Source organism: Thermobia domestica, chromosome 10 (assembly GCF_964235325.1).
Source record: "Thermobia domestica chromosome 10, izTheDome1.hap1.1, whole genome shotgun sequence".
Taxonomy (NCBI): Eukaryota; Metazoa; Arthropoda; class Insecta; order Zygentoma; family Lepismatidae; genus Thermobia; species Thermobia domestica.
The window spans coordinates 119,204,902-119,349,080 of record NC_137463.1 but is presented as its reverse complement, the minus strand read 5'-3'; the positions used below and the strand labels follow the sequence as shown (position 1 = coordinate 119,349,080).

The 144,179-nt window shown below is 35.4% G+C and overlaps 1 protein-coding gene across 1 annotated transcript; it reads left to right on the top strand.

The window, feature by feature from the left end:
- The first annotated feature begins 83,078 nt into the window (after positions 1-83,078).
- LOC145662070 (U-scoloptoxin(16)-Er13a-like) lies at positions 83,079-135,957 on the top strand. Its single transcript, XM_081727407.1, has 4 exons — positions 83,079-83,192; positions 115,130-115,215; positions 122,606-122,735; positions 135,804-135,957. The coding sequence occupies exons 2-4, from the start codon at positions 115,134-115,136 to the stop codon at positions 135,904-135,906; spliced, it is 315 nt and encodes a 104-aa protein (XP_081583533.1). The 5' UTR covers positions 83,079-83,192; positions 115,130-115,133; the 3' UTR covers positions 135,907-135,957.
- Positions 135,958-144,179: the final 8,222 nt, after the last annotated feature.

Below are 144,179 nucleotides of genomic sequence, written 5' to 3'. Positions count from 1 at the left end.
TTTAGTATTTATTATACTATCCCTAATATTACATAGGAAAATTACATGGATACAACATAGGTGTAATCTAGGACCGACCACTGGGAAGCTTTTCCAATGTGTGGATCTGAGCGAACCTACTCGTCTGTACGATAATGATGGTTATGCATCACAACAAAGAAAATGTTCAAAGCACAACTCATTGCCTTTCGGTCCTTCCCGACAGGTGGGACGGAGCCGCTTGCAAAAAGAGACTGAAAGACTGTCTTTCTAGATCGACTGAAAAATATTTGCGGCGTTCCCGTTGTAAAAGGTCAAAATATAAGCATTCATCATTCTACGGCATGGAACAATGAACATATAAGAATGTGGTACCAACTAACCAGAGGACCGTATTATGTTTGGTTTTTGGGTAACACTGAAATGCAGGAAAGAATAGGAGATCTACGGTAAATAAAGGAACAGGTGTTCGGCAGATGAAGCTCAACATACGAAGGAGGAGATTCCAAATAATATCGGCACCGGAACATGGCCGTGTAGCGATGTTGTAGTGTGTCGGAGTGGCCACAATATTTGCAGGTGAGGGTTGTGGCACGTGCAATGCGCACAAGTCTGTCTTGTGTGGCAGGCAGTTGATGAACTATGGTCGTCCGTACTGCTTGTGTGTGCAAAGGGAAGACATTGGTTCGTAGATTTTGCCAGATTTTGGCGCCATTGTTTATTGGGGAACACATCTTGTACCCGGACTCTCACATCTACAAGTGACGCTCTCCACAATTGCCGGTATAAGGTTTTTGAATCGTATGTATTATATGCAGACCGCGGAACCGTTGTAAGTATAGCATCTGCTTAATCTGATTAACGATAGGACGCCAGACAGCATCCATTTGTTTGTGTGCATCGCTATGAAAAGTTATGCCGAGTACTGTTAAAGCATCAACTATTGGAATGTGAGAGTGTGAATCAGGTAAGGAGGGACCGGAGATGACCGGAGTTTGGTAGTAGGGGTAGCAAGCTCACCAGAATATGTCCATGCTTGAACAAGATTGGTGACATATGTAGGACATAAGTTGCCAAATCTGCAGAAAGGCGGATTACTTGGTTGAGAGTATTCGGGCCAGAAACATTCGATCCACACCCGTGTATAGTCCATGTGGGACTCAACGTCTTGATACGCATCTAGCATGTATAATACTTGACTTTTAAGACGAATCTTTACGAGTCCAAGGCCCCCTTCGCTGCGAGGAAGATAAATAGTGTTGTGGCGGAGGCGGAAAAAGTAGCCCCGTCAAAGAAACCACATAGATACAGATTCAATTTGGCGAGCGTAAACAGAAGGGAGGGGAAAGGTGCGCGCGTAGTACCAAAGTTTAGCAGCAACAACATACTAGTTGAGATATTGAATCGTATGTATTATATGCAGACCGCGGAACCGTTGTAAGTATAGCATCTGCTTAATCTGATTAACGATAGGACCTCAGACAGCATCCATTTGTTTGTGTGCATCGCTATGAAAAGTTATGCCGAGTACTGTTAAAGCATCAACTATTGGAATGTGAGAGTGTGAATCAGTTAAGGAGGGTAGAAATCCGTGAGATGACCGGAGTTTGGTCTTGTGTTTATTGTATGCCAAGACGGAAAATTTTATAAGCACACATTAAAAATTTCCAACCGGTGCTTGAGCATTGGAGCCAACGCCATACCCATGTAGTCGACACCTATGGTGTAGGGATGGCCATATCCGGATAATTTTTTATTCGGATATCGGATAGAAACTTATCCGGATTTGCAATATCCGGATGACGGACAACAAAACGGATAACGGATAACGGATAATATCCGGATAGCGGATAACGGATAATATCCGGATAACGGATAACGGATAATATCCGGATAACGGATGACGGATAATATCCGGATAACGGATGACGGATAATATCCGGATAACGGATGACGGATAATATCCGGATGGCGGATAATATCCGGATAACGGATAATATCCGGATGACGGATAATATCCGGATAACGGATGACGGATAATATCCGGATGACGGATAATATCCGGATAAAGGATAATATCCGGATAACGGATGACGGATAATATCCGGATGGCGGATAATATCCGGATAACGGATATATCCGGATGACGGATAATATCCGGATATCCATATATTCGGATGACGGATAATATCCGGATATCAATATATCCGGATAATGGATTTATCCGGATGATGGATAAAATCCAAATAACAGATAATATCCGGGTAGTAGAACTTTCGGATAGCGGATAATATACGGATGAAGGATAAAGGATAATATCCGGATAACGTATATGGTTTTAAAAAGATGATATGGGAGAGGGACATATCAGTCTATTCTGCTCATGGAGGTATTATAAGCTTCGGGCAGTGATTTTTACCTTTGAAAGGCATTGCTCCTTAAAATGTTTCCTAGTAACTTCTAATTTTCATATGTTGTTGTTGTGTGGCACGGTGGGTCAGTGGTAGAGCGCTTCCTCTGGTGCGTGAGGTCCTCATTGTTTCGATCCCCGGCCAATTAAGTTTGTGGTGGATAAGATCGTGTCCGTGGGTTTTCTCAGGGTACTCCCGTTTTGTCCCACTTTTCATTCCACGAGTTCTTCTATTATCATTCACTTGCTCTAATCATCTCCTCCCTTAGCCTAACGAGCATAATCGCGCGACGTTAAACTCAAAGATTTTATTTATTTTTTCTTATGTTGTTCTGAGATTTTGACAAAGAAGATGGGAAAGTATCCCGCATCTGGTATGTTCCACACGAGTAGACTATATATAGTTTTATTTTAAGTAAACTTTTAAAACTTTCAACTCAATCAACATTTGTGTGTGGCCGTTTAACCCCGGAAACCTTATCCAAGTGTTACGAAATTTCGAATCTTTCTTCAACTTTCCGTAACAACCCCATTTTAGGGTCTACATTTCCCAGTCATATGAATTTTAATATCAGTAAAGTCAATTCCACTCCAGAATAAAATATGTAAAAATTATTCGATTTTGATAAGACATTGTATCACGTATTTTAGGGCGTCAACATAATTCCCACCAGTTTATTGCAAAGACAAGTGGATAAAATCCAAAGTAGGTAATATCCCCTCAAATTTGGAAGCTTCCTCATTTAAATTATATGATAAAAATTTCTAATAATTCTCACCAAATTCTTCTAATTATGACAAATGACAAAGGATTCTGTTCTGATGCAGCATGCCGCATATTTTCTTTAATGCTTATCAGTCATCCCACTATTTGAGGTTAAAGTCTCTCAAAAATATAAGAGTAAACTCCCAAATTAAAATTAAAATATGTTTCACGATAATTTTCATTTAAAAAAGAATACAATTTCACTTTGAAGAAATGGAACATATAGGCGCTACTATTTCTTTTAACATCCTGAGACCTGACCATTTATTTGTCAAGAACTTTTGATGAAATTTTGTGTATTAGGTATCAATAGACCCAATAGTACATCTTTAAAAACAATTTTATCATACTGCTTTCCTATTGATCGGTAATGGGTTGAATTGTATGCAGTACTTTGGATCTCAAATTGCTATGTATTGCTTACAATACACAAGAAAAATTTTATATTTCCCTTCGTAATATAAGCATAAAATATGTAAATCATTAAACTTGAAATTTACTTCACCATGTTTTATTTTCTGAGAAATTATTCAATCAATGCATCTGGATCAGATGCGTCCATAATCCCAATTGTCTTCTTTTTGCCTTCAGCAGACAATAGAGCCACATGTAGGTAAAAACAAAAACCAGCTACCTTTTCTGCAGTAATTTCGACACTTCCCGAATACAATAACCGAGATTCGGGCATGTTCTTAAATATTCATAGTCATGACAGGTGTTCGGAAAACGTATTGTATGCAATACGCAGGGTCTCAAAGGTTGTTTAATGATTTCCATTGCATGAAGATAAAGTTAATACCGAATAACAGGATATCTTATACTTAAACATGTTCCACGAGAACTTTCGTAAAATATTTGATTTTGATGGACTATGGATTATGTTTCTGGGGCTTTAAATTCATCCTGAATGAATGTTTTTATAAAAATCAGTGAAGAATAATAGAGTACTTCTTCTTCCCGTGATCTATACCTATGTATTATTTTATAAAATAGTAGAAGTTAGTAACTTCTCTATTCAGGGCTCGAAACTTCCCGAACAGCAGGCTAAGTAGAAATGCGAGTATAGTGGAAATCTTCTATTTAACATTTCTATTTCTAATTTTACCTGCCAGTAGTTTTTTTTTAATTTTTTACGAGGTAATAACAAAGAACAGTTTGAGGTCATAACTGGAAAGAGGCAGCTTAATGATTTAATGCTTATTAACACGAATGGTCCATTATAAAAGGATTTAGTCTAACCTCATCAAAATGCGGCTCTGAAGTTCACCCAACACCCAAGCCTCTTTAAATTCAGTAGCTATGGTCAAATGTTAACACTTTGACTTAACTTCACTCATCCTTAAACTCATGCCATCAATCGGATTTACACTGATTCAACCTCACACTCACATCTTCCTTTCGGCATCACCCTCACTCAACCTCACGTTTACATGCCAATCTGTTCTAATGCTTACTGGACCTCACATTCACAGCATCACTTCGAAAATTCACATAATGCTCACTCGCCTGCTCGACAATTGATATCGCAGTCCGACATCACACTTGCTCAACTCCACCTCATAAAAATCCGACATCACGCTGACTTCATTTCAAGGATACTTATACTTAACCTAGTACTCACATTATTATTGGGTTGCGATTGAAATAAGAGAAGGATTAATGGGTAGAAAGAGAGTTAATTTCCCCAATTTCGTTTTTCTTTATTTAAGTAATATAAAAAGAAAAAATGGAATGAAATATTTCAGTTTAGCGTTCCACAATTATGCCCTTTAGGCTTCGTTAACTGTTAACATTTTTTTTGAACTGGACACTACGCATTACAGAACAAAGCTCTAATACTGAATCCCGCAGCCCAGAGAAGAGAATCAATTCATCCAGTTTTATGAAAGCATTTTAACGACAACGTTTCTTAAAAAATACCCGGTTTTCAGGAAATATCGCATATTATTTCCTTTACGCTTCTCAATGAGATTTACTGCTCATGGTTGATATCACTCAAGGGAAAGGGTACAAAGTCACTCCAACAATAAATTCATAGTAATTCACATCAATACTACTACAAATAATAATAATAATAATAATAATAATAATAATAATAATAATAATAATAATAATAATAATAATAATAATAATAATATTCATAGAAGAAATCCAATAAATACGAAAGTAATTCACAATTTCCTTCATAATGAATGCAATTGTCAAGTACTTTCGTATTCATTGGACTTCCTTTATGAATATATAATTACTCATTATAGTGCATAAAATGCCCTACAAAATTTACAAATTTGCGTAAAAATTGAAATTTGTATGGCAATTTGCTACGTAATATGTAAATTCTTTAAAAAAACGCTTATATAAAACCTTGAACAGCGTTTTCTCGAGACGAGTCGAAACAGTTTTATATCTCGACTCGTCTCGTGCGCATCCCTACCGACTACCGACAACTGAGCCAAGACAACAGCTCATCCGAATTAAGCCGGCTCGAGCCGATGGCTCATCCCAATCGAGTCGGCTTGAGCCGGTGGCTCACCAGAGCGGAACCGAACCAAGTTGATGGCTTACCCTAACCGAGCCCACTGGAGCCATTGGCTTAGTTGAACTAAGTCGAGCTGAGCCGATGGACTCATTTCAACCGAGCCCAACGAACCGAAGGCTCACCTGAGCAGAGTCAAACAGAGTCAATGGCTCATCTCAACCGAGCCGGCTTCAGCTACCTGCTTACTTGAGTCAAGTCGATGGCTCATCGCAACGAACCAGCTCAAGCCGTCCGTTAAGTTGAGCCGAGCTGATGTCTTATACCAACGAGCCGGCTCGAGCTGTTCACTCAGTTGAACCGAGTTGAGCCGGTTAACATCACTTCCCGGAGTGGCCTTCTGCTTGGTCTTAAAACTTAGACCGTGCAGGTCTGAGCCTTGATGGTGAGAAGTACAGTATATACTTATATTGATGCTTACCATATTTGAAGCTGTCTCGTTATAAATATCTATTGTCGTCTCGTTATCGAGACGAGACGAGATACGAGCAGTGTCCCATCTCGTGAGCAGCACTAAAAATATTCCACATTACTGCTTACAAATCTCATGGCTTTGCTTCCTAGTCTAATGAGGTAATGATTTCTAAACGAGCTAAAACGAGCTGAACGAGCGGGCCATTTATCAAACTCGACTCGACTCGAAACTCGATCTCAAAACAACGACTCGGCTCGGAACTCGACTCGAGAAAATTACCTTTGGCTCGACTCGTGCCCATCACTATTTTAAGCGTTTAAAATGCAAACACGCACAATATATATATAATATTCTGAAACTTATTATCCTATATTTTTTTGTAATAAACAAATTGTATTTAAAACCAATTGTAAAAACCCGAACAAGGCAATCTCACAATTATTTTATAGTCAGCAATAATTAATTTCCAGATACTCAATAATTGTCTTCTTATTCTTCACGCAAATATTCTCCTTTATCCGTAAGTTAGATATCATTCATTATCGGGACATAATTCGTTATTTGACATCCGAATATTATCCGTTATCCGAATATTATATATCATCTGGACATTATCCTTTATTCGGATATTATTCTTTATCCATTATCCGAATATTATCTGTCATCCGAATATTATCCGTAATTCGGATATTATCCGTTATCCGGATATTATCCGTTATCCGGATATTATCCGTCATTCGGATATTATCCGTTATCCGGATATTATCCGTCAACCGGATATTATCCGTTATCCTTCATCCGGATATTATCCGTCATCCGGATATTATCCGTTATCCTTCATCCGGATATTATCCGTCATCCGGATATTATCCGTTATCCTTCATCCGGATATTATCCGTTATCCGGATATTATCCGTCATCCGTCATACGGTTATTATCCGTTATCCGGATATCCATTATCCGGATATTATCCGTTATCCGGATTATCCGTTTCCTCAAAAACGGATACCGGATAATTTCTTATCCGGATATCCGTTATCCGGATATTTTGGCCATCCCTACGATGGTGTACGGAATTACTGATTTTTAATATTATATTTCTCTTTAGTTTTGGAAGAAGAATATCACTAATACGTTTTGAAATGAAATATTTAGTTTAACGTCCTACGCTTATGCCGAGACTAAGGTAGACGATGATGAGAAATGAATGAAATGGTGGAGTAAAGAGAGTAGAATTAAACGGGAAAACCCCGAGAAAACTCACGCACACGACGTTTGTCCACCAAAAAAAACTCATGACGCAAGCTGGGATCGAACCAGGTACCCCTTACAACAAGGTGAACGTTCTATCACTTTTTAAAAGTTAACTGAACCATCAAACGTGCCTCATTAACGTGCTTATCTTTCTAATTTCTACTTATTTTTACTCGCTTTTTACTCATTTAATTCGCTTTACCAGTAAACTAGAACAACAAGGACACGAACACAAAAACATTGTGGACAATTAGAATTCCAAAGGCTCTCCCACCGGGAATCCAACTCGAGACCGCATACACCAAAGGCGCACGTGTTAGCCACTAGACCAGCGACCACTGAGGCACTGCGACCATAACATGTTTCAGTTTACTTTTCGAGTATCCGCTTCCTATGGACACAACTACTTTTCGTATGATTTCCCAGACCCAATCATGAGCCGTCGTAAATGGATCAAATGATGGCCAAAGTAAGTCAGACACCCAAGTTTTTATACCTTGTAACAATTCATAGAATTATGCTTTCGGTCGTCTCGTGAACAACCGATTCAGAAAAACGACATACTGTAGCTATATGCGAAGAGGCAGATCAACTCACACGGATTGCATAAACTACTGGGAACACATTCACTCCAGCGGCATTTTTACTGGAGCCAAGACATTCAAGGGAAAGATATAAAAAATGATTTTTCCCCTTCCTTTTTACATTCTTAAAAAAATCAAGTAGTACAGGTACTTCTGCAAGACTCTTGCGCAAGAGTCTTGGTCTTGGTCTTGGTCTTGCAGGTATGGTCTTGGTCGTGGTCTTGGTCTTGCATCGGGATTCCTGGTCTTGGTCTTGGTCAAGACTCTTGCAAAAACTGCAAGACCAAGGCTCTTGCGCTCTTCACTACCTAATTCCAAAAATATCAACTCTAAACTTTTAGTTTTCATTCTTAATTTTCGCGTACCCTTTTGCCTTACACATAGTTATTCAATAATAACATATGCATACTTTTAATTGTATAACGTTCATTGCACTTCAGGTTGGCAGCCAATAGTTCACCATAGTTCGCCATCATATATTGATATTTTTGACTCTGAGAAACATTTCAGAATGAAATTAGTGTCTTTATACGTACTGTACATCTTTTCTGTATGTTTATCTTATTTGTTATGCTGTTTCTAAAATATATTATCTAATCTTGTTTCACCTTATATAATGGAATTAGGTCTGTATATGAAACATTAGTAAATAAGTACAAATCTATCAGGCATTCAGTTTCAGCATAAAGCCTCATGTATTTGCAGTACTAAGTGCCTGAACTTCAGTGCACCCGTTACAGAATATTTTATATTGAAGGCAATCTTCAATAGGGTTCCCAACATGAATGATCCAGTCCCGATTGAGTGATTACACAATTAGCGAAGGCTCTTAACTGTTATATTTGCATTGTACAAGTATAATATACTAAATATATATAATAATACACAGTTTTCTTATTATGACATCATTTATGATTAGTTTCTCACTCAGAATCCCAATTCAGGATGATATCCAGCTGTATGAAATTACAGTTCAATTTGTTTATGTGTTGCTATGAGAGTTGGATGTCTTGATTATTGGAAATCAATCCCGATTATCAGTAATCACTGCTCTGAACCGCTGAATGTAGGAATTCTAACTTCTATTATCACTTTTCACAATTCATTACCGGAATCACAAAATCTCTGTTTCTCTGTTGATGATTACCAGTAATAGTGAAGTCATACCGAAGCGTTTGCTGAAAAAAAAGGGCATAGAACACAAAAGTACAATTTTATGAATTTAGCCTACTTTCATGATATATCTTAAGAAAGGAATGAACCACGTGTTAAATGGAAAGAGAAGTAAAATGCATCTTGTATTTCCATTAATAGATAAAGGGCCTATCAGGTTGCAATGATGTGAACAGATTTTGGAGAAAATGGCTGAAATTTAGAACAAATGTAAAAGACACTATGTAGATTCTATATTCGAAAAGTAAATTGCCCTAAAATGGATGGAGCATAGTTAAAAAGCACGGAACATTAACACTAATGTCAATAAAAAATCTGTGAAAAACAAATTCCTCCACTTATCTGAAAAACCAAAACAGGAAGATGACTGAAATTAAGATCCAATGTAGAAGAAACTACGTAAATTCTATATTTCAAAAGAAAATTGTAATAAAATGGATGGAACATAGTCAAAAAGCACGAAACATTAACATTAATGTCAATGGAAAATCAATGATAAACAAAGAATTCCTCCACTTATCTGAAAACCTAAAACAGGGAGATGGCTGAAATTCAGCTCAAATGTAGAAGAGACTACGTAGATTGTATATTCCAAAAGTAATTTGTCCTAAAATGGATGGGACGTAATCAAGAAAAGCCCGAAACATTAACAATAATGTCAATGGAAGAAAATCAATGAAAAATAAATAATTCCTCCAGTTATCTGAAAAACCAAAAGAGGGAAGTGGCTGAAAATTAGCTTAAATATAAAACAGATTACATAGATTTTACATTCAAATAAGAAACTGTCCTAAAATGGATCGAACATAGTCAAAAAATTACGAAACATGAACGTCAATGTCAATGTAAAATCAGTGAAGAAAATGAAGTTGTTCACATATCTCAAAAATTATAACAAGGTGATGGCTAATTGGAAGCTTATTGCAAAGACATAATGAAGAGCGTAAAAACGATATGGAGCATATAAGATAACTATGGATAGAACATTGTCAAAAGTTAAGTTATTTGAGTGAAATCAATAATAATAATAAAGTATATGCATTTTCTTCGAATTACTCAGGGCGCCCACGCGAAGATTACGTGCTTGAAATATCTCATATCTTGGTTTGGAATCTCTAGACTTGATTTAGCACGCAACGTGACTTTTGACTTGATCATATGACACTGTCTGACGCTTATGGCAAACCGCATAGACCCTTCGACAATAAGTTGCGAGGGTGATTCAAATGAAAACTTATTTCTATGTAAAGAAATATAGAAGAATTAAAGATACTTGAAAGTTTGATGTCGTTCCCACGACGTGCAGAGCATGAATACTTCCAATCGGGAAAAAGGTTTTTGGTTGTGAATGTGCCCACTCTTGCACTGTGGTTTTCACATTTGCAACCTTTTTTTAGATGCTTGTCTCCCATTGCCCCTTTGAGCGGTACCAGAACATGACAGTCACTGAGGACGAGACTTTAATAGGACGGGTATGTGAGACACTCAAATGTATACCCTAGGTTATGGACACGATTAAACAAGCAGTATGTGCTCGGAGCTGTCATCAAGCAATGAAGTACATGAAGGTAGAAGTCTTAGTTGTTCACTAATGATTGCAGGGCTAAGGTGATATGAAAGCAGAGCTGCATACGAATGCTCCCTTATCCATACAAGAATACAAAATTACCTCATTTTCATTCCCAAAGAGAGTGAACAAGACTTTCTCTGCTGATGGTTGGGTACAGAATTTACTTGTATGTGGTAACTAGCTATCGCGTATTCCATGGTCGGCCTTTTTGTTACAAATATGTGCTAGTGGATCCAGAATTCTCCTCCTGTAACAATTCTCTCCAAAAATTTATCACTTTTGGCCTACAAATGACACTAAGTTCGTCACTAACATCAAAACGGTCTTTCAGTTCCGGAATCAAGTAACGGGGCACCGATACAAGTAAGTTCTTGAACCAAAGAACATCATAGGCAATGATATGTTGTTCACATGGGCTACTTTCCTTCTGCAACTACTCCTCTATGGCGATGTTTTACGTCATTACCATTCGGTGTACCTTGCTCGGTTATGGGGTGTCCTCTACAGAAATTATGCCACTTTTAAACTTTCTACACCCTTCGTAGACTTTCAGAAGAAATGAACACATATCACCATACTACATTTTTATCATCTGTTGAACTTCAATATTCTTTTAACACATCCACTATTCTAAAACACATCACCAATCGTTGCTCTAATGCGCTGTATGTCACCAGTAAGGCGTCCATCTTTGCACTGACACTGCTACCTTAGTCAATGTTTTTTCCATTATATTGCAACCTGCAAGTCACTCTTATAACAACAATGATAACGTCTGCACATTTATTGATCAATTATACACCTTTCCGGAACTTAATCACACTTCTAATGTTTTCATTTCAATCATCTTTGTAGCGTATTCTATTAACAGAAAATCTATTTCCTAAACGTAAAGTTTATTCATTTTTTAGCTTATAACATGAAGAAACAACATACTGTATAACAATACGAAGGTCATCCGGAAAATAAAGATCGTTTAGTTATACAAAATGAAAAACAATATTTATTGGAAAAAATAATTCTCTTGCATACCTGAAGCTTCGTTCACTTCTCTACATAATCACTACCTTCATTGAAACATTTGTCGTATCTGTTCACGAACTTCAGAATTCCTATTCTCTTCTGCTGTCAGTTTATTAAGCCAGATGGTCACCTTATCTGAGCAAAACAACAAACTCGTTTCAGGGTTAACTATCTGCCATAACAGCTGTGATTACAACGCTGTGCAAGAAGTCGCTCTTGTGTAGTTGGGTGGTCAAAATGAACTGCATTGTTTAAAATCTTGCTGGCTCTGAGGTAAAAAAATGTTTCTTGATTTTTGAACACTCAAAAGGCTAAACCGACAACTGAAAAAAGTGGGTCTATGGCATGGGCGCTCGAAGGTGGGGGCAGGGTGGGGTCCGGGAAACCTCTGACTTACGAAAATGTATACGTAATATAGCAAACCACGTATATTAAATACCAGACGTAATATAACAACCATGGAAATGGGACCCCCTATAGAAAATTTCCTTCGGGCGCCCCTTGTGTATGCCGATAGCGTAATAAACGAAATAAATGTGAGAAAGATGGTGTGAAATGTACTACAATGAGCGAACAAGTATGCATGGTGAAACTCGACCTAGACCCCCATCACTCATCACAGAAGACTTCAAGATTGCAATGAGCAACAGAATCTTGTAAGACAGGCTCATCAATCTCGACAAATTGTAAATTGCGTTTCAAGACATTTCTCGTTCTTTGTTTGGAGAAATTGTGTCGCAACATTTCGACTACACAGGGACGGCGTTAAGGGTGGGCGAGGGTGGGCGACCGCCCACCCGATGGATGGCCTCGCCCACCCATCCGCCCACCCCAACAGAAGTAGAATAATGAAGGTGACCAGTGCCGAATTTAGGTTTGATGGGGCCCTAAGCTATTGAAGATAATGGGGCTCTTTATATTTCTAGCTTTCTTTTTCATCGACAAAATTTCGCCTTTTTTATTTGAATATATGCTATATGATAATTTATGGACCTAATATATATCTAAGTACGTTTTCGCATATATTTCGTTATCTTAACTTACTGTTTTGAATACATTACAGAAAAAACTGTAAAATTTGTAAAATTAGCGGTAATTTAATTTGGTTCCAATAAAGCCACTTACCGATCTTCTCTGTTTTCTTTTTGCACCAACTATGATCAACGCTCCACGCCATGCTTCTACAATATGTGGAGGCCGCATCATTTCTCATTTCAAGTTGTTTCTATTCAGTTGGGTAAAGTTTGAAACGTTTCCAGGGATCCGATGTAAGTAAATACAATCTGAATATCATCCAGGGTTGGTAATTACTGCCTAAAGCCCAACTAATCGTGTGAGCTTTTTCCAGGTCAGGTTACTAGAGTAACTCAAAATGGAATGCAACTCTCGAAGATTACACAAGGTGTAATACGATACAAATTCGCTGGAAGCAGAGGCGAATCTAGAAGGTTAAAACTGGAGGAGGGGCAACTAAAACCCAGATTATGATAAATATATATCGTGAGTTTACTGTAAACTTTCAAAAGTATGTAAGTAATGGCTTCAATTATTTCTGTCACTCAAAAAACTGGGGCCTTACACCTCTCCGGCCCCTGGTTAGATACGTCTCTGGCTGCAAAACCTGTTGCAATAAAATTATTATAAGTCCTATAAATGTAGGTAGCATCTTTTTACTGCAACGTGAAAAGATGTTGTTACCTTGCCTTGTTATGTAGTAAGTAGTGCCGATAACCTAATGCATTCAGTCTGCTGCATACTAACTTACACAACGTAAATTCGGGCAGTTCTGAACGTAACAATACATAAAATACTGTTAATATATACAAACGAACGACTCATATGCCTATAACGAATGGATGAAATTACTATGATTCGTGCTCCTATTCTTTCCTTTAGTCAGGGGCGGATCCATTCTGAATGTTTGGGGAGGCAGTCGCTTGAAGTCAATAGGTTTTATTTTACGTTTATAATACAAAGGTGAAAATTCTTAGGATAGGTTTTATTTTAAAATAAAAAAATATTCAATTCTGGGGGGCGATCGCTCACTTGATCCGCCCCTGCCCTTAGTGATCCATTATTGCACTCTATAAATCACTATATGAGCTCCTCCGTGGCTAAGCGGTTAGCGTACGCACCTTTGGAGTGGGAGATCCGGGTTCGATTCCCGGAGAGAGCTCATGTGGTTCGGACTCCACGTTAATCAGTAGGTTCCGTCTCATATAGCCTCGCTGCTGAAAGGGACATTAAATTCAAAATCAACTCAACTCTATAGATCACTTTGAAAATCAGTGCCAAGTTATGAAAATACTTCTGCACACTACTTTTCATACTTACGTACAGCGAAATATCTATAAATTCGCGATATAAAGATTATTGCCGCTTAGGGCTGTAATTCCAATATATTTTACTATTATTTTGCCAGCTTGTCGTTTCATGTCTTCTTCTTATGCATCCACTGTTACCAGACTCAATTTCTTGTCGAATTCCAAATAGTACGTGAAAGAGTAATACTAGAGTTCTATCCGCATACAAGATACTGTATCACTCATGCTGTGAAGTCTTATTAAAATAGTTAAGTGTAATGGCTGTAAAACAGGGTTCCGATTAAAATGGGGCTCTGAAACAAGATCCCCATTACAAGCGGAGCTGGGAAACGAAGGTTCCATTATAAGCGGACTGGGCAACAGAAATCCCATTGCAGGCGGTTTGGAAAACTGGGCCCTATTACTTGCTTCATGAGAGCTTAATACATAATAGTACAGAACACCGTTGTTGTATGTGCGTTTTATCTTGCTTGCTTTTTCATATTATTTGGAAATGACATTACAGCTATTTTTCTTTAAATTTTGTTGGGGCCCCCAAGCTTATACGCAAATCTGGCACTGAAGGTGACATCCTGTACTTCAAAAGCAATAGGTATTACTTTCGATTGAAATGTAATAGGTTCTAGGACTGTTTAACTCTGCAATGAACAATGATTTTAAGACAGATACTTGTAGTAATATAATGATGACAAAAGTCGTGATAATTGAATTAAAGTTTAACACACACATACACAATCGTGCTATTGAAACGCCAGTGTATGTGCTGCACTGAAAGAAAAAGAAAGTACATTTTAAAAAGCCGACTAAATAATGGACAGGTGGCCAGTATTGTCTATTGTCTCATTTCAGAAAGAGAGGGAGGGGAATAGTGTTTTGTGTCGGCGCTATAGCTTCTTATAAAAGGGTTGCAACTTGCAATTGTTTACAGCAATGTACCAATTACAACTACCGCATGTCTTATCCGTGTGGCATTAAACAGATTTGAAAAAAAAAACTTCTTACAGCATTGTTGAGTTGATCTCTGTTGCGTTCAGAAGTCTCGGTGTTGGAGTTTGTTCAGCTAATATGTCGAAAAAACTTATCAGCGATCTCTTCTCAGGCTCAGTGTCTTCCTTGTGTTCAAAGAAACGCGATTTTCAATCCCTTGACGTTAGTGGTATTCCTTCTTCAATAGATTAAAAGACAAAAATACAAATACGTGTGACAGCCAGGATTCTCAATTTGAAGTGTTCGATTACGAAGAAAGTGAAAATGAACTAGATGCTGGAGAGAGCGAAGACGACAATATTGCTTCTAAATATATTGATTTATATTTTTTGCTTTCTTGTAATATATCCTTCAAAGATAAAAATGTTTGCAGTAGCCTATTATTACGGTATCCGAGCTCGATCCGTGTACCTTCCCGATTGAGATTTTGGTCCCTGTGAAGGGCTTAGCCATTCTATTACGATCCTGGGTTCGATTCTTGTCTGTCCCTGTTCGGCAAAGCCATTCTATTACGGTCCAACATTAAGCTGCTCGGTACACACCGTCCTTAACCGGCCACCGCGGAGAACTCTCTATTCTTTGCCCCCAAATAATATAGCTTTGCACTATTTTGTTTGGAGGTTCAGAAAGTTCGTCCCCGCGACAATCGTTCAAGGAAGGCACGATACACCTTACCGTAATGGTCCAGATTCGGACGGAACCACCTGGGAGGAGTCCTAAGGCGTGTTACGAAAAATAGATGAGAGCATCACCTACTTTCTGGTCTGAACATAAGTAATTCAACAACCACGTTCTCGTCTCGTCATGCAATCTGTGAAAGAAAGAACTGACAAAATTACATATTATAGTGCCATTTATTGGAAATGAATAAACGTACCTAAGATAAACAAGTTTTTCTTTACATTATTGCCCCAATTGCGTAATGAATTCGTAAGTATACTTTTAATTACTCACTTCAATAGTTTCAGTCCGCCATGGCTCGTTGATAGTTGTGATCACATTTTAAGTAGAAACACTGTATATCCGTCGAATCCACTCGCAAAAACCGTCCTTTCTTCCGATTCGAAGAATTTAATAGACAGTCATTCCATGCAAACGCAATGACAGCATTATGTTGTGATTTCTATTGAAGAATTGACTTATTTCGACACATTTTGTACTAGTCGCTGATTATGAGTCCATCGCCTTCGAGTGCCCCTTGCCAAGTCCTTTGTTTCACTCTTAATCTCGATCACGCCCCCTTGTCATTATAAAGTATTATTTGGGGCTGATTTACTTTAACAACGACTTACGTAGAAACCACTAGAATGTTCATATTATCAATACTATTTTCACTGATCGTTTAAACACGTTCGAGGATAATAATGGATTTTCCAAACCACAAGACAACTTATATTCTTTTTAAATATTATCTGGGGTCGAGACCGAAACAAGATTAGTAAAAAATAGCTAAGTCATGTTCCACACACACACTAACATTAAAATCAACCATAGCATAACAAACTCTCATTTCTTTCCTTTTCCTTTTCTTCTACCCCGTCTTTTAGCACCACTAGGCGGCAGCAAGATCAATGACAAGCATATACCACACAAAACGTACAAATTCAGATGAACGTCACATAATGCACTAACGCAGAATTTGCGTTTATACGAAAAATATTTTAAGCAAAATTTTGATACAGTTACATTGGCGGTCGAAAGGAATGTACGTGCACCATTGAATAATAGTAAACGTTCAAGAACCCTGACTGTTGTTTCACTTTAACAATCATCACTGTTCGAAAGTCAAGATGAACACTAGTTCACTATGAGTTTTATGAGAACTTTCGCCGAGTTACACTTCATCAGATGAAAAAGTTTCATTTAACGTAGAAAAACGACAAACGCGTGGGGCATTTATACGCATACATAAAAGTTTATGGGGCTTTTATATATATATATAGTCTTTTTTTATATAAATATATTCGGCACTGTCACTAAGTTAAACATTTATATGTGCATGACTCACAATTGATATACAAATAATTCTCATGATATACCTTTAAGTTACAATATTGCTATATGCGCTCTTATTATTAAAAATAGCACAAACATTATACGAAATCATGGCATTATTTGGAGGTAAAACATTCACATTACGTACTTTACGACATTATGCAAAAATTACAGAACATAAACAAATAATCATTACGAATTACTCAACTTTTCAACAAATAGATAAAACAAATATTGTTTGAATCATATATTTCAATATTTCACAAGAGGAAATAAACAAACTTACTCTACACATATTATACTTAACACTAGAAGGACCGGATGGGTCAAAATGACCCATCACCATATTTTAATATTCTACTGTAAACGTATTTGAAATACTAAGTGAATAATATTTTATGAATTTGTTAATGCTATTGGCCTGCAGCAATACTAAAATTCAGAGCATTGTGGGTTCACAAACTAAGGCAAATTTTATAGTTATACCTAAAATGCCCGCAATGGGTCATTTTGACCCATGTTAAATTCCATACATTTTTACGGTATATTTCTATTTAAATATTTGGTACGAACTAAACACATAGCAACATAGTTTGTACTATTGTGTTTTACAACTGTGTTACATATAACTAGACGTACCTCATTTTTACTGAAGTTATTGATGTGTCTGACAGATGGCGCGCAAGGATAAAATACATGTAACTACCAAGTGGAATACATAATGCTACCTCTAGATATTATTCGTTAATGCTGTAATCATGCATATAAAAAATCTTCTTTCACTACGTCTGTTATTTTTTATTCCATATTTATTCATTTCCAATCCTTGTCAGTAATAACTAAATAAGCTCCAATGGAGAAATGGTCGCTTGCTTTCTAGAAAAGCATCTTGATCTTCTCAAAACTTACTCAATATTTACAAGTTACTTGTGTTATTGGTGACGGGTGATGTGATGAAACAGACTGCTTTGTAGACCAAGATACAATTTTTATGTGATCATTCTGGAAGCATGTCACAGGACAGATCGAAAATTGTACGTAACAACGAAGAAATACTAGCATAATTGCAAAGTATTCCGTACCACAAACACATAATCTACCAAGATCTGTAACTGCAGCTGATGGAACAAAATGGGAGGTTATAGATTCATCAGCTCCATCTCAGGGTAGAAGACAGACGCATAACATCGTACGTATTACTCCAGGGCCAAAACGTTATGCAAAGCAAAATATAACCGAGGATTCGTTGTTTAGTGCACTTCGACTGATTATCAATGGTGAATTCTTATCAATTATCAAAAGATGTACCGATAAAGAGGCGGAGAAATAAAAACCTAATTGGACAGTAGATAAAGATGAACTTCTAATTTTCATAGCATTGCTCTATGTTAGAGGTGCGTTACGTCTGCGGAATATGCCACTGAAAAGTGTTGGTCCAGCAAATGGGCAGTAGCTCCTTTTAGAGATGCAATGCCTAGGAACAGATTTATTGAAATCATGAAGTACATTCGATTCGATATACGTGCAGAGAGAAGAATCAAGCTACAAACTGACAAATTTGCCCTTGCATCTTCAATATGAGACATTTGTGAAAAATTCGTTGAATTGTTTCAACCCTGGGGAAAATGTTACATGTGACGAACAACTATATCCCAGAAAGTATAGATGCAGATTTTTGCAGTACGTTGCGACAAAACCGGATAAATTTGGAATAAAGTACTGGCTGTTAGCTGACGTCCATACCAAATACTATCTTCACGGGTTTCCTTACCTAGGAAAAGACGAAAATAAGCCTGCAGATCAGCCTCTTCCCGAATATGTAGTTTTACATCTAATGGAATCATATAAGAAAACCGGCTTGAAACTTACATGCGACAACTTTTTTACTTCTGTTTCGCTAGCTGAGAAGTTGAAGAAAGATGATATCAGCATTGTTGGCACAGTACGGAAACAACGTAGAGAATTACCAGTCTGTGTTAAGAAAGTGGAACCAAATCGAGAGCTATATGATACAAAAATATATAAAAACCAATATGGCCACACGATGACAGACTACCTCTGTAGAAAGAATAAGAACGTGCTAATTTTGAGGACTCTGCATCCTGATGTAGAAGTACCAACAACAAGGAAAAAGAAGCCTGAAACAGTTGTCTTTTACAATCACACGAAAGTGGGTGTAGATGTTCTGGACCAAATGGCGCGTAAGTACTCTGTTCGAGCTGGTAGTAGACGATGACCAGTTCATATTCTTTATAACATATTGGACTTGACAAGAATAAATTCTTGGATAGTTCACAAAGCAGTCACTGGAAGACGGATAAGCAGAAGGAAGTTCCTCTTGGATCTAGCTGACGAAATCATAAAAGAAAGGAAAGGGAATCTACAACCCAAACAATATCTTCCACAGCAAACTAAGGGTTCTACAAAACGAAAGCACTGCCAGGTCGCACCAAAAAGTGCCAACAAGTCATCTGCATGCTGCCCATCATGCAAAAGATTTGCCTGCAGAAAGTGCTCATCGAAAGTGTTGGTATGTAATGAGTGCAAGAAAGACGTGTAAGACAGTTTTCTCCTTGCACCATTTTCATGAGTAGGTGAAGCTCTATAGCTCATTGTATTCTCAAATTATTTCAATAAGAAAGGAAAAATGTTAACTAAAGTGTTCATCTGTAAAATAACAGACTGCCTAGAAACAATTTTGTGTTCAAAAAAGAATAATAAAAGGAAAATTATTAGAAACATCATTTTGTAATAAATCATTTATTTTTTTCAACGTTTTAATTCTCATACAAATTAGGAAAATAAATTCTGTATTGTTTAAGCATATATCATTTCCATATATCCTGTAACTATCTATCTATCTATCTATCTATCTATCTATCTATCTATCTATCTATCTATCTATCTATCTATCTATCTATCTATCTATCTATCTATCTATGTATCTATCTATCTATCTATCTATCTATATATATATATATATATATATATATATATATATATATATATATATATATATATATATATATATATACAAGTATATCTGTATATATAAGTATATAAGTATTTCTGTTTACCCCTTAATGTACGTAAAAAGTACTTCTGAACTAACATTTACCATAATTCGCGCTCTCTAGTGCATAAAGACAAGAACCCAACAGAAAAATCCATAATACCAGTATAAAAATTAATATGGGTCAAAATGACCCATTGCGGGCATTATAGGTAGGTAGAAAGTGCGGTCCTTCTAGTGTTAAAATTGCATGAATGACGAAGGATACGTGTACTTCTTACGCTATTCTGACAAAAGTTACGAAAAACAAAATAGTTATTCACAAATACAAGGATTACGCATCATTTAAACATAAAAACTACATGAAATAAATTTATTACCACTCTTTTGTACTGTTACAATAAGAGTGAGGCCGGATAGAAGTAAGTCTGCCACACTTTTACGCTAATAAGCGCCTATCCACTTAAATTTACAAGTCTCCCTTCCCCATTATATTTTCATAATTTCATCCCACCCCTTTGGAATGGCAACATGACCTTCTAGTGAGGTAGGAGTACGAAACAACATAGAAAAATGAACCCAAAGGTTAAAAATAAATAAGGGGGGGAGTTGCCATTCATAATTCAATACTCGTGTTACAGTATTCCACTGACACACAAAAACTTACTCTCGCTCTAATAAAATTAGAGCTTATCATCGTTTACATTTGTAATAGTACATGAATGCTAAACAACTCACCTCGTACAATTGGTGGTTTAAGATCTTACAGTTAGTCTTAATAACTTGTCGCAAAATATCAATAAAGCAACACAATAATTTATGTGAATGAGTATTTAACTCATATTTCCTTTACATATGGATAGTAATAAACAACATTTCATACATATTAGTATTTAGAAAACAATCATGTCCGTGACCATTTTTTTTACATGTCACGTCTGTTTAGCTTAGGATTCAGCAAATGATTTAAAGCTAATATGAGAGTACGATACCGACAATCTAGCTTATCATTTAAATATTGCAAATACGTGTCACATTTTAATAGCTCTTTCAATAACAACTGAACATTGAACTTATTACTTTCGCTCTCATTGAAAACAGATAAACTAACTTTCGTTACATTTAAAGAATTCACATTTACTAAAGTTTCCGGTTCACAAGAATCAGTTTTTTCACTATTTTCTTTTACAGAATCAAATTCTTTTTCGTGAATATGTTTCTTAGCTAATTCTAACCAGATGTTCCTAGTTATCTGAGTGGGTCTCCACACTCTCATACTATCAATAGAATGTACACCACAAGATTCTCCGGTTAAAGGATCTACAAGCTCGAATACTTTGTCTGAAATTTTACTTTTACAAAACAGTAGACCTTTATAAAGCATAAAAAATTTACGAATCTTTTTGTCTACTGCTGAACTCAAATGTGATTGCAACAAGAATACCAAATCATTTTCTTTTATTTTATATTTTCTTTCTTGGGATGCATTATATTTCTCATTTCTTTTTCTAACTTTTTCACTTCTACGGTACTCAGCCATTATCAGTTTATTTTCCCAATTCACAGGTTCACTTTCATCATAGCTTTCGTTTGTTACAATGCCAAAATGCTTCAACACAGAATAGTTTCCTTTTACATTTAAATGAAGGCTAGCAGGGCTGACACCTAAACTACTACACACAGAATAATTTAACAAAATGACAATTTGAGGTATGTATCTCTCCCAAGAAGTATGTTCTTCGTTACACAATAATTTGAACAACCTATTCGTCTCCCTATGTATTCTCTCTACAATTGAGCTCTTTGGATGGTAAGGAGTTACATAGTGAATTTTAATACCATACTCTTCCATTTTAGATTTAAATTTTGCTGATACAAAACATCCACCATTGTCCACCAATATGGATTTTGGAATTCCCATGGTTACAAAATAGTAATATTCTAAACATCTTAAAACACATTTGGTCGTTGCGTTTCTGATTGGGAACATTATGTAATATCTGCTAAATACATCTAAAATTGACAATGCAAATTTATTTCCAGTATGAGAAGGTGGATAAGGTCCTAACAAATCAATCGAGACCATGTCTCTTACATTCTTTACAGCTACAGTTTGTAGTGGCCTAGCTGGTGGCGAAGTTTCAACTTTCGTACGTTTACATACAACACAATCACGCAAATAATTGCTGATATCTCTACGCATAGATTTCCAATAGCAACAATCACTTATAAAACCTAAAACCTTTTCAAAACCAAAAAGTAGGGGACATATGTATGTTCTGCCCCACCCCACCCCACCCCTAACTAACAAAAATTATGAAACCGCCACTGACTATTGTACTTTAACACAGAGGATACCCCAAAGTGAGATTGAATATGCTTTTATGACATTTAAAATCATAAAAACTTACATCTAAAATATTATAACTAAAACTACACTACATATAATTACATCTACTTCTTTTCTATCTTACAATGACCCCAAGCTAATGTATTTACCCCATCTCGTAATATATATCTCTTATCATCTGAAGAATCTAATGCTAGCTTATGAACGGTTATACTATATATATCGTGCTTATAACTTCTAATGAGGTTTATGTCTTTATACGTTTTAACATTTTTAAATAAACTTTCTTTATAATCATCAAACTGCAACTCCTTGACAACTACACATTTAGTTACTCCTTTAGCTTTTTTCTCTTCTTTATTTTCTACTCTATAAGCATACATCTTTGATCTCAATCCAATAAACTAAGTCATTATCTTACCTTTATTCTCATCTTTCATCTTACCTATTACTTTTTTGTTTATTAGTGGTAGTCCATATATGTTATTTTCCTTGTATTCACTCGTGTCAAACTGGTCAACTATTTCTGCTATATCTTTGTAAAAGTCTTCAGTCTCAATCTCATATATAAAGCTATCGGTATCCATATAACATAAATCTATATTGTTTCCATATTTCGGCTTCATAGTGTTGTAATGAAAATCGTACATTAACAGTTTTGATAGTTCTAATACACTCATACCAACATATATTGGTTTATTAAATGTCAATCGCTCTTTTTTCATATGTATAGCACACAAATTCTCTGTAAATATTGTTCTGTAATCAAAATTAGGATTTGCAATTAATTTTTCTACTCTTTCAGGATCACATTTTAATTGTATGGGTTGCCCCTTTCTAATATTTTCCATTGTTTTTCCAAATACGCTATTATTCATTAACTTGTAAAAATCTTCCTAAAATTTATTCTTAGCTCTTGTTCTCATATTTGTATTTAGATCAATATATTCCTTTAACCAGTTTGATTGCTTGAACTCCAATACTCTGTGAATTTTCTTTAATATCATCCCAAGTGACATATATAGTTTTAAGTTTCTGTAGTGAATAACATATCTTTCTTTATTGTAAAGCGTTGTTAATAATTTTGAATGCTTCGATCCTGGTGGACACATATTTTCTGGAGCTAATGGTAGATCTGAATGTTTATCATGTAAGTGTTCTGGATATTCTAAATCAACTTCTAATATGTAGCCAGTTTCTGAATCATCTTGAATATTCATTATTTTTATGTAAGGTTGAACCCATTTAAAGTCTTTGTAAGGCATGTACTGACTCATAGCCCATCCATATAAGTTGTTTGCGTCTAGATATGCTAGGTATGTTGAACACTCATCTTTATTATAATTTGCCATGTATTTGTTGTTAGCTTTTACATATCGTTTACTGCATTGTGAGATTCCTCCTCGTATAAACTTTTCTAACATTAGTATTTTATCATAATCAGTCAACATTTCTAAGTTAATTTTAGTCATCTTTAACATTGCATCCCACGATAGACCTGGTGCTGTATAATACCAAGCAGGATCTAATCCATATGCCTTTAAACACACATCTCTAAAGTTTTCAAATATATCTGTTAATTGAAGAACATCTGTTTTGTTATAATGTTCAGTTAAGTCCCATATTAACTTCAGATTGAATTCTTTACAAACTCGTACATGAAGCTCATGACGCTCAGGACTCATTTCTTCTCCTGTTAAGTCGTTTGTAAATTTATCTGGAGATAATGGAACAGGCTCATATAATTTTTCAAATGAATCAACAAACCCAAATGGATAATCACCTTTTGTAGTAACTAGATCAAGTTTATCAATCGGAAAAAACTTTACTGTTTCTCGAAATTGTTCTGGCTTTAAATTCTTTGTTAACTCTGCTAAACTTTTTGGCATAAATCTAAATGAATCAACCAATCTTAAATTTATTCCATCTTTTTCTGATCCTACTTTTTTTTTACATATTTTTCATATGTTATGTACCTTTCCTCATTATTAGCGATCAGTTTAATTTTCTGCGTATCATAAGCTAACTCCTTAATAAACCAATGCGTATCATAACCAGTTAAGTTGTGAAGAAATACAGGAAAAAAGTTGGGATTTTTATAGTTTAAATTGCAATAACTGTGACCTGCACCTCTAAACTTTCCAGTTAAATGATCATGATCTCTTACTTTTGCTTTATTTTTATTTATCTTATACAAACACTTTTTTAAGTAATGCTTCCATTCTTTTATTTTTTCACTCATATCATCTTTATCCTTGTAGAACTGTATTTTCTTCTTTAATATATTTATTTTTTTCTCAACAGCTGGTGGTAATTCATTCAAGTTTTTCTCGCATATATGACAAGTATCCGAACTGTTATAAGCTTCTATGTCCTCCTCACTAAGCGGGCTCATATCAACTACCCTCTTATATATTTCCATAATTTCTAGTGCTTTTTTTTGTAACATTTCAATAAATACTTTCCCAGCATCTGGACCTATATAACTAACAGGAGCTTTATAGTCCCCATTTGAATATTTGACATAGTAACAAAAACTCATTGGTTCATGCTTTTGATATTTTACTGTTTTACTACAATTATGCTCTATTTTTAACTTACATAAGATACATTCGAAGTCAGCCATTATCGTAAATGGAACTCTTAATGATCGATTATAGTTTTGAAACTCTACTTGATTGTCGTATGGTTTTGGAAGTTCTATTCTAACAGCCTCACGTTCTTTACAATATAGCTCATGGCTCTGTAACTGCTTCTCATTTCGAAAGTGTCTTGTTAAACATCTATCACAAAAGTATAACTTCTCAGTATGTTTTGTCACTTGACTTCTTATTAATCGTGATAAGTCTTTTATCCAACAAAAATGACTGTTTTTTCCATCTTTTACATATAATAAATTGATATGAGTTTCCTGCTTATTTTTTGTGATTTGAAGTGGATATACATTATAGCTCATGTCATAGCTGTAAACATTGATGGAGATATTACTTCTTTTTTCAAATTTAACTATATCTTTTATTTGTACAGGAAACTCAATACCATCACAATATTTCTTTTGTAATTCATTAACAAGTTGTTTATAATGAGAGGGTCTTTGAGGATTTTTTGAAACGGTTCTATCAATAGGTTTTAAATAACTTGCAATAGAATATAAGAAACATTTATTATCTTTATTTTGAATATTCATTACCGCTTTCTTATCTTTAATCTGCTTTGGAAGTTCAATATAGGAAGAAGCTCTTAATGGTATATACTTATTTAATCTGATTTCTAGGTGTTTAATTTGATGTAACGTCCATCCTGATCCTCGGCCTTGAAATTCTTCCATTTCTCTACGAAGTTTTTGTTTTGCATGATGTATATATTCAGTTAAGTCAGTTGATTCTAATATTCTTTCGTTTGATGTTTTGAAGTTGCGCTCTTGTATTTCTTTATATTTAATATAGTCACAAATGAAAACAAGGTTAACTTTAACAGGGTGAAATTTTAATTCCTCTTTGATTTTGTTAATAGCAACTCTTCCACTTGTATCTAAAAATTTTATTGGGTCTTTATATCGTCCTGTGTTTTCAACTTTAATGGTTTGTAAACGCTTCTTGAGTGCTGTTTCTTTTAATTCTACTTTGATGGGTATACGTGCTGGTTTCGGTTCTTCAATTATTTCTTGTTTGAATGGGAATATATCTCTAATCTGTCTTTTGCTTTGTTCATCATCATATTGTTTAAGAAGGTTTATTAGTTCATGTTTTCTTAATCGGGAATATCTTCTGATTCCCCTCTCTTTACATTGTCGCCTTAACTCTATTACAGTAAATTTACTATAATTACTCATCTTATTTATTATATAGAAAATCCTACTACTCAATTTTTATCTTCGCCGGATTATTCCTAATCATTTTTGTACTATTTTTTAGTTCCATATATCCTAACACAACTGCTAATACTTGTACACTCCTGCCATTGTCTACATATATTAGTGTGTTGTGTTAGTATAGGGCTTTTATGGGATCACCCCATCAAAGTCATTATTAATATGATAAAAAGGGAATCATTTTCATAAAATCACTCATCATCATAATTATCATTCACCTTCTTATCCTATTTACCTTTTATGAAATAACATTTATAATATTATATTACTTTTATTTATTTAATTATTATGCAATTATTAAACCCTAACCATTTAATAACCCTAATTATTTAACAAACAATTTATTACCTTTTATGAAATAACCAAAAAATAACATTTATAATATTATATTACTTTTATTTATTTAATTATTATGCAATTATTAAACCCTAACAATTTAATAAATACTTTATTGCCTTTTATGAAAATATTCATAAAAGATAAACACATTAAATTTCCACTACAACATTTTCCATATCTTATCAAACTATTATGTGAATTATTAAACCATAAAATATAACATTTATAATATTATATTACTTTTTTATTTAATTATTATATGAATTATTAAACCATAAAATATAACATTTATAATATTACATTACTCTTATCTATCCAACTATTATGTGAATCATCAAACCCTAACCATTTAACAAACACTTTATTACCTTTCTTTCTCAATATTTTTTCAACCAAATACTCATCCTTATATTTAGTTTTCAATAATTCTGGTTCATAAAATCTTCCTCTAACTTCTTCATTGTTTAAATCTTTAATTTTATATATTGGTGGATTAGATGGTATAACCTCATTAATAACAAATACTTCTGTTGACCAATTTGGTGTATAACCTTTTTCAAACAAACCTTTAATTTTACTTATACGAACATAATCACCAATCTTATACTTTAACTTAACAGACTTATATTCTTTCTTATACACTTTTTTCAATATCGCATGCTGATTTTTCTTATTCACTTTTACAGGTTTCACACCAATTGTTCTATGTACTTTGTTATTATATTCATCAACCAAACCTTGCAATATTTTTAACCACGTATAATTACCTTGAACAGTAAATTTCTTCCACATATTTTGTTTAAGTGTTCTGTTAAATCTTTCAACAACAGAAGCTTTTTTACCACTATATGTTGAGTAATGATTGATATTGTTTTTTCCATCAAATCTTCAAATTCTTTATTGTAAAACTCTTTCCCTTGATCTGTTTGTAAATTATTAGGTTTTCTTACTTTTAACACTGATTCAAATGCTTCTGTAACATTCTTACCACTCTTATTTTTAACAGGAACAGCAAATGCATATTTTGAAAACACATCTATAATCGTTAGCAAATACTTATACCCTTTATTTAATTTTGAAACACCTTTTAACACACCACTATCCATTTACACAAGATCTGCTTGCCATAAATCATCTATACCTTTAACAATAACACTTAACCTAGGATAATTCTTTCTAGATGGTTTATGAATTTCTTCTATAATGTCTTCTCTAATACCTTCACCTTCATATAGTCAATCGACCTTTTTAATGAATTGGGATTTATTAGTACCACATACAACACATATACCTCTCTTAACATATCTTCCATTCTTTGTCTGTTCTACTCTAATGTTATCTATTTTTGTATCTGTTGATTTCTTACACTTAACACAATACATCATACTATTTATTATATGGAAAATTATTAACCTCAATCTATAATTCAAACATATATCAACTAACAACATCATTCTAAAGATCGACCTAATTCAAACTATAATTCAAGCATATGTTTGTTTGATGCTGTTGTCGATATTTGATGATTAATACTATAATTAACGGGTGTCGGTATTTGATGATTAATACTATAGTTAACGGGTATCGGTATTTGATGATTAATTCTATAATTAATGCTGTTGTTGATTAATACTATAATTAATGCTGTTGTTGGTATTTGTTGATTAATACTATAATTAATGCTGTTGTTGTTATTTGTTGATTAATACTATAATTGATCAAGAACTTCAATCTATAATTCAATCTATAATTAATCTATATAATAACTTCTACAATTCAAACACTGTTCATCTATATAATTTAATCAATATAACATTCTATAACTTAGTCTATAATTCAAACAATAATTCAATCTATATAACAATTCATAATTCATCTGTATAATTCAATCTATATAATAACTTCTATAATTCAAACACTGTTCATCTATATAATTTAATCAATATAACATTCTATAACCTAGTCTATAATTCAAACAATAATTCAATCTATATAACAATTTATAATTCATCTGTATAATTCAATATAGAATGTTGTTATATAGATTGAATTAAAATGTTCTTATATAGATTGAATTAGAATGTTGTTATATAGATTGAATATAGCAAATGGTTTTATGAAAGTTCTCTTTCTATGTACATTACAACAAACAATAATTGCCCTTCTTTCATAGCTGAATTTTTATTTGGTTTAATCGTTATTATATCATTCTTCTTAAAACCAAAAGGTATATTTTCAATCAAAGTATCGCCTAAATATATGTCTAAAAAGTATTTATCCAAACTTAATTCCATGTGCATTATTTTCCCATTATAGAGAAATGTGTAACCATTAGAAAGATTGAATATTTTAAAGATTGGCTCCTTAACATTCTTAGTTCTCAATCGACATAAAAAGGGTATAGTTTCTTTCTGCATAATCAATTTAGTAGTATCCATCCTAACCTTTTGAAAATCTTCTTTCTTTATATATGTGTCTTGTAATGTTTTTAATACATCTTCAAATTTGTTTCTATCACCTTCCAATTGACTATTAACATTACTATTTATTAAATCTAGCTGTTGTAAAGTTACTACATCTTGTTGGTCAATTGCATCACCTACATTAACAAGTCTTTTGTTTTTGAAATCAACCCATGTTATATTATTTGATGTAAAAACTTCACTTACATGATTGAGGTTTGTAGTCCTCCTTTTAGTATTACCAAAAATATCCATATTTATTATATAATAATTTGAATTATTTAACAGCAAGTAAAACAGTTATAGGAGCTCCACCAAAATCAATCAAATCACCATTCTCATCTTTAATTAAAACTTTGAAATTATTAAATTTGTTGTGATGTATTGGAAAAAATATCTTTTGTCTAGGTTCATATATGATTGGTTCTCTAAACGTTGCAATTAAGTCTGTTTCGTTGTGTGTTGTGTCATTGTGTTTTAAAATCATACCTTCTGCTAAATCACAGTGAATATTTATAGTATCAAACGGATGAAACTTTGGAGGCTTATCTCCAACATGTTCTATATTATTAGCTAACTTTTTCTCACTAAAACCTAATACAGTATTAATGGTATCTAAGGTTATATCACAAACCTCACTAAATATTTTAACTCTATTTCTCTTCCTGTCTTCCGTAATTTCAAAAGTATCTTTAAATTCATCACTGTAGAATGGAAGGTTTGATTTAATATATTCTTCTAATTCTTTTAAACTATATTGACCAGGTTGAACTATGGCTTGTCTTGTAACTTCAGGTTCTTCACTGCAAATCGTTAATTTATTGTTCTTTTCTGTAATATTTGGAGTTAAGTATGTTGTGTAAAATCCTGCAACAGCTACTTCTAAATCGTTTTCAAATGGGTAATGCAAAGACATGTTTAATATAGATGAATAACCATTTAAATTAAATACTTTCATTTATTATATAATAAATAATTAAAATGGATAATTGGGATATTAAAGTAAGGTTAATAGAAGAAACGGCGAAGATAAACAGGAATGGTGAGTTGTTACCTGATGATATAAGATGTTTAATAGTTGGGCCTAGTGGATGTGGTAAGACAACGCTAATGATTGATAATTTTTTGTTGGCACCTAAATGGTTAAAATATGCAAATTTTTATATCTATTCTAAAAGTTTAAATCAACCTAAATACCAACACTTAATACAACTTTTTCGAGATATAGAACGTAATATTAAAGATACAGTAGCAATAATAAAAGGAAACAATGAAGAGATTATTCCATTAGATGAATGTGAGGACTATTCTGTGGTAGTATTTGATGATTTCATATTAGAAGAACAAAATCACGTTAGAGAATATTTTACTCGAGGTCGTCATAAGGGTTTGAACTGTTTCTATCTTGGACAAACCTATTCTAAAGTACTAAAACAATTAATTAGAGATAACCTAAACTTTCTTTGTATATTTAGACAGGACAATGTAAATTTAAAACATATATATGATGAATTTGTTGCATCTGATATGTCGTTTGAAAAATTACAATTATTATGTAGCAAGTGTTGGAGTGAAGAACATGGTTTCTTAACAATAGATATGACTAGGAAGGTGAATAATGGTAAATATAGAAACAAAATTAAAGAATTTCTAAAAGTGTAAACAAAACGTATATGAATGTAGGTGAATGTATATGTTATATTATGTTATGATATGTTATGTTATGTTATGTTTTTATTTTTTCTTTATATAATAAATGGATGTTAATAAAGCTAAGAAGTATATTAAGTTAAAAGAAGAACTTATTAAAAGATTTAAGGAAATTAAACAAAGTAATCGAAATAAGTATGAGAAATTTAAAGAACAAGATCAGCCTGTTATTGATGCAATTAAAGATTTAGGGCAAGATATATCAAAAGTAGCAGAAGAAAATAAAAATCTAATTGAAGAGTTAGTTCCAGTTGTATATAAAAGTGCGAGAGTGGATTCAAGCTTATTAGAAACACCACCTATGTATGATAGTCCTATAAATGAAAGTGATACGCCTATAACAGAAGAAATAAAACACATGCAAAAACAAATTAAATATAAAGTAGAAGGAATAGAATCTTTAGCAACAACTCATTTTGGTAAGATTGCCTCAAGATATTATGCAACTAGAGATGATAAAAGTTTTGGAATACAACCATATGATGAAGATGGGAAAATTATACATATGATAGGAAATGCAGAAGTTAAAATTCATGGTGATGATTTAGTTATTAGTAATCGACATTATACAGGAACAGAAGGTTTATGGGAATTATTAACAAAACATAATCCAACAAATTATAATGATGATGATCTCGAAAAATATAAACAAATAGTAATTGATTCTAGTGTTGCATTTCATAATAATGATCCAAGTACAAGAAAACAAAAATCTAGTAAAGGTAAAAAATATAAAGAGATTATCAAACCTATTTGGGATGAATATATAAAACCAACAACACCTTCAAAAAAGACACCAAAATCTGGAGAAGGAACAAAGGTATATAACGAATTATCAAAAGAATACATATGGATGGATGATGTGAGAAAACTGATTGATCGCTTGATTGTTATTGATGGGGAAGAAAAATCTGGAAATGATAACGATGATGATAATGAGAAAGTAGGTATTATGGATATGATTAATTCTAAACTCATACAATTTATTCCTAATGATCCAAAAGGTATAGGTTATTTGATAAAGATATTGAATACGCTACCACCAAAATTTTGGAATAGTGAAAAGTATGGAAAAGAATTAGTAAATGATTTGATTAATAAACTTCCATTTGAGTTGCATATTCCAGGATTTCAATATTGTGGTCCGGGTACAAAACTTCAAGAAAGGTTAGAAAGAGGTGATAAAGGTATTAACCCATTAGATGAGGCTTGTAAAGAACATGATATACACTATAGGGATAATAAAGATACAGAATCAAGACATATTGCAGATAAGGAATTTGAAAATAAAGCTTGGGAAAGAGTTTTTGCTAAAGATGCTAATTTAATAACTGAAAAACTACCTGCTCTTGGAACTACTTTAGTGATGAATACAAAAGTAAGATTTGGTTTAGGTTTATAAGTATTTTTAGATTTAGGTTTATATGTACTTTTTATGGAAATTTTTCATAGAAAGCTTTTAATTATATAATAAATATGCAGTTAAAAGGTTTTACATTTACGATTCCTAATCAGGAACTTAAACAATTAAATATAGATCACATTTTAACTAACAAACAACTCAAACAAAAAGAAGCAAAACTAAGTAAAGGACAATGTATGTCTCTATCTCTTTCTATACCACAACTTAAGAAAATAAACAAAGAAATGAAGGCAAATGATAATAAAGTTTATTATGGTGGTTTTATATTTACTATTCCAACGATTTTAGCTTTAATAGGTGCTCTAGATTCTCTTGCTGGAGGTGCGGCTGCTATTGCTAAGACTGTAGATGATGCAAAAAAGAATAAAATGGAATTAGAGGAACAAAAGCGACATAACTTAGCAATGGAAGAAAAACTAGGTGGTAAGCTTTCAAAAAACGTAAACTCCAAAACAGTAAAGAAAAAGAAGAAATTAAACCTTTAAGTAATTTAGACCTAATACAACTTGTTAAAAAACTTAAGATAACAAACTTTAGAGGTGTATTTATGAGTGATGAATTGCCTAAACAACCAAGGAAGAATGAGTGTGGTATTGTTAATTTTGATACATCTAAAAATATAGGAACGCATTGGATTTGTTATTGGAAAAAAGGAAATAGAAAGTATGTGTTTGATTCATTTGGAGGTAATCCACCAAAAGCACTCGTAAAATATCTTGGTCATAATATAGAGTACAATAGCAGTCGTATACAACATTTTAACGAGGTAATTTGTGGACATTTATGCATTACAGTGTTAAAAATGTTTACAGATGGGTATAGTTTTTCAGAAATTATTAGTCAGGTGAATAGGAATAAGGATATTTGGAGAAGTAATATTTAAGTTTTATGGGCTTAATTCATAAAACGATTACAAATATTTTTTATAATAAATATGGATAAGATAGAATCATATGAATTACAATCCTTTAAACCTAATCAAAAAACAATCGAGAATTTAAATAAGCCAAACAGGTCTATTGAATTTGATATTGACGTGGGTGATGGCTTCATACATCCTTATTATGCTGATATTTATGTAACTTTGGAAATTAGAGGTAGAGATGCTGATGGAGAATATACTGCTGGTCAAAATATTAGACTTATTAATAATTTCTTCCCACATTTGTTTTCTCAAATTCAAATTAGTAAGCATGGGCAGATATTAGATATTATAGATTATCCTGGTTTAACTTCAACAGCTGTAAACACATGTACGATTTCAAAACCAGAGGCAAATCACTATTATGAATGTGGATGGGAAGGAATTACGTGGGCAAGAACAGATGAAGAAATAGTGTTTTTGCTCAGACTTTTGCCAGGATTTTGTTCAGATTTTAAAGATATTATGTGGAAAGGAGGTTTGAAATATACATTTAAAAGAAGTGGTTCTGATGATAATGCATTTGCTATTTGGGAAACAAAAAAGCAGGATGGAACATATGAGAATGATCAACCACATCCAGGTAAAGTTAAGATTACAAATATGGAGTTAAGAATGCCTATTGTTAATTATGAACCTAACTATGACACCTTGTTAAGATCTAATATGTTAAAAGAAGGTAAGATTCCTATTTCAGTCAACACATATCAATGTTTACAGAAATCAGTTAGTGGCAATATATTTAGAATTCGATTTAACCACACAATTTAACTCAAGTGAATTTGATATGCCTAATTTCGTGATTGCCTTTTTCCAAACTGATAGAAATGATAATCAAGAAAAAGATTCAAGCTATTTTGATCATTGTAAAGTTCAGAATATCCATTTTCGTAATTCTAGAAATGAATCTTTCCCATTAGAATCTTTAAACTTAGATTTTGCAAAACATAAGTATTTGAAAGTTTATGAAATGTATACGGTATATAAGCGAGCTACAATTGGAAATACTGAGATGTTTTATTATCCTAAAGAATTTTTAGAAAATAGACCAATGTTCGTAATTAACACAAGCAAGCATAAATCAGTAACTGTAAGTGATAGAACTAATTTGAAACTGACTGTTAATTTTGAAAGCGATGTACCAGATAAAACAATTTGCTATGTTGTTATGATTGGTAAGAAAAATTTAGAGTATGATGTTGAGAAAGAAAAAATAATTGAGAAGATATAAATCAATCATATGTTTATTAGATTTGTTTAGTTTGTAAGTGTTTTTTTTATGACAATATCATAAAAACTTATTTAATAAAATGACTATTCCAGATAACATTCCACGTGAGAATTTAATTGCGTTAATTGAAGATACTATATTAAATCTTGAGAAGTTATTAATGAAAAACAAAAGGAAGTTCAAGAGAATAAAATGTGTTTATACTACTCTTATTACGTTATCAATTCTATTATCAGCTTATACAGGGTTCATCAATGTATTTATTCCTGTTACAGTGTATTCAATTATTACAACAGCATTTGCTTCGGCTTCTGCTGCTATAACTGGTTTATCTACACGGTTTAATATAGCTTCAAAAAAAGAATATTATAAAAATATGGTGAATCAAATTGGGCTGTTTAAAGATGAGCTTAATGTAATTAAGCTCATGAATGGTGAATTAACAAATGAAAATGTAAGAGATATTGTTAACAGAATCAATGATATACTTAACGAAACTCGAGACTATTAGATACTGATTTTTTAAAAAAATTCAATATAATAAATACGATGGGGAGTCATATTGAACTTTTAAATAAACTTGGAAGTCTTGAACAAAAACAGGTTGTTGGATTAAGAGAATTAGAATTAAATACAGAATATAAGATTGTGAAAATGGAAAAGTTTAAAACTAAGTTTGGAAAGAGCATTTTAGTTGAATGTGAAGAGTTTAAGGTATTTCTTCCACCTAGATTTACAAAACATTTAACAGATAAAATGATTGATGAAATCGTTAAAGATGGAATAAAAATCAAATACACTAGTTTAAAAGATAATTAACCAACTGTTGAGTTCTGTATGTAAATCCAAAAAATAATAAAAATGACCAAAAATATGTCGTCAGAAGTAAAAAATGGAGTGGATAGAATGGATCCTCAAAAGAAATTTATACTTACTAATAATTTCAATGTAATTGTGAAAAATGTGCAGACCGAAGTACAAGTTGTTTTTGATATTAACGGTTGTTTATTCAGCTTGAATTATGATCAGTGGACGGAGTTTAAGAAGTCATTGTTTCCTATTGAGAACGAGGTTAGCAGAAGATTCCATTATCAGTATCCGAACTTGTAATTTTAAGTATGTTCTAAGTGTATAAGTGTTTTTTATGATTTCATTATCAATATCCGAACTTGTAAATTTTAAGTGTATAAGTGTTTTTATAGTTTCAAGATTATAAAAACTAAGACCTTTAGATATATAGAACATAATGTCATTTGAATTTTAAAGATACATATATAAATAAGGGATTTATTTGAGTTTTTTGTAATTATATCCTTAGAGTTATGCAATTTATAAAACATTCAATAGATAGGCAATTTATTTCTCTATTTAATGTCGTTTGAATTTTGAAAATCGGTTAATATTTGATGAAGTTATAGCAAATTCGAAAATTTCGGGAATTTTTTTCGGGTTTATTTTTGTTTTCGGGAAAATGTTATTCTTTAAAAAAGTCTTAGAATTTTATTGTGATTATGGTAGTATTTTTTATTTTTTCGATTTGATGAAAATTAGTAGAGATATTGAAAAAAGGGAAACATATCCTGAGGGTTATGCAACCATTTATGCATTTTATAAAATTGGTTATGTCATTAGTATTCATTTGCCGTTTGAATTTTTGAAATCGGTTAATTAGGGCCTGAGCTATTGAATTTTAACGTTATTTGGGGGTGTAACTATCAGTGTTGCCAACTCATTTTTAACAATTATCATATTTATTAGTAATGGGGTGAATTCATCCCGATATGTTTTAAAGCGATATCTTGAAAAATTAAAATCCTGGAACGTTTCGAAAAAATATATTAAGTTGGATACACTGACTTTTTTCTTTTTTTTTTGAACTTTAATGTTTTAGCTATATTTACCAGTTAGGTGGCTATGATCAAGAAGTTACTCACCTACTCAATAGATGGTGTTGCATGCGGTATGTTTCAGTTATAAAAGCTAGAGATTTGCGGACAGATTTTGCATCAAGGATTTTCTTCAAGGTCATCAAGGATTTTGATGACCTTGAATCGAAAAAAGTTTGACAGAACACAAGCGGTGACAGTCAGGACAGACAGCCTGGACGGACAGTTTTGGTGTTGTTATTATTACATACTCAGAAGAAAGAGAGAAGAAAACATATATACATGACTGCCTGAGGGGAATGCAACTTGTGACTTCTACTACAGCTATGTTCATATGGAAGTCACGTACACAACTTGCATGTGGAATCATTCTCATATACAATGGAAGTAGACAACCTTGGCTTTAGTTCAACTTATTTTTTATTCTCACCAAGCAAACTGGATTGTGTGTGTCTGTGTGCATGTATTAGTGAGTTAGATGAATGAAAATATATGTATAATGTTTGGTTGTGCATTTATTCAATACTTATATACAGTCTAAAATTCATCTTCTTATTACTCGGGCATTTGTGAATCGATTTTAATCAAACAAAAAGTTTCTGTTAAATTAAAGACAGCACTATAAGTTATAAGTTTTAGATGTAAGTTTTTATGATTTTAAATGTCATAAAAGCATATTCAATCTCACTTTGGGGTATCCTCTGTGTTAAAGTACAATAGTCAATGGCGGCTTCATAATTTTTGTTAGTTAGGGGTGGGGTGGGGTGGGGCAGAACATACATATGTCCCCTACTCCAAAATGATGTAGGAGGTTCATGATAATTTTGAATTACATCGTTCACAAGTGAAGGAGGAACACAAATTTTCCATTGATTAGGAAAATGATAACTGTGATTCAACAAAATTCCATTTTCAATTTTGTAAAATTCACCAATATTTCGATTCTTAACCTTAACATAAGGATCATTGGGATTCTCTAAGTACTTCATGATATTTTCATACTCTGGGTGTTCTCTTTGTTTACTGATTAAATCTTGTACAGACAAATGTTTAAAACAAGAAGGCAACACTTCGTACTTATTAACTTCATGCTTTTCAACCTCAGGAAACAGAATGATACGTGACAATGCATCGCTAGCTTGATTATCACGGCCTTTAATATACACAATTTGTACGTCAAATCCCTGAATTTGTAAGCTCCAACGAGCAAGCCTTGAATTCCACTGTCTCATTTTGTGTAAATATACCAATGAATTATGATCTGTGTAAATTTTTACATGTCTTCCATACAACAATTGAGACCAACGCTTAAGCGCGACAACAATCGAAAGACATTCACGTTCTGTTACTGTATAATTTTTCTCTGCAGGTTTTAGCGTTCTACTATAAAATCCCAAAATATGTTTCTTACCATCTACTTCTTGAAAAAGAATATTTCCCAAAGCAACTGAACTGCAGTCTGTAATTAAACAAAAATCATGATCTAACAAAGGATGTGCAAGCATCACCTCTTGAACTAAATCATTTTTCAATTGATTGAAACTATCTTCACAAGATTGATCCCAGATCCATTTTTTATTTTTCTTAAGTAAACCAAACAAAGGTTCAGATTTTTGAGCAAAACTTTCTACAAATTTAGCACACCACTGGAATAAACCTAAAACTCTTTGTAATTCTTTCAAATTTCTAGGCCTTGGAAGGTCTTTAATAGACTGTACATAGGAGGGATTCTTCGTAATACCTTGCGGACTTATGTCAAACCCTAAAAAGCTAAATTTCGTGTTACAAAAAGTACACTTTTGTAGATTTAAAGTCATATCAGCCTCATAAACTTTCTGAAATATTTGATCCAAAAATTGTAACTGTTCTTCAAAAGTCATAGAAATTACTGAGACATCATCAATGTACAAGACTACCTTTTCATACAAACCTGCCCCAAGGACAGTTTGCAAACACAACATAAAAGCAGCTCCTCCATTTATATAACCAAACGGAACTCAAGTATACTGATACATTTTACCGTTCCAACAAAAAGCTGTGTATTGTTTACTTTCTTCGCTTAAACATACTTGTAAATAACTTCCTACAAAATCTAAACAAGATACGAATTGAATTCCTTGGAATTTGATAAGAAGATCATCGATCTTATTGACTTTTAACTGCTTCAATTTCACAAATTTGTCCAATTGGGTTAAATCTACAACAGTACGAAGTTTACTAGTGTTTTTCTTAGCTACACACAACAAAGGATGACAATGCACAGAAATACATTCTTCCACCACGCCACATTCTAACCATTCAGCTATTTACTGTTCAATATTTTCCTTATATTTAAAGGGTAATGGGTACTGCCGTTTTACAATCGGTTGGTCTGTTTCAACTTCAATAGCGTACTTGAATTTATTGCATTTACCTGGCAAATCGCTAAAGACCAATCTATGTTTCAATAACAAATCATATAGTTGCTGTTTTTGAACATTAGATAAATTTTCAATTTCAAGAACTTTTGTTCTGATTTCATTAACAGAAGGAAAGTGACTTTGGGTACCACAAGTAGCTTTGCTTAAATTACAAATATCCTGATTTACTTTTACATTATTATGAGACTTCTGGATTTCCTCATCCAATTTATGAATTTGTTCCCCATAGAAATGATACAAAAAAATTTACTTCAGCAGCTTCGTTCAAACGTGCTTGTTTTATTTGCTCTACATTTAACTCATTAATGATAGTGTACTTTTCTACATATTCAAATGCTTTACTGTTTTGTAACAAACCATCCACCCACTCCTGCGTCAGCTGTTTCTTATGCATTTTTAAATTCTTAACTATTGGACACTCTAGCACAGGTTCGACTACATCTTCGTTCTCGCTTTCAATAGCAGAATCAGTGTCAACACCATTCACATTTTTTTTGTGAAAACTCACCTTATTAACACTCTCTCTAGTAAGTATTTTTACTTTACCTTTATTTTCATTATTTAGAAGGAGGTCACTACCAAATCCGTGCTCATACTTTTTCATTGGTACCTTACAAACGTTAGGGTCGTAACCTACAGTAACAGATTTCTCGCCAAAGTCTAATTTCGCATTAGCTAGCGATAAGAAATCTCTGCCTAGCAGACAATTACAATTAAGGTCACTGACAACAATAAATCTAACATCACAAGTTACAGGTCCAATTACTACACAGAGGGTAACCTCACCCTTAACAGATTTTGTTCTTTTTCCACTATAATCTACTAGAACAATTTGAGGAGCGGGCTGTAATACAGCGTTTGACACTATATTAGATATTTTCTTCCATGCATTATAACTTAACAAACTAGCCGAAGCACCTGAATGGCACAGACCATACAGATTTTCATTCATGATTTTGACAAGAATTTCAGCGGTAGCATCTAAATTTACATTAGTTTTACAAAAATCTTTAGTTTCCTCTTCAACAGATGAGAAAACATCATCCCACTGTACCAAATTTATTAAATTTTTATTGAGCTTTACAAAAACAGTCTGACCATTTGGAAGGAGTGCATTATTTAACTCATTACTACACGTTTGAATTACTTCCCTGTTATGAGCACTCTTCAGGCAGGGTGTTTCTAGTTTGGGGGAGGAAATCTATTTTGAAACCCAAAATTACCTGCAGTGACATTCATAAAATTCGGTCTCGGTGGCCTAAATCCAGTAGGATTACCAAAATTCGAAGGATTTACAAAATTTCCATTACTGTAACCGGTCTGAGGTGAATTTCTCGTTTGAGAATTACCATTCGCTGGCCTATTAGTTACATCACTAGTAGCTTCACCTTGATTTACGTTAACATTGTTATTATCTACATTTGAACCATGATTACAAAAACACACACTTTCTTCATGCCTATCAGAACTACTATTATTATTCCACTTTTTCTTTTTGTTTCTACGAAAGAAATTTTTTCTCTTCCGATTACCTCTATTGTTTGAATTTTCGTTCGATTGTACTTGATCTTTCTCATCACAGTCATTAACATCATTCTGATTATTTTTGTGCTTACCGTTCTTATTAACAGACACCTGATTAACCTTCAGAAACCTATGATTATTACTGTTATTAAGGTTATCAGACCTGGGGATTGCTTCTAATCTTTGTATGACGGACAATACAGAAGACAAATTCATGGTGGACAAAGTTGTTAACTGACGTCGGTAGTAAGGTGATATCAAATTGAGAATCATACTGATAGCTAACGATTCTTTAATGTCGGGATTGATTTCTTGAATCTTATTACATCTATATGACACGAAATTGTACACACTTCCGTCGACTTTTGCGTCATATGGTTTGTATTGCAGTACCATTAGTTTATTAGCACGCACCTGTTCGTTCTCAAACTCTTAATTTGAACAAATCGGCAAAACGATCGTAAGAAGTGAAAAAAACACAATTGTTAATGTACCAATTTTGCGCAGAACCAGTCAACAAAAATTTGATAATGTCTAAGTACTGACTACTAGAAATAGACATAAGCGAAGCTTGATCTTCAAACTTACGTAAAAATGCAGTGGCAGTAAATTCATTTTCGTGACCGGAGAATTTCTCAAAAGATTCTAAATCTCGTAACTTGATAGTTACCTTTCATTCTCGCCTTTTCCTCCGTTTGATTGTTTTTACCCCAACAAAGCTATTATCACTATGAGAATCCGAAGAATCATTTTCACTCAACACCGAACTGACGTCATAATCAAGAAAAGGATTGGTGTTTTTAAGCATACTGGTTTCAACTTTTTCTTCTTTAATTTCTAATTCGGGTTTTACATTTCCCACAAACGTTGATGACCTAATTTGGCTTTCAATCATGCTTACGCGCAAGTTCCTGACCTCTTGATTTACTATATCGAACTTACTGTCTACATCACCCTTTACATCATCTATCATTGTTTGGGTACGATGAGCTATTTCACGGGCAGCGATACTAACATCATAAATATCGCGAACATTTTGATCTAATTTCACGATTCTACTTTCGTATTCTCCCACTTTTTCCTGCGCTCGCTCAACTTTATCATTTACTAAATTGACATCGGAACTTAAATCCTTAACTTTATTTCCAATCATTATAATACGTTCCTCGGTGTCTCTAACTTGATCTCCTAACTGATTAGCTTTAGCATTGACTAAACGTATTTTGTCTTCGTTATTTTTTACGGCAAGCTTAACCTCATCAACTTTTCTTTCTTGTACGTTTAATTTCTCCTGAAACTGTGCTGGCAGTTTTTCAAAGTTATCCGCACATGTACGACTAACCCTGTCTATTTCACTTCTCATTTGTACTAACTCAGTCGACAACGTCTGAATTTGCCCATCCATCCTATGTTCTAACGCTTCTAATTTACCTGTAAGGTCGTTAGAGAATTTTTCTATCTGAGCTTGGGTTTCAGTTTTCGACTCATTAATGACATCATTGAGCTGTCGCTTAGTATCATTTACACTACCATTAAGTGATTGCATTTGTTGCTTAGTGTCATTAACAGCATCGTTAATTTTATTAATAGCTTCAAGCAAAGTTTGCAAACTTAAATTTTCACTTTCTGCCATGACTACAAGTTACAAATTCACAAACACAATAAATATCAATAATATCTTCAAGTTAGCGCATATAGCATATCATGAGAAATGAAACCTGTCAAATATTACAACACCTAGATCTTCTCCCAGATGCTACTTCCGTTACGAATCAGTTAATAATAAGGTGAATTATTATTAATTGTTCCGTCCCTGGAGGGAAACGCCATTCTATTACGGTATCCGAGCTCGATCCGTGTACCTTCCCGATTGAGATTTTGGTCCCTGTGAAGGGCTTAGCCATTCTATTACGATCCTGGGTTCGATTCTTGTCTGTCCCTGTTCGGCAAAGCCATTCTATTACGGTCCAACATTAAGCTGCTCGGTACACACCGTCCTTAACCGGCCACCGCGGAGAACTCTCTATTCTTTGCCCCCAAATAATATAGCTTTGCACTATTTTGTTTGGAGGTTCAGAAAGTTCGTCCCCGCGACAATCGTTCAAGGAAGGCACGATACACCTTACCGTAATGGTCCAGACTCGGACGGAACCACCTGGGAGGAGTCCTAAGGCGTGTTACGAAAAATAGATGAGAGCATCACCTACTTTCATGGATTGAACATAAGTAATTCAACAACCACGTTCTCGTCTCGTCATGCAATCTGTGAAAGAAAGAACTGACAAAATTACATATTATAGTGCCATTTATTGGAAATGAATAAACGTACCTAAGATAAACAAGTTTTTCTTTACATTATTGCCCCAATTGCGTAATGAATTCGTAAGTATACTTTTAATTACTCACTTCAATAGTTTCAGTCCGCCATGGCTCGTTGATTGTTGTGATCACATTTTAAGTAGAAACACTGTATATCCGTCGAATCCACTCGCAAAAACCGTCCTTTCTTCCGATTCGAAGAATTTAATAGACAGTCATTCCATGCAAACGCAATGACAGCATTATGTTGTGATTTCTATTGAAGAATTGACTTATTTCGACACATCTTGTACTAGTCGCTGATTATGAGTCCATCGCCTTCGAGTGCCCCTTGCCAAGTCCTTTGTTTCACTCTTAATCTCGATCACGCCCCCTTGTCATTATAAAGTATTATTTGGGGCTGATTTACTTTAACAACGACTTACGTAGAAACCACTAGAATGTTCATATTATCAATACTATTTTTACTGATCGTTTAAACACGTTCGAGGATAATAATGGATTTTCCAAACCACAAGACAACTTATATTCTTTTTAAATATTATCTGGGGTCGAGACCGAAACAAGATCAGTAAAAAATAGCTAAGTCATGTTCCACACACACACTAACATTAAAATCAACCATAGCATAACAAACTCTCATTTCTTTCCTTTTCCTTTTCTTCTACCCCGTCTTTTAGCACCACTAGGCGGCAGCAAGATCAATGACAAGCATATACCACACACAGTGGCGTAGGGAAGGGGAAAGACCAGAGGGGCCGGGCCCCCCCCCAAAGAGGTCCGACAATGTACTTTGGTACTTTGATGTTTGTACTTTTTATGTATTTTTATGTTTATATATTTTTTTGTTTCTAATTTTTCTATATGTACCTATAACAGCACTTGCCCCCCCCCAAACACACATCCTGGCTACGCTACTGATCCACACAAAACGTACAAATTCAGATGAACGTCACATAATGCACTAACGCAGAATTTGCGTTTATACGAAAAATATTTTAAGCAAAATTTTGATACAGTTACACTATTTTATCCTTGGTTTACTTTACCTACTTGTTGAGTATTTTATGTTATTAACGAAGGAACCTTCTTTTATTTCTATGCATTCATGTGCATTCTTGGAGGGACAGGAGTTAAAGCTGTCTTGAACTTCATCTACTAACAGTACACACCGTTATTATTGCTTAAAAAACTGGAAGTAGAGGTAGTGTGTCTGCCACGCGGAATTCTGTAGGTCGAGCCTATAGCCTATCCTAAGTCCTGCATTTCTCCAGTCCCACCAGGCGAATGCCGGAATTGTACCTTCTATAAGGCCAAGACAGCTGTTTTCCACATCCTTGTTCCTCCCCAATTTCGGTTTGAGCCTTAGCTAAAGACTATAACAATTGAAACTTAATTATTGTAAAAAAATGTTTACATTGCCCAGTTCTCATTTTCATTGTCCGCCCACCCAGGAACTAGGTCCACCTCTTTCCGCCCACCCCATCAAGCGTTCCTGGCGCCGTCCCTGCGACTACATCAAAATTTGTGCACGATGGGCTCCAGTACAATTGAGTGGCCAACACAAAATAAAGAAAATGGGATCAGCTTTGACATTCTTGCCTTGGGTGTCCACATCACAGTACGATCAATGCAAATCGAGCCATCCAAACAGAAGACGAGAAATCTTTTCTAGAGAAATTGTGATTCGTCATGTCGATACCCGCCCTCACACTGCTATTTAATTCAAGAATTGCTGGATCAATTCGGATGGAAAATGTTTGGTCATTCACGTTATAGTTTGGACCTTGCTTCTAGCGATTTTCACCTTTTCCGTAAGCTGAAACTGTTTCCGGGCGATAAATGTTTTGGAAGTGATGAAGCGTTGGAGAATGCAAGATTAGGCTAAAGAAATTGGGGGCAGAGAAGTATAGCATGGGAATTCTGAAGCTCGTAACCAGATATGATAAACGCTTAAATGTAGGAGGTAATTAGGACTTTGTAGAGAAATGAAGGAAACTTCAGTTATGTAACAGAATTATTTTTCCCAATAAATGTTTTTTTAATTTTGTATAACAGTCTGTATTTTCTGGATGACCCCCATATTTTAATGTTCTACGCTTTTTCATTCCAACAAATACAGGCATGATTTAACTACTGCTGGTAATCAGTAACAAAGATTTCGCGGTTACCGGTATTCACAGGTGAAACTTCAAAAGTAAATTAATTTTCCAACATTCACCAATCCAGAGCAATTAATACTGATAATTGTGGTTAACGTCATTTCCGACTCTCATAGTAAATATGATAAGATATTTACATAGTTTTATTAGCATTCCAATAACATTTAACGAAATCACATCACGTTCCCGAAATCTATTTATTAGAATACCTTTGTTTATGGTATTCTAAGTTAAAATTTAATAATTTTCATATGATTTTTATTATATTATTTCCGGATGATGCTTCAGGTCTTCCTTCTTGTATCTTTAGCTGCTTCAGCGCTAGGCTCTGTTTCTATGGAAAAAGCCAAAGTGCTTCCAAGTAACTTCAATTTTAAATAATAGTTAAAAAGTGTGTTCCAGCCTTATTTCTTTTTCTTTTTCTTTTCTTTTTTTTAGCAAATTTAAAGTGTTTCTTAACGTCTATAATATCATACAGTAGGTGCAGGATTAATCTTTCGTAGACGTTAATGAATCTAATTAAAATACTTACCAAATTTCTCTGCATCAGTGCTTATAGCCACGTTAGAAACATGAAAATGCTGTCACATAATTTTCGTGTTCTTAATGTACGTATCTAAACGTCTTTACTCAGTTTAAAATTACATAGAAGGTACTAAAGCAATATATTGTATATAAAATATCTAATGTCGTTCGGACAGTCAAATAATTATTAATATACATTACAAAACCTAAAATATATTGTATTTTCGTCTTTTGAAAAATAAATTTTAAAGTTTCCTTGTGTTTAATAGTACCTCTTGCTACAACAAATCAAACCATTAGATCTTGTTAACACTAGTAGTAAGGAATTTTTGATATAGTAGAGAGAAAATACAATTTGCATACATAAAAAGTTTTAAAAGTACAGTCAGCGACGAAAGTTCTTTCCGTTTGATAAAATTTATTTTCGAAATAATGGTGGTCTGGAACGTACAGAAGATTACAATCTTTTTAATGTACTGAAAACTGTACTCAAATTGTCCTTCCAATCTGAAGTTATTTACGAAACTAATTTCATCAAATGGAAAGAACTTTTGTCGCTGACTGTACAATACTACGAACTGCAAGAGGTAATTCCTCACATCAAAATAAGAAAAAGGAAAAAGAAACACATGGACTTGTGAGGGAAAGTTTCGCAACTAGGACTACCCAAAACTAGGAGAAAACATTTCAATACGTGCTATTTCGAATACCAGAACTTTCGAGCTGGCGGTTTATAAACGTATACAGGAAGTCAAGTGTACGCTGTCCAAAAAAACATATGCAATTGCAATGTACAATAAGTGCGTAAGGGAATCCTCAAAAGGTATAAGGAGTTCTCATAAATGGTTAGACGTAAAATTAGGTCCAAAGTAGTCGAAAATAAAGCCTCGCCTACTAGTGAACACGGAATCCGTTGCCGGAAAGTCGATATCGTAACTACAGATAAAATGGCGGAAATTTTGTGCGAACTGTGCATTGTTGCATAACAATACGGAAAAATACCATTTAACTATTCCGATTGAGGATTTCCGTAGCTTATTTTAGTCGCAGCTCTGGATCTTGTCAGTTTGTGGTTTTGACATATCATCATTTCCGCAACTAGCATGAAAGGTTGTAGGAATTTCATATTTTAGCTAGCTGAGGGCTCTGCCCCCAGACCCACACATTTGCTTTGCCTATACGGCCTCCCATCTATTATTAATCAACCTTTGTATCAAGAGGGAATTTTATGCATTTCCTTTTTACTTACATTCCTGAATTCGGCCCAGCTGGGGGCTTTGCCACCCGAATCCCGTATTTACTCGGCCTATGGCCTCAAACCTCTTAAAACCACAACTCTACCAATTCCATGTTCTTTTTTCTGTTTCAACTATCAAAAGATAAGATTTTGTATCCCAAGAAAATGCCCATTTAAATAACAGGGGAATTTCTTCATCCCCCTTTACACCCCTTAGAAACTAAAAGTATTCGCTTTTGGACTTTTTCTGTGGTTTAGTTCCAGAAGGCTACAATCATGCCAAATTTCATCATTCTAATTTTACCGGAAGTGCCTAAACATTTTATGGGGTGTAGAAGATGTCCCATATAAATAACACGGGAAAGATTTTTCAGTTCCCCATAAAACCGCTCTAAAGCTGGAATTTTTTATTTTAGTGATTTACTTAGGTAAGAAGAGGGGTGCATGCGTAATTGTGATGGGAGATTTCAATGCAGTTGTCGGACAAAACAGGAAGGTAGTATCGTAGGCAAATATGGTTTAGGCGAAAGAAACGAAAGGGGAGAGGGACTAGCGAATTTCTGTAGACAGAATTCACTAGTAATTGGGAACACTTGGTTCAATCAGCACAAAAGAAGAAGATATACATGGAAATCACCAATAGACGGTGGAAGATATCAAATAGACTATGTTATGATTCAGGACAGGTACCCGGATAGCTTAAAGAATGCGAAGACCCTTCCCGGGGCTGATATTTTCTCTGATCATAATTTTGTGCTGACCGAAGTAGATATTCAACTGAAAAATGTAGACAGAAGAAAAGTAGGTAACAAAATATTGAATGCTGAAAAGTTAAAGAAACGAGGAAATAAGAAATCTTTTCGTTGAAAAATTCGAAGAAAAATATTCAAACAAGGAAAGAATAGGCGCAGATAGTAACACACGGTGGGAACACTTTAAACTTTGCTTACAGCAATCTGCAGAAGAAGCAATAAGTTACCGCGAACATAAAACGGCTAAGAAACCATGGGGGATCTTGCAGAAAATGAGGGAAGGGAAGACGTGGAAACAGGTTGATATAGAAGAGAGCAGAAGGATTTACTTACAGAAAGTTAAATAATGAATTATGGAGAGAAACACACGGGCCGAGGGAAGACTTTTACAAAAGAAAATGCGAGGACATAGAAGAATTAGAAAGAATTGGGAACTATGAGGAAATGTATAAGGAGGTGAAATCAGTGGAATTTCGGAGGAAACTAGATATTACGATGGCAGTAGAAAAAAAGAATGAGAAGGTAGTCAGCGAGAGAAATGAGGTCATAGGAAGATGGAAAGAATACGTTGAAGACTTATATGAGAGTAGGGATAGACCGTGTACCCTAAAGTAGAAAATGAAGTAGGCGAGGATGATAAAGGGATTCCTCGGGATGATTCTTCGGTATTTAGTATTCTTCGGGATGAGTTTGAAAAGGCTATATCCGTGATTAGAAATGAAAAGGCAACCGGAATAGATAACATACCAATCGAACTCATTAAAAATAAAGGAGATAAGAGAAAGAAAGAATTCTTCCGGCTATGCAATGAAATTTATGAAACAGGAGAATGGCCAAAATGCTTTCTGAGACTATCATGATACCAATGGCTAAGCAATCGAACCCAAAGAGATGTGTGGATTATAGAACTACTAGTCTCATATCTCATGCAGTTAAAATCTTGCTCCGAATACTGAACAGAAGGTTATAAGAAGAACAAATGAAGAAGTTGAGGAGATGTTCGGGTTCAGAAAAGGTAAAGGCACAAGAGACGCTATTGGATTATTAAGGGCAATCGGTGAAAGATTTACCGAAAAAGGGAAAGAGGTGTATAATGTATTTATTGATCTAGAAAAAGCTTTTGACCGCGTGAATTGGGAATTGTTGTTGGGAATTCTAAAGAAGATAGGGTTGGAATGGAAAGATCGAAGACACATAAGAAACTTATACATGAACCAACAAGTAAGTGTTAGGATAGGGGAAGAACTGACGGAAGAGAGTGCAATTGGAAGGGGAGTTCGACAAGGATGCTGACTATCGCCAACCCTGTTTAATGTCTATCTAGAAGAGAGAGTGTAAAAGAGTCTACATAATGATGACGGCGTTTCGGTAGGAGGTAGAATGATTAGATGCATAAGATTTGCATACTATATGGAGCTTGTTGCATAATCTGAAAAGTCAATCAATATAATGTTAGAAAACGTGAGGAATATGGGATGAAAATAAATTTTAGAAAGACAAAAGCCATGGTGATTGGAACGAAGAGGTCTGTGTCAAATATAAAAGTGGGAGAAGAGCAAATAGAACAAGTGAATAGCTTTCGATATCGGGTAGTATTCTTAGTAATGACAAGAAGTGCGAACGTAAAATAAAAGCAAGAATGGGAATTACGAAAGAAGCGTTTAGGAGGAAGAAAAGTCTGTTTTGTGGGTGGGACCTTCAATAAAGAGTTGAGAAAAAGACTCATAAAATGCTTCGTGTGGAGTGTTGCATTGTATGGGGCGGAAACGTGGACTTTAAGTAAAAGTGATGAAAAACGACTGGAAGCCTTCGAAATGTGGGTGTGGAGAAAAATTGAAAGAATTAGTTGGATCGAGCAGAAAACGAACGAGAGGGTGTTAGTAATGGTGGTAGAGAAAAGAATACTTTTATATATTGTTAAGAAAAGGAAGAGAAACTGGTTGTGACATTACCTAAGAAGGAATTGTATCATGAGGGACGTCCTAGAGGGTATAGTGGCGGTAAAGAGAGGGAGGGGCGAAGGAGACTACAATTAATGGATGATATAAAAACAGAAAGATCATATTAAGACGAAGAGGTTAGCGGGGGACCGTGGAGCATGGAAGCTTCTCGACTGCTGCAAGAGACCTGCCAATAAAGGCAGAATACCTATGATGATGATGATGACTTAGGTAAGGCTAACTAAAACGTATAAGCATGCCGAATTTCAAGATTTTATTCCAATTCCAAGTCGCTAAAACATGAGATTATCGGTCCAAAAATAGGTCCATTTAAATAACATGGCGAATTTCTTCATGCCCCATTTAGACCCAATAAAAATTTAAAATATTCACTTTTGGCAATTTTCCTGTGGATTAGTCCCAGATAACTACAATCATGCCCAATTTCAACTTTCCACGTCAACCAGAAGTACCTCTTTAATTTATGTCAGTTCATGAGCATTATATATAGTTAGGATTTTTTCGACAGTGTTAAATTTTTATAATATTATCATATTTTTTTATTGATACACAATTTTAATTTTATTGTATGGTGTATAACAATATATACATTCTATTATTTCTGCAAATGCCGGCAATCGAGATCATTGTTGAGATTCCATTATACATTGTTGAATCATTGTTTGGTATAGAGCTTAAATATATTTCATTGTTATTTGACGTTAAATATGAACACCGTTGAATTTTAAAATTTAAATATGTAACTATAACGTCAAAAGAAAAACTATTTTATATTTTGTTATCATATTTTGTTTGCAAATTTTGTATATTATTAATCATTATTTAATTCTTTCAAGTCTTCATTTATGTCATTTAGTTAGTCATGTCGTTATTAACCTAGCTTATATGTGGACATAGTGATACTAATGATCAAGATTGTAAGAAATCGAAATTTCTATCTTTAGGGAAATTCTAAAAAAATGGAAGAAATTCTACAATTTCAATTGAAAAAGTACAGTTAAATTCATTTGAGCAGATAGGCTATTATTTCATCAGTGACTTAAATTGTTACATACAGCATGCTTCCTGATTAGTAAATGTTGAATAGTACCGTAAGTTGAAACATTATTTTGGTTGAAAAATTCTTCAAATTTAAGGTAAAACTAAGGAAATTTTCATAATGCAACACAAATTACTTTTACTAGGCAGAAGTTGAATTTTGAAAGCATGAAAACGGCAATGAACATGATTCTTGGCTAGTTGTATTTTAGTCCCTTTTTCCACGGAATAAAATAACTATTTCTGAGCATTGCACAATATTTTACTACAATCAAGGGTAAAAGTGAGGGGAACGCGGGCTGACGCCATCACCCACCTCCAAAAGATATGTACAACGTCCTTCCCGTTCTTGAAGAAATACAATGGACAAATATAGGCAGGATGACGGCGTGATTTATGCCGCTACCTACGGTCCCCCTACTTGTTCAGACTCATTTTTCCCCTGACTTCAATTATTAATCCTTAATATTTTTTAACTAATAATAAATAAAAGTCTTTTTGAATAAAAGTGTAAATTTGTTTCCTCTTCAATTCAATGATTTCAGATTTATAGTATTGAAAAAGCTCTTCAAACCAGTATTGATTCGTAAAATAATACTTATGATTGCAGATATAAAGGAAATATCAAGGGAAGAAGTACAACATAACAGATAATATTATTTTATTTAGAACTAGCAACAAATTATCAGCTTCGCTTGGTAAAATTTAAAAAAAATAGTAACATGTTCCGTTAGTCAGTCACATTTTACTATTTCTAAAGCACTCTCTGATATCGGTTATTTCCTATCATTTCTATATTCCTCCCCTCCTCCTCCCATGTTTCATGGCTTAATTTTCATTTAAACGGGATCGGAAGTGTTACTGTTTATCTCAGCAACCCTGAAAACTATGGATTCGACACTAATATTGGTCATTTTTGATCAAACATATTAAACATATTGTAATGTTTGGTAGAGTCAAATGATAGACCGGGTGCCTTTTCTCCTTCACCAAGTTTTATTACAAAATATAATAAGTACAGGTGTCTTTAATTCAATGTCTCTTCCTCAATGACCAAGTGAAGGAATACTAAATGTTTTGCCGGGTGCCCCTTCCACTCAAGGCAGTTTCCAGAACACTTTAGCAGGTTGTTGGTTAGGCTTGGATTATAAGTTGAAGATGGATCCCTAGACCAGTGCGGCATAGGGTAAGGAAGAGGTGCTCCTAGTCCACAGCGACATAGGAAGGTAAAGGTTAGGCGATCAGTTGGTCGACTGATACTGGGTCCCTCGGTGGTCCTCCTTTTATTTGTCCTCCTCGGGTCCTTCCGTGAGGTCCGTCTGCTTTCGGTGTTCCTCGGTCTTCCGTGTTGATTTGCTGTCTGCTATGTTGTTTATAAATAATAGCACGTGTTGAGTTGACACGTGCGTCTGTTGTGATGTGGGGATCCTTGCACCCCCCACACTGAAAAAAATAATCTGGAAGATTATTTTGAGAAAATACACAGTTGTAATTAGTAAAAGTAACTGCACCAACACTGACACACTTGATACTGTTTAGACACAAGAAAACACTATAAACACTAGGATACACCTATATCACTATGAAAAACTTGTTGTGAAATATACACATAATGTAATAACACTGTACTTCTGTCCCAAATAAGCAGGATCAAAAAAAAGTTTATCATTTCCCTCAAATTGGGCAGAAGTGTCATCACTGTGATGAATAAATATATCAGTTTATTAAGGATCGGTCACATCCGGTATGAGTAGTCTATATCAGTGAAGTTTCTTTCGTAGTATTAGTAGGCGCCAGTGAATTGAGTCTTCTTAATGGTGAAGGTACGTTTAGCCAATTGGTTAAGTTTTGTTTTGTAGCGGGGCTTATGAAAGGTTAGGCACAATTTAACGAATGAAAAGAGAAGAATCGGTTTTGGAATTTAGTAACTTCTTTTTTTTTTAAAAAAAAAAGGAAAAATAGAGAATGTGAAATTCTGGTCATTCTGTATAATGTTGTCAAGAGCCTGATTTTATGAACATCCTGTATAAGGAGAAGTTACGTAATAAGCATTCATGTACGTCCGTATTGAAGAAAAGATGTTGAAGACAAGAAAGTATTGTATTTCGACCTTGCAAGGATTAATGACTTTTGAAACTAAAAAAAGAAAGAGGAATAAATGTTGATCTTGCATTTTGCGAGAACGGAAACACAAATTGTAATGAAGTTAAATAACAAAATGAGATATAGTTTATAGTTGAAATGAAGAAGTGCGAATTTATGTCAGTGTATCTCTCTTTTTTTTTTCGTTTCTTCTGATGTTAGTTTCTCTTCTGTTCCTGGTAAGTACTAGAAATTTTGTTAAATTCTTCTTTTTTAGAGTTGTGCCTCTTTCTCCTTAATTTTGTCTTCCCTCTGTTTGGTCTTCGTAAAATGGTTTTAAACGGTCCACCGCAATTTCTAGAATTCTGTCCTTGAATTTAGACGGCAATTCTACTCGGTATAAATTTGAATTAATCTTCTCCAGGATGCGTGCCGGGCCGTCGTAGTGAACTGTGAAATGTTCGGGTTCCTACTTTCCTTGTGGGATAATATACCAAAACAAGGTCCCCTGGATTATAAGTTGTCTGTCTATGGCGCTTATCGTAAAACTGCTTTTGTTTATTATATGCCTGTTCCAGGTTGTCTCGTACTTTCTTTCTGATGGCCGCTAGTTTATTTCTGTCAATTTGTATATGTTGTCTTGATTCTAGCGTACATTCTGGCGGGGTCCTGGGTTCATAACCAAACAACAAGAAACTTGCAGAATATTTGGTCCCTCCTTGTACGTACGTATTGATACCAAAAATAACGTGCGGTAACCATCTTTCCCAATCCGTGTGGTGTTCTTGCACGAAAAACTTTAGACAATTCTGTATGATTTTATTAGTTTGTTCTACTAACCCTATTGAAGAATGATTATATGCGGGTGAGTACTTATAGACGAAATCGTACCTCTGTGCAAATTTTGTAAACGAGTTGCTCCATGTACTGAGTGTCGGTCCCAATATAATGTTGTAAAAGCTCCAAACTTGAGGATAATATGTTCCAAAAATTTCTCTATGTTTTCCGCGTTTATGGCATCTACTGTTTTTGCAATGACATATCGTGTGGCTAGTTCCGTGCTACTAGTATGTATTTATTTCTTCCTTCTCTGCTTGGTAGGGGCCCTAACTCGTCATATATCCATGTTGTTGCTATCTCGCCCACCGGATGATGTAAGAGTTCGGCTTGTTTCTTCTGTGCTAGTTTCTTCAGATGTTGGCAATCAGTACACATGCGTATCTTATTAGCAAGATATTTTTTCAGATATGGCATATAAAATTTCTTGATAGCGGTCTTGTATGATTTTGAAAATCCAAAATGCGGATTAGTCGTCTGGCGGTGGAAGGTTGTGAACCACAAATTAGCTAAGGACTTCGGTATGCATAAAAGATGTAGTAATCCATAATCGGGGTGGTTTTGTTTTCAACATAAGATGCCGTTTTTAAGACAAAAAAATCTTGCTGATCTGACTGTGGAAATCTTTTCCGGCTCCCTTCCTTCTAAAACGGATATGATGTCTTTGTAATTTTCATCTTTGCGCTGCTCTCTTGCGATATTCGGTAAAGGCTCATTAATTCCTGCTTCTATAGTATTAACATGAAGGCTGTTTGATTTAAAAGCATAATAGTCCTCCCCTTTTTCTTCGTCATTTTCTACTTTTTCGCCTTGTTTCTTAATATCTTGGGCCTGTTCTAGCCTACTGATTATATCTGCTGGGTGTTTGGATCCAGGCAAATATTGTATATCAAAATAATAATCGGCTAGAAATAACTTATATCTTGTGTACTTCCCGACTTTGTCCGGCTGGTTATTCATCGTCGCGATACACTTTGCGTCTACATATAGGTTAAATTTTCTATTTAGTAGAAAATAGCGAAATTTACGCAATGTGTATATGAGAGCGTACAATTCTTTTTGCCATGTGCTTGCTTTCTCTTCACTTTTAGTTAGCCTCCGGGAACAATAAGCAACCACCTTCTCAGTGTTAGTTTTTGGGTCATAGCAGGCGAGTAGTCCGCCTGCTTGAGTTTGACTGCAATAGCTATAGACGCGGATTTCTAGCGAATCGTCAAAGTGAGCAAGTGATGGAGCATTTAGTATGTCTTCTGTTAATTGTTCAAAGAGAACATCGTGATTTTCTGTCCATTTAAATTTAGATTTGGATGTTACTAACTGTTGGAAAGGCTCGATTTTTAACGCAAAGTCTTTAATGTGGGCCCTAAGATATGAGCATAGGCCGATAAAGCTTTCGAGAATCCGCTTTGTAGTCAGTCTCTTGAAATTTCGTATCTTTTTAGCTATTTTTGGAGATATTTTAATGGATTCTCCACTAACAAGGTGTCCTAATACGTTAAGTTCCTGATAGCCAATATGTGTCTTCTTAGGTGATGCTCGAAAATCATGTTTCCTAAGCTTCTGGAATAATAACTCCAAATCCTGCAAGTGCTGTGGAAAATTATACGAACTAGTAACAAGATCGTCGGCAAAATTTGTAATTCTATCTGGTAGTCCCTCCAAAATCATTCTCGTGGCGTCACTTAAATTTTGGGAACTTGTTTTGGCCCCCATTGTGCATCTCAAAAATTCGTATGATTTTCTATTATGATTGAGCTCAAAAGTCATATATTTACTGCTCTTAGGATGCAACAAGATTTGGAAGTATGAATTGGAAAGATCGGCAGTGCTTATGAAAGTTTTCCCCTTTATAGACTTTAGAACGTCCTCTGTTGCTTGAAATGGTACCGATAAGTACTTGGTGTAAGTGTTGCATTTCTGCAGGTTGAGAACTATTCGAAGTTCCTTCGTATTAGGCTTCTTGAGCACAAGAAGTGGAGAAGAGAATTCATTATTGTCAGTTGGCCTGATTATGTTTGCTTTGATAAGGTCTTGAATCTGCTTATCTACTTGACTTCTAATATTTAATGGAATAGGTGGGGAGCGGTCGTGGAACACGGCAGACTTAGAAATTCTGATTTTATGAACGTATCCCCTAAAATATCCGATATCATCAGGTGCATATGTAAAAACGTCTCTATATTTAAATAACAAATCATAAACTGCTTGCTTTTGTTTTCTGTCCAATTCGGGGTTGACGTCAAAGAGTTCTTTATTGAAAAGTTTTTGTGTACTTTAAACGTTCTTCCGTTTCCTCTTTTGTTTTAAATTGATATGCCTTTTCAAAGAAATCTGGTTCTTCTAGGGCGTGAAAAGAAATTTCGTGCCCTTCCTCAAGAGCCGCCACTGGCGTGTTCCTCTTTATAGTTACGCTCTTGCCATTTGGATTTGAAATTAACATTACCATTTTGGTTGTTTCTATCTTTTGATCGAGGGCATTTAAATTATATTTCTCGCGTAATCCAGGAAGCAATGATAGCCTCCGGGAACAATAAGCAACCACCTTCTCATTCTCTCCTACTACTCTGTCTCTTTCCTGTTACGTATGGGGGTCGCGGTGGCTCAGTGGTAGAGCGTTCACCTCTGGTACTATCCCAGCCCCCGCCAAGTGAACTTTGTGGTGGACAAACACCGTGTGCGTGGGTTTCCTCGGGGTTCTCCCGTTTCCTCCCACTTCCTTCATTCCACCATTTCATTCATTACTCATCATCACCGTCTCCTTTAGCCTACCCGGCATAACCGTGGGACGTAAAACTCAAAGATTTCATTTTCACTTTTCCTGTTACTTGTACATATGTATGCGATCTTGGAGGCACAGTTATTTGTTTAGTCAGATATAAACAATTGTGATCCATCTGCGATATTATCTGAGTGGTTAAAGCTGACAATGTATTCTCTGTACTTTGAACTGGTAACTCCAGTTTCCTCGGTCGTTTAAAAAACGAGATTGTGTTCTTGTTTAAATCAATGGTGGAATGCGAACGTTGAAGAAAATCGATTCCTATTATTAGGCATTGTCTTGTCAATTACTCTAAAGTAATGAGTGAATGTTGTCTGACCTATTTTAAATTTTATTAATGCTATTTGGTTCAAATGAATGTTATTGCCTGAAATTCCTTTTATTATTGTCTGAAATGGAATTATATCTGTCCCAGGGGGAACGATTTGGGTGGGCCATAGGGAAACCGTACTCCCTGTGTCAATTATCGCATTCTGAAGGCCTAATTTAGTTTTAATTGTTAGATGCGACCTGTTTTTTCGTTGTCTAACTCAATATTTTCTCTTCTTTCCGCCAATCGTCCTAATTGTTCGTTTATTACAGGAATTTCATAGTTTTTGCCACTTTCTTTTAGGTCTCATCGTTCCGTGTGATGGTAACTGTCGGCCCCCTTGTCAAGGGGCTGCCTTATGCGTTTTTTTTTACGCTTGTAGCAATTAGATGCCCCATGGCCCCGCTTCCGTCATATTGCACACACCAAACTTTGATCTTCCGTTGGAGCAGTTTGTTGATTATTCCGGGCTTGTCCCTGTTTTTCCTTCCCATTATTATTGTTTCTCCTTCCGTTTCCCTGGTTCCTATTCGTCGGTTGGCTTTTATAATTCGTCTGGGCTATCACCAGCGACAATTCTGCCATTTTATTGGCCAAGGTAGAGAGGTCACTTTGTGGAGGATTTTGCTCTGGGTGGGGAACTGTCTTAGGTTCCTGGCTTGAGGTTTGAATTTCTCGATGGTTGGGTTGAGGAATTGCCATGGAAGGATTATTTTGTTGTTGATATCCAGGTATATAGGTGTTCATTGGTTGTGTAACTGGTTGCATCTGCACACGATAGGTATGATGGTATAACTGTTGTCCAGGGTATATTGACTTTGGCTCGGTTGATAGGCCATAGGATGTATTATGCAGGTTAGGTATATTATTCTGGCCGTATAACGTATGTAATTTTTGTGATAGCTCTGCGTGTTCTCTTTTCCTTAAAAGGTCATTAGCTGCTTCCAGTGTGTTTAATTTATTTTGTAGCGCTTCTACCGTTGCAAACCTTTCTAAGGCTATCTTATTAAGGAAATCCCTCTGCAAACCCACAGATAAATAGTGAATCTTTTGTTCTTCAGTCGCTTCCGGTATTAACTGCCTTATTGCTCGAAGTTTACGTAAAAAGTACGAGTCTATTGGCTCGTCCTCCTGTTCTGCTTTATACGATGGGACTTTTGGCCTACATAAAGCTACTAACTTAGATTTTAGATTGTCATAAGTCATTGTATCAAATTGATTTTGATTTTTAAGTTGTAATACGAGATCTAGTGCCGTGTCTTGTAAATATATTGGTAGAATTTCCTTCTTCTTTGCCGGTGACCATGCTTGCATTGCTGCCATATGGTCGAATAGCATAAAAAACCTGAACCGTCCTCGTGCATGTGTCCCGCATACTTCGTTAAATGTGGCATATTAAAGAATAAATTCGATGCACCCTCTGTCATATTTGTATTATTCTCTCCTAGTTTCCGGCATAAATCGCACTATGGAAAGGTAAGAAGAGAGGGAAGTATTATGTCAAATTTAATTGAATTATGATATTAACCTCGTCAGTGTTTAGATAAAAAAGTTGAGAAAAAGAGCGCCCCGTACAAAACTCCGGTGCCTACACCATGTAATGTTTGGTAGAGTCAAATGATAGACCGGGTGTCTTTTCCCCTTCACCAAGTTTTATTACAAAATATAATAAGTGCAAGTGTCTTTAATTCAATGTCTCTTCCTCAATGACCAAGTGAAGGAATACTAAATGTTTTGCCGGGTGCCCCTTCCACTCAAGGCAGTTTCCAGAACACTTTAGCAGGTTGTTGGTTAGGCTTGGTTTATAAGTTTAAGATGGATCCCTAGACCAGTGCGGCATAGGGTAAGGAAGAGGTGCTCCTAGTTCACAGCGACATAGGAAGGTAAAGGTTAGGCGATCAGTTGGTCGACTGATACTGGGTCCCTCGGTGGTCCTCCTTTTATTTGTCCTCCTCGGGTCCTTCCGTGAGGTCCGTCTGCTTTCGGTGTTCCTCGGTCTTCCGTGTTGATTTGCTGTCTGCTATGTTGTTTATAAATAATAGCACGTGTTGAGTTGACACGTGCGTCTGTTGTGATGTGGGGATCCTTGCAATATTAACAAACATATTAACTCCATAACTAGTACTTTAATTTGGCACCTTCACATGAAAAACTTATAGCGTATTGGTATGATACGAAACTACAGCAGACCCATATTTGCATCCTGTCATTCAGTTCATTTTTTCTAATATATTATTCTTTACTTAATTGATATTGTAATTCTTTTATTATTTCATTATCATTTTTATTAATATTAATGATGATTGCAAGCCCCCATGAGTTTACGGATTCTGTTTTACATTTAAGTTATTGTGACGTAAATAAATGTGCGAATACTACGTTTTTATATTGCAAGGGCTGTAACCCCCAATTATTTATGGCTTTTTATCTTACTGTAATGTGAAGCCGTTGAGAAGAAAGTATGATGATCGCAAAAATCGAATTCGAGATTTACGGATTTACAAGTTTCATGGCCTATTGAATATCCATTTGTTCGTCCCATTTTAACATGTTCAGTTGCCTGAAATGATCGTTTTACAAAATCCACACAAATTTTAACTTAAGCTTCTCTAAGAGATTTTTCGAATTTTCTTCCTACCGCAAAATAAATGTAGTTTACTAAAGGATGAAAATAAAACAGGCAATTTTCTCGAAAACGCTTATAAAGATTTTCTTTATATTTCATATACCAACATTACATTATACAGTATTAACAATTCTATATCGTACTGTAGTATAAGTTATTTTCCTAGGAAGAATCTTCGAGTGGTAGTTTATCCATGGCGAAGAATATTTTTCGGACGATTTTATCAAAACTGACTTGGATATTAAAGAAAAACTTTTAGAAATATATAACTCTGTAATAAGCTGGAAATCTGGGAGGGATAGTGCTTTTGCTCCGAAGACTTTTTAAAAAGTTACTCACATAATTTTGATAACATTTCATAAATAAACCTTGGATAACACTCTGACAATACGACGTAAGTCTTTTGCCCTAGAACAGAATCCTTCACAAACAATCCTCACTCTTGGAGTTTATTTCAGCAAAAACAACTCAGGCGATTGTGTTTGATATTTTAAAAGAGAACTAAGGCAAGAACTGAGACAAGAACTAAATATATATTCTATTAATAAATCTATAACGCTGAACAAATTACTACTAAAATATCCCCAATGAGTATTTTATTATTCGGGATTAATTTTTTCCTGTCTGTTTTCTTAAATATGATTCATGCAATTTTGTTGGCATTTGATAAACACATATTTCCTTAATCATCATCATCATAGGTATTCTGCACTTACTGGAAGGTCAATTGCAGCAGCCGAGAAGCTTCCATGCTCCACGGTTCTCTGCTAACCTCTTCGTCTTTACGTATTATCTATCTGTTTTTATACCATTCATTAATTGTAGTCTCCTTCGGCCCATCCCTCTCTTTCCCGCCACCATACCCTCTAGGACGTCCTTCATGATACAGTTTATTCTTATTCAATGTCCCAACCAGTTTCTCTTCCTCTTTTTAACAATAATTAAAAGTGTTTTTTCTCCCTCACAATTTCTAACACTCTCTCATTCGTTTTCCGCTCAATCCAACTAATTCTCTCCATTCTTCTCCACACACATTTCGAAGGCTTCCAGTCGTTTTTCATCACTTTTACCTAATGTCCACTTTTCCGCCCCATACAATACAAAATTCCACACGAAGCATTTTATGAGTCTTTTTCTCAACTCTTTATTCAAGGTCCCACAAAAACAGACCTTTCTTCCTCCTAAAGGGTTCTTTCGTCATTCCTATCCTTGCTTTTAATCCACGTTCACACTTCATATCATGACTAATAATACTACCCATGTATCGAATACTATTCATTGTTCTAATTTCTCCTCTACTGCTTCTATATTTCACACTTACCCTTCGTTTCAACCACAATGGCTTTTGTCTTTCTTACATATACATTCATCCCATATTCCTCATAGCCTTTCCTCACGTTTTCTAATATATCATTGATTTTCTCTTCAGATTCTGCAACAAGCGCCTTACGATCTGCAAACCGTATACTCCTAATCATTCTAATTCTTACCTCCTACTGGAATGCCGTCTTCATTTTGTAGGCTACTTTTCCCTTTCTCTTCTAGATAGACATTAAATAATGTTGGTGAAAGACATCATCCCTGTTGCACTCCCCTCTATCATTTTCTTTACTATCCTAACACTTTCTCATTGGTTCACATATAAGTTTCTTATAAGTCTTCGATCTTTCCATTCCAACTCAACCATCTTTAGAACTTATAATGAATACAGAATAGAATAGAGTAGTAACTTATTATTCTGTCTATGGAAGAGGTTATGAATTGTCTAAAGCTGTAATATGTCTAAATCCATAATGGATTATGATAAGTTGGTTTCCAACTACCTTTGATCTAATTATTTCCTTATTTTCATTTACAGTAAAGAGTCACATATAGTTGTCTACAGTCAAGAATTAAGGCTGCTTTGTCTCGCAAAGATATCGTAAAAATGGTATTGTCTCGGAAAGTGTATATGTAATAATGCAGTTTCGTCTCGTATTTCATCATGAACATTCTGTCTATTGGGCACTTATAGAGCTCCCACCCGCAGTGTTTTCTTAGTGTGGTCACTTAAACTAAGGCTTGTATGAAGAGATGATTATTAGTTGAGTTATTCATCATTATTTTTCAACGCAGAAACAGGTCAAAGAGGCCTTCCTCAATGAAGAAAACGTTAAACGTTCCTCTGAGTGAGGCTGACAGTCAGGTTTTAGTGTTGGTTGTTCAGCATAGGAAAAGGAAGATATGACAGACATTACTTTGTAATTATTTAAATTTGATCGAGATGCACAAGAATAGTAGATAGATTTCGAGATATTTTAAAGTAAAGTATACTTAGCAAGTGTATTATTTCCATATGTAGGCCTGTAACATTTGGCTTCATTTAAAGGACTTGTAGGCAAGGATGAAAAATGAACCGGTTCTTGTAAAAACGCTCCGGAAAGATTCCTATCTTTGGCATGGGGTCTTGGTGCATGAACGGTTTCAAAAGCAGTTCAGAACGGTTCTTTATCCATCCCTACATGTACCGTAGTGGTGTCGTTCAAAACTACCAAGCGGCAGATTAAAATCCGAATTCCGTCATGTCAATTGATTTTCATCAAATTTTATTGTTTATACTGCATAATTGTTATTCTATTTCTTTTATTGATTTATTATTGTTATTATCGATCGTTGCAAATCCCATCAGTTTACGGATTCTGTTTTGTTAGTTATTGTAAAGCAATAATAAAATATGACGTACGTTGCAAGATCTGTAACCCTCAATTATTCATTGCAAAATCAGTCCTGTCTAACTGTTAACACGATGTAGTGTGAAGCAGGAGAGAGGGAAGTATGATGATTCTTTTATTTTGTGTCACCTGCAATTCGCATTACCTCTGTGTACTGAAATAAAATAGTGAGCTTTATGTCGCTACAGCCGACCATTACGTACCCGACACGATGAGCCCATATTTCAGCTGGGGACACAGTCAGTGCATAGGCTTCCAATTCCAAAATTTTGACATTTGATTCAGTATATCGCCTTACAAGATATATAAGACCCCATGATACTGTATATGGCAATCGTTTGCCTCCATAACGATTTTGTGGTGACGGTGCTGCTCTATATATAAAACATATGATATAAACAAGAAGATTAAGCAACACAAAACGACGAAATGACAACCATCATTATATAATGATGTTAGTATTATTATTACAAAATATATATATTTAAATGTAAATGTTTAAGATCATTGCGTTTAGCTATAACTGAATGATTTGGTAAAGGAAGCGTGACTAAACTGAAACATTTGTGCATAAACTGAACCTACAATATATAAGAAAATTATTATTTGGATTTACTAACTTCGTTTCTTTAAGTAAATCTTAGAGTGGAAAGATTGATTATTTATCTTTTAATTTTAAATAATTAGAATATTTATATTTTTTTTTATTTCATACCCAGATCATCCTGGCAGATGCTATTGGAATCAAACAGGTAAGGCTTATGATGTGGGAGAAACTTGGCCACTTCCCAACTGTGGAGCAGCTACATGTGAAGAGGCAGGTGATGAACTTATGGTGATGCGTCATATGTAAGTTTATACTGTAATTATTTATCTCGAAAGTTTAATTGTACGTATTATTGTTTAAATTTGAATTTTGTTGTTTTTATGAAAGTTTAATAAACTTGTAACTGCACCTGTTCTCAGAGTAATGTTACTTTGTACATTTAATATATATTCGTATTGTGAGGTTCGTGTACTGATGGAGAAACTCCCACAATGAAGAACGTCTGACTAGTAATACTCAAGCTGTGCATTAAAATCTATGAAAATGTCGACAAGATTATACAGCATTAAGAAAACATATATACGTATTATTAAAATCACTCGTATTTCTTCATTGAATTCTTTAAATGGCTGTTTTCAAAACTAGAATTATATTCTCAATATATATCTGCATATAAACATCATCAAAAGTACTAATTGATTATAAATCACTATGTTTCTGTAAAACTGCAAATCATTGATAGAATATGGACACATTGCGACACCTCGGTCTAATTTTAATTATTTAATTTTATCTGGTTATTATTTTTAGATCTAAGAACAAGTGGAATTTTACAGTTGGTTTTAGCACTAGACATTTTGATCCGAGGCTCTACCCATTTACATGTTCATATTTTCAAACTAAATTACCAGTTAACAATCACAAAATGTCATCTACACTATATGCGATTTCTTTTTTTTAATAGTTTGTTTACGAGATTCGATGCGAAAAAGTTGAAGATTTAATTTAGATTTTAAATTTTTGAAGCATGCGATACAGATCGGTATCTTTCTCAATACTTTCAAAATGTTATGTAATGCGACGGTACAGCTATATTATAGCGGCGCATTACAAACTCCCCTTCGTCTGTAAAAAAATTTTTTCATCGGATAAAATTTTTCACAAATTCCAATATCTTTAATTTCCTTCACGTATCATTTCTATAGAATTTTCGAACTATATACGGACCAACTAAATCAGATTTTCTAACAGTAACCAGTTTTCCTTGTAACATAACCACAATTAACAAGAATCAATTAACTTAAAATGAACATTACGGACATTCTTGATATTTTCAAATAAACACAAAATAAATAACACCAACAAATAATATAATTACAATACCATAATACTGTCCAATAAATATTACAATGATCATTTGTTTCTTTTTCTTCTATGTCGTATTCTTCGAGTGTTAACCTTCTTTTTTCTTCTTTCCGTAACTTCGAATGTTAACTTTCTTTCTTTTCTTCCTCCTTAATCAATATTATCCTAACTCTCATTTTACAGCGTAGTGATTGTTTCTTTTCTCCTTTTATTCCTTTTCGTGTGTGGAATGTTGTTTTTCTATTATGTCTCTCGTACTTCTGGTATATTTTCGACTTCTTTCTTTTCATTTTCTTGTTTCCTAAATAAATTCTTTTCTTCTTAATTCTCCTTGAATCTTTAATTCGTAACTTTAGCCTTTTCCTTCTCCTTCTACTATCGTTTATCCTTTCATTTTCTTTCTGTTTCCTTGTTTCTTTCTTTCTATTTCGGCTACTTCCACTTATTTTCCTTTCATTTTTCTTCTTCTTCTTCTTCTTATTCTGCTTCGTCTTTCTATACTTCTGGAAAAGTTCATTTCTAGTTTTCTTCCTGTTTGTATTTTCATTCATAGGTGAAGACCCTTGAACTGGTTTTTCTTCAACATTTATAGAAGTTATTGTCTTTTTATCAGAAGCCACTTCAACTACAGTCTTCAATTGACGTTCTTCCCAGCTTCCGACCGTACTTTCCACTTCGATCAGTTTTCCTTCCGTACTCTCTTCCCTTGACTTACATTTCTTTATATCAGCATTGATAGCTTCCATCACTGCTTTCTTGTCTTCTCGCATTTCCTCACGAAAAGCATTCATATCCCTTTTCAGTTCTTTTATGTTTGTTGTCATCTCTTCCTGGTATACACTCATTTGCTTCATCATCATGAGCATTATATCCTTATCACTCATATTATTCAGTAACGAAATATTATTGTCTTTTAACATCATGTTAACTATTATGCCTCGGATCCACATCTGCTGCTGCTTCCAACTGTATTTCTTTATATTTGTCTTCACTGCCGGCGTATTCTTCACCTGCACCTCAACGTCCTGTGTCAACGGTCGCCATTTTTGTAACTGCACCTGTTCTCAGAGCAATGTTACTTTGTACATTTAATATATATTCGTATTGTGAGGTTCGTGTACTGATGGAGAAACTCCCACAATGAAGAACGTCTGACTAGTAATGCTGAAGCTGTGCATTAAACTCTATGAAAATGTCGACAAGATTATACAGCATTAAGAAAACATATATACGTACTATTAAAATCACTCGTATTTCTTCATCGAATTCTGTAAATGGCTGTTTTCAAAACTAGAGATATATTCTCAATGTATATCTGCATATAGACATCATCAAAAGTACTAATTGCTTATAAATCACTATGTTTCTGTAAAACTGCAAATCATTGATAGAATATGGACATATTGCGACACCTCGGTCTAATTTTAATTATTTAATTTTATCTGGTTATTATTTTTAGATCTAAGAACAAGTGGAATTTTACAGTTGGTTTTAGCACTAGACATTTTGATCCGAGGCTCTACCCATTTACATGTTCATATTTTCAAACTAAATTACTAGTTAACAATCACAAAATGTCATCTACACTATATGCGATTTACAGGCCATCTTTTTTTTAATAGTTTGTTTACGAGATTCGATGCGGAAAAGTTGAAGATTTAATTTAGATTTTAAATTTTTGATTCATGCGATACAGATCGGTATCTTTCTCAATACTTCCAAAATGTTATGTAATGCGACGATAGAGCTATATCATAGCGGCGCATTACAAACTGCTCATAATGCCGTGACAGAATGAGGGAAAGAGGAAGGATGAACATAATGCATCATCTTAAACTAGAGCAATGTGTGTTGTATTGTGCAGTCGCCCCTTGTCGGTCTGAGAGCTCAGATAATGCGCTTATAAATATCGTAATTGGGAATGTCAGAACCGACAAGTTGCACCCAGGATTTTGTATACGTTGAACTTGACAGAACGTAAGGTACGGGATTTAACCTGGATTGCATTCAAATGAAATCAAACGTATGTAAGAGGAAACAGATTGTGATGTCGATGGGGTTGAAAGGGGTGAGAAGGGAGGAACTTTTAGGACAGGTTTTCCTACTTGCAGTTAGTTGTAGATTTGGATGTTGCCTTCTTGACGATTCTTCCAGTGGGCTGACGTCCGTCCATCTCTATATCGGGCTGGCTGGTCGTCCAAGCAGTCGAAGGTTAAGAGTTAGCGAAACCCAGACAAGAAAACCAACTGTACGGAGACCACAAGTTCAATCAGAGTCGAAACTTCTCTTTAGAAAACAATTCATCCTCGTTAACAGCTATGTAACGTTAGCTGAAAAAAAGTGCTCTTTAGGATAGAGCAAGGCTAAATTTTTCGTAAGCTTCAAAATGAAGTTCGCGGTCTACATCTTAACTCGTTTCTAATTCCATATCGACTGCCCCTTCCAAAAGTCTCTCGATCGTTTTGTTTAGAGTTCCTTCCGGGTTCATATCCTCGGTCATTCACTATGTTTTCCGTCTTGATGAAAAAGTGCGTGCTAGTAGATTAACCAAAGTAAGGTGATGGTAGGAATGGGGACGGGGAAGCAATCTGTTGTTTTTATTACTTGAGAAATTACAACTGTAAGAAGGAAATAACAGATAGCAATAAGACATCCTAGTAGGAAAGGCAAATGAACTTAGAAAAAAAGTCGAAAGGTCATTTAACATTAAATGAATGATTATCCTTTTCACTGTAATGATTATAAAAATAAAATGTCCTGGTTCAAAATAAAATATTTTGTTGTGTGTCTAAATACACATATCTTCACACCCCCCCTGAAATCAAAGTCCCGAATTAAAACATTCCGGAGACAAAAAAATCACTTTTTAGATTTTCTATTTAAAAAAAAATTTAGCATCTTTGTAGTTCCATTCAGTTTTCATAATAAAGACACAGCAGCAAATATAGTCTGGAAAGAAATCATATGATGAGAAATGATGAGTACTGCATTAATTTTCACAACACTAACACAGTTGATAGCAGAACAGTCAATGCCAAATGACGTAAACACAGCATTGTCAATATTGTAAACACAGCATCACTAAACAAAAAATGTAGGTCTGAAAATCACAGGTACAATGTCCTTACACATCACATAACTGGAAAGTTCATTCAGTACAAGTAGATCATGGGAGTAGGGTAGACAGGTATATAGTAGTAACATCACAAAATTTAGGGGATACAGTCAATGACTGTCTAAAACACGTAAGATATGATAGTAAGAACAATAATTGGATAAAATAATGGAATGAAAAAAATCGACGAAAAATCAGGGGGAAAATGCAAAAGTAATTACTAAACCGTAATCCATACGTATATATCTATATATAGTAAATAAAAACTCCAAATCCAATAAAATTTTAACTCTATAATCAAAATAACCATTACGCGGAAGAAGAAAAATTAATCGAGCTATCCATAGAAAGAACAGATAAAACAACACAAAAGAATTTTGATTTCAGGTTTTAGAAAAACCGAATTGTGGAGAATTTAGTTCCACAATGACCGACGTATTGGCAGAGTTATAGCCCTCTGCACTGGCTATTAAAACCTTAAAGAAATCAACATGACAGACTATCACCAAACATATTCCTAAATCCCTAACTAAATATACACTGCTCCACAAAACTTAAGCAACTCGAAAAAAGTGGCAGAAAATAAAACGACACGATCACTGCACCAAGTATAATGAACAAACAGACGGTCCAGATGCACAATGCAACGAAAGTGAAGACGAACAATACAGTTAGGATGTACAAAGTGACCAAAAAGTTCAGCACAACAATACCTCAACAGGTGAAGTTGGAATGTGCGAGGGCATAGGCAGTCAATATGGTGTGTGACCACCACGAACAGCTATACACGCACGACATCTGGCCTCCATGCTGCAAATCAGAATGTTGATCAAGTCTTGCGGCAGATGGCGCCACTCCTCGAGGAGAGTTGTTTGCAGGTGAGGGAGAGTGCGTGCTGGTGGCACGAGCACTCACATGCTCGATGGGATTCACGTCCGACGAATATGCACGCCATGCGTTATGTGTAATGCCTTCGCTCTTCAGATACTCGGACACAAGATGTGCACAGTGTGGGTGGGCATTGTCATCCATGAACAGGAAGTCTGGGCCAAATGCTCCGCGGAAATTGCGCACATGTGTATTGAGAATTTCATCCCAGTACTGTTGTGCTGTCAAAGTGCCATGTTGCACAATATGGGGTCCGTTTTCCCATACAGCATAGTTCCACCCAACACCATAACGGAACCACCGCCATAGGACGGCCGTTCAGCAATGAAGTTTGGATGATAGCGTGTTCCTGGCTCTCTCCACACTAAAGTCCGACCAGAATCAGACGACAGGCTGAATCTCGACTCATCGGAGAACATGACGCCCACTGGTGTTCCCCCCCATGCAACATGTTCCTGACACCATGTGTAATGCGCACGTTTGTGCTCCAGTTTCAATGGCACACACAGCAAAGGCCTTCTTGCATACAGTTCTGCTCTATTGAGCCGCCGGCAAATAGTTTCACGACTCACGCGTTGTCCTGTAGCCTGAAACAACTCATTGGCCAGTTGAGAGCATGAAGCTTGACGGTTACGTTTGGCAGAAATTGTGAGAAATCGGTCCTCGACGGCCAAAGTCTTCTTCGGGCGGCCTCCTCCATGACGTCTACTGACTTCACTTCCATTTTGGAAGCGACTCCAGAGCCTCGACATAACACTTTTGTTCACGTTGAGTTCCTGCGCTACTTCCACTTGCAATCGGCCCAATTCCAACCGCCGAATTATTCACCCTCGGTCAAAGTCACTCAAATGTCGTCTACCAGCCATTGCAAGGTGTGTACCTCACACAAGAACCACCAACTCAATGCTTGGAGCCTCGGACACTACTGGGCTGTGGTGTACGCCTCATGGCATAAGTTGTTCACCACGCTTGAAACGGTGCTGCTTATGCGATAAAGTGAGTGTTCGCCTTGCCTGTGTGTCTCTGTGTATGTGCATGCAACTAACCAGTGTTGAATGGGCCACACACGTCACTTATACCACGTTCTCTCGGGTTGCTTAAGTTTTGTGGAGATGTGTATGATAAAAGAGAGAAAAATCTTTCTTCTTGTATGAAAGTAAAAGTACGTATACCAACAGGAAAATACGGAATTGGAATCAAGTCAATTCTTCAAATATACAGAAATATATATGATATAAGGCACAAATCTTCGTCATACATGAATCCCAAGTCATCTTCATGATTAAATACGTAAGTTTACTATATACACTGCAGGCAATGAAAAATTGATCATTCAGAAAGATCACTAAATCACACAAGAAGTTATAACAGTGTATATTCCTTTTAAAAGAATACATCGACTGAGTATGTTCCCAATAACTAATGACAAATCGTAGGATCAAATCAAAAATCCAGGGAAAGAAAAACTTCATTTTACTTTACATCCACATTTGGGTCATAAAATGCATCTTGAAAAATGCAAGAAAACGTAGGAATTCCTTCTTCATCACTATCATGACATAGATAACATACAAATATCAATTCACAGTTGCGTCTATCTCCCTTGTTTTCTTCTGCTAAGCACGGTGTATCAATGTGATGGTGATTTGGCGCCAAGATACTAATTTATTCAGTTTATAAGTCGTTGATAAGATAACAAAGAAAAAGAACGTGTTCATACAAAGTTAAGCAACACTTCTAAGTGACTGAAAAAAACAATGATGTCTATATGAGTACTCCTTTTTCTCCTTCTCTTCGTTGTAATTGTTATTGCCGGCAAGACTTAGAAACACAAACAAACCAAAACAAATTCCATAATGACATGGCCAGTGTCAAACAAAATTCGTCACCAACTTCACAGATGTTCCTAATCCATCAAATCTTCCTTTGAGAACCGTCTTCTTTTTTCCTCTTTTTTCTTAAAAAAAAACTTCATTGCAGAGAAACAGCTTCCGCTTCTTTTCCTTCTTCCAAGGGAAAATACACAGGTAAAAGACGCTCAAAGAGATCTCAATTCTCCTTGTCGAAAATACACAATACAATGCGGGCTACGTTTTCCACATGATCCTCTAAAAATTTTCGTGTATTTAACAATGCAATTCTCGCAGCAGGTTCCTTAGGGAAATGAAATGCACCAGCAGCGATACAAGGAAAAGCCACAGTTAAAAACTGATTTTTCAACACAAAATCAAAACAATTGTTATAACAATTCTCCGAAGTCTTCTTCGCATCTCTGGGGCCACACGTCAATAATACATGATCAGCGGGGAGATTATAGCCTGGAGCAATCTTCACTTGTCATGGTTTCAAAGAACGTATTTTCTCGCAATCTTTACGAAATTCTTCTCCTGCAGCTTCTTGGATACTTCTATCTGCTTCTCCTAATGGAATAAGTAATTCGTTCGTGGGGTTGACAACAGCGTCAGCTTTGATCATGGCGATATCTCCTCGAAAAAACTGATTTTCTTGTTGATTGCAGAATTGGCACCAAACTTCGGTTTCAGACCGGAACAATTCTTCCCTGTTTCAGCCCAAGTGGGCAATTGGTTGGCAATCACAACCTGACAAAGATTCACAGATAGAATATCTTCTTCTTTTTCTATCATGTTTACCGCGGGATTAAAAACCATTTCATAATTTTCTTCTTTTTTCTCTCTCTTCTTTTCTTCCTGCACTTTGGCACTGCAGGCATTCGTAGTAGCATTCTCAACAACGTCTTGTATATTCAAGTCAACGTCGTCTTCTTCTCACTCTTCCTCGTTTTCCTTCTCCTGTTTCTCTTAGTACTTCTTCAATCTTTGTACTGCAATCGAATCAACCTTGAATCTTCCTCGCGCAGTCCTGAACTTAATAAAATAGGAATTTGGGTGGTCAATATCCTGAATGATTCCTGGACGAAAATAACGTCCACCGAAAGCTCTGGTGGATCCTTTCTTCATGGTACTGTCCAAAATCCATACCTTGTCTCCGACTTTGAAATTGGGTTTCGAATGACGTTTGTCATAAAATTTCGTTGCCGTCTTATGTCTCTGGAACCATTTATCATGGGCTTTGTTTCCTATTTCTCCAAGTTGCCGTAAACGTTCAGCATTGTTCTGAAATTGACAGGGGTGACCAAAATTGCTTCGTGTAGCATCCTACATCTGAATCCATGCAAAAGTTCAAAAGGGCTGTATCCAGAGGATAAGTTGACAGTTAAATTGTGGGCTAACACAACAAATGGCAGCAGTTCGACCCATTTTCCTTGATCCTTATTACACAACGCAGATATCAGTCTCTGTTCAATGTTTCGGATAGCTATCTCAGCAGTCCCGTTAGCGTAATGAGCTTAAAAATTTACAAATCGAATCTTAGCTCCAATTATTGCATATAACTCCTGGAATAGGTTACTTGTAGAACATGGACCTTTGTCTGTGACTAATTCTTTAAAAATACCTTATTTCAAAATTACATTTTCATAAAGAAAAGGACTTACAGAAGACGCTGTCATATCTGCTAGTGAACCTCAAATAGTATAACGGGTAGCAGCATCGATAACGACAATCAAATATTTGTGTCTCAAAATATTATTCGGGGAGTACATCGTTCCGATATCTATGAAAAGCCGATAAAAGGGCAGCATTTTGGATACGTTTGCAACGTACCACAAGCAGAATCAGGTTTGTTTTTGCTTGTCTGACAAATTAAATATGCCTCGAATTTTTGCTAGATTTATTGTTTCATATTAGGGAAATACACAGATTTCACTAAAAGGTCGTATGTCTTAGAAAAACCTCCGTGACTTGAACCAAAGGCAGAAGTATGAGCCGCATTAAAAACTTTATAGCGCAAAGAAACAAGTACAGCAACTAAAAATTTAATACCACTAGATATTTTTTGTTTTCTACACAAAATTCCTTCTTTAACCGTGAAATTCTTTCAATTTTCGGATTTTTCTTTTCCTTGTTTTCTAGTCAATCAAAAATATCCTTATAAAACGGACCCTTCATTTTTCATCTCTAAGAGAAGGCTCGTCACTTAACATATTATTACACTCAGTAATACTGGAAGAAAATACTCGAGGATCTTCCTCATTCTGTTGCTCGTCAGAAATGTGCCTGGGGGCACGAGAAAAACGTGAAATAGCACCAGCCTCTACGTTAGACAACCCTGATACATGTGTCACAGTCAAGTTATATTGTTCAATAAAACTAAGCCACCTTTCAAATTTACCTACTTTTTTGTCTGTTTCAGAAACAATAAACCCATACAATCGGTTTTCAAGAAAAAGTGACGTCCTAGTAAAAAATAACGAAAGGATCGAAAGGCATATATAATGCTCAAAAGTTTAAGTTCATAAGCATGTCTAGATTTTTCAATTTTACATAAGCTACGACTACAATAAGCAATGGGTGCTAACTCTAGGCCATCTGCAGAACATATAGGTTGTTAGAGTACAGCAGCCAGACCGCGCATTGATGCATCAAAGAACAAGTATACAGGGTGTTTCGGATTATAATGCATTAAATATGACGATTTTATGATAAGGTCATTAATTTTCTCAAAAGCATCTTGTTGTTTCTGTGTCCACATAAACAGTACATCTTTCCTGACAAGCTAGTTCAAAGGCTCCGCGATTTCAGAAAAATTAGGTAGAAATCGTCTTATAAAGCTAGCTAATCCTAGAAATCTTTCCACATGTTTTTTTCGTCTTCGGACGTTCATAATTACTAATGGAGTTAGTTATTCTTTTGCAAATTCGCAAGCCACCGTACGAAATATCGTGTACCACGAAAATGTAAGCAAATTTGGTTTTTTATGGGGCAAGTTTAAGACCACTTTCTCTAATTCGTTGAAGCAAATCCTTGGTGAGATTGATAACGTTCTCAAAAGTGTTTCCACCTTAGAAAAAATCATTAAGGTACCCACAAACTTGTTCAGATTTTAATCCTTCCAATGTCATTTAAACTAATCTGTTTAAACCAGCGGAACTAGTGACAAGACCCTGTGGGAGGGCTGTAAAACCAAAAGAACCAATTCCTGGGATTGAAAAGGCAGTAACATGTTGATATTCCTCAGCCATCTTCACCTGGAAGAAACTGCTGAATAAGTCGGAGCAGCACAGGTAGCGACACTTAGTAAGATGCGAAATAATGTCTTCTATCGATGGTACTGGATAACTGTCCGGTGCAATATGGAGGTTCATGCCCCTGGCGTCCAAAACAAATATGAAAGATCCAAACTTCTTTTTCGAGAGAAGAATACTTGAATTGTAACTAGATACACACCTCCTTATGACCACTTGTTCGAGCAAAGTATGCACCTGTTTTTTAACTTCTTTTCTTAAGACGAAGGAAATTTGATTTGTTTGAACTGGGACGTCATCTAGCATTTTAATTTCATGTACGTAACTTTTGGCTACTCCAAAATCATCCCCTGATCAAGAAAAACAATCCTTATACTCCTCTATGACAGAATAAAACATTTGGTTCTGATCGTCAAAAACTTGAGGGTTAATGTCCACACGCTTGATGTCAAAACCAGCAGGAAAGTTATTGTTGTCTTGTTTGCTGGCTAAACCATGATTTTGAGCACTATCTTTATCAATTGGGTTATGTGCACCCGGCTTAATGTCAATAGCTGCACCTGAGTGAAGATTTTTCTCTAAACACAACTTTTTGTTGGTTGGGTTGACTATACTAATGACAGGATTAACAGAATCCACTCTAGACTCATTCACAGTAATTTCAGCTTTAGAACAGATTGTCTCATTGGATTGCAAAATTTTCTTAACTCCCACTAAATCATTAATTTTACGAACAGGTACTAAAACACTAGATTTTGGTGGTAAAGTAGCAGATTTTGCCGTTGTGAAATATGCTTCCATTAAGTTTGCTGTTTGTTCGGAAACTGTGCCTATAGCATGACTCTCAGGTAGAGCGTAATCAGTGGATTTCCCAAATCTAACTATGTGAACTACGTGAATGTCCTGGTTAATACTAACATGGTGAGGAAGTAACCAATAATTCCAAAACAAAACAGAAGATGGAAATTTGTCTACAACTCTAAACGTATGCGTAAATGAATACCTAGGTAGCCGTCAATTTTGAACTTCAATAAAGCTAACATGTTAGTTTCAAGCCCTTTACCCGAGATACCACGGATGATAGTACGTCTCTTAACAAGTCTAGTGTTAGGAGGAAGAAGCTCCCTAGTACAAATAGAAATTTGACTACCAGAATCAAGCTACGCTTGATACTCTTTATTTCCAATAGTGATTTTGATACAAGGCAGAATCCTATTCCTAACAATAGGCGTAGTTATCTTGTGGGTCTTAAAAGCAGGTCTCCCACTATTCCCTGAATTATTTTTCCTATTTAAAACATTACAATTATCACTTTCCTTGAATTGTGCCATATTGCAAACTAATGTTAGCTGGAGAGTGTATATTATTATTCGCGTGAGACGTACTATGATTCTCTTTGCTCCTGTTCTGTTGGTTCTTAGCAATAACATAAGTATTCGTTGTAGAGCTCATTCTGTTGTGCATATTATCCATGTCACTCTTACATTCAGAAGAACAAAAAGAAGAAAAAGGGTAATATTTCTGTTGATGAAGGGGGATGGAATCTACAGATTGTTGATTACCGTATTCTTTCCCAGTGGATAGGATATCATGATGTAAGACTGGGAGCTTTGCTTTTCTCTGCTGCTGTTCTTCGAGAGGAAATGAAACATAAGAATTATCGAGCAACGAAACACCAGCTATCTTAGCGATAAATTCCGGAGTACTGTACTGAAAGATTAGTTCTTTCGACTTAGCTTTAATAATCATCTTATAATTCACAATTAAATCAGCTGACTGTTCTTGTAATAAATATTCACACAACGTATCAACCGAAGAAAACAATTTATTGCATGTGAGTTTAAAGTACTGAGGCAATAATCCTTCAACTAGAAAATTAATTTGTTGCTGTATAGGCATAGCTTTATCGAAACTAAGCATGAGATCTTGCTTGTCATAAAAATAGTCATAATGGGTTCCCCTTCTTTTTGATCTCTAGATCAAATGGTGTGTTCCGTAACCTTCTTAACTACAAAACCTCCAAATAATGTATCATATGTCTCTTTAGGTCTACATACGACAAGTTCACAAATTCATTTGTCCTAGTTAATGCTATAAACCATGCCAAGGCCCCGTCCGGTAATAAATATGAAAGCAAATGACGCTTCTTCAGTGTATTGAAATCATAAATGACGCAGTAAGATTCAAAATACTCAAAAAACGAATAATACGAAAAAAACGAATTTTTTCACGGCCCATATTTGCCGTGAAAAAATGTGGAGCGCACAATCGAATCTAGAGACGTAAGTCGAGGAAAACCATACGACACCCGGGCAGGCGTTGCGAATACAGTAAATCTAATGAAAGTTGAAATTGCTCTTTAACGGATTATCCATCGCAACTGATAGCTACAACGTTAACTAAGGAAAATTGCTCTCTAAGTTAGAGCAAGGTGAACTTCTCGCAAACTCGGAATCGTGGTTCTTGCTCCTACATGTTGACTCGTTTCTCATACGATCCGGACTACCTCTTCCCAAAAGTGTCTCAATGGTTTTCCCCGATGTCCCTTCGGGTTAATATCCTGGATCGTTGACTATTTCTTCAGTCTTGATGAAAAGTGCGTGCTTATAGATTAACCAAAGGTGGGGTGATGATAGGACTGCTGTCGTTTTTATTGATTAAGAAATTACATGTGTAAGAAAGAAATGACAGACAGCAAGAAAACTTCCTAGTTGGGAAAGCAAATGAACTTAGAAAAAAATCGAAAAGTGATTCAACATTAAATGAACGATTATGCCTTTCACTGTATTGAATTTTAAAATAAAATGTCCCAAAGTTCGAAATAAAATGTTTCATTGTGTGTTCAAATACACATATCTTCACAATAGCAAGAATAGCAAAATTATGCGTATGAGTAAAACCATAAAAGAAGACTAGAAAGAACATAAAGCGAATATCAGCATTAACAAATATTGCCAATTAATTTTACTGACGGTCTCAAACTTTAAAATACTTACAAAATATCTCAACACTAATATTTTGGACTTAGTCACTTCTGTTAGAATGACGACAGTACATAATGTCTTTCTTCCAAATAATTACACACAATGTAAGGAATCCACAAATCACTTTTTATTATACCACTCGTTTATACATCTATAATTCATGTTCCTTAATATTCTCATTAAGATCTTAACTCTTATCAGAAAGATGTACGAAAACAGCACAGAAAATTGTTATTCTCACAAACACACGTACTACAAATGTAAAAATTTGCACAATGATAGGCTGGCATCTCACTTTATGTGTACTAATTGGTGTCTTTATAGATCTGTTGAATTGATGTTATAGCCAGAAAACTAGACGACAGCAGCATGTTGGATAAATATCAAATATCGAGATTAGATTATTTAATATTAAAGGTAATTTGACACAAACGAGACACGAAGAGGTTGCTGATATGTAGAGTGAGAAATGCCCTTATATGACAGTAAAACGACGAAGCAGAGAATTCAATTATGATCCCACAAGGCTGTTGGAAGAGACCTAATACCGATGGCTAAATTTCAGCAGCTAGTGCTTGAGATAAACTGTTACTATTATTTAGCTGGGAAAATGAACATTTCTAAGGGGGTGGGGAGCGTTCACGACATATTACATGACATTCTGGACATGAGCAAAGTGGCCGCATGGTGGATACCCCTGCAATGTGCACAAGAAATTTTGAACTTACACCACAAAGCAAGAAGAGTTTTGTAAGGAGATTGATGAATGCTGGCCGTATCTATTCAACCCTGAAATTAAAGAAATTAGTAAAACATGTTAATATACCTCATGCCCCATCTGCAACAAGAACGAAGTGTCACATTCATCTATCAAGGTTAATTGATCGTTTCTTCGGACCATAAACGTGTAATCTTAATTGATTATCTAGAAAAAGCGGCTAACATCACAAGGAAAAGCTGCAAAATTTACGGGATGCTATCAGAGAAAATAGATAGAGTTTAGTCTCGAAAGCTATATTGCATTTAGAAGATAATGCAGCAACACTACTGACCAGTATAAAAAGTAAATTTTGTGTGGCAATGTGTCTATGAACCTTTGTTCCGCCCACCTTATTCACCCATATGAATTCGATCTATTTCTTCCTCTTTCCAAATATGATGAAACGCTTGTAGAGTAGGTGTTTTATGAATTATAAAGACGCTGTCAATGCGGTGGAAAAATGGTATAACAGACAGGTTCATAAACTTTTAGGTTAATGGTATTAAAGAACTAATTTGTATGGGTAAGAAATGAAATGAAATCTTTAAGTTTTACGTCCCACAGTTATGCCGGTTAGGTCAAAGGAGACGGTAATGGTGAGAAATGAATGAAATGGGGGAATGAAGAAAGTAGGAGCAAACGGGAGAGCTCCGAGAAAACCCACGAGTACGGTTTGTCCACCACAAAGTCCACATAGCGCGAGCTGGGATCGAACCATGGGCCTCAAGCACGCTCTACCACTTTTCTTTAAAAAAAAATATCAACCGATCATACCTCAGTTTCCTGAGAAACCCGAGTTTCCTCGTATACAAGTCGTTTTTGACCTTTATTAAATTCGACAGGGACACGAACACATTCATATCCAGGACAGTAAAAATTCCGAAGACTCTACCACCGGGAATCGAACCCGGGATCCCGTACACCAAAGGCGCTCGTGCTAGACCCTAGACTAGCAGGGAGGGCTACTGAGCTACCGCGCCCCCTTATATGTGTGTGCAATATTAGGCAATAGGAGATGAATATATAGAGAAGAACGCGTCCGTAGAGCAACTTATGATACGTAACTCATCTCTAGTATGGCGAGGGTAAGGACGTTCCGGCTTCCACTCATGCTTATCGACAATTTCTAAGTTCCCAGCACGAAAAAGATTACTCATACGGCCATTTGATAAAGCTGAAATGACACCTAATTATATAACTAAATCAACGTTTTACTCGCTTACAACTAATAACATCTTTGCTCCATTATTGTCATTGAATCTCTTGTTTATATCGCAATATTACAACAATCTTTAATACCTATATTCTCTCAGAATCAACTAGGTATCCAAAAACGTTAGTGCCGCTGGGAGGAAAAGTGAAATTCAAACGGTAGATTCGGCAACTCTGTCTGGATGACGTCAGATGTCATTCCCGTCAATCATCGGTCAGTACAGAGTTGTGAGACGGGTCTGTCATGTCGAAAGCAGTCCTGTAAGAACTACAATCCTGAAGTGAACATGTCGGTGTCAAAGGATGTGTTACGCCCGTGTTTACTTTATGAGTTCAAATTGGGCAGCAAAGCTACAAAAGTTGCTCGAAAGATATGCTCCAAGTTTGGAGATAAAGAGCATATTTTGAGAGCAACTTTCCAAGGAGGACACGTGTGAGGACAAGCTATGAACCGAAATCCTGGAATAGCTTCTTCTATTGAATGGAGAAGGTAGTTCAATTATCATTCATAGACACTAGTGTGGTCTCATTTACCGAATATATGGAGTGCCTGCAATCAATTCGTAAAGTGTAGCCGTAAATATGAATGCATTTTCGGAAATCGGAATGCGTGAGATCAAGACGCACGGGTATCTGTAAAAACTACCAAGGCAACTGTGGAAACAACTAAGGAACTGTCAGTTTGTTAAAATCGTTTCAAGCTTTTATTTCATAATTTTAAAAATAATTTTGTAACTTTTTTCAAAATTTTATTTTCTCTTGTGACTGATGAATATCATTCATAAGCTGTTATAAATGGAAATAGATATTGTGAGACAACGGCCAAGTATTTACCGTATTTTCAAACTAACCAATTACACTGATTTTTGTAGTAGGAACAAAATATTAACTAAAGTACATTTTCTATTATATGAGCTTGATTTCTTTCGCAGGTATTCCAGACATTCAAACCGCTTCAGAAGGTCACTGCGGTCCTAATTCAAGTGGCTCCACTTATTTTAAATAGTATACAGACACAGAAGAACTATGCTAAACGAATTATTCTTATGCCAAAGTGAAGTTTTTGAGCCATTATTGACAGATAGCACTCCAACTATACGTTTTATAGGGTAATTCGGTTCGTTGTTCGTTTGAAATTAAATTTTGCTTTCAGCACCAAGGCATTCTGAGACTGAGACTCAAAGCTTAAGGTAGGATTCAAACCACACACACAGTTTCCATTGAGCCAGAAGGTGAACCCGAGTCTTCCAAGCCAAATACATATACATTAACCATATAACCGTAAGAGAGTTCTGTAGAGAGACATGTGAAAATCAGAAATAATTACAACGATAGTAGTTTATATGATATCTTGTTATACAAATATAACATGTTATATGATATAATGTTATAGTCCTGTAACTGAGAGCATACATTGGGAGACAAAAATTAATATTTGTCCCCCAGAAAAATATGACATTTCAAATTGACCCCCTCCCTCGATTTCAAAATTAATAAACTTTTGTATTACTTCTAGGAGTCCTCACGGCGTTTCACTGAAGTAGGGCTCATATTACATTTATGCTTCATCTGAGAAAAATATTTTTTGTTTTGATGATGAGCAGCAGCAGCATTTAAGTTATTTTGAGTTATTTTGGAAACGGTATATTTAGTGGTGGGCCCATTCCATACAAGTATCAAAATTGAGGAGATAATACTTTGACAGAAGTAAAAACCTTAAGAAATATATTTTATTTTAGGGGGCTCTAATCGTTTAAGATATTTTATTTTTGATTTGTTTTGTTTTTGCGATGTAGTAAACTTATTCCATGCTTCATTCATACATTTGTGATCGTATCGTAAAATAAGTGGTAAGAAAGTTTTATCCTAAAGTGGATCTGTTCAAAAAATGGGGAGCTTGAATGGAGGTGTAGTTGCCATCCACAAGTTACAATCCTGTGTAAAAACATTACTTTCGCAGCAAATGGAACTAAAGTCCACGATTTTGTCTTCCACTCTCCACCCAACACGTCAGATAATTTGACTAGGCAACTTGCATTTTTTGAGAATTTAGAAAGTGCTTCACAATTTTATTATCTATAAAACTACCCTTGCAAACATATGAAGACGTACGAAACATTTCTCTCATGAATTTGAACTGCAAATTTACGTATCATGTAGGATCGCTGCTGAAAAGACCGCTATATTCAAATTTAATCAAAATATTTGTTACAATCTTCTTAATATATTACTCCATATTAATTTGCAACAATTGCATTTTTTTTTTATAATTGTCAGCAAATTCTCCTGGTCTAGTCTAATTGTTCGCAGCTAGGAGAAAGCGCTTATGAAACGCAAAGTACTTTTTATCGAGCAGTAGACCAAACTCAGTAGTGTTATATCAGATTTTACTTCGGTGGGATGGGGGCACGATCGAATATAAATACATTCACGTTTCTCGTTGGAATAATTTTATATTATTAATTAAAATGTATATAATTGTAAAACTCAGGGGGAAGCTGTTGTCCTTCAGGATCCCCGAATTTCATCTAGTAAAATAATTCAGAACAACGTTATTCTAGAGCACCTGAACCTGTACCTAACATCTCCTTCCATTAACTTCCTATTCTCTGAATCTCTACTCTTCTGCTTCCTTCGATACTTCGTAGTTTATCTACAGTTATGTTGTTTATAATATAGGCATATGTAAATAGTTGTAGCTCATTATTATTATTATTCGCCTATGATTGTATATTCGTATTATTTCTCTTAGCTGTTACTGAATGTTTCATAAATTAAAGTTCGTTTGTGTAAAATTTATTTTCTTTCTTTTTTTTCAGATGCGGTACTCCAATTGCACATCCACCGTGCTACCTGGAGAGAAATCCTAAAGCACCGTTTCCTGATTGTTGCGACGAAGTTGTTTGTCCTGATACACCCTAATCGTTAGCAATTTGTAGAATCAGAATACTAGCAACCAGCTAGAGCTATGTATTGAAATTGTTTTGTAATTATTTTTTTAAAAAAAGAATAGCAATTTATGTAGCACGTTGATAGAAACAATAAAGAGTAACTAACACGTGCGAAAGTAAGAAATGTTTCGTACTGTGAGATTTTTGTAGTTATGAGCAAAATAACCTACATTTTCTGCTGTTCTGATAACAGAGATATACCGTTCTAAACAGTAATGTGTACATCAGATACTAGAATGCGCACAACCTTAAAGATCTACCGACAACTCAATTATTTTCATAACTTTCTTGATGATTCTATACAGTGCTGCTCGTTTCTAACAATAAATATGTCCAGAAGGTTTTACATATTTCTATTAGATATTTTATTTTCACCCTATCTCACTCCCAATGCCAGTGGGGGCTCAACTTAGACTCAAACAGCGTTATGAGTCCCACTATTCATCTCGGGAACGTGGATACTATGAATTCGATACCAATACCTATAGTTTTCAATTCTTTTTACATGTCACTCTGTTAGGACCGCCATACCTAGGGGTGCTAGGAATGTCTTTCCCAACAGCACTATTTTCAAGATTGCAAGTCATATGTATTACAAATGTTGAAATAGTTCCAGACACTCCTATATATCTTAAATGTAAAAATATTGCACCGCTGGACCGATTTTCATGACTTTTGGTACATGAATGATTCTGGTCGAGCTTAAAACTTTATTAGATTAGTTTCTTTTCTGGAAGGACTTATCCTAAGAGAGGTAGAGAGGGATAGATATTAATATGTAATCAATACTTTTCTAGGTCGGTGAGATGAATAGTGACACTTTAGATAACATTTAAGTTTAAATTCATTCCACATCAATATGAAGAGTGATATGTAAAAAGAAGTGATATGTAAAAATAGTCAAAAGTGACCGATATTAGCATTTAAGTCCATTGGAGTTGAAAGTTGTGATAATAAGGGGGATCATATAAAAGTAATAAAAAGGGATAGATATTATTCTGCAATCCACAGTTTCCGAAGCTGCTAAGATGAACTGTGATGCTCAGAATACTCTTTAAGTTCAAATTCATCCTCCATTTTCATGGAGAATGAGAAAGGTTGAAGGTGGATTGAAAGAGGTGACATTTGGAATTTTTATTAATAAAGTTTTATTTAAATGGGTGTCTAAGGAGGGAACGGGTTCAAACGTGTTCCATAAACATATTCTGCCCGTTCAGAGAATGGACATTACCCGTATAGTAGTTAATAAATCAGTGCAGAAGAATAACTGTAAGAATAACGATAATGCGTTATTTAAATCTTTATTGTTTAAAGATTTTACTTCATTCAAAAATAATGTTAGAAGCCACTTGTATAGTTTAATGTTTGCCCAATGTTAAATAATATCACAATTACTTAAATTATGTGCGCGACAGGCCCGTAGCCAGCCCAAAAAATTAGGAGGGGACGGTAGAAGTTAGGGGGGGCCGACCCAATCATATTATACTTCATCACCATATTATAACCATTCATTTGCAAGCTTACCGTGAAATTTTATGGGGGCCAGCCAAAGTTTAGGGGGAGCCCGGCACCCCCTTGTCCCCCGTGGATACGGGCCTGGTGCGTGACTCCCTTCACACAAATTTGATTACATTCAACTTATTCCTTCTGTTTTCATGAGAAACTTATTAACATGCAAGAAATTTTACCTAAAAGCAGCATTCCTGATACTTTTGACATACATTTCACGTCACTTGTAAACAACGAAATAAGTCAATCTTGCTGTATGCAGCAGGGGCGGATAAAGGGTGGACTTTTCGGGGCGATGGGTTGTAATACTGCCACTTAGAGCTACTTTTAAGAGCTCCAACCTCTGGGTGTGGTTTTATTTATATATAAAATAAGAAAGTTTCTTCTTCTAGGGGGGACAATCGCCCTGATCCCCCCTGGATCCGCCTCTGGTATGCAGAAATATATCAGACACGTAATATGTTCGAACATGATTATTACAAACATTGATTTATATTGACAATGAACAATAGTAAGAACTCATTGTTTTTGACTTCAACATTAGCAACGATTCACCAAATTACGTTTCCTTATAATTTCATGACTTTAAAACATCTTGTTTTTAATTAAGCTGAGATATCCTTCTTCATTTACGATGGTTTATGAAGTTGAATTGTTGGATCATTCATGTCATTTAGCACAAAATGAATACCAATACGCCTGCTTTATACAAAACGTGAATAAACATTTAAAATGAAAACTCTGTTTGTGAACTGCCAACGTGTTAAGTGAAGTTAAATAAACAGATACATATCACTCTTGGATTTTTTCTTTGCAATCACAATATAGAACCTGGAGACACATAAAATATGACTGTTTATTTTTTACTGAATATTTGTTTCCTTATCATTAGATGTGAAGCATTTCTTGATCATTAACATTAATTCACATCCTATTCTTTCACTAAAGTAATTTCCCATTCAGAATTGAATGTTGTTCTCTCATTAATTTGTAGATTATAAAGTTGTATAATTCCTCAATATTAGCAATGTTTAAGCCTCGAGGAGTGTTTGGAGGCAGTAATTACTTAACATCTCAGAATAGTTTCATTAATGGCAATGATTCCATGGATCATTTAAACAGAACTGACTTCGACAGTGCGACGCACATAAATAGTTTCGCCAATTGTTACTTTTCCTAGTATTAATTTCAACACCTTTTAAGGAATCAATTCTCACTACTTGTTTGTTTCGAGTGGCTTCTGAATACTAGGTAAAGATTTGCTCTTTAAGTTGATTATTGAATTTAAGTTTTTACATTTACTTATAGTACAGTAAATTAGGTGTAAGCAAGGATCAATCTAAGGAACAAAGCAAAACTCGCTGGAATATGCAGGACTACTTGCGAGATATTTCTCACAAAAACCTTAAAGGATCCCGTTGTGGGTTTTGGAGATACGAGTCATCAATACAACCGCTGTCAGAATTAGTAGGCAATCTTTAAACTATCTTAAATATAAGCTCACAGAGTAGAAGTAGAAATCGTCATACTTGTATCAACTTCAAGGAAATTACGTAACGTAGAATATTGAGTATTTTATTCATACCGGCCACATGTCTTTACAGTATATACATATACGTATGTAACATATATATTTGCAACAAAAATATTTTTTATTATTTCCTTAAATTTTAGGTATTAGTAATTACTAACTACTATTACACGTTTTGATATTGTGATTATAGGTCGTTTGTGAGCTTTCAAATGACATCAAACTCTTGCCAATATCACTGAAATCAACAGAGTTATATCAATTTATGTATTGAAATATGAGATTACGAGTATTTGATAGCTGCATTTTGTCCTCAGTTTAAAAGCTCTCGCTGATACAGTTTGCATCATTAGCGGAAATCTTTTCAGATGCCATGAGTTCTTGGATTCATTTCTCTTTTTAAAAAGCTGGACAGTTCCTATATCACCCTTATAACGCAATGCGCCTTGATCGCCACGCCATGATTTTTCCGGCCACTATTAGCACAGATAATAGCAATCGCATTAAAGGATGTCTTAATAGACCCAAAATATTGACATCTGAGGCAGTAAAGAAGATTACAAGTATTGGGACGTACGTTTAAGCAATAATATCCAGCTTCCACGAATTCAGAAAGAGAAGGCAAACTGGAAGTAAGAATAATTAAGAATCAACGTCTGGTTGATTAGCTAACACGGATTTTATTTCCTCTTTAGTATAGTTCAAAAGATCTCATGATGACATCGCTCCCCGATTGATATTCAGCGTCGGCGATGTTCTATTAATATGTGAACAGGTCCAATGCTATCAAATTTAAGTACCTTCGCAGTTTGCTTCTTATTTACTGTTTCCACTATCAAAGTGTTATTTCATAGTTTTCGAATGTCTGTAACTGGTTCAGCTGTACTGGTGATTACTTTCTTTAAAAGGAAAGGCCCTTAAAATATTACTCGAAAGGTTCGATTCAGTACTCGCACAGTCAACATTCTTTTCTTTAATTATTTATAAGACATCAAACTACAAGATTCGTGATACTTGACTTTTCCACGTTCTTTACACTGGGTTGAGCCTCGATCTCTCTCGCATAAAATTTTTGCTTCTATCTTTGCAAGTATTTTTGCTTTTTGCTAGGGTTGGTCAAATTCGCAATTAATTATGTTTTTACCCATAAGAGCGTTCTATTTCCGAATTTTTAAATGAGTTGAGTTGATTTTGAGTTTATCGTCCCGTTCAGCAGCAAGGCTATATGAGACGTGGACCTACTGATTAACGTGGAATCCGAACCACATGAGCTCCCGCCGGGAATCGAACCCGAGTCTCCCGCGCCAGAGGCGCGTACGCTAACCGCTTAGCCACTGAGGAGCTCGAATTTTTAAATGAAAACGGCATGTGGTCACCGCAACATCACATAGTGTTGTTGTGAGAAGAATTAACACTATTCTTCTAACAATCCAGTATGCATTCTCTCACCGAAAAATTAACGTGAAGCCAATGTGGTGAAGGAAAATGAAAGATGTACTAAATTACTATTCCAGTTGACAATAACACATAGACCAGGAATAAAATGTAGCGCAAAAAATAATAAAAAACAAAACTAAATATTTAACTAAAACACAAACCCTAAATATATAACTAATAAAATGATTTTGATTTTTTAAATATTATATAGTTTTTTCGTTTTAAGTATGTTTATACAAACAATAAATAAACAAAATATTGGACTCATACACAAGCTAGGACAATACAGTACACATCAACTTCTATTTGAGCAAGATATCCACTGTTCATATTCATCGTGACTCTCACGAAACCGCAAGTCAGTTCGGAAGCGGTATTCACAACAAAAACTGCAGACAAAATGAATATTGAATGAAGCTATTCTCTCAGCGCCATTTCTCATTCTCTACGATAAATAGTCCTCTGCATGAAGAGGATATATTTACATCAATAGAAATCAAAGTGTTAAAGTGGTATAAATATCTAAAAATAACAGCAATAAGTGTCGATTTGCTGACCACATAGCCTTCAGCAAAAAGTTGTCTCACCAGGCTACTCTTGCATGAGGCTACAACAGCATGAAATATGTACATTTAAATAATAAACAAATAGGGTTCCAGAAGTTCGGAGTAGTTACTTACTCAGTTTCAGTTCATTGTGAGCACTAATGAATAAAGATCTATTCATTAATCGGAAACAATACATTGTATCAGAAAATATCCCAGATAGAGAAAAGAAAATGTTTATTCCTCATTAATCCTAGGCGTTCTCAGAACTTTTACGTATGTATGTGTGTGTGTCTGTCAGAGAGAGAAAGATTTGTAATCTTGTGATTTCATTTTTTTAAAATGTGTTTAGAACCTTTTACAGTACCACGTAAGCCTCATCTCATGACAGGGACGGAAAACCACGTAGAAAGGAATCGCTCACGGGATGATTTGTATAGCACTATTCTTATATTCGACTAGGCTGAGTAACTAATAGCCCTGGAAAACTATTCAGGTTGGCCTAATTGAACCAACAATCTCCGGAAAATGGAGCTAACTCTCTACCGCGAAACTAAGAGAAAAAGGACGAAAAAGAGGTGGAAAAGCAAATGAATTTCCTCTCACATTGTAAAACTACGGAAGACTTCAAAACTGTCTGGAATTAACATTGAAACTAGGAATAGTATACAAAAATCCTCTAGTTCCATCAGAGACAGAATCTACACTTCGGACGCCAACGTTAGGTCAAGTGTTTCCCGTTATCTTTTACAAATATTATTATATAGGAGCAAATATTGAAATCGGAAGCTGTACTGGAAGAAAAAGGTCTTGGAATTCTGAATCATTACCAAATAACCTGTAATGTGCCATTACAGTAGGTGTAATGGAATTTTTTTCAGGAAGACCCCAGTAATTTTTTTTCTATATTGTACCTAGTGAAGTTTCTGGATTTTATTTTCGGTTTAACTAAATTAAGTATTTATCTTCTTCTATTCAAAATTAAAACAACGAATTGAAATATTTCATTAGAAATTATATTTTAGGAAATAATATCTTTATTTACATTTTAATAAATCGTAAATCCCACCTCTAAATATGTAAATTGAATAGTTGCAAGTTTTACCGCTCTGACGTTATACGGAAACAGTCCCACCATTGGATATAAATTTTCGGAATTTTCGACCAATGTAAAATTTGGCAAGGTAATTTAAACCCTCCTCACCCCCTCTTAAGATTCAATGTTCACCTAGAGATCCGGTTATATCCAGATTTTACTATTTTTTATTCGTTTGGTATTTCCGCGGCTGAAATGTTTTGTTCTGATTGGAGAAATCTACCCACATTATCGTTCTGGGCGCAATTACGCAATTACTCTCGACCCAGAAGCTGAACTATTGAGGAGAACAGGATATAATTGCTTGTCCGAAAGATTTGGGAAAAATCACCGGAATATAAAGGAAATATAAGGTAACATTAGTTTTATTCAAAATATACACTCAGTGGCAGTAAATAGGAGCCTGGAGGAACTAAATTACATTCGGAAATAATCCAAATCAGTGAAATATATATGAGAGTTCTGTTTGACGCCATGTCTTGCTAATAGTGTTACGAGATATCTGCAAGGCCAGTTTTCTTTCAAAATTATCATTACTCTCCAAACAGTGTGAGTGACAGTGACAGCAAAGAATTTTCCGTAGATTAGGGTTATTGCTCACACCTAGTATTAGCGTGGCTTTTCAGTAGTTTTGGATACTGTGATGTGTGATTCTAACATGCACGCTTAGATTAAAACCAAGGGCTCCTATTTCATCCCAAATTGATTTTTTCCATCGGGGATGGGGTAAATAGCGTTTTAGCTAGGGTCCTTCTCCCCTTCAGGGAAAAGGCCCCTTAATAATAGTTGTTGACGTGCTCCCGAGCCAAGGTATATAAAATAACAGGTAGCCCCAGTTCGCGATTAGCGTTCTGATTGGCTTCCTGTCCGTGACGTCATGCGGAGGTATCGGTGAAAATATTTTTTCGTTTGCCTGCTTGTTACACTTCGCGCTTTACTCGTAAAACTGTATTCAAAACATAATTATGAACTTCCTTGTCTTTCCAAATACAAGTAATGAGCTTTTTCTACTCATAGAAGAGACGATATAATTTAATAAATAAATACTGTCAATAATGATTAATTATCTATACAAATAAAAATGAATATAATGTTTGCTCGCTAACTTATCCTAGACTTTTGGGTCGATTTTTATAATTTTTAGTACATGAGTTGACCTGTCTAAGATTTCTATCACATTATTTTGACTAAAGAGTGAATCCTAAGGGGGTAGAAGAGGTTCAAAATTTGTGCCTAAAATACAGTATCTTACGAGCCTATCAAGTTAGAAAGATGAAACTCGGTATATAAACTCCTCATTAAACTCAAGGGAAAACATATCCCATTGCCTTGAAAATTTCCGTTTTAAGGCGAAGAGCCATTTTCTATTCATATTAATAAAAATCATTGTAAGAATAATTGACTGCTAACTCCTCCTCGACCAACTTAAAATACCAAGTATTATTGGTACTTTACTGCGCCCAGGACTAACTTAGGATCTTATTTTCCGTTTCGGGTGTGAGAGGAGATAGGAAGGAGACGACAAATAATCGAAAACAGACGAAATTGGTACCCAACCCATAATTTCCGGGGTCACTGAAATAAATAGTGACCCTCCACATACCGTTTAAATCCAAATTCATCCCCTTTGGGCGTGGGGAAAGTGTGACATTATAGATTTTTGTCATTACACTTTCATTGAAACGTGAAATCTAAAAAGGGGAAGGAGTCCAAATACTTTCCATAAACCAATCCTCTCCATGAGAGCATTTCAGGTAGTAAAATACATAAACCAACATAATTCAAAGTATTCAGAGATTCCGGGTATGTAATAACAAATTAGGTTAGGTTGTGTTAGGATAGGTTAGGTTACGTTAGAAATCTAATCTACCCTAACATAACATAACCGAACCTAACCTAACTTAATTGGATTAGATTAAGTTAGGTTAGGTTAGAAATCTAACCTAGCCTATTGTATTTAGTGTGTATTAATCAAACTGTCAGATATCATCACTGCAAAATATTTCCATTACTTTACTAATATTCGTTTATTACTCAATACAACACACTTTACATTATATATTACAGGTTACAAGTTACATAAAAGGACCACCTTCACAGGGGAAAATTTGCAGTTATTTGTCCTACACTTTACCTTTCGATTTCTTGGAATTTAGTTTCCGTGGCTTAACCTCCTCTGTCCGTCAGCCCTTCTATTACCAACTATTACCTAAATATAATGGTAAGAGTGAACTTAGAGCAGAACAAGTGATTTTGTCACACGATGTGGCATTGGAGAAGGAATAAAATCAATGTAATTTGTACGTAATAATACTGTTCGTTTAGACAAGATTAGGTTAGGTTGCATTCGGTTCGTAATAGGTTTCTATGAATGTTCTTCTCCAAGTGCACTTTGAGCACTTTGTCAGAATAATGATTCAGATACTCAACAAAACTAAAGAACATCATTTAAACTAAAGAATAGTGTATGAGAGTATACATTTATATTCTCGTTAGTACCAAATTCCACTTCGCTTTACATACATAAATTGCTTAAGTTTCAGGCCATCAGAAACAAATGTCAATAAAAGTAAGATAAATTCGTGCTTTTCAACTTGACTAGCGTCTAGTTTGGTATCAATAGTAATGAAGGGGCAGCGTCAGATCTTAAACATTACTTTTGGGGGAAACCTAGAAGCTCATTTTTCAAACCCTTTGATAATCTCGTGGTAAAAAGTGAGCAGAACATATTCGTACGTAATCCATATTAAGTGTTCTTTTGCTTACAGTGGGAAATCCATCTTCTTCGAAGTTCATCATTTCTAGGAAATCGATGGAACATTATTTCATTTGAATTGCTTCTTCTGTTATTATAATGAGCTACTGCGAAATTAAGATGGTTTTTGCCCATCTTGAAACAGTAGTGTAAATATTCATGCAGTACTTCACTTGTTTTATTTAAAAAATCTGCGATATCTCCACGTGATGTCACTAGCATTAAAGTATCCTGGGAAAAAAGAGAGCAGAAAAGCTGAATCAAGAGTCTCCTGCTCCCGAGCATTGAACATTTATAAATATGATTTGATTTTTGGCAGGGTCAGTTGGACTGTTTTCCCTTCCATTTTTCCCCTCGAAGTGTAATAGAGCCTGTATAAAATAGTGAAACCTGAATATACAGGGCAGTGTTCGTAACCAGCATGTTCATTTACTAGTGTTTGTTTAGTTTTTAATATTTTAGTATATGTATTGTGTGATTTAGTGATTGCATAGCAAGTAGTGTCTGTTTGAATGAGTGTTTTACTGGTGTCAGGACAGTGTATCGTTTGTGTGTGAATCTATTACAGCCATATTACTATACTCAAAGTCTTTATAATCAACTAAAATTCATAATATCGTATCGTCAACCGTAGTGTAAAGGTTATTAGTACACGGGTAAACTGTTTCGCTAGCAGCGCCATTGTGTTCACTTTTGGTATTAGCAATTGGTTACGTTACGTCATCATATGGATTAGTGATTTAGTTTGTTTAAATTTGACCTTTTATTCCAAATTTAAACAAAGTAGACATAGTTTTCAGTCCAAATAAATTGACATTTATATAAAATGGAATGAAATTGACTGAAAGCTACAACATTCTGCTCTGTTTGGAAACCGAAATATCCAGATAAATGAAGAATAGCCTTGTCGTTAACTAAAGTCAGCCTGCATGATGCTACTTTCCATTCTGAAATTACAATATTAAATTCTCTTTTCCCGTGGCTGTAGTATAAACTCCATTGTTGCTTTCATACGCTTATCAAATTTAAATAATATTATCGTGGATAATTTTACTTTCAGCGAACGTGTATATGAATTATTTTTTAACTGCGAAATAAATATAATATGGTGTATGATAACAAAATCTTAGGTTCGAGGGTGTTTTGTGTGGTGATCGACGCGTGAAGGAGTATAATGTATACAATGTAACGTTCGTATAGTCTGGGCATAGGTATAGGAAATAGAGTGTCTATAAAGTACGGCGTCGTGAGAAATGAATAAATATATGAGTAAAATGATAATGTAGATATTATATGAATATATTGTAGTAAAAAGTAAATATATGATGGGACACCCATATGCCTACTTACGTATGAGCCCAGTGTATCTTTATTTGTGTAGTGATATATACATATTGAATAAATATGCTCAGTTATAACAGTGGTGCCCAGCCCCCCTCATGTTCATGACGCACCCCCCCTCAATTGCCTATCTGTAGGTGTTCTTACATGAAAAAAAAAATCTTTTCGATTAATTTTTACACCCTCTCAAACATATTTATATAGATTTTTAACCCCCCCAAATATTTCAATGACGCAGTTTGCGTTATAGCTACCCCTTGTGGGCACCCCTGGTTATAAACCTTTTGCGTTTGGACCCTTACACTAAGGCACCACGCGACCATGTTTGTTTTGTGACAGTAATATGCGGTTTGAATTATATTGTGCTTCGTAGTTAGGTATCTCATAACAATAGTATTTGCTCATAAGAATCTCGTCCGACAGTAGGGGGTAGCATAATATAGGAATCGATTCTAAAGGTTCACTGATTGATTACGAAACAAAAAGGCTGTTAGAGAAAGCTGGAACTGTTGAAAATTACATTTCGGTTAGCTGTAACTATAATATCCATTGACTTTACGATATTTTTTTCTTTTCTTCCACGTCACTTACTTGGATTTCATAGTGTGTTCACAAAGACAACCGGTCGGATATTGCAAATCAAATTAACTGGTTCTTGAAGACTTTGTATCGTACCCAGATGTCGAACTTCCCTTGCCCCCCGTAAGTATTTTTTTTTTTTTTGTTTTCTTTCTTGGTTAAATTCGTTAGTTATCGGAATTAATCAACATATCAAGACTTGGCATTCTTGCGAATGGGGACGCCACTGGAGAGATTTGGCAAATAAATCACCAGTACAAAATTCAGTTTATTTATTTTTTTTTTAATTTTGGCAAATCATTAGTTAGGAGTATCTTATTTATCACTCTTACCTTAGTTTTCATTACTGTCCTCGAACTTATTAGCTTCTGAGGGATCGGATTTTTTTTTTTTTTTTTTGAGATTTTCAAAATTGAGGATGCAGTTACCTGGTCCCCTTCCCCTCTCCTCTTACCTTGTTGGTCTGGGCCGTATACATGGGTCGGATTTCAATCTTACAAGCGGACCCTTGTGGGATTGGGATCTGACGGCCCACAGACTTGCACCTTGGCAACAAGGCTCCCCTTGGGCTACGCATTTGAGTGAGCCAACCCCCTTTCGGCATGTAAGAATATTTTGGCTTCGAGTTGTTGTATATTAAGATTCGACCACTTGTCTGTGTAGTGAGTAGTACCTTAAATTTTCTTTCCTTTGGCGCCACTATATTCTTCTATCTATATTCTCTTCCGTTCTACCTTAAGATTTTTTTTCCAACCTCCCCCCACAGTTTTAAAATTCATGAACATAGAATATATATATATATATATATATATATATATATATATATATATATATATATATATATATATATATATATATATATATATATATATATATATATATATAGTATTAATATTTTAACTTAAATTACCAACTGAGACATCAAGAGATACGATTCGTGGAGTTATTCAGTATTTTACGGCAACTGAAGACCTTCTTCTATAACTTTTGACCCACTACGGGAGGGATGTACGGGTCGGTACACTATAACATTGCATTCTAAACTGTTTTTTTTTTGTGTGTGTGTGTGTGTGTGTGTGTGTGTGTGTCTTTTCTTTTTCATTGACCGTTGAAAATTCTCACTTAACTGATTACAATGACCCACTGTGGCCCACCACCCACCGTGACCCACTGCGACCCACCACCCACCATGACCCACTGCGACCCACCGACTCAGTATGATCTACCTACCCTCTCTGCTCACTGTATTGTAGACAGTATCTTCTAAAGATTGGTAAATTTGTCTCCGTTTTACTTTCAAGACCTTCATTTCCCTTCCTTTTCCACTTGTGTCTGTCTACTTACCTGAGGTGAGTATATCTAACCAAGAGAAAAAAAAGAACTTCAGATTGATATTTTTAATAGTAATAATAGCAATAGGACTTACACTACAACTTGGCTTTCGAGACCTGAGAGTTTTTAGAGCTAACTACTGAAAAAAATACATTTTTGAATCATTGTAATATATAAATTATTATATAAAAAATTGAATGTAACTATGTGTGCTTGATCATTACGGTCAAATTGCAAAGTCAAATGAAATTACTTTTGGTATATAAGTAGGCCTTAATCCAAATTGGGATGTTATATTGCTTTTATTATAATGCATAATATCCTAAGGAGGTAGTGAGGATCCGAATTTTTGCGAAACAAAATGAGTATCTCGCAAGCCGTTAAACTTATGGAGCTGAAATTCAGTGTATTAACTCTTTATTGAAAATAAACAGAATGTGTCCTAGTATTTTTTTAAATTCTCCTTTATGTGGGAAGGGGCACTTTCTATATATGGAAAATTGTGTGGGAAGGGGCACTTTCTATATATGGAAAATTGGTAGTAAGTTGGTTTGTAAAAATGATCAAAAACGATCGATGTTATTTAAGAAAAAAATCAGAAACAAAAAATACAGTGCTTGGCTTCATATATCCATTGCTTTCTGCTATAATAATTGCTGAAGCTTATGTTTATTATGTGGAGCGCTTAGAGCACAGGGCAATCAACCCATAAAGTTGTGAGAAAAATAGGCATAAAATTTGTACTGTAAGTTTAATTACACGGAAATTTGATGTTTGGATTGTACGCATAATTGTATGGAAAAATTTACGCTTTTTTTCCCTTTACGTTGGTCTACTTACTTTGATTTGGAACTTTCAAATTTTATTCTTTTTTCCACTGAAAAGTATTGATAGTTCAACAAGGAAATAATTATATTATTATAATTTAATTGAAATTCATAGTAATTTGGGACATGGCAAACATCAGTGTGGTAATTGAAGTTGAATAAGGAGGGAAATTCCCATTCAGCTCTGAACACTTTCCAGGAACCTCGTTCCCTTTTCTTTTCTAGACGGGGGAGGAAACTTGGTAATGGTATCAAACCTTCATGTAATTACAAAAATTAAATTTATAAACAAATAAGAAATCATCAATTTATCAGGCTTTAATTGGTAATTTATTCACAAGATTCACTATCAAAGGTGTGGTAGATAAAGTTTCTGTTCTACATGGGACTACATTGCCAACTGACATGGTCGATACTGAAAAGATGTTGTATGGTGATAAAGAGATGATACTTCTTGCTGAGTATTTCAAACCTGACCAAGAAAAATCGTTATCAGACTTAAGTCTGACAAGTAGATTGTCGATAAGAAGTTGCAGAAATCGGGTAGAAGTATTACACTAGTTAACAAAGGTTTTGTTACACAAAAGGAAATACCTGTTCTTAAAGGAACTTTTTGCGCTGAATTCGAATATGCACTCGGTTTTTCTCCATCACGTACGATTTTCCCGTAACCGAGGGATTTTCGGGAACATCCCTAAAAAATTTCCCTTTTCGTTTATTTTACACCCCAAGATCTTGTCCCCTTGCATATACTAACATAGAAATTATACCTAAGTATACTTTGATTCATATTTAACAAACCCTCCAAGTTTCGTAATAATCGCTTTATTCTTTCTAGAGAAATAAATATGTTTGTATGTATACTATGTGTACTGTTTATTGCACCTTACAGTAATGCTTTCAGATCTTTTAAGTTGAGGTAAAACGTTTTGCTTTATTACCACAAACACATATATAAAATATAATACAATATAATTTACAAGTGTGACAATTTACAATAAACAATAATACAAATGTACCAAAAGGTCATGAAAAGACAATCAAAACTATCACAATATATGAAACTTCCATTGGGTTACAAAAACGTACACTACTTCCTTCTTTTGTAAGAAATGTTGCATTCTCTAACAAGACCCCAACAATAGTCCCCCATCATTGAAGGATCCCATCGTCCCTGGTACCTTTTCTCCATTGCCATTATATCTTGGTGGAATCTTTCCTCCTGTTCGTCGCTGAGAGCACCTAGGTTAGCAGGAAAGAAGCTGTGGTGGGAGTGCAAAAAGTGGATTTTTAAAGACATCCTACAACCCAACTCTTTGTATTTCTGTATCATGTCCTGTACGATTTCTGTGTAACTCTCAGCTTTGTTATTGCCCAGAAAGTTGCTCACAACACACTTAAATGCTGTCCAGGCAGCTAGCTCAGCACTGTTTAACTTGCTGTCAAAGCTATCATCAAGCATTAATTTCCTAATTTGGGGACCAATAAACACTCCCGCTGAAATCTTAGCATCACTCAGGTTAGGGAACTTATCTCGCAAATACTTGAAACCTTCACCAGATGTGTCCATGGCTTTGACAAAGTTTTTCATAAGTCCTAACTTGATATGAAGTGGCGGTAGTAATATCTTATTAGGATCTACCAAAGGAGCGTATTTGACGTTGCATTCTCCAGGTACGTAATTCACTCTAGGTTCCCATTCCTTCACTTCATAATGTTTGTCATCAGCTCGGCTATCCCATAAACATAAAAAACATTGGTACTTCGCGTAACCGCACTGCAGTCCTAATAAAATACCAACTACCTTGAGATCACAACATATTTGCCAACAATGGTCCTTGTAATTTGTAAGATTTAGCAAAGTTGGCATGGTGTCATAGGATTCCTTAATCTTCACTGAGTGCGCAAGTGGTATAGAAGGTTTTTTATTTCCATTATGTAAAAGGACAGCTTTAAGGCTGACCTTTGACGCGTCGATAAATAACTTCCATTCTTCTGGAACGTAAGGAATTCCTAGCTCCGCCATCAACCCATTTATATCCGTACATACGCACACATTATCTTGCATTGAGAAATAGCTTGAAAATTGAACATGCCTTTTCCTGTATACTGGTATGTTCGTTTCTGCATCCAATAAGTTCCACTGCTGGAGCCTTGATCCCAGAAGTTCCGCCTCTTGTTATGTCAGGTGCAAATCACGGACTAGGACATTAAGTTCACATTGCCGGATGAAATGTGGCTCGCGAACACAGTCAGGGATGAACGTTGGATCCTTGGATGTACATGTTGATGTCGATGGTTCATCAAGGTCATGATCATCATCAGAGTCTTTTGGCCATATCTCTTCCCAGTTGGTAGGGGGCTCGGGAAGTGGAAGTTCATCCCCGTGCGGAATAGGTCTAATTGCGGATTTAACGTTGGGATAACTTATTGTGTATTTGCTTTTTTTAGAATGTCCCTTAACTACTGAGAGACAAAAATAACAATCATCCAGATGGTTGGTGGGTTCTCTCCACACCATTGGTACAGCAAATGTCATGAACCTCCGTTTCCCTTGGCCCATGCAAGTAAAGTGACGTAGCACGACGCACAAATTATGTTGGGTGCCCAAGTTTTGTCCTGATCTCCCACACGACATCCGAAATATATATAATATGCTAGTTTCACCGATGGCATAATGGATCTACACTGTCCTTTAACTACAAACTGGCCACACACATAACAAAAACTATTTGGTGAATTAACACACGAACGCCGTCCTCTTGACGCCATTGTACTGATCACAAACTAAACTTCTGGTCTTAGTTGGGTATAATGCCGTTAAGATCAAACATGAAAGCACTCTTAGCAGCAAAGACAACTTTGAAAGTGAAGTAGTGTTAAACCACACGTCAATATAAAAATGTACAAAACTCCCTCACCAGGTGTCAAGAACACAAGAAAGAAAGAAATGCGCGGGGGGAGGGGGGAAACGATACCGTAGTGGAAAATTCAGACTGCATTAGTTCATTGTTGTCAACAATGAGTCTGTATTCCATTCTTTCTTTCTTTTGCATTCTGTTACATTTGATAACAAATATTGATAACCATTTCATGAACAAAACGAAAAAACTTGGAGAATTGTATATATATGTATTAAGATATACATATACTGTACGTTTAAAAAAAATATACGTTGGAAGTACATTCTATTTTTACACACGTTTCTAATTTACAGAGAGCAATACAAGTGTGTTGTTGACTATTGTAAATATTCATTTTTATGTCTGTGTTTGTAGTAATAAAGCAAATCGTTTTTACCCCAACTCAGGAGATCTGAAAGCATTACTATCAGGTGCAATAAACAGTGCACACAGTATACATACAAATATATTTATTTCTCTAGAAAGAACAAAGCGATTTTTACGAAACTTTTAGGGTTTATTAAATATAAATCAAGGTATACTTAGGTATAATTTCTATGTTACTATATGTAAGGGGACAGGAGCTAGGGGAATAAAATATCTGAAAAAGGGAAATTTTTGAGAGTATTTCCCGAAAATCCCTCTGTTACGGGAAAACTGTACGTGATGGAGAGAAACCGAGTGCATATTCGAATTCAGCGCAAAAAGTTCCTCTAAGATCAGGTAATTTTTCTCATGTAACAAACAAAAAGTTTAAATTTGTTAACTAGTGTTATCAATTTCCACGACAGAGTGCGAACGAGGATTTCCTCTTATGAATTTACAGATGACTGATTTTAGAAATAGACTAAGTGCTTAAACATTGTTTAATTTTAAGCTCATCAATGTTAATGGCCCACCGCTAGACAAGCTCAAAGTAGACGAGCTAGTTATTTCTTGGCTGAAGGATGGACATCATTCCACTGCGGATGATTTACCGCCAAAAAAGTTACCAACAGGAAATAAATCCGATTTCAGATTTGTTTTAAGGTGAAAAATTACGAGTTACGGAAAATGTATACTTGTATTACTAATGGCTTATTTGTGTTATTCAACTTTGTACCTAATTTTTAGTAAGTCTCTTCTTTGCTTTAGGTAAACTACTTTGAATAAATATTCATAATAATTGCAATTATGCATATTTGTAACTTAAATTTAACGTGGTGTTTTAGTGATGACACAAATTACAATTATGAGCATACTTTATGGAGATTCTCTCACATAGGGTACCCGAGCACCTATATACCCTATGAACAACTGATTTTTCAAGTCTTTTGTGAGAAAAATACTGTGAACTGAGAAACATAATCTTTTCCATATTGTACAGGGGTATTTTCCTGCGAATAGAAGTTTCTTGTGGAATGCTTTCAGAAATTAACACTTGCAAGAATACTCTCTTAGTACAAATATATTTTAGGCACACGCTAATTTCTCCCCACCTCGAACTGTTTCAATTTCCTCAATGACAAACACTTTACCATTTTATATCGTAAAGGTCAGATCCACCGTTATTGTAACAGAGTGGTGCTTGATCGATTGACTAGAAATTCAAAATCCGATTAGTGACAATTTCACAGTCTTGTTTTTGTCACAGCCGTACATCTTATTATTGTATTTTTCCCTTTTTTTTCCTTAACTGAATATTATGTGATTGTTATTGTTGGTTAATCATATTTAATTATGCTATGGGATGTTAAAAGGACGGCCGATCTCCCCTTCTTAATTGAGAAGTTACCAATTGTTTATATTGTATATATGTGTTTCGTTTATTTCGTCTGTTTAATATATGTGTTTTTGTGTTCTTAAATCCCAATGAAAGAATATTCTAGTGGAAAATTCCTATTAACATTGGATATCGTAGGAGAAACTTCAAGGGTGAGAGAAAGTCAAAGGGGTAATTCAGAACAGGATATGAAAGAGATTTTTGGAGATGTTTGTTAGGAAATGGTCACTAGGCCTTACACGTGATGAGGACGTAAACACTGAATATCAATGTGTCAATTTTTTTAATATAACAAAAATGTGTACGAAAAGGGAAAATACTTGAAGTCTATGTGCGCAAGCAGCTGAAGTGCTGGATGCACAAAAGGGTGTATATGGAAAGTTAACATTGGTAACCAAAGTACAAAATAGTCATAAGATCTGACGTAAGTTGCAGAAACTTGTCACGTTTTTAGCATTTACTATAAATGTGATGTGTCTCCAAAAACTGATGTAACTTCGTAGACGCACGTCATACTACAAAACTCGGGAGTCCGTCGGTAAATCTCTTTTTCGGCATTTATAAGTCTAAATTAACCGACGGACTTCAATTCTAACTTAACCTTCTACAAATAAACTGGGATATTAAATTCGTCTCTATTATTTAAAGTGTACTTGCACCCCCGGATCTGTCTGCAGCTAAAGATTAAGAGAAACTTAATATGTTTGTTGTTTATTCACGTGGGACCGCTCGCATACTGTCAATCCTGAAGTTGAAATTTTAAAGTACGTTCCGTTCGCGTACTGGAGCTGCGACAGATCAAAAATGGTGTCAGGTGTGGGGTGGCCTGTGATGTCACTTATGGACTGGCCTTTTGTTGAGGTAGTCCAGGGTACAACTTGTGAGTTGTTTGTGAAGTATTCAGACAGTCCTGAGAAGATCGAGATGGAAGTCCTGTGGCGTAAATGCAGGAGTCCAGTGGTTCAGATCCGAGCAGAGGACCGAGCAAGTACGGAGACGAGAAGGGCAATGAATTAGTTGAACATCGGATGCTGAACTGTTACAAATTGGAGGAGAGTATGGGACGCAGGAGACGCATGCAGCACAGGGCAGTAACTCCCACCTTGTGAGTTATTTCACAGTGCATCGAAGCAATAACCTGGATAGTTGTTAGTGTTCTGATTTTCAGAACAAAGTTCTCTTCTGCGGAAGGAAATTCCTATAGGACTAACATCTCAGCGCCCTGCCACGGAGAGACCCATAGTTAATCTTACAACAGCGGACATTTATGTGAGTACACTCTTTTTCAATTTATTATTAGAAAGAAATCTCTGTGTGTGTCCCCGTAAGATTGAACTGTATTTTACCTCCCCGGGTATTAACGTACAGGTGAAACAACAGAAGCCATTTGTATCACGGATTGTGTATAAATTAGTCAGGAGAAATTTGTATCACAGATTGTGTACAAATTGGGAGTGTTTTTTAATCCATACAATTTATGCCTTTTATAGGGGAAATAACATTTTATTTCTGATTAAAGAACAATATTGAAAGGGCAATTTGTAATAGTTCAAAAAGGTAGAGTCACGATTGAGGAGCAGTAAGATTGAAATTCTTTAAATGTGTGTAATTAGAATAACGAGCCGAGCTGTTAAACATATTAGTGGTGTGGCAACAGATATGGGAAAAAGTTAGATAGTTTAAAATATTTATCACTACAGCCTATCTGTCGGCTATTATGTTTGTCAGTAGGAAGAAAGGCAAAAGTGTTGCCAACTGAGCATGTAGGAAATAACTTTTCTAAATTTGACGAGAAACAAGGAAAAGTAAAATTCAAAGGTAAAACATTAAATGGATTGCTTTATTTGAAAGGGCAAAAGGCAAGGCTCTTGTAACATTAGAAATTAATTCATGATGCTCATTTCCTACTAACATTGTTAACAATTAGATATGTGTAAATAGTGCTCGGTGCTGTTGCAGTAATGTAAGTGCTTGTTGCACGTTGTGTTCTGTAGATGAATTCCAGGTTGACTCGGGAATAGGCCCACGAGTCGAAGGGTAGAAACCCTTGGTAATTACTTCTGTGGCTCGGCGGAGAGATAGGTCCGCAAGTCGAAGGGAAGAACCCCTTAATGATCTCGTCATGAAATGTAGCCAGGTAAGAAGTAATTACGGCAGTTGTTTGGCGAGAGACAACTAAAGAGGAGGGAACAGTGAACCCTCAGTAAGTTAAGAGATAGGTATACCTAGAGCATAAGGTGGGTTGTGTTTCCGAGAGGGAGGAGGACTCACTGGGAAAACGGAATCTGTAGGGACGGAGGTATAGGGTCGTCCGGTACTATGGAGTCTGCAAGAAGACTCGAGGTAAAAATGGCGCCTGATTCCGTTGAAAATGGTAGGCCATTGCCAAGTAGAGTAAAGGAGGTGGAAAGGCTACTGCCACCTCGGGGCATGGTGATCCCATGTAGAAGGGAAAGACAGTAACCTAATTATTTTTGAATAAAAGAAAAACGGGTAAACAATTCGGAAACTAACTAACTAACTCTATGGCCTATGGAACCCGGAGGTTCAATGCCGCGTTCACAAAAGCTCTCCACTGACTTCTATCCTTAGCTAACTGCTTCCAGTTTCTACTTTGCATTCCAATCTCTGCGAGATCCATCTTAATATTGTCCTCCGATCTGCGCCTAGGTCTTCCTAATGGTCGTTTTCCGATTGGTCTTCCAGTCAAGACTTTGAAATCGTTTCTACTTTCTTCCATTCTAGCTACATGACCCGCCCACCTAAGCCTCCTAGAAGTGTAGGCTGTTTCAAAGTGTAAGTACAGTAGATGAGTACCTCAATTACTGGACGGCCTCGCCAAGAAAAAGGTTGAAAACAGATACAGACAATTTCTTTCGTCAAAGGAGAAGTTAAAACGTTTGTGCATTTTGTTATAGAAGGAAGTTCATTATACATGAATGCATAGGTATTTCATTACTTGTGAAGAAAATGCATGTATAAATATCTCCATTGGTGGTCTAGGTTGTTGTTACGCAATAAAAATAAAATTGGCAAAAACGACTTTTAAATTCAGTAGAATGGCCAATGCAGTAGTGACCATTCGAAACGTGATTGCGCTTATTTCAAATATCAATAAGTAAAGGAACGTTCAAAAGTATCGATAGGAGAAAGTAAATTCGAAAACTCGAAGTTTGTTAGGGAGACACTTCCTTTTTACATACCAATGTGTCTTTAAATTTCTCTATCCTTCTTCTTCCTTCGTAGTTTGTAACCCTACTTCTCACTGTTAGAAAAAAAATCCGAAGCGAGTTCAGGGGAAGTCACAGATATCCTCTGACACCCCCATCCTTTCGTCCGTACACAGTCGTGTTGTAGACAAACATTGAGTTATATGCCTTTTAAAAAAAGAAAGAGAAAGAAGGAAACTATCGTCAAATTTCCAGAAGGAAGTGCCCGTTAGGTCACAGGAAATTAATTACTTATGTATTTGTTTTAAAAGAAAAAAACAATAAACAAACATTTTCTTTTAAAAAAAAGGACTTTTTAGGAAATTGTGTCACTGGAGCAATCAGTGTCCTTGTCCTAATTTACAAATACACTTAAAAATATGTAATTATTCAAATCTTGGCATTAGTACTTTAGAAGACTGAGATAATGTCCCTCCAAAATGATTTTGGAGTTTTGCAAAGGTAATCTGACAGTAGCAAGTAAATAAGCTTTCTTATTAGACTAAATACTTAGGTTAGAACAGTCACATCTCAGCGAAGAATAATTAAATATAACTTAACGACTTGAAGTTTCACTATCTGCTAGGCGATAAGTTAAATTGTATTAATATCTAGCGCAAAAGACGAGCTGTTCGAGATTCCATCCAAACATGAACGCGAAATGGTAGACCGTTTATGTAGGTTGTCATACTCACAGTAACAATATTTAAAGACAAGTTCGATAATTATTAAAGCAGTATATATAATTAAATTACACGCCAGTGTATCGAATACTCTTCCTTCTTTGTAAATGAGAATCTGGAGTGCCAAGTGTCGATAAGTATAGTCTTGTAATTTAGACCGTAATCGAAACTTCAGTTCCTATACGGTTGCCATTAGTAAACATGTAAAAAGTAATTAAACAGTTGGGAGACTACAATAGTTCATTATCTTAACGTCAGCGGTTCGACTTCCAGTTGCATTCAGACCGACCAATAATAGATTCCAATTTAAGGTATAATAAATGCCAATATGTATACTTATTTGTTTGCAGTGAAGGTTAGTTTTCAAAGCTGGTTCTTACATCCTTAAATTCGTTTTTGATTGTTAAGCGTCTTCAAAATACAATGGAATTTGTATTTTTTATGCTCAATGACAACTAATTACTTAATGCACAGAGAAGGTAATATTATAAAGTAATATGATGCAAGAGTAACTCTCTGGTTGTACCAACATAATATGATGCAAGAGTAACTCTCTGGTTGTACCAACAAAGAACCCGGTTTGATTCAGTTTTTAGATACATGCCTTACAAGGTTTTACAGTAGAAATGTATTAATTTCCAAGGCAGACGCTAGCGAAAATTTCAGTTCTGGTCTTCTAGTAAAACAAAAAAGCCGTTAGAAGTAAAATCATTTAGGATTAATGCAAATGATTGATTCATTTCAATTAATGAATTTGGAAGGCTCCCAAAATAAATAAAGTAAGAGTAATAACATAAATTATAGACCTATAGGACTATGCCTTCTATTTAGGAATCGAGTGAGCAGAGTTGTGGAAAATAAGTGTTCATTTAATTTTTTGAAAAATCCCTAAATACCCCTTTCCTAAAGAAGAGACAAGCGCAACGATATTTAGAGTTGCATCATAGTTATGGTCGATTCATTTTTTTAAAAAAAAAGTACAGTAGCATTACGGTCCCTAAAATTTACATAAACTATAAACATCAATTAGTTTTGTTACATTAAAGCGAAAACTGACTTCTATTAAGGCTTGCATTGTTAAGATATGTATTGCAATTGTAGTTTGCAAGTAGTGTCGCGACAGCGTTCAGCATTACCGATGCTACTTAACCGGCATATTATCATTAGAAAAGAATAATAAATACCTCCCTATTTATTACTTTAACAGAGTATTTCACTAGTGAATTAAAACTACAGATAACAGTAAAAAGAAAATCGCCGTTCATTTGAAGTGAATATATCTAGGCTATACACTATTATGAAATTGCGTTCAAGTTGGTTGGAGACTCGTAGATATTTTGCGTAACTATATCAAGTTAAAAATTCTCTCTAAATTAGTAAAATTGAAATTGCCTTTCTTAAAATAGACTTGATTACATTATAGTGTTTAAAGGAGATTAAATAATTAAATAAATAAACATATAAACGTCTCTTAAATGAAAGGTTTCCTATAAACAACGGCACAATAAGGAAGATATAATATGCACACCAGAGCATAGGTATTAAAGTGGCCGATTAGAAGTAGATTAACGACAAGCTATTTTATATGAATTTCACATCAACCCCTTACATGATCGCTAGTTTGAGACAAATCATAATAAGATTGGATAAGTTTATTTACGATTTTTGATAGCCCGAATTCTTGGTACAAACTAAAGAAAAATTGCAACAGTAAGAGATCCTCTTATTCTCGTCAGTGAAATAAAAACATTGATGATAAGTAAAAATGCGAATAGTTATATTCGACACTTCACCGCGGTATTCGAAAAAAAATGTATATCTTAAATATAATGGGAATTCTTCTCGACAATGTCAATAGAAATATGTTTATTCACAGGCAAAATCATTTGTAGTAGTCTCTTGTAGTAGTCACTCCTTTGTCTAAAGAGACGGTGAGACTGTCGCTTGAGGTTTGAAAATTGTGTAGTAAACTAATCTTTGACGAATGATTCAATAATTGTAATACAAATTACTACAATAAAATTCGAACGTAATAAATTACTAGACATGGAGAAATAACCTGCCTGGTAGTAAAGGTGCTCTTGAATCTGGATATGCATTTTTAGTTCAGTTTCTTTAACATTGCGTATTAGCGTACCAATGAATAAAGTATGCAGTATTTGTGCATGAAGTGATTATGCACACTCTCATTTCCTATATTCACTCGAAATGTTGTTTGCGAGAGTTGCAAGTATTCCAGGATTATTGCAAATAATTCTTATTGGAAGAGCATTGCGTGTATGGAAATTTTATCAAGATTTTAGGGAGCAAAATATAAGAAATACATTCTAACGCTTGAAAACAATTAGTTCAGTTCAGTGGAAGAATCATGTAATTCTTATCTGTTTCAACTTAAAGTAATTGTTTTAATGACATAGTACATGGAGTACTTAAAAAAAGTTAGGGTCGTTTGGCATGGTCCGTATACAGTTTTAGGATTTGAACTGTGTAATTCAATGAGAAGGCAAAAAGCGAAAAGCCTACCAAGAAGCTTAAATTATATAATAATAATAATAATGATTTAATGAGACTTTTCAGTATTTTAAGTAGATGAAAACTGTCTTTCTATTTCGTATAGTCGCCATTTTAGGGTGTTCTACAAAAAGGAATTTTAAGGGGGGAATTCAACTACAGAACTAGGACAGTCTTCCAGAGATTTATTAAGATTGTAAAAAAATATTCAAAATGTTCCTATGTAAATCTTACTGCCCTCGATCAAGTGTTTGAATTGGTGCAATAGACAGTGCTTAAACTGAAACTTAAACTGAATTAAACAAATCATAACATATCTGGCAAGTAAATAATCACGTTGGTAAAATGGATAAGTGAAATTTGCCAAAATGAGGTAATCCTAGTAGTATCGACGGACTTGCAGAAAGAGAAAAAACTGTGTTTAGTCTGAATGATGTGTATAAGATATTGTTTGGTATCCTAGATAAAGGAGATGTTTAATAATACAGGGTGTCCGAGAAGTCCTTCCCTGATTACAGAAATTGATAACTCAGGCTAGAAATAAGATAGAAATATGAAACTGGCGTTGAATTGTTTACAAACTATAAAAGTTTTGGTCACATCAGTACACTTCCACATGAGCACCCTTGGTAGCACGTAGCACATCTAGGCGATATTCAATTTCCATCCACACATTAGCCAACATCACTGAAGGGATCGATGCAATGACTGTGGTTATTCGTTGCTGCAGGGTTTCAAGATCTGGTACACGTGTTCGGTAGACCTCATCCTTGACATAACCCCATAAAAAGAAGTCTAATGGGGTTATGTCAGGAGAGCGTGGAGGCCAAGCTGTTGGTCCATCACGACCAATCCATCGCCCAGGAAATGTCCTATCGAGATAGGCACGGACGTCCAAACCCCAATGAGGTGGTACCGTCTCCTTTAGCCTCACCGGCATAACCGTTGGACGTAAAACTCAAAGATTTCATTTTTTCCCAATGAGGTGGTGCACCGTCTTGCTGAAAAACGACATCGGGGCGATACTGAAGCAGCTGAGGAACAGCATACAGCTGCAACATATCCAGGTACACTGCAGATGTGATGGTATCCTCAGCGAAGAAGAATGGCCCGATAATTCGATCGTGCAATAACGCGCACCAAACATTCATCTTTGGACTGCCTCTGGTGAACTCCCTGACCTCCCTGGGGGGTTCTGAACCCCAAATGCGTACATTATGGCGATTCACTACTCCACTGACAAAGAATGTCGCTTCGTCGGAAAAGGCAATTCGTCTGAGATAACAATTATCGTCCTCAATACGTGATAGCATTTCGACCGCAAAGTCATATCGACGTGTACCGTCGTCGGGCAACAAGGCCTGAACGAATTGCACTTTGTAAGCACGAAACAATAAACGTTTGTGTAAAATGTCATGGATAGAGCTTTTTGGCACCTGTAATTCACGTGAGGCCCTGCGCACCGATTTCTTAGGACTTCTCAGAAAAGACTGCCGCACAGCCTCCACCGTGTCTGCTGTGGTTCTTGGTCGACTAGACCTCGGAAGGTCAGCAACCGACCCTGTGTTCTTGAACTTCTCATACCAGGCTTTAATGCTCTTGACATCAGGTGGAGTCCTCCCAAATGTTGTCTGGAACTGTCTCTGCACCGTGGTTGGTGATCGTGTCTCATGGTACCACAGGGCACATTGTGCCTTCTCCTGGTTGGTTGGCATGGCTTCTTGGGCTTCTTACTTACGTACTACAAACCTAAAACAAAAAAATTGAGACTTGGTAAAACAGAACAAACCTAACACAGACAAAAACTTTTATAGTTTGTAAACAATTCAACACCAGTTTCATATTTCTATCTTATTTCTAGCCTGAGTTATCAATTTCTGTAATCAGGGAAGGACTTCTCGGACACCCTGTACAATAGTAAAATAAATAGTAGGACCAAAAAAGTTTGATTGTTAAAAACTGAGTAAAGAACAATTGATTCTAGTAAACTAATCTTGTTTACCTTAAATATCATTTTCGAATGTTGCTCAGAATGAAAAATTTTTGAAACAAAAATAGTCTCGATAATGTTGCTGATTTCTTTAACTTCAATCGAAACAGAATATTATAGATTAATCGAATTTGGAAACCAACTTAAAGATATTACTCTTTCCATTAAAATGTATTTGAAAGAATGGTTTCTAAAGTACGAAGTTTGTTAAAAGCGGTTCTAAAGGTAAAAGAAAAGTAATTTAACAACAGATAACTAGCATTAAAGATGTATTGAAACAATCCATGAATAATTCTATTTCAGTATACTTAGAGTATAATTATTGTTGCCAGTTGCATCCAGATATGATTATGGATTTTTTATGTTAAAAATATTGCATTTTGAGGTAGTAGCTTGTTGTATTAATTATACTATCTTTAACTGCTTTGTTTATTCTACCTTCAAAGTAATACGTGGTTTTGAGATCAACTGAAGCAACCTTCTGCTGAGCTGGCTAAAAGTAACATGAACAATGTTTCTACAACTTATTATGAGTTTGATTGTAAATTGAATCTTTCATTTATAGTCAAAAGTTTACATCAGATTGCGAAGCTAAATTACAAAAGAATTTGACAATTCACCAAATCATAACACAATGCGATTAACTGAGTGTATTTTGTTTACTCTGAAATATAATGAACTGTCATATGTTACTTCTAAAGTTGTAAAAGGAATCGTAGTTTATACAGCGCATGAAGAGTATCATGTGATTGTAGTTAGTACCGGAATATTAAAATTAGATGTGGATCGTATAGTTACGAAATGATTACTGTGCAAAAGGTTTGCAAATATTCCATACTAATATAACTGAGAGACAAATATATTCATAATATAGTAATCCAACTTTAGGCGTAAAGCTTACTAGTTACCAAAATACAACAAATAAAAAAATTAAGAAAATTATCAACAGTGTAAGATATTATACGCGGGTGTAATTATTCCACTTTTGATGACTTACTGGTGGCTAGGAGTATTTTGATTGATTTTATTGTATTATTCTTGCATCAATGACGTCTTGTTTGAAAAATTTTCGATTATTGCCATAGATATATATGAAATCATTCATAATAAGTGAGTTTAGTTCTCGTAATGAGTTAAGGCATATCAGTGCATATGCGAAAAGTTAAGTACCGCATATAATTGAGTGAGATGCTTCAAACATTAATGTTGCACCATTTCAAACTGAAAAGGTAAATTATGTATGAAGTAAGGAGTAAACCTGAATATCAAGTATGTATTATGTATTAAGTATTATGTATTATGTATCAAGTATGAAAGGAAGAGTAAACCTGAATAAAACGATATTGTCTACGGAAATTTGTACAGATAACAAATTTCCTCAATTAAGGGGGGCAGGAAGATGTCACAGCCGTACATCTTATTATTGTACTTTTTCTTTTTTTTCCTTAACTGAATATTATGTGATTGTTATTGTTGGTTAATCATATTTAATTATGCTATGGGATGTTAAAAGGGCGGCCGATCTCCCCTTCTTAATTGAGAAGTTATCAATTGTTTATATTGTATATATGTATGTTTCGTTTATTTCGTCTGTTTAATATATGTGTTTTCGTGTTCTTAAATCCCAATGAAAGAATATTCTAGTGGAAAATTCCTATTAACATTGGATATCGTAGGAGAAACTTCAAGGGTGAGACAAAGTCAAAGGGGTAATTCAGAACAGGATATGAAAGAGATTTTTGGAGATGTTTGTTAGGAAATGGTCACTAGGCCTTACACGTGATGAGGACGTAAGCACTGAATATCAATGTGTCAATTTTTTTAATATAACAAAAATGTGTATGAAAAGGGAAAATACTTGGAGTCTATGTGCGCACGCAGCTGAAGTGATGGGTGCACAAAAGGGTGTAGTCTATATGGAAAGTTAACATTGGTAACCAAAGTACAAAATAGTCATAAGATCTGACGTAAGTTGCAGAAACTTGTCACGTTTTTAGCATTTATTGTAAATGTGATGTGTCTCCAAAAACTGATGTAACTTCGTAGACGCACGTCATACTACAAAACTCGGGAGTCCGTCGGTAAATCTCTTTTTCGGCATTTATAAGTCTAAATTAACCGACGGACTTCAACTGTAACTTTACCTTCTACAAATAAACTGGGATATTAAATTCGTCTCTATTATTTAAAGTGTACTTGCACCCCCGGATCTGTCTGCAGCTAAAGATTAAGAGAAACTTAATATGTTTGTTGTTTATTCACGTGTGACCGCTCGCATACTGTCAATCCTGAAGTTGAAATTTTAAAGTACGTTCCGCTCGCGTACTGGAGCTGCGACATTTTATTACAAGTGTAAACTCTTTAGTCAGTTCAGAAGAGGCCGTGGATCGTGTTCAGAGTTGATGATGATAGATTTTTGTGAATCAGAGTAGGTCAAAGTGGATGAGAGTTGTTCATGGTGGGTGGTGGGTCACAGTGGGTCAGAGTAGGTCACGGTGGTTGGTGGGTCAGAGTGGGTCACTGTTCGTGGTTGGTCATGGTGGGTCAGAGTGGGTCATGGTGTGTGGTGGGTCAGAGTGTGTCATGATGGGTCGTGGATCAGAGTGGGTCATGGTGAGTGGTGGGTCAGTGGGTCGTGGGTCAAGTTTTCATTGACCCACGCCAACTCTGTCATGAGTGTACATTTTCAACACATGTACTTTTAATATTCTGCAACACTATACCACTTCACTTCACTGTTATGTTTAGTGATAGCAGTGCATATTAAATCTGAGCACATTTGTATAGGGTACTATTTCAAGCAAAATAATTTTATACTCAGTTGGTAACACTGCTTCATCTATAGAAACACTGTTTGTGGTTTTCGATACGGCATTTTGTTCTCATCATACTGTGCACCTTTTGGTTTGATTGCTTTAGCGGTTTTCAAGATATTTACTTTAAATATACATAATTCCATGATATAATTTTTAGTATATTCAAATGTTGAAGCCCCGTAGGTCCTATCCTGGTCCATAGCACATTAAATTTTACTAATTTTCATTTCTCGTGATGCTCTATCAGATGTGCTATGTGGCAATCAGATTTGAGAGACCACTTTTGGCATGAGCGACAACCTTGAGAGGGCACAAAATTGTGCAAATATTTGGGGGAGCGTTTTGGTTTCGTTGGTCAGAGGGTGCTAAAGCGAGTTCTTGCCCCGGGCGATAACTAGCGTAATGGCATCGCTGTACTCATACATTTATTTTCTAAAATTATACAGATCTACAAAGCATTAAAATATCTTTCTGCATTGTCATGAGTTTAGCTGATTTTATATATCGAGTTAAATCACATCCATATATTAAAAAAAAAAATAATAATCATGCCTCTAAACAAAACAATTTAATCAAAGCTTACTTCGACAAAGCTTACTCGTAGTTGTGAAGTTCACAATTAGAAACGGTAAAAAATGTCTGGTATAGGATATAGTTCTTTCAGCAACCTTAGCTATAATATTTGATGGCGGGGGGCCTAATTAAATATTAAGTTACACAAATCAGAGATCACATTGCGACGCATGAGAAATCCAACAAGCAATTATAATTAGTAATTGCGATGTAAAAAATATCGAAATATCGAAAACGGTATCGATATTTCTGAACACTGAAACTTCGGTATTACTCATACCAAAATATCGACATATCGAAATACGGAAAAACCAAAATATCAATATACCGAAAACCAAAATATCAATATATCGAAATACGGAAAAACCAAAATATCGATATACCGAAAGTACCGAACGATACAGAAAATCTATATCTGAATTATAATTTTCATATTTTTCTTCTATTGTTAAACTGGAATTTTATAATCAATCATTCTCTACAAACAAGAAAAAACATTATCTTTCTTGCATGCATAAATAACTTTTACCATCTTGCAGTTCTTTTGCATTTCCTCTTGAAATGACGTTATATATTCTCAACGTATGTTCTGTGTTGCGCAAGGACGCAAAATACCAAAACTCAAAAGTCAAAACTAGAATTTGCTCTGCTGCGTTACTAGTTTATATATATATTGTGAAGACCGATTTCATGCCATTTTTTCCACATGAAATGCATAAAAATTCTCAAGACATACTGTAATATTTTAGACTGATTTATTCGTTATTTTCAAACTTTCCTATCTTTACTTAAACATACGTAACACTGAAAATGTCTAGTTATGATTATTTTGTCATCATTGTTGCCTACTTTAATTTTGTGGAGTATTCTTTCGCATTTGCTGTTTTTTGATCGAAAGATCCAATATATTTCAATCAGAAATATTCTTGTAGGCCTTATATCTGGAGAACTACATATAGTGTAACCACGCCCAAACTATCACTTAACTCCGTATGATGAGCTTATTCTGTAGAACATACAAAAACTCGATTTAGGGGCAGTTCAAAAATTATTTTGGCCCCTGATCCAAAAACTAATTATTGTCCTACAAAAATATTCTTGTAGGCTTTATATCTTCAGAACTATATACTGTGTAGCCAAATTCAAACTATCAGCTAACTCAGTATGCTGTGTTTATTCCGTTTAAAAAAAAAAAAAAAAAGCTCGAGCCATACAAAGATTTTGTAGCCCCTGATCCCTGATCCAATTATTAGTCAAGAACGCAATCTTTTGATCCATTTTTTGGTTTCCTAAAGTTTGTGTTCAGTATTTTATACTATTGTTCTATTTCTCGATTTTCTGGTAATTTATGATATTTCTTGATTGTTTGTTTATTTGTACTGGTATTTAGCATCTGTTTTAACATCAAGGTCAAATGAAACGTGGACCTACACTTTAGCATGGGATCCAAACCACATGAGCTTTTACCAGGAAACGTGCCTTTCTCGCCAAAGGCGCATAGGTTAACTATACAGCGACGAGGGAGCCCTTAGATATTTCTCTTCTGTTATGCATTGACTCTCATTGGTACCTATTCCTGTCGAAAATCGATATATAAATCCTAGTATCGAGCAGCCCTATCGATATACACGACAATAAAAGGATGAGAAAACTGTAGTTCTTAATCAAAATTAGAAAATAAATTCATTTTACAGATATATTACTGCTCATATTGATGCTTTTATTACGATTGAAGCAGTTACCTTTTTATTTTCAAGCAAAAAATAAAGACTAATATTTATTTTTTAATTTACAAAGAAACACAATTATATTTATTATCTTCCTTGTATTTATGAATAAATATTATTGGGCCATGACTTCAGTCTTTCACAGTGCAAACTTTTGTATTCTTTGGATGAATCTGCTGGAAATGGATCGTATTGCAATGTGCTCGGAAACAAAAAGCTTTTCTCTTTATATTCCCCTGTATAATATTTTTGAGGAATCTTCGCTTGGAATGAAAAAAAAAAAATCGATTTACCTCATTTTGAAAAATGTGTTCCACATTATATTTCATATCTAAAATTATCCGATTTTAATAAATGATAGAAGGCAACTTAGTTTAATGCTTAAGGTTGAACTAGATGATTGCCTCAAGGTCCTCAATTTGCCCTTCATTTTAACTTCTTATTTACTAAATATCTTTTCAGAGTAGCCTGCCTCTAGTTGATGGTATCAATTAACAGTTAAATGTTATCTTGTAATAGTTGGGTCAATTACTTAATATTTTTCATTTTTCTCTATTAGAAATAATCTTTCTTTTCTTTTTTCTTACCTTTCATTTCATTCTTAAGACTTGCATTTAACCGATCATAAATACTTATCCGATATCGAAAATATACATCTTCCCTTTGAAGGAAGGAAAGGAGGAGGCGAGTTCCATTACAATTAATTAAACGGCTTTTATTTTTTATTCACATTATTTCTAAAAGTATTTCTAAGCCTTGCGCAAACGACTGTCGCGCAGGTAAATTGAGGTCCATTATGGAGGCAGTCGTGCAACTCGCCTTTTCATGTCAACTACTCTGTGGACTCAACTTTGTTCTCCGGAGACGGCGAAGTAAACCTTCTTTTCTATTGAAAAGTATATGAAATGTCTTCGTGTCTAACTAAACCCCGATGTAAGCCTTTTTCAATGTGCGAAATTATTACATATTCTATGCGACTGATCCGTTCTAAGTAGTGAGGAGACACGGTGACGCAGTGGTAGAGCACGTACTTCTGGAGCATGGGGCTATTGGTTGGATTCCTGGCCAACGTAGTTTGTGGTAAACATAATCGTGTCAGTCGATTTTTTCAGAGTACCTCTGTTTTCTCCGACGCACTCATTCTATTACTTCTTCTATCATCATTAATTTCCTTAAAAAGTCGCCTCCCTTAGCCTAAAGGGCATAATAGAGGGACGTTAAACTGAAGTATTTTATTTTAATGTCCATTTCCATTCTAACAAGGCTATAATATTTTTTTTCTTTCACGAGTCTATTATCTTAGAAAAAAAAAAACTTAAATCAGCGGTGACCAGGCACGTTGAACAAGCGATACAGATTACTGTATGATACACTTTTTCCAGAGAACATGATCACGTTACTTTCGAAAAATTGATCTGCAAAATATAAACAAAACTGTTAAGGCCACTCTTTAGAAAATCATTTTTTATTTTTACCCTTCAGTAAACTACCCTTATTTTTATGAACAGGACGAGAATTGGAAAATATCTCTGGGGAATCGCGTAAGAATCTTAAGTTTAAATTTTTGTTTAGATACGTTGAGCGGTATAGCCTCTAGGCGGCTGTACGTCAGGACGAATGGATGAACAAACGAACAAGTGTCGAAAAATGACTTTCTTGCTATCTATGAGCCATGTAAATCCGTTGAAACTTCAAATTATGATTTTTTTCACAATCACAATACTATATTTTTTCCTTTTATAGCTCAAAAGTAGAAAAAAGAAAGAAAAAAGAATAATAAGAAAGAAAACCTCTGTCACAATATTCATATCATAGTTTTTAATATCTAAAAACATGTGAACTTACATTAATGCATACAGACTTTTATGATTCCGCGTTTTACTTTATTTTTAACGGATTCAGTACTGTTCGCAGTATATAGGAAAGAGAAAGCGATGTTACAATGTGCAACAACTACAAAATGCAATTAGGATGGTGTTGATGTTACAATGTACAACAACTAACTAACTAACTAACTCTATGGCCTATGGAACCCGGAGGTTCAGTACCGCGTTCACAAAAGCTCCCCACTGACTTCTATCCTTAGCTAATTGGATCCAGTTTCTACTTTGTATTCCTATCTCTGCGAGATCCATCTTAATATTATCCTCCCATCTGCGCCTAGGTCTTCCAAATGGTCGTTTTCCTATGGGTCTACCAGTCAAGACTTTGAAAGCGTTTCTACTTTCTTCCATTCTAGCTACATGACCTACCCACCTAAGCCTCCTAGACTTGACGACCCTAACAATGTTGGGTAAACCGTATAAACTATGTAGTTCCTCGTTATGAAGCTTCCGCCATTCCCCATTCTCGTTCCTCTTGGGTCCGAATATTCTTCTCAGGATCCTGTTCTCAAATACTTTCAGTCTATGTTCTTCCCTCAGAGTAAGCGACCATGTTTCGCAACCATACAGAACAACAGGCATGTACAACAACTACAAAATGCAATTAGGATGGTGTTGCAGAACTCTATACGAAATTGCAAAGTTATATGATGAACTGAGGAACACATTAAAGGATACTTTTAGTTGACTACTTAATAGAGAAGGCATAGTGGACAAAATATCATAGCAGTAGACATTACTAAATTCAGTTAGTCATTTGCTGTTACCAAGGAAGTAGAGACTAAGCTTAAGGTACTGGCTTTCATGATTCAGATACAAGAACTGAGTAGTTTACTAACCGTCTGACAAGTGAAAGAAACATCATTAGTTGTGTAAGGTGAAATCTAAAACAAACAAAGGAATGGTACTGACTGGATTGAATGTTTACTCTGTTGGCAGCCAGATCCAACTGATATGTGCTGGAACAGATTGTCTACATTTTGTTTCTGAAGAATGTGAGAAAACCGTTTATGGTTTAGTTTTGGTGTTTATGGTTTAGTTTTCTTTGAATATGAAATATATACGATACTTTAATGTAGGTTTGTGTATTTACGAAAGTAGTAGTGCTTTTTGCACTTTTTGTATAATCAAGTAATAAATTAATAAATTAATTACTACAATATTACCATATATATCACGGTATTAGCACGTGACAATGAATAATGCCCTTAAATTTCTCAACGTTTAATGATATTAAAGTATCCTTACTAGTATAAGTAGTAATCTCACTCATATATTATTTTCACTTCGTAATACTTATTCTTTTTGGCTGAATTATGTATTTTGGTCAAAATTATCACTATTACCAACCTTTTCCCTATATAACTGCAGCTCAAAAGTCTCTGGATGTTCATATTTGCTTTATAAAAATAGGAGATAGAATGTTTGACATAGCTTCTATATGTTCAGGAATGCACCTTGATCATATACTGAACACAATTTATCAAATCCAAAATTTGATTTACGGGTGTTCAGACATATTGAATTATGTGTCAAGTGCATTTAATCTTGTATTTGAACAATTTATCAGCCTTTAACGATTGAGAATGGTACGAATGCACAAAGTCCTTCCAAAAGTACTCGTATATGATTGTTTGCTTCTTACCTATTATTCTGAGTTATATAAAATATATTTATTATTATTTCAGGACCATGCTTAAGGCACTGCTTATTATGTCTTTTGCTTCTACAGCGTTAGGCGCTGTTGGTTCTGGTAAAGCCTTTGTACATCCAGGTAAGATGTAGTAGTAGTTGTCAAAGATAAATAATTTGTTGTTTGTCTGTTACTTCTAATTTCCTTTCATAAATAATGTAAATGATACTCTTTTCAGAATTGCTGCTGTGCATGTGACAATTGAAATCGTTATTATATAACCAAATACTGCAAATAAAGTCATACCTACTGAAGTGACTCGAGTAACTTTATTATTTTCTAATGTACTGTATTTGAACAAATTTCTTAACTTAGTATGGATAAGATCAAAATTAATCTAAGTGAAAAGAACTAAGCAAGTACTTTCCACTGTTCAACATTTCTTTGTGAATCCAATAAATACTTTCCACTGAATCCAATAATTACATATGCAAAAAGTGTGTAAGATACGTATCTCTGTTCTCCTAGATCCGAATATCACAGAGAGCAATGTCAGGGTAATATTGATTTATTTATTTAGTACATACTGTAGTTAAATCCTATGAGTTATGTATCTAATAGCTCTGTATGTGCTTCATCTGTGCCTCTGTATGTGCTGTATACACAGATGTATGCATCTTCATGTCCTTCTTGACATGTTGCGCGGCATCTGAGAAGTTATCGTTCGAAAGGCTTCCACCACACTTTTGCGCGATCCTTCATCGGCCTTGTACTAACTATGAGAGAAGTAACAGTTCTTCCCACAATGAGTCTGTCAGGGTTTCGTGGGAGCAATTTTGAGAAGAGCAGATATATTGGAAAATAGCTTGAAGAAATTGTAAGCAAATTGGGTTGCAGTCATGTCTTACTGTTCCTGCCAAAGCAAATTCTAAATGCAGTAATTAACTGTGTCATTGTTTATCCTTTATATGGTCATTCTTGTACCCACACATGTGACATTAACCGTTCTTTAACTATGTAACTACAACGATTTACATCAGCCATGATTCGCAGTTAAAATAATCCACTTGATCTTAAACGCAGGGATACCAGACAAAGCTGTATGTCTTCTTGAAGCAATGTACAATGATATAATTAAAATTATATTGACATTGTTCTCGGCGATAGGCAAATCAAGGGGTACGTAGACTTCTATAGTACGGGCACCCTATATAGTGCCTAAATAATGTATTTCTCTTCAATATTAAAGTTTTTTGCGAATTAACATCCTTAGCCCCTGGTATAGTGGCTATTGCATATAATTAAACTTACTGCTCTGTGTGAGTTACAACATCGTGAAAATAGTAGAGCAGAATTGGTGACGGATAATATAGCCTGTGGACCCACTATTACCAGTCAGGACGGTTGAAACACAGCGAGACATAATGAGAATATGCTCTTGGATATCATTTGAGGTATTGCAAGCCATACGTCTTCGAAACGATGCAACAAGTCATCAACTGTAGCTAACAGCGTTCCCATTTGTGCAAAGAGCGTGCAACTTTCAATAAAACGCGTTCAATCTACGAGAGATCAAGGAACACGCTAATTAAGGAAGCAGTGGAACATTGCGTTCAGCTAGGAAGTGTAGGACCGTACGTGCAGCAAGAGAGGGTGCTTCGTTTGCCGGAGTGTAACTACTGGCAGGAAATAATCTAACGGGACTACAATCGTGCCCGTCACCGGTTCAATGTGTCGTTGGCTGATTAAATGTCCGACAATGCATAGATGGCACGAACAGACACTGAATCCAATGACAACCCCATTTGACACTCAGTGATGGGCAGACGTTGCGATGGGCAGACGCAGCCGTCCCCACCTATAGCTACAGTAACGCCAGATACAGATGCAACCATCATGATACTGCAGACAGAAGGGCATTCGTTTGAAAAGAGGATACTCTTCTATCCATCTCTTCATCCTACTTTCTGGACACCATTGTAGTCAGTGTGGTAATTGAAAACGGGAAGAAAGGAGGGAAATTCCAAGGCAGCTCTGAACACTTCCCCGGAACCTCGTTCCCTTTGTGCTTTCTAGGGGGGAACTTGGTAATGACATCAAACCTTCATACTTTATGGAGACGCTCTCACAGAGGGTACCCAAGCACCTTTATAAGCTATGTACATTAGAAAAACTGATTTTTCAAATCTTTTGTGAGAAAAATACTTGTAAACTGAGAAACCATAACCTTTCCCATATTAAACATTGGTATTTTCCTGCGAGTAAACGTTTCTTTGGAAATACGTTGAGAAATTAACACTTAGTCTGCAAGAGTACTCTTGTAGTGTATTTTGGGCACACACTAATTCCCCCATCGAAGTGTTTCAATTTCCATACTGATTGTAGTCTCCCACCAATGTTCTGCCAGACAACGTAGATGTATTCGTGGGGACACTTGATACTGTGTAGGAACATCCAGTGCTTGGACCAGTGTGAACTATACCCATCTAGAAAGACTACACACACAAACCATCTGTCCTCGCCGCCCGTGGTATAGCGTGGTCGTTGGGATTTTTTAGGGATAAATTGGAAATGTAGAAATTTTAAAAAAGTAAAGCATCATATCCTACGAGTTATGCATTCCAACACAACATAGTTGAATACAGGGGTTGTGTATCTCAGACGTTTGTTTCAGGCCAAATGATAATGAAAAACGAAGGATAACAATTTCTCCAGTCTAAGATGAATCTTTATTGTTTGGAGTGTTTTGCCCAATGAACAAAATATATCACTCACGTTTAGTTGTGTGTGTAATGTATTGTTTATTACATACTGCATTCAAGAAGAAAGAAAACACTGGTTATACATGAATTAGAAACTCCAACCGGAGGTAGGCTCAAATCTTGCAAACGGTGCAAAATATTGCAAAAATACTCGAAAAATCTCTCCTTTATGGTACCCCTTGACGATTTTTATCAAGATGTATTTCACTCGTGTCTGTAAAGAGACATGTACAGACGTTATGAGGAATGACAAGGATATTCATACTCACATGTGAATGATGCGCGGTGTAGAGAGTAGAGATGCAAAAAAGCCGGCTTTTTTGGATCGATGGTTTTTTTCACATAAAAAGCCGGCTTTTTTGAAAAAAAAACGAGAATTTTGGAAATTTTGCCTTTTTCTCATTTTCATGATTTTTCTATCCAAATAGCTTTCTTATAGTATATTCTATAGTTAGATAAGATTTCCACGACCTGAATGCCATATTTAGCTCTGTAATTCACCATCAAGATGGATGGAGCACATATTTTACGAATTAAAGCTAGCATGAAGAATGTAGTGTTTGAGGGCAATTTTACAGGTTATATTTAACTTTATTTTAACTTTTGAGTTATCGACATTTTTTTCCTTCTCTAGATCATTTTAGTTTGTCATCCGTGTTTCATTTCTAAGAGCTTAGTACTCCAGCTTCTAGCACGAAAGTTAAACTTACGTTTTTCTACACTGAGAGAAATGCATACTCCAGTCGGCATGTAAATGCTGTTTTTACCAGGTTACGCGCGTCACCTCATTAAGTAATGTTGTTTCATCCGTAGTACTGTCTACACCACCGTCCAGCGAAAATTTTGTATTGTAGGACCACCATTTCAAATCTAGAATTAACGCCATACCCATTCCGACGGTGGTAACTTACGTATATAATGTTGTTACCACCTTCCTACGATTGTTCCGTCCTGCTTCTTTCTAAATCTGTGACTCCCTACCTTACGAGAGTAATAGTTTTTAACGCGAAACCAATCATGTGAATAAAATTATCCAATCACAGCGAGTCTAGTTCGACGCCGAACTCCAGACTTGGCATGGTGTTCCCACTTGCTGTACTTTTATACATGAAATTACATTACTTAAGGAGCGCACCCGCGTAAATACGATGTATCCACACGGAAATCCTAGTCCTTTTTTTCTCAGTGTATATATCCGTCAAAGCATACGTTCTTCAATATGTCCGTCAAACCGTATTTCCACATTTCTGTTATACTGTAGTTGTGCAATGATTTAGCAATAATTTTCCAGATACAACCTTGAATACCAATTTATACAAATAATCAATAGCGGATTTAGAAAAGTACTTTGGGAGGGGTTTCTCTGATTGTTTCGTTTTCTAAAAAGTCCTAATTTTATTTGGGAGGTGCTTGAAGTTTATGAGTACAGGCATAACTAATATTTCGTTTCGTTTATATGTTTAGCAATAATCTTCCGGATACAACCTTGAAGATCATTTTATACTGAGAATCAGTGGCGAATTTAAAATAAGTGTTTTGGGAGGGGTTTTCTTACTACTAATGTTTAGTTTTTCTAAACATTCGTAATTTTTATTTGACGGGAGCTTAAAGTTCATGAGTAAAGGCATAACTAATAGATATTTCGTTCGTTTTAGACATTCCACAACTTTGGAGAACAGGCTTCAGTCCGAAAGACCGATCCTCTAACCTTCGCAAAACCGTCACTGCTGGTAATTAGTAATAATAACGATTTAAAAACAATAAGAAAGGAAGTCGGCCAACTCCTACACTCCTAGTCGGACAGTACACGCACTATTACTACATTCTCAGATGGAAAGAAGGAAGGCTTTGTCAGAATAGTCGAATGCTGGGTTGAATCCCGGACTTCCCGATAGAAGCGCAAAAGCCAACCACTCAGTCACGTTTGTTGTGCAATTTATTTAGCTTAACTTAAATATATTCCGTAGTCTTTTTTTTTTTTTTTTTTGTTCCGTAATGATATGTTGAATCCCTCTTGTTAAAAATTCAGAAAACTTGAGGACTGGGTAAACCGTGATGGTGGTCAAGGGCGCCCATGTTGTGGTTTCCAAGGACGGGCAAGTATAAGCAACGTTTCAAAAATAGTTTCAAATTTTGCTGTAACTAATGTAAAAATCCTATTGGATTTTCAATATTCTGAAGTACATTTTCCTCTAGGGGGACAAGCGCCCCCTTAACCCCCCTGATTTGCGCCCTTCATGGTGGTTATAAAAAGCTTGACTGTAGAATTTTAAGAATATACAGAACCATGTGCAGCCTTTAATTGTATCATACAAATCTAAGTATTTCTCTTATGTTTTATTTTAATTTTATTTTGTTTCAAAAAGAGGGTATGGAATATTTTGAAGTAAAAATACTACATACAATTTTGCTAGTTATTTGTGTATTTTTTGAAAGAAGTTTTTACTCTTACGGTTGGCTCGTTTACACCGGCTGTTTTTTTTTTAAATAACTGGTTTAAACTAAAAAAATTAAAAGAACAAAAATGCGAATCGTGTGAACTTCATGGTGACGTTTCACATGTCAAACCATCTGCATTAGTCTTATTTCCTTTTCACCTTTTAATCAAGGTGTGCCATGTTCAATTCTCGGTCGAACCACAACCCTTCTTTCATGTGTAAATCAAGTACTCTTTCGGATGTCACTTTAAGCGAAAGTCTTCTCCTTGATAACCTCGGTATTACGTAAGGATGTTAAGCCTAAACATACAAAACGAAACCAAATTATATATTTCTGCATGCCTGTTGTTTTATAAAGAAGAGAAGGTTGCTTAAATATATTGATTAAAATTGGTAAAATTTATCGATTGCCTACTTAGCTTCCAACATTAGCTTGGATTGGACTTTCAATGATACCTACATACTAAATTTGTAATTTAATACCTCAGTTTTAGAAAAATAAACACACTGCTGAACAAGACTGCACTTATTTAATATAAAAACACATTTACACGTGACGTTTCAATCTTGGATAGAAGATCGAAACGTCACGTGTAAATGTGTTTTTATATGAAATAAGTGCAGTCTTGTTCAGCAGTGTGTTTATTTTTCTCATTTTATTCGCAAGCCGTTGACTATGATTGTGTGTCACTCAGTTTTAGCGTACTGATTATAATACGTTGACCTTTAAATTTTACATGCAAATTAAATTTTACAGGATTTTCCCGTTATTGTTTTACATTTAAAAGATTGACGGGATTTTCCCGATGGCTAGGGCGGGAGTTTCTCAATTTAAGAAATTTACTGACCGGACTTCTTTAAGCTTATGGGACCTCTTCCAGCATAACCCCGTTGTTGAATAATAACACCAAGGCGAAATAAACTTATTTCTGTGAATATGTAATATAAATTCATAAAGCAAAATATCTAAATCAAAAAACCTGGTTTAAACCCCAAAAAAGCCTGGTTTAAACTGCCCCCCCAAAACGGGATTTTGGCATTTTCAGAAACAACCATGGTTCTTGCCAACTCTGCTTACTTTTGTATATAGGAGGTTAAAATGTGTTTATTATATACATTGGTTAATCCTTTGGAATTCATAATGTAAAAATGTTGAAGTAAAATTGTTTAAAATATCTTTTCGAAATTCATGGTTTACTTTCGAGGTTTTATATTATTATCGGCATCAACCACTAATTAAATGACTTTCTGTGTTATAGAGAAGCGAAACAAAGTCTGCTTTATCGATTTAAAGCAGAATTTTGAAAAAAGCCCAAAATTTCCCAAGCAAAAAAGCAAAGCAGAAAAAACCGAGTTTTTTCCAAAAAAGCCGGGTTTTTTCCGAGCCCTTGCATCTCTAGTAGAGAGTGCAGGTTCAGCCTGTCTCGTTTAAAATAACTGCACACGTGTTTCATCGTTTTGTAAATTCCTCTCCTAAACGACATAAAGGGACAGTTCATATTAAAATTTTCCATTCTCTATTCATAAAATGCCTAATTTGAGAATTAATATTTGTGGTACATAGTTGCAAATATCAATTAGGTGTAACAAGTACCTAAAAGTGTAGGTAGCTGAAGTACATACTTAGCACATGAATATCATATTCGCCAAGTGTCGGGTACCTTAAAAGTAGCTGGGACAATTAAATGGCACATCCCTTGCACATCTTGTGCTGTTAGGGTTGTTGTGAATCACTAATCATCGTGGTGACAATCTCTCGGTGCGGAAATGTTTTAAAGCCATAAAACGGTATATGTTCAATTTTAAAACCTATAAGTTTGTATTGGGATGGCAACACTGCTTGTATGATACTACTCAGGTGTTCTTGGTCACGTGTCCCTCTCCTGTAGTTATCAGGTTACCTGCACACATTTTTTTTTTCATTTTCTGCCTTTCTCCGGCGTTTTAGGAGTATAACTGGGCACAGGCTCACCCGGTTACTGCCTGGTATATGTAATACACATAGGAGGTAAACAAGGCATTTCCGCACCGAGTGATTAACACCACGATGATTAGCAATCTACAATTAGTCAGGCAATTTTCATAAATGTCTAACTGGGACAGTTCACATACATAACCTTGTGAGTCTAACGGTAGATGCTTGATTACGCTTGCTTTGGTAAGTAAAATTATTTACTAATAATCTACCTATTAACAAGAGAAATGTACATACTAAAAAGGGTAGAGATATTTTTTTTCACAATTTACAGCAAAGAAGGAGTTCAGAAAATTATATTTTTCTTAAATTTTAAACAATACATACAGAACGTTGATATTCTATTTCTAATTTAGATTATCCTGGAAAATGTTACTCGAATGTGACAAATCAAGCTTACGACGCAGGACAGCATTGGAAAGAAGGTTGCAGCGATTTTGAATGTCTCAGTGACGACAATGGTGAACTTGCGTTCTCGTTTCGAACGTAAGTTAACAATTGTAATAGTGTAATTACGTATATACTCACTCAAGTTTAAAATTGTTCTGCTTCTGTTAGAACTCTTTCCGAATTAAGCATAGAGAGTGAAATGGTTTTTAAAAGGCGTTAAGGTGCTTGGTAGGTGATTATACTCAGAGGAACAATGAAAAATTTCCAGTAAACATGCCATCAGAATCACTTAGTTTCGGAGATACACGCCGTTAGAAGCGTGCTAAAATAAAATTTACAACTGCACATTTTGAAAGGTAGGAGTAATAAAACTTAAACAACAGTATGTCTTCAAAAACTCGAAATTTATGTCCAAATATACTTATACAAGAATGTAAAATGAAGATGTATGTGATTGTTTAAAGGAAGTGAGATATTTCGGGTGAGACTGAGTGGTGTGAGCCTGATTCCTTTAGCTCACAGGGCATGATTGTGGGACATGAAACCAAAGGTATAATTTAATTTAATTTAATTTTTACTGTAGCTATGCAACCTGGCACAATACGTTAAATATCCTTCACCACCCTGAATTTGTTTTGAGAAATCGAATTCCTACAAACAAGCATTAGTTACTTGCTCGAGCGTCGTTCCATACGCCATAAATTAGACCCACACTTCCAAATAGAATATGCATAGATCCTTCACATCCTTTGGGAAATTCCTCGCGCCTTTATTTCAAATTCCTGGAAAGAGAAAGTATCAAATCTGAGACGACATACTTCCACTTCACTTCCACTACACTCACTTAAAAAAACAGGAAAGAAAAAAAAGAGCTTTAAAGTTCATTTTATCACATTTTCAACAGCGTTTAGCTCCTAAACTTTTCTGAAATTTTCGGAGCTCGTTTAACATGGTGCGCATAAGGAGTGCACAGCCCAAACGACCTGTCCGATTAAAAAAAAAATCCTTCACTTTAGATTGAAAACATCACATTTAGAAGCGGTTTCAACTCTTCCATTTTGTTGTAACTCTGATAATAACAGAGTTACCCTACGTCAGGGGACTTTTGAGACACCCTGTATATTAAAAGATGCTGTTTGATGCAAAGTTTAGTGCGTTTTATTTTATGCAGCAGCAATTATTTATTTGATTAATGGATGAATATTTTTTAACTTATATATTACATTTTACTTTGTGCTAGTTCTCGGTTTTTATCTAGATCAATTGTATTACTAGAGTGAAATTGAAAATGGCAGACTAGGCTTGAACTTTTGCAGATCAAAAGCTTCCTATGATAGTTTTATCCACTTTGTGATACCGTTCGAATATGAAAATTCTATAGTAAATGCCCTAATTAATAATAAACAATGATTGCTGCATTAAAAATGATTTACTCCTCTCTGCAGCCATAGATTTAACTTACAACCTTTACTATGTTTGGTGAAATGTGTCAGCTTTATCTGGTTACATGTTACTTCTGCAGATATGGTACTAATTGCTTTTAAATTTTCTAGAGAATTATAAACACCATCATGTATGATGAAAGTAATACGAACTTTAGCTTTTGAGTCAATTGTGCAAGATCCTTGTATTTGACAAACCAGTAAGTGACACACGACAGTTTGCAGATAAATATTTTTTCTATATCCAAATATGTGTGTAATCAGGGTGCGAATTACGGCCAGGGACGGAGGGAAAAATCCCCCTCTGGAAAGCTTTTATTTCTGGCTGGAAGGCAGAAAAAATTCCCAGGGCGGAATGCTATTTTCCCCTCCTACCCTCATTTATATTTCTTATATCATTCAAATTCTTCAATCAATGAGCTAAACGTAAATCCAGGAAATATGCTGAACTGTAGTTAAAAGAAGGACGTCATAGTGCTCTTGATAATTCGAGAGGGCGTAAAAGGAGTACTCCGAATGAAGGAGAGAGAAAAAATGCTTTCACTGACTAACTGTCTCATTTTCATTGACGTGTGTGTTGTGTTACATTGGATTGTGTTTCATTATGCTTCATTGACAAAATTTTATACAAATACTTGTACGTATTGTAAGTGCTGTAGGAAAAGAGGAGGAAAGATTGTTTCACCAGGAAACTGTTCATCTTAATCGGACGTGAACCTGTATTGAGGATTGTGGAATTATTTATTTTCAGTACGGTAATATGTATAAGGCATATGGTAGTTTGAATATATATATATATACAGGACTTTTCATTTTATTTTACCTGCCATATTGTGTACATAATAACAGCAGAAGGAGATAGGTTCAGTAGGCTAATCACGTACTCGCGTACAGGTTGCAGAAGGGAAAGTGAGGTTAGGTGTGTGTATTTTCTGAAAAAGAATGTTAGTGAGATCTGTTGCTGCTGTAGGTTAGGATAAAAATGATATAATACTGGTGTACTTTCTCCCCAAACCTAAGCCATGTGTGTTAAGTTTAATCGTTGTTATCAGTAGGATTGACACGATTATGTCAAGTTGATTTAAACGGGGTGTTTTTTTGTTTTTTTGTTGTTTTTTTACTTTATCCCCCCTCTGGAAAACCCGCCTAATTCGCACTGTGTGTGTAATTAGCGAGAAACAGTGTACCATTTTTCCCTTTTAGATCTCTCTGTACAACCATAAGCTGCAGAAGAAATTGGGGTTTTCTTCCTACAAAGAAACGTCATTTATAGCACACAGTGTCATATGAGCTTGCTTTTACTATACAGAAGCATAGTTGAACCGATTGTGGCTTTAATGGTAGTTTAGCAGCTCTATGGTTCTAACGATATACTTACTAAAAACTGGATTACATTTTAAAGAACAATATGAAATCAAGAAGAGGTTTGAACTTTGATGTTTTAAATTCACTTTTATTGTTGCTTTTATTCGATTCTTTTCATTAAACTTTAAAGAAATTATTGACAATTTTATCATCATTATCTGACATGAAATTACCGTGCATTTTTAACGCAAATCATTCTGTGATGTCTTTTCTTCACGTCGTGAAAATACATAGTTTAGTTTTGAATTGTATTTAACAAGGAATACAGAGTTATAGCTGGAGACAAACTTCTTATATTAATGAGAAGTAAGTTATATGAGTACATTTCAAACTACAGAAATAACTAAGGTATTTTAGTAGATTTGTATAGAGATTTAACATATTAAGCAAAAGTGATAAAATATTACAAGAGACAAGAAAATTTCAACAAACTGTTGAAGTTTATATCGCAATGATAAGGAATGTATTTTTCAAGTAAGAGTTGTCTGTAGGAAATTTCAACACAAACACTGTAGTTTTAGGATCAGTAATAAAACAACGTAATGAAGTTGTTTAACTATTCATTTTTTTGGTATATCAGTGTAATGAAGAGAAAGTACATGTTAAAATAGATAGTAGATATGTGAAACCAAAGTCGAGAACTTAATAAGGAGCAAGAGTACATACAGCTAGGCTGGATTAATAGTTCGGATATTACGGGCTAGAAACACTTTTTATTATCAATATTGGATCTGTAAAGGTCTTTGGAAGAAATGCCACAATAGTTCCGTGTAAACGACAGACACATTAATGCAGCTGTGCAAAGGAAGCTACACAAACATGTTGAAGCTGTAATTTATTATACGATATTAATAATCGATTTTCTTATGAAATTTTCGAGGGAAGCTATACTTACAGTCCCGTATCGACGGGGGCAAGGGGGCCGGGTCCCCTAAATTTTTGCTGCCGCCCCTAAAATGTTCACGGAAGCCTTGCAAAAAATTTTCATTAATTCTATGTGTAAACACTAAGAATGAAATGCAATATACAAGAGATTATTCCAAGAATTTTTCCATTTTAACTATTTGACGAACACTTCTAAACATATTTTAAAGGAGTTAAAGTAAAGTTTATCAGTCTTCTCGAATCTCCATATGAAATGACACAATACACATTGAAGCAAATTTTCCGAAAAGAAGAAATGTGTTCATAATACTTCACGACACAGTTGTATTAACGTCTGGGAGGTAAGTGACGAAGTGTGAAGTGCTTACTGCAAGCCAAGTCATAAAACAGGAGCAGGAGCAAAGCGTTTATCTTTTGTCGATTGCAGTAACGGCGGTAGGTTTTTGTTATTCTATTGCGTAGTCGTAGTACATACATGCATTGCAAAATCCTCGTTAACAGCAAACCTTAGGTTAATTGTGGAACAATTAGTTGTGAAATGAATTAAGAGCTCCGAGTTCCGTTAAAGGCGACTGATTCTAGTAAATTATTGTGGTGTGATATGTAAAACAAGAACTGTGGTGAAACATTCACCGAAAAAGTAATGTGTGCAAAGACTTTCATATGTTTGTTCTAGTAGAAGAATAAAGTTAAGCTAAATTACCTTTATTAGATGAGTAACTGAGCAAGTGAACATATTTAACGTTTAAGGATTAAATTCCGGGTTTTGGAGCCAGGACTAGTAATTTGCAAGGGGGGATCCCGTGGAAGTAGCTAGTTTTCATATAAAAACGTTGTAAATTGGAACTATTTCTTAGTCGCGTACGGGTAATAATGTTGTAATTCAACATGAAAGAAGCAGTGATGCTTTTGCTCGATACTAGATGGATGTAGCGCTTTACTTACCCTAAGAAAAAACCGTTCTCCGGACAGTGGTATATTGTACAAATATACGGAATCTTCTTGCTTACTACAAAAATCAGAACGGAGCATACGTTATCCGTATGCTACATAGGCACTGCCCTTAGATGTTATATCATGCCGTTGCAGGATGTCTGATATCTAACAGTTTTCCGTATATCACATGCATATACTTACGTTACCTTCGTCAGCTATATGTTATATACGTCCATTTGTATGTGAGATCCTGACCGCCTACATTGTTTCATACGGAAGGTACGTATAGATAGAACACAAACAGAAAGTATTATAAAACATGCGACGTCTGTTGTACGTTAAGTCCAAAAACTACAGGAATTACACGTGTCACCTATCTTTCTAAGTACGCCACCTACATTTTTTCTCAGTGTGGATCGAACCAGAGACCCTTTGCTCCAGTGATAGGAATCCTATCACTGAGCCTCATGTACCCTTTCCATTTGTTTTGATTAGGTGGACATGGAAAAAAAGATATTTTTCTAGGTTTATTTTAAGCATCTATTCTGTTGAAATGGATAGTTCCAGCCTACTTACTTAATTTTATAGAAATACATTTTATAGTTTGCCTAGCAGACGGTTCTACCAAACAGAAAATTTATAGGTAAAGTACGATGCGAAACATTTTTTTGGTATAAGAATGAGAGTGTGAATGTAAGTAATTACTGTCAGTGCACAGCAAATTGAAATGAATTTTGAATTATAGTGAAAGTATTATCTGTGTAAGTGTGCTCTTCCACTATAATTTATGAGTATATCCCTCGTCAGTACGCACCTACTCCTTACGGACGCGCCCTCTCGCTGCCGCACAGGACCCCCTGCTGCGCTGTTACCCTGATTCGGTTAGATAGCATTCGAGGTTTTCAATGGCCACCTAGCACAAGTTGGTTCTTCTTTATGCACTGTAGTTTTTTATGCCATACGTCCACACTGTACATATACTGAGAACTCCTGAAGTCTATCTGCAAATAGTAATGGAGCCCCTCATTTAATGCATGCTCTGCTAAAACCATACAAAGCTCTAACCTAACCTATAAATGTAAGAAATGTGTCCATCCGTGTTGGTAGAACCGTCTGCTCGAATATTGCCTTTGCAAAGGACTATAAATGTTTTCTACCGAGCAGCTACTACCCTCCCAAAGCTAAAGAACACTAAGTTAGGTTAAAGTAACCCTTTTATCAGGGACGGCGCTAAGGGTGGGCGGGGGTGGGCAACCGCCCATCCGATGGATGGCCTCGCCCACCCCAACAGAACAGGGGTGTCATTAAAGGGGGACAGGAGGGCACAATTGCCCCCCGCAAGATTTTGAGGAATACATATACTTTATCGATTGTCTACTAATATACTAGTGCAAACTGTGAAAGTCTTATGTTGTTGGTGTTCTTGCCCCCTCAAGCGAAGTCTGAAATGACACCCCTGCAACAGAAGAAGAAGAATAAAGGTGACCAGTGCCGGATTTCGGTTTGATGGGGCCCTAAGCTATTGAAGATAATGGGGCCAATTTATTTCTAGCATTCTTTTTCAGCGACAAAATTTCGCCTTTTCTGTTTGAATATATGCTATATGGTAATTTATGGACCTAATACATATCTATTAAGTAAATACGTTTTCGTGTATATTTCGTTAACTTAACTTACTGTTTTGAATACATTACAGAAAAACTGTAAAATTTGTAAAATTAGCGGTAGTTTAATTTGGTACCAATAAAGTCCCTTGCCGATCTTTTTGCACCAACTATGATCCACGCTCCACGCCATGCTTCTACAATATGTGGAGACCGCATCATTTCTCATTTCAAGTTGTTTCTATTCGGTTTGGTAAAGTTTGAAACGTTTCCAGGGATCCGTGTAAGTAAATACAGTCTAAATATCATACAGGGTTGGTAATTACTGCCTGAAGCTCAACTAATCGTGTGAGCTTTTTCCAGGTCAGGTTACTGGAGTAACTCAAAATGGAATGCAACCCTCGAAGATTACACAAGGTGTAATACGACACAAATTCGCTGGAACCAGAGGCGAACTTAGAAGGTTTAAACTGGAGAAGGGGCAACTAAAACCCAGATTATGATAGATATATCGTGAGTTTACTCTAAACTTTCAAAAATATGTAAGTAATGGCTTCAATTATTTTTGTCACTCAAAAAACTGGGATCGTAGACCTCTCCGCACCTGGATCCGCCCCTACCTTTAGTGATCCATTATCGCACTCTATAGATCACTATATGAGCTCCTCCGTAGCTAAGCGGTTAGCGTACGCACCTTTGGCGTGGGAGACCCGGGTTCGATTCCCGGTGGGAGCTCATGTGGTTTGGATTCCACGTTAATCAGTAGGTCCCGTCTCGCTGCTGAAAGGGACGTTAAACTCAAAATCAACTCAACTCTATAGATCACTATGAAAATCAGTGCCAAGTTCTGAAAGTTATGAAAATACTTCTGCAAACTACTTTTCATACTTACGTACAGCGAAATAAAATAGCTATAATTTCGCGATGTAAAGATTATTGCCGCTTAGGGCTGTAATTCCTTTATATTTTACTATTATTTCGCGAGCTTGTCGTTTTATGCCTTCTTCTTAAGCATCCACTGTTACCAGACTCAATTTCTTGTCGAATTCCAAATAGTACAAGAAAGGGTAGCACTAGAGTTCTATCCGCATACAAGATACTGTATCACTTATGCTGTGAAGTCTTATTAAAGTAGCTAAGTGTAATGTCTGGAAAACAGGGTCCCGATTACAAATGGGGCTCTGAAACAAAATCCCCATTACAAGCGGAGCTGGGAAACGAGGGTTCCATTATAAGCGGGACTGGGCAACAGAAATCCCATTGCAGGCGCGTTGGAAAACAGGGCCCTATTACTTGCTTCATGAGAGCTTAATACATAACAGTACAGAACACCGTTGTTGTATGTGCGTTTTATCTTATTTGCTTTTTCTTATTATTTGGAAATGACATTACAGCCACTTTTTCTTTAAAATTTTTGGGGCCACCAAGAGAGCTATAGCTTGTTTAGCTTATACGCAAATCCGGCACTGAAGGTGACATCCTGTACTTCACAAGCAATAGGTATTACTTTCGATTGTAATGTAATAGGTTCTATGAGTCTGTTTAACTCTGCAATGGACAATGATTTTAAGACAGATACTTGTAGTAATATAATGGATGCCAAAAGTCGTGATTAATGAATTGAAGTTTAACACACACGCACAATCGTGCTATTGAAACGCCAGTGTTTGTATGTGCTGCACTGAAAAAAAAAGTGCTTTCTAAAAAGCCAACTAAATAATGGACAGAGCTGGCCAGTATTATCTATTGTCTCATTTTGAGAAAGAGAGGGAGGACAGTAGTGCTTTGTGTCAAGGGCGCCGATCCTGGGGGCCCAAGGGGGCCCGGGCTCCCCCAAAGTTCATGTGCGCCCCCGCATTTTATTTATGAATATACAATATTTGGCATAATTTGAATTCAATTTGTCTTAAAATCCTCATGCATGCCTTCTGCATCTGAATGCCCCCCCCCCCCCCAAATTTACAGAGAAATCGGCGCCCTTGCTTTGTGTTGGCGCGATAGCTTCTTATAAGAGGGTTCCAACTTGCAATTGTTTACAGCAATGTACCACATGTCTTACCCGTGTGGCATTAAACAGATTTGTAAAAACCCTTATTATAGCATTGTTGAGTTGATCTCTGTTGCGTTCAGAAGTCTTGGCGGTCGGTGCTTGTTCAGCTAATATGTCGAAAAAATTTAGCGATTTCTTCTCAGGCTCGGTGTCTTTCTCGTGTTCAAAGAAGCGCGATTTTCAATCCGTTGATGTTAGTGATAATCCTTCTTCTTCAATGGGGAAAAAGACAAAAAATACAAATACATGTGACAACCAGGATTCGCAATTTGAAGTGTCCGATTTCGAGGAAAGTGAAAATGAACTAGATGTTGGAGAGAGCGAAGACGACAGCATTGCTTCTGAAGTTACTCATTTATATTTTTTGCCTCTTGCTTTCTTGTAATAAATACTTCAAAGATAAAAATGTTTGCAGCAGCCTATTTTATCCTTGTTTTACTTTACCTACTTATTGTGTATTTTATGTTATTAACGAAAAGTAGAGTATTATCTGTTAGTCTGCGTTGTTTGAACCTTCTTTTATTTCTATGCATTCATGTGCATTCTTGGAGGGAGAGGAGTTAAAGCAGTCTTGAACTTCTTCGACTACACAGAACACACCGTTATTATTATTTAAAAAGCTGAAAGTAGAGGTAGTGTGTGTGCCACGCGGAATTCGGTAGGTCGAGCATATTGCCACGAACTCCCGCAGCCCATCCTAAGTCCTGCATTTCTTCAGTCTTACCAGGTGAATGCTGGAATGGCACCTTTATAAGGAAAACACACATGTTCCACATCCTTGTTTCTCCCCTATTTCGGTCTGAGCCTTAGCTAACTAAAGAGTATAAAAATTGAAATTTAATTATTGTCAAAAAATGTCTACATTGCCCAGTTCTCATTTTCGTTGTCCGCCCACCCAGCAACTAGGTCCGCCTCTTTCCGCCCACCCCATCAAGCGTTCCTGGCGCCGTCCCTGCCTTTTATATATATCATAGAATTTAATTAAATTGGGACACAAATCATATCAGTGTTTTCCGGAAAAACAAGCTTTTTTTAATTGGGGAGAATTCAGACAGATCTCTTCTTAGCTGGTTCTTATCAATCTAATTCTACACAAGTGTTTTCTTTATTATTATTATTCTCTCATAAAGTATCGTTATGTCGTTTCATACAACCAATTCTTAATTTTTTTTTATTTCTTACAATTTCGGAATTTACTAGATGGAAATTTATGAAAACTGTTAACTGTGGTTATATTACTCCCAAATAAGATTTTAGTGGATATATTTTAATTTAAAGTGCTGCAAATTATGAAAATATTTTATCAATAATCTGTTAAAATAACTACTTATCACAATTTTAAGTAGCTTTTCGCTGCCTGTCTTGACAGTTCACTTTGTAACTCCAAATGACATGAAAATGCTACTTTTTAGTTGAAATAAAATTTATAAATTACAAGTAGAGATTTACCATATTATCTGTATTATTCATCTTCATTAACAATTCAATATTTAAAACAAAAACAATATAATTACTTAAGAATTACACTATACGCGTTCACAATGTAATCGCCATATTAGCACTAAGTTGATCACATGACTTACCAGCTCGTGGGCCTGTCTTTTTCGAAGGCCTTGGTCATCCGAGTGTGACTGAATGTCACGTGGTATTATCATGAGGGTAAAGGTGAAACAAAACCAGCCCTGTGGCGCTTCTAACTCCCTGCGCTCGCTCAGCTATGTTTCTTAACGTAAATAAATACTTTTTATGCATTATTACGTACAAGGACAAATGAGTACTATTTTTATCTTATTTTAATAATAAAAGTGTTATGCAAATAAAAAATAAAAAAACTTTCCTTGGGCTGTGTTTGAACCCACGCCAAAAGCGATTTTCATTACTTGCCCGTTCGGTCGGCTACGAGGACTGACATACTATATGTATGCTACGTGGCGAGTAACTAATAACTTCAGCCAAACACAACCGTGTATTTAGTTCCTATGGCTAGGTTCGAGCATAATTAAAACATATGCCTGCTAGAAGGCATTAGCTGTTGCAAAGGTGTAATGAAGTCGCTTCAGTAAAGTTTTATCATCGCATGTGATTGGTTTACCTTGACAGAGGTTGAATATTGCCATTATATTTTCACTTGCTTCATTTAATCCGTCTTTACAATGTTTCTCTCAAGAAAATGCTTTCACAAAGTACTTGCGTACAGTTTCTGCTTAAATATGCCTTACTGCTAAGCCATTCGAGTTAATGACTTTTAGTACGGACACAGATCTGACCAAAGTGTATGAATATGAATTGTTAACTTCTTCGAGTTCACGATCAACAGAGATTGCTCCGGATATCGCCTGCAGTGGAACTTGAAATTGTGAAGATATCTACATCCGGAATGTTTCTCAAATTAAATTCAATTATGACTTTGGCAAATCCGTCAAGGTTTTCCCCACACTTGTCAGCTTGTTCCATTGTTCCGACTTCGCCATACCGTCTTTTTCCGAACTCTGAATTACATATGTAGCTATACACTGTGAAATCTTCAAACTTTAAGCCTTCGTCGCAGAGCAATTATATGGCATGCTTGATGTTTGCTGCATCTGCTGAATCTAGGGCACGTATGAATCCTTTGATTTTGTCGAACATTTTGCACAAGAAAACTGTGCATTTTATCAAGGTATCCTTTCTTGTTATGACAGGGAATTATAGAAAGTAGATTACAGTGACTTCTCTATACAAAACTTGACTGCTGGGGATCTTTACAAGAATGTTTTTCAGAGCAGTAATGATGAAGTCATTTACTTACTATATTTCTCCCTTATATGTTCACAAACATCATGTAATCAATATGTAATGAGGTTGAGGTTGAGGTACATGCCATTCAGTTGCTGGAAAGCCGAAAGGATGTGGTGTGCATGCGTAATGTGACCACTCACCATCAGCATGACGTTATAGTATTGTATGGCTTCCGTCTACAGCTTGATGTATGAGTGAGTGAATGATTATATTACTGTGTAGTCATTGTCTTTTCGAGTTGGTACATCTTTAACAGTATTGGTTTCACCCATTCACCAGATAATGGAAGTAACAGCACATTTAATACATATCTTTGCAGCTCATCCGTTGTTTTATCTAACATTTATCACACTTCATGCTTGCTGACTACCTCTTCCATTTTCACGAAAATATTATCATAAATTGGTTTAACGTAATTTTTTGTAAGGGTGCTTTCTTTAAGTACTAGTTCTTGAGAAAAGGTCTCCGTGTAGACTGGTATTTCTGACAGAATTAACGACGTTATAGAACTAACTCAACGATCACAACTTTTCAGATTCTGAACTGAAGGGATATATATCAAAACGGTTTGCTTGCGTTGCAACCTACGAAGTTCCATGTTCTTCACATGTTTATTGCACTGGACATGCTAGTTTATTCTGTCTTTCTGATACTTCTCATCGATCGCAAAATTTACATCGCAGGCTGCATATCGAAGTAATCGCAGAACACACATCGAATAATTAGATGATCACTTTAAATGAATTTGTTCTTAAATTCTGCTGTAAGGGCATTCAATTTTGCCTTATTGACCATGGCGTGTTACTATTGCAAACAATTAGTAATGGCTCAGATTTTTACAACACTAACAGAGCAACTACAGCGTCTAAACTGCCAAGTGGGAATGAAATACTCTATTTTCTCCTGAGGTTTCTTTGTACATTAAGCCACAACTGCTTACGCCACAATGGTTCTGGCTAAGAGATATTCGGTTTCGTTGAAGTTTGTGTTTTCTGTCACCTAGCTTTACAACATGAAAGGAAATTGCCGCTCTTTGTTCTTGTGCAGAATGATATTGTTATTGGCACGGAGAAAACAAAAGTAAAATTTTGTAATACTGAAGTTAGCCACCTAATTTTTCTGCCTTTTTATTTCTGTAATTTCAAACTTCAGTCTCGACTGTATATACAGGGTGTTTCAAAACAATATCGACAATGTTTGGCAGGTGATTCCTGACACCAAGGTAAGTCAGAAAGTATAGACCAACTTGAGTGCACAAATGCTTTCTTTCAATATTATAGGCTGCCGAAAACATAAAAAAAATGAACTTTAAAAGTCCATAGATCCAATACTATGGTTTCTACCGTAGTTGGGTCAAGACTTTACTTAAGAACTAGTATGTGCAATATCCAAATATCAAATTTTCAGAATCCTGCGGTAGAGGACTGCAACATTTTCTATAGAGGTAGTTGGTGAATACTTCAAATTGTATCCCCGTAGCCAAATTCACTCTATAAACAATAATGCATGAGTACCTTACGGTTTTAAACATGGATTGTTGTTTAGGGCACATACTAGTTCCTAAGTGATGTCTTGACCCGACTATGATAGGTCCCACTGTTTTGGAGCTGTGGACCTGTAAAGTTCATTTTTTCATTGTTTTCGGTAGCCTATAACTCTGAAACTAAGCATTTGTGCACTCAGGTTAGTCTATTCATTTTGTCTTGGTATCAGAAATCACCTCCTAATCGCTGTCGGTGCTGTTTTGAAACACCCTATATATATGCTGATACAGTATATATCATTTTATAGCTCTTATTACAAAATGATGCTTAAAATGTAACGTCACTGTGGAAAATAGAGTGAAAAAATTATTTTATTGTTCGCTGAAAAAACAATAGGAAAGAAAAGAGAGATAAAAATGCTAAGAATCATAGAGATTAGAATGGGGAAAATGTGTTACTCTTACGAAGAAAGATGCAAGATATTGGGTGAATTTCGTTTCATTTCATGCTCTGAAACACTCACTTTGAAATTTAGGTATGAAAACAATTATATTTTGCTATATCTTAAAATTTGCTTTCTAGTTATCATTATCTCACAGTTAATTTTTATTTCTTTTTAGCTGTGGTTCCATGGGTGCTGATCCACCATGCTACCTAATTACCCAACCTGAACTGCCCTATCCTGATTGTTGCCCCAAGGGTGTTTGTCCAGGTGATCCATAAGTGAATGAAGAGAAGTTGCCTAGCTTTTGGTATTAGGCAGTTACTTTATAATGCAATTAATGATATCAAGTGAATTCATGTAATGCTTAGTTAATTATCAACAATAAAGAGCAAGTGAAACAAAAATAAGTGTTTTTGTAGTCAAATGGTTAAATTTTAAGTGCCTTTGGTGTCCAGGATTTGCATCTATTAGTATCGTGAGACAACTGAGGGAGCTAGTTGAATAAAATGTACACGTAGTATCAACATCGAAGTAAAAAGTTAGAAGTAATGGCGATACAAGTTGATGTACTGACTACATGTCATATGATTTGCCTTACTTCTTCGTTTTATTTTCTGTAATACAGTTGGAAATAATTCAGTGGCTCCAGGGAAGATAATGCTAAGTAACACTTCCGGTAAAATTGAGTTATTAGGTGAAATTGATTGGGATCGGGTCACAGAATAGTATGCAGGTGTTTTAAGTTCGAAAATGTACCTGTAGATGACAGGGGAAGCTTGTTTAGTATATGTCATTTTATTCATTCCATGGGAATATAGAACTTTCTTTTCCAGTTACTCGAAAGTTAAAAATGTTACTTATCATTATCTTCCCCCGACCTACTCAACTATTAGAACTTACTAACGTTAGGACCACCAACTTTTCCAAAAACCAAGTGGACTGTAAACTTCACAAAATAGAGCCTTTCGTAATCGGAAGTCAATGCTTAATTGAAATATTTTACGCATCGTTGCATTTTCATGTTGAAAGTGGGAAGATAGCAGATAAGAGTAAGAGAATTGCATACATTAGAGTATTGATCAAAATTTTAATTAAGCGTTTGACACGGCACACGTAAATACTGATATATACCGTATTGAAAAGGGAAACACCGAGGAATGGGAAATTCTTTTCCAAAATAAAGACCGGAAACCAGTTTGCAGAAAAACGGAAAACCGAACCCCGTCATTTCAATTTTCACTAAAACTGGTTAGGGTGTTCTTTAATAAATAGATTAATTCTTACTGAAACCGGTTTCCGCTTTTGTTTTGAAAAATGTTCGGTTTTTCACCAATATTATCTTTCGTTTCCTCCGAAAGAGTGTTAAGGTTTAACTTAATTCAACGTGATTTTTGCCAAAGACAGTTTCTATTCTATTTCTGTAGTACTCATATCAAAACAAGTTAACGGAAAAGAATAAATAGAGTTTGAAAGTAAACCAAACTAGTTTGATAAGAAGTCGAAACTTTTTAATATGGAAAATTCAACTGTTTTTGAAATGAAGATGGATTTTTTTTTTAATTTTAACCAGTGGCGTATTTACGATTTTGCTTCGGAAGGGGCTTTGCTAACTTTCGGGGTGGGGGGCTTTGCCTGAAAATGTGAAAATTCTGCAAGATATTACATTTACTTTACTATAGTAAGTAAGATTTCAGGGGGGGCTTAAGCCCGGAAACCCCTCCCCTAAATACGCCACTGATTTTAACGTACGACTTTATGACTTTCCGGCTAAAGAAGTCGGATGGTTAATGAAAGTGAAGGATTATTAAATTCATTTTTTCTGTTCTCTCACCTGCGAGGGAATCCAGAACTATGTGCACCTCGAATTAGTTTTAAAACCAAAACTTGTTTTTCATAGAAAGCCCAACTGTTCTTTGACAGAAAACCGAACCCGGTTTTAGATAAAACAATAAACTGGTTTTCTAAAACTATCTGTGCTCACCACTAGAATCATCACAACGAGATGAGCTATAATATACCTAATAAATGACCTGCAGCTCTACTATATGTTTGTAAATGAAGTGACATAAAGTGAATTTTTTAAGTTTTATGTCTAACATTATGTTCTTGAGGCTAAACAAGACAACTAGAAATGGGTAGCGAAAGGATAATACACTATACTGGGTAGCATTTGAGCACACAGGTTTTCCAATAACCAGTCAAATGTAGTGTTGCCACGAGACGAGACATTTCTTGTGTCTCGTCTCGTCTTGTCTCGTAAACGAGACGAGACACGAGACGGGACAGAACCCTTTTGGACGAGACACGAGACGAGACAGATTACTTGTCCCGTCTCGAAAACGAGACGAGACACGAGACGAGACGTCTCCTGAAATGTCTCGTCTCGTCTCGTGTCTCGAAAATGAAAACGCTGGCGAGAATGGCCAAGATTGAATTTGCCAGTGGTCTTATAGATTGCAAAAGGAAAATCCCCTCTGTGAGAAAACATGTTGAAAAGCCTTTATAGAAAGGTGTCCTCTGTCTATTGAATGAAACAATCGTGATACATGAGCTTCCAGGAATATCATTCTTAATGTCTTGTCCCCGATTCCCCTTGCTGTAAACTGAGGAATTCTCATTTTTTTCATTTCTGGCTGGAATGATGACAAACAAAATCAAAGACAGGGAAGATTTCTACAAGGTCAAGAAACCGAACTACCACCACCCTATTCAATTTGAAAACTGGGTAAGGTCTACACTCATTACAGGCTGTAGTTGAAAGTTCAGGCTGAGATGGCGGAAGAGAACAGAACCGACTATACTTGTCTTTATTCTCTGGTGGCGGTATTCTTTTTGCTATATGAACCGAAAACGGCAATTGAAGTATGTCACCTTGCAACTAAAATTTTGTCTTCTCTTTCTCTGTCTCTCTCTCTCACACATACACACATGCACATAAAAACACACTTTTACCATTTTACCAATCGCTCGCTTATTATACAGCAGTCATGTAAAATTCACCTCTTCGTTTGGAAGGCGGGTGAAGGACAAAGAAAGCAAAGATATTATCGACGAACCCTTCAAATTGTTTGCTTTCAGCAAATTTATGATACTAACAATAACACATTAGGTGAAGAGGTTTTACAGGGGAACCTTCGTTTTGTTACGCGGAAATGTTTGATGTGACCAGAGTGTGAAATTGCCCTCTGCTTTCATGTTGAGAGGAGGGGAATACTTCCCTTTCCTAGTGAATAATATTCATTAGGACCTGAATTATCTTCAGAAATGGTTTCTTACAGAGTATAAAAAACATTTGGTATAATATTCATGGAACTCCGTTGAAAGCAGAAAATATCATGAGAATGATCAAAATTCGAACATTGAAGAACATAATTAACAGAAAAGAAATAGTATAACGAAACCATATTTTTAAACCTGCTATAAAATACATATCCTATATTTTTACTAATTCCTTACTCCCATGAAAGTATCCTGGGGAGGATATTCTATCCAATTTTTTCAGACTGAAATCCTTTTATCCCGTACGATTTCGCACCCTGACACAATACGAAAAAAACAAATGCTGTTAAAATCCATACACATGACCCTTCCGGGACTCAACCCGTGGAATTCAAGCCGATGGTCTATCGCCGCAGACCGCTCGGCTTGGTATGAAGATGTACGTTGTGTGACTGCGAATAGATCACGACAATATAAGAAACTCTAATCCAAAATGGCCACCCAAAAATCAACGTTTTTTTTAGACCACTAGCTAATCTGGGTGTACTGTCATAAGTTTGTTACACAAACGGGGCAACCACCACATAGTAGCACACACACCGCGGTTATGGAAACAGATTTGAACTATGGAGGTGAAGACTGGCCCCAAGTATTCTTTCGTCCGATGTGTCGTTGAGCTCCCATTACTATGGCACTTCAAGTAGAGTTTACTGTGCAGTAACATATAAAATTTCAATCAAATACTTTCCATTACTCAATAAAATTATTTGGTTCCGAGCTTTTTTAAAAAAAAATTGCAACAAATCTAAACATGCTAAAATGAAAAGTAGTTTTTGGATTGGTATGGGTTAACACTGTGAAACCTAAAGGCTGGAATATATGAAATCAAAGTGTACATACATATCTATCTCTCTATTTACCTATATATATTTCCATCTCTCTCTCTCTCTCTCTCTCTCTCTGTCTATATATATATATATATATATATATATATATATATATATATATATATATATATATATATATATATATATATATATAAACACTATAAAACAAGTGGGCTGATAATATACGATAGTGTCGGGGATGGTGACACCTTTACATCGAACTTTGCTTGTCGTGTAAACATTATTTGACATTAGTGTCTTCATCTTCGACGTACCTATGAGCAATTTACTGTATATTCGTGTATTGAAACTGGTGAAACAAATTTCAATGTTTCAGAATGAAAAAAAAAAAAAAAAAAGAAGCCAGGGTCCAGAAACCTCAGACAACTAACAGCAGAGGTACATCTTGTAAACTATTTGTCCTTGTCTTGTGAGCTTTTGAATTTATTTTTAGACCTTTAGGCAACTTTGGCCGAATGGATGATGATGGGAAAATTAGTGGAATGAAGAAAGTGGTAGGATACCAGAAAACTTCGAGAAAACACACACATTCGAAAAATGAAATGAAATCTTTGAGTTTTACGTCCCACGATTAAGCCGGTTAGGTTAAAGGAAACAGTGATGATGAGTAATGAACGAAATGGTGGAATGAAGAAAGTGGGAGGAAACAGGAGAACCCCGAGAAAACCCACGCCCACTGTGTTTGTCCACCACAAAGTTCACTTGGGGGGGCTGGGATCGAAACCGAGACCCCAAGCACCAGAGGTGAACGCTCTACCACTGAGCCATCGCGGTCCCCACACACATTCGATGTTTGTCCACCACAAAGCTCACATGGCACTAACCGAGATCGAACCGACTACCATATACACCAGAGGTGAAGGCTTCACGGTGTAGCTACAGTGACATTTCTTGTCTTGTGTGTTCTGGGTAATACTTGTAACTTAGTTGTATCTTGATTAGCATGGTGCAGCCTGCTACATTTTACTTTCGTTCCCATGGTATGCTGCTATATTTTTTACGAGACAAGACGAGACAAAACGAGACAAACGAGACGAGACGAGACGGGACAGAACCTCTCGAGACGGGACGTGCACATTTTTTCGGGACGAGACACGAGACGAGACATGCTTTGCACGAGACGAGACGAGACAGCCTGAAGTCTCGTGGCAACACTAGTCAAATGCCTCCTAGTCTTTCCCATTTGGTGGTCTGCTAATACTTGGGAAATTCGTGGCATTATTTATATTTTATAATTTATACCACATTAGATTAACAAAAAAAAAAGAAAGAAAGAAAAAAAATATCTTAAGATCTTCAATAGTAAGGTAAAAGAATGAAGTAACGCTAAAGTCCAGCTTAAATCTCTTGACGTCTGTCAAAATCCAATGGTGTGCAAGTGCGACGTTGTCGGATTTCGCTTCCTTTCGTGTACAGGCATAACGTGAAACATTAACGCGAAAAATTAAGATATTGAGAAACAAATTCGTTCCTACAAATTAATTAACGCTACAGTAACATATATCATAAGGATGTATCTTTGAAATTTCTTTATCCTAATCCAGGTACAAAGCTATTTGACAACGTCGTCCAACTTGTATTAGATATTGTGAAAAGAAGGACATTTCTTTAACGTCAGGAAGTTTGAGCCAGACTATAGTCATCTATACGCAAAAAGCAAGTATAGTTAAGAAAACCAGAAAATGGGTGCCAGTTTCAATACTGCATGATTAAAAAAAAGTGACGACCATGCTTCTAGGCTATTGATACCATAAAATATTCTTGAAATGATATAGCTCGATATACAATAAAGTTGGGGTAAAGGAACAATATTCTTGTTCAATGAACAACGGTTTTATGTGGTATTTCCAACTATATAGACAGGATGTAGCTGGAAGTACAATACAATATAGTTCCTAAAACCACATCTCAAAACTCGACGATATGCGTAACAATGCAATATAGTTGAAAATGCAATGCTGTATTGCTGTGAGGACGATAAAATATTGTAAGACGATCAGTACTGCATTGCTAGAAGTACGATATCATTGAAGTGACGATTGCAGCTTCTACCACACTGTATTGGTGCTGCTACAATATATTGTTGTTGTCTTGACCATGGAATGTGGTACACCTGACAATACCTTTGCTGTTTATATCGTGCCTGCAACCATACAGCATAGCAACTGTAATAGTACTACATTGTTGGCAATACAATATCCTTAGTGTCCATATCGTACCGTGCACTATATTATATTGCTATTGGAACGATGTTGGATTGTACTTCCAACTATGTTTTAGGGTTGTTCGTACGATCCGTTGAGAATCCATATTGTACCATTTACTATAATATATGATATATCGGTAAATGTAAATTATTATCTCCAAATAAGTCACCTATATATCTAACATATAAGTAATTCTAGAAATTATTTGTTATCAGTTTTGAAATCTTCCGAATTTCTTTGATGAATATTTAAGTTTGTTACCGTTCGACCTAATGTGGCAAACAGCCATTTATAACATCGAAGTTCAAACACTTGTGACAGTTGTCTTAATATAGTGTCCTTACTCGTTACGTTCGCACTCTATTCTTACTTTCATTGCCTTCCATATACTGTTGTTGCTTTTAACGTCCTGTGAAATTAAAACAAGGTTAAAAGTTGGTTAAAATTAAAACAAGAAATGTTAATATTTATTACAGAAAATATTAGGTTGAAAAAATTTTCCAAATAACTTCAAATAAATATTGTACAGACTGAGATACAGATAAAATATATCAAAAGGACAATAAAGTGGAATCTTTGCGTGGTTGGCTGTAAATATCCCTTTACACTTGAAATGGACTTAATTGGTGCCAATGCCACACTCGCAAGTGACGCTAGTTTGAGGAAAATTTCCCGCGGGGCATGGAGATTTAGGAAAGATATTTTACAGAGGGAAGAAGGGAGATTTTACGAATATGAGATAAAATGTAGGAAAATTTAGATTTTCAATAGATGTTATATTACGCACTACGGCAGTACGACTAAAGGCAACGGAATTCTTTCCACAATCCGACCATATACACAAAATACAAATATAACACACGCTTCATACCTCTCCGAAGAACCCTTCCGCTTGAAATGGGAATGGATCAACAAACAACAGGAAGTCAACTGCAGTTGTTGCTTATGGATTGGGTGGCATTATCACAGTAGAAAGAAATGTCTTCTAGAGTGTCCCGCCTTGTCATAAACAGTGTTCCCGCATAGTGATTGGGTTCAATGACCACAGTTAAGGGTTTGGGAAAGGTCAGGGTAAATGAAATGCACATTATTGAAGTTCAAATGACTAGGCTTTTGTTGTCCATTGGACGAGGGAGGGGTCGAATACTAAGAAAAGATGGGAGGTAGAAATGAAATTTTTGATCATTTTTGATGGAAATTTTAACTTAAGTTCCTAGTCACAGTCGCTGCTCACTGCTTAATGCTCACTTTGTTAATATCTAAGAATCCATTTGTCATTCGTCAGCATTTTCGTTTCTATCCTGAGGGGTTTCGTTTTCTAAAGACTTTTTATTTGTAATGATGTGTTTTTACTTTTCAATAGTACTTCGTTTTTCATGTTATAATAATGGCCAACGGTATTAACCAGGTTTATTGGAAAAGAAAACTACGAAAATTAAAAGACAAGAGGCAGGCGAAGGCTCTAAAACAGTTTCTTTCGAATTCTGGACAAAATTTCAAAAGTGATAATCATACAAATGTTAAGGTGGGGAGTTGTCAATACCAGTTATCAACATTCGCAATTCGACAAACGTTCGAAACTGTAAGTTTATTTTACTTGATTGCAGTAATTTAATTGTTAAATTAAAATTGAATGGATAAGGTCTCTTGAGTTAAGGATCTGAGTTAAATTTAATGTATTTCACAATTTGTTTGAATACAATTATTTTTTCAAACAGTATATGTGTATATAGCTCGAAAGGTAATCGAAATCGAAACCGTAATCGAAAGGTCATTAGGATTATAAGTAACGCATTTTTCTTAGAACTCTCGCTGTTAATCACTGCAGCTATACATATGCTCGTTGTATTATAACAGTGTAACAATCATTATCAATCCATTCTCTTAAAAAAATGAAACCTTAGAGTTTCATGTTCCACGGTTATGCCGGCTAGGCTAAAGGAGACGGTGATGATGAGAAATGAATAAAATTGTGGAATGAAGAAAGTGGGAAGAAACGGGAGAATCCCGAGGAAACTCACGCACACAGTGTTTGTTCACCACAAAGTTCACTTGGTGGGCGCAGGGTTTGAACCTAGGACCCCATACACCAGAAGTGAACCCTCTACCACTCAATCCATTCTTCTGTGTTAAATTTAGGTATAGTGATATTTTTAAACATTTGGTAACAGTCCTAATGCAAAGTAGAATTTTGACTATTAGTTACTTATATTCAGG

Bases quoted from the DNA above. Each gene is read 5' to 3' on its own strand.
- LOC145662070 (XM_081727407.1), top strand. From the start codon at position 115,134: ATGCTTAAGGCACTGCTTATTATGTCTTTTGCTTCTACAGCGTTAGGC. The intron at 115,216-122,605 runs GTAAGATGTAGT...TTTCTAATTTAG, and splicing joins TAAAGCCTTTGTACATCCAG to ATTATCCTGGAAAATGTTAC. The intron at 122,736-135,803 runs GTAAGTTAACAA...ATTTCTTTTTAG, and splicing joins CTTGCGTTCTCGTTTCGAAC to CTGTGGTTCCATGGGTGCTG.